The sequence below is a fragment of the Carettochelys insculpta genome, chromosome 3, assembly GCF_033958435.1.
Source record: "Carettochelys insculpta isolate YL-2023 chromosome 3, ASM3395843v1, whole genome shotgun sequence".
Taxonomy (NCBI): domain Eukaryota; kingdom Metazoa; phylum Chordata; order Testudines; family Carettochelyidae; genus Carettochelys; species Carettochelys insculpta.
In genome coordinates this window covers 23893204-24037382 of record NC_134139.1, presented here as the reverse complement: position 1 = coordinate 24037382, position 144179 = coordinate 23893204, and the positions used below count along the sequence as shown (strand labels likewise).

The window sequence follows — 144179 nt, the reverse complement described above, 5'->3', positions numbered from 1 at the left end:
TTGCAGCTGTGGGGAGAGACAGTGATAAATAGCTGGGAGCTGCAGGGAGAGACACTTGCTCTTGCTATGGCCTCTTCCATGGGTTTAAGCAGCAGCTGTCAGCTGTTTGCTGCTGCTTCTCCATGGGGAGGTAACACCTAAGAGCTGCAGAGAGGGGCTGCTGAGGGTAAGCGGAGTGTGCTTGGCAGTATATGCCTCAAGCTGTTGGGGGAAGTGAACCTTCATATTGTGCCTCCCCCCTCTCTCGGTAGGCACCAGTCATCTCTGGCAGAAGCTTTTAGCCCTAACCTTCCCTTCCACGGTCTGTTTGGAGAAGAACCGCTTGGGAGCCAGTTTGCCACCCCAATCCAGTGTCTCTGCCAACACCAAAGTTGAACTTTGCCTCTGCTGTGACAGAAGTGCCGCATTCATTGCTCTTCAGGAACAAAATATGCTGCCAAAATAAGGTGTTTTGCATCTGTGTTATCTGCCATCACACACCAAAATGATCAGATCTGAGGCTTTTGAGCTCTGGATCTCCATCGCCAGAACCGGAATTCTCCTGTAGACTTTACAGCCAACTTCTTATTTACAATACACTACCAGTCATGGTTGTCTGTATGTCTTTTTAACTTCTGTGGGTGAAAGCTGACAAAGGCAGGAATGCCATTATAAATTTACCTCACAAGTTAATTCTGTAGAATTCAGAATTTACTTTGTATGAGGGAGGATGTTCTTGGTAGTATGAAGGGATTATGCTTGACATCTCTGCCTTCTTCAGTTGTCTTTATTCTATTTTATTAGAGTCAAGTATTTAAGTTTACTTGAAGAAAAACAGAGATGTTAATTGTCGTGTCAGAGCATTTCCATGACAAGATACATTTAGTTATTGAATAGATAAAGAAAATCTTAGTGCAGTGCAGTTATGGTCGAGGTAACACAAGTGAATGGTTACATCTTTTATTTAACTTGCTATTACATTTTAAAAAGTCCTTATGTAGTCTCTTAAGAAATTATCCAACCTCAGACTTTTAAACCCTGAGTATTTGTCAGATGAAATAGACTCCAGGATACTTAACAGAAAACATCTTAGGAAAAAGACACTGCTAACCACAGTCCTCTTTATTTTTATCTTAATGTCAGTGTCAGGAAGTTGAAACATTTTATATGTTCCAGCATGATGAACTGTACTTGTGGATGTAAAACTAACATTTCATTAAGTTTCATTTTACAATATATTGATGATGGTTGAAGAGGAAAATCATCTGTGACCTGGTATAAAAACCCCCAGGTGATCAGTGAATAGTATAATACTTTTTCTACGCAAACTGCCATGTTTTATTTCAGTGAGAATTCTCTTTCTTTCTGTTCTTTCTTTCTCTTGCAAAATTGTCACAAAATCATGTTTTCCCACGTTTACAAAACACTAAAGTTATGTCTACATGGTGTGCTGCTGCCGGCAGCATCATGCAAATGAGGGCACTTGACAATACAAATGGAAGCTCATTTGCACAACCATGTACCTCATTTGCATATTCATGCAAGATCACTGTCCTGTCTGAGGCTTCTGTCAGCACAAGCTGTGTAGATGGGGCTCTGTCGACAAAAAAACCCTTGTCGGCAGCTGCTTATTCCTCATTTTTTTCAGAAATAAGGGGCTGCTGACGGGGGGCAGGGCAGATTTGCCAACAGAATCCCATCTACATGGCTTGTTTTCTTCTAACAGACGCCTCTACCACAACAGAGATCTTGCATGAGAATGCAAATGAGGTACGTGACTATGCCAATTGGCGACCATATGCATTGTCGAGTGCCTCATTTGCATGATGCTGCTGGCGGTAGCACCCCATCTAGACTTAGCTTTATTGTCTTGAATTTTCATTGGTATTAAAAATTAGTATTTGCTAGCAGAAAACTGAAATTTCGTCATAGAAAGGACAATTCCTACAAAAAGGTTATTTTTCGTTTGGGACAAATTCAAACAATTAACAATGTTTTCATTTTCTTTCCTGTGCAGCTGGTTTGTGGAGTTGACAAATATAAAGTAAGAGAACATTCAAAATTTCACTAAGTAATAGCATTCAGCTGGAGGATGTGGGAATCTCTGTGTATTGATTTGGAATGACTACTTCTATAATTCATCTAGCTGTGAACATATACTGAATATCATCAATCATTAATAGTGACATAGGTGGACAAAATAATAGAGTACAAGTGTGTTAAGAACTCACTAATTGTCTCTACTATAGCACAATTATTTTTGCAATAGTATATTTTCCCTGAAGACTCATGTAACACTCTCATTGACTTCAGTGGGAGTTTTGCTTACAGAACTAGAGTAGGATCAAGCTTCACAATTCCTGCTTTGATCAATACAAAGGTTGCAGGAAGACCAGATGAAGCAATGCAACTTGTCAGTAGTAGCACAAATTGAAGACAAAGTGATTAGTTTTTAGAATGAACAGTACATTTTTATGTTTGTCCTGCTGGCCTTATGGGTTAGATTGGGTTCTAAAGGCATAGCCATAATAAGGGTTGCAGTGCTGCCTCAGCTGCTTCCAAGGTAAGAAAATACGGGATATGCAAACCCTGTGGGTGTGTCTACACTTGCATTCCTCTTTCGAAAGAGGTATGCAAATGAGGCAAATTGAAAATGTAAATGAGGTATGTATTTACATATTTGGCACCTCATTTGCATATTCTAATTTCGAAAGAGCTTCTTTGGAAAGAAGAAAGCCAGTGTAGAAGCTGCTCTTTCGAAAGTAAACCTCATCTTCGAAAGAATCCTTCTTTCCTTTAAATAAAGGAAAGAAGGATTCTTTTGAAAATGGGTTTGCTTTCAAAAGTTTCAGTTTTGTGACATTCCTTGAAATGACAAAGGATGGATGTGGTCACAGCACTAATGTGATATACCTGTTGTACATCCAGATCAAGAATTATATCAATCATGAGCACAGTAATACTGCTAGTTTGAATGTGTACATACTAGTGGGAAGCACTCACAGTAGATTTGCACTTGGAGGTTTTCAGCCTCAGAATATTATCCAGTTATGTAGTTCAGTGAAGAAGGACAATAGCAATGGGACAACCTGAAAGGGATTTTCTCTCAAGAAACAAGGAAGTATGGCAGTAAAAATATAATGTCCTAGCAGCATCTGTGGAAGCTTCCCTTACAGTCAGTTTTGAAGGTCAAAAGAAAATCAGTTAACTCTAAATTGAGGAGGAATGTATCCACATAGGAAACCTACATAGTGTGGAAAACTAGAATTTGAGCCGTACGGACCCATTTGTAAATGGTAACAGAGATGGAGTCGTGCTAGTCTATATACTATCAAAACAAAAAGCAGTCAAGTAGCACTTTAAAGACAAGCAAAATAATTTATTAGGTGAGTTTTCATGGGACAGACCCACTTCTTCAGACCATAGCCATACCAGAACAGACTCAATATTTAAGGCACAGAGAACCAAAAACAGTAAGCAAGGAGGACAAATCAGAAAAAGATAATCAAGGTGAACAAATCAGAGAGTGGAGGGGTGAGGGGGAAGGTCAAGAATTAGATTAGAATGGGCCATTCTGTTAATGACTTAAGGGTATGCATGTTACTGAAAAAAAAAATTCACACCGCTATTCAAAGGGAAATAGCCGACCTGTCTTTTATATTCAAATTCAGCACATTGACACGTGGTTTGAACCGGGATGGGAAATTTCTGAGTCACTATGGGAGCTCATCTGCATACTTGCCTTAATCTAATTCTTGACCTTCCCCCCCTCCCCCCCACTCTCTGATTTGCTCACTTTGATCATTTTTTTCTAATTTGTCCTCCTTGATTACTGTTTTTGGTTCTCTGTGCCTTAAATATTGAGTCTGTTCTGGTCTGGCTATGGTCTGAAGAAGTGGGTCTGTCCCACAAAAGCTCACCTAATAAATTATTTTGCTAGTCTTTAAAGTGCTACTTGACTGCTTTTTGTTTTCATTTGTAAATGGTGAGACGTTTGTGACACTTCAGGAAATTATTGAAAAAGAATAATGCCTATTCTCCACCCTCTACAGTTACATCAGAGAGCTACTTTGCACTCTTCAGTGAAGGAGTCTGACTCTGTATCACAGAACATAGCATCAAGCAGTGTCTGCTAAGAGGTGCATGGATTTTTTCAACGTTTATAATCCTGTCACTGAAATCCATTATCAAACATGTGGTTTACAAAACCCCCTCCCACATGCTGGCATTTAGTTGTATATTTGTGAGGTTCATTCTGATAAATACTATATAAAATTTGCACAATGATGGAAAAGAAGGATTTTGTTCGAACATTATGAAAGCCTTTAATCTTCCCCTTTTAAATCCATGCTAGTTATATGCTATTAGTTCCTTAGCAGTAGTGGTTCATATTTGTTTAACACGTCCCATTATCATGCCACTATCTTCCTTGAGAATCTCTGGGAAAGTGGAAAAGTTAAACAAGGGTTACGTGTTTCTATACTTGAAAGAGTAAGGGTATTTTGATTTGCTGTCTCTTTTATTTTTCATTCATTTTTGTTTGGGACATTAAAAAAACACCATAAACTTCTGCAATTATTTTTCTCTAACCTCCAGACACAAAATGGGCAGGTCCAGAAAGCACTTCTGAATTAGTCTATGATATTTCTACTGCCTGGGCTATTGGTTGTGTGAAACGTGAGTATTCCTATTAAGTTTTTTATTCTTATTCATGGAAATAACATTTTTCTATCAACATTATTTATCATATTGCAAACACAAAGTTAATTTTTTACCAATACTTTTTAAAAATTCTTTAGCATTTAATTCTTGGTGAAGTCATGTAGGGGTTCCTGCACAATGCATTCATTCACTAAATAAGAGGAAAATATAATATGATGTGCATTGCAAGATTATAATTGCTCAATAAGTCAATGGCTTTGTCTACACTAGAGAGATCTTTTGCCAGAAGTTATCGTGAACAAAATTCTCTAGTGTAGACATAACCAATGGGAGAAGGCTGAGGTCTTAAATCCTGGTTTTCGTGTCCCTAACATCAGTGCCATTCTATTGGAATCATTCTTGAAAGCACAATGGAAGAAGTTAATATACATCAGTTAGCTACAGAGAGTGAATTTTATAGCCAATAAAATCAAAGCAGGGCTTTTTTTTCTTTAGAGAGAGTGAGAGACTCATTTTTAATATTGTTTTCTCTATAATGGCATCAGTTACAGCATATTGATTAATCTATATCAAATCAATATAAAGATTTACATAATTTGAGTGGGATGTTTTTATGTTTAACTGATATCATATGCATAATTCCTATTAAAGATCAATATAAAATAGAAAGAGAAGTAAATTGTCTTGAGGTTATTTTATAATTGAGTTGGACTGAAGATGTGATTATACCTTGTATGCTAAATGTGTGTTTTAGCATTACAAGACTGAGTTCATTTCTAAAGAAAAGCATGCTTGGGATGAAGATTTTCAGAAGCACTCAATGTTGACCAGACTCTGTCCCTGGTGAAGTCCATGAGAGATTTATCCCTGGCTTTGGTGGAAGTAGAATTAGTCAATGCTGAGTGGTTTTGAAATGCCAGTTCTTGGAATAGTAAGGTGGTTGTTTTACAGCGAAGAGAGGGCTGTCAAGGGGGATCAATTTCTGTAGAACTTACTATAGAAAAGACATATCTCCCTGTTGACCTGAGATGTTCTTTTAGGATTAGTCATGGGTGAAGACTAAATGGGGACTAAATCTTGTCAAACCAAATGGCAGCCAGTGGCTGATGCTGATATTGGTTTTCTACCATGGTAATTTTCCCTCTCCCGTTCACCAGTTCTGATGCATCTCCTGGTAGCTGTTTCCTGTCTTACGGCTATGCTTTCTTGGTCCATAGGCTCTATATATTTAGGCTTACATCCTGCCTCAATCCACATGTGGAAGGATTGTTTTAAAGGTAGATGGGTTCTGAGCACAAACACCCATCAGGAAGGGGCTCAAGGAGAGCCATCTGCAATATTAAAAATCAAGAGTGCACTAAACCATTTTATAGGCAAGTGATACAAAGACTGGAAGGCAATACTGTATGATCACGAATGGGCAAGAGATATAGCAAACATATTGTTCAATTGGTGCATACGATAGACCCCGACTTATGCAGAGGTTGCGTTCCTGTGCAATACCATGTAAGTCAAATTTCACATTACTCGGGGGAGCCAGGAAACTGACCAATACAGCAGTGCTGGACAGTTTCCTATATCCTATGAGCAGTGCAGAGCTGGGAGCCAAGCTGCAGCACCCCGCCACTCACAGAAGCCGGGAAACTGACCAGTGCTTCTGCCCTAATCAGTTTCCCCTCTCCTGTGAGTGGCAAGGAACTGGAGCTCCCACTGAGTAATGCGAAATTTGGCTTATGCTGCGTTGTGCAGGAACGCAACCTCCACGTAAGTTGGAGGGCCTACTGAATGCACCAGTTGAATAATGTTTGCAACATCGCTACCCATTCATGATCATACAGCATTTACCTGCTCCAGTCAGGGAGGGCCAGAGTCAGGCTGCCGCTCCTGACAGGACCTGTTTTCCCTCTCTTGTCAGGAGCAGCCCTCAAGAGTCAGGCTCTGGCTACTGCCAGGGACAGAGCAGGGAAACTGACCAGCACAGTAGCTACGAAACTGACCGGGACTGCTGTACTGGTCAGTTTCCTAGCTCCCCTGAGTGGTGGGCAGCCTGGAGCCAGACACCAGCTCCCTGCCACTCAGTCACATTAACCTGAGTTTTGCACAATTGAATGAGTGTATCTCGGGGGTCCACTGTAAGTGACTTTGTCACCACCTGTCATGTAACTTTTGGGGTACCTCACTGCTGTGTCATTATGATTCGGACCCTTGATACTGGTCGTCAACCCATAATACAAGTTCGGTCCATGACTTCTGCCATCCTATTTATTCCATTTGGTTCTGACTCTCCGCAAATCTGTTCTCTGAGGTTCTTAACTAGCTTGTAGTTACACTTTTCCCTGCTGTTTCAACACACTCACTCCTGAATGTGTGACACCCACTCTCCAGAATCCAGCTCACTTTGGCATATATGCTCCACACTGTTTGCACAACAAAGATGCCCTTGGGGTAAAAAGAAACAAAAGGCTTCTTTAATAGACAGTCCCAGAGTCAGAGATGAAATATGAGGGGGAGCAAACGTGCCCATTACATAGAAAATAAAGATGCTCATTGAGATGCAGTCTCATGCTTTACTCTTCCATCTTAGATAAAACCCCTTTTTCTAGTGCCTGTTGCCTACTGCCTTTGTACAGTTTCCCAGCATACCTCCAGCCATAGGGAGGATCAAGAAATTCACAGACAGCACCTACCAAGGTACTGCTTCTGAGTTTCTGGATGCCAGACCTCAGACCTGGATGCCAGACGTTGGTGCTTTTGTCTGTGATGACCCATATTTATTCAGAGTGTAGGAACTCACTCTTGAGAATGGAAGGAAGGAGTCCTCCCTGCCCTCCCCCTCCCATTGTGCGGGGTAGTTGAAACTGTAGCACAGATTGTAAGCACAGTTTTCTGTGTACTTAAGTACTTATGTTGGATGCCAGTGCTATAGGTCTGAGGTTTGGCATCCAGAATCTGAGGGATGGTACCTTCCGTAAGTGCTGTCTGTGAACTGCTGGATCCTCCCTCTGGCTTCGAATAAACTGGGAAAGGCAACAGGTAACATGCAAAAAAAAAAAAAAGGTTTTTTCTAAGCACAGAATAAGCAGTACATAAGTACTTAGATTCATAACCACACTTTGTATACAGTCATCTCATAATGACTTTCAATTTCTGAATGTTACCAGCTTTTATAAAATATTACTCACTACAGGTTTACGGTACAACCATACAACATGTAATCTTTCTAACCGCTCATTTTGGACAGCAACAGTATGTTCTCATTTTGGGGAGTCTGGACCCTGATTGTCATAAAGTACACAAAGAACCATTGAATTCTCGACTCGTGGGGATTGCCTGGGTTCAACCTCTCCTCCCTGGGGACTAAGGCCAGAGTCAAGAGGAGATTTTATTTCTGCTTTGTTGTCACACATGTGAGAATGGCCAACAAATATATATGTATAGTTGGAAATTTGGCCATGTGCAGTACATTCCTGTTTCAGCACCTAAGGTTTATGTTGTCCCCTCAGGTTGCTTTAATTTCTTCTGTTGTCATCTTCATGTTTTCAGATTATTTGGTTCATTTATGCTACTAAAAGAAGTTGCTCTAAAATAATTATTTTGTGCTGAGATTTTCAAAGGAGCAAAAGAAGTTAGGCACAAAATTCCCCCTGAAATTCAAGCTCCCTTTGGGTCTTATGAAAGTCTCATCCTTGTTGACCAAGCACCTGATCTGTATTACTTTTTCCTGGTGCTGAGTGGTCTTCTTATTTAGAGAGATGTCTTCAGGTTACAAAGGATATTTTGAGTCTAATATCTGTAGGAACTGGATAAAAGAAATATTTTGAAATCAGCAAAAGGCCTTGTTTGTGTTCTCGCAATATAACAGATCCATAATTAGAATGATAAGAAATTTATCTTGATAATTAACTAAATACAAGCAAAATGTAGGTTTCCCACTCTTAAAATGAAACAGCCTCATAAAAAAGCTTGTCTTTCAAAATGTGTGGAAAACTATTGGAACTATAAAATACTTTACTAAGAAAGGATTATGATGCACAAATTTAGAGCAATAACACAAAAACAGAGATAAATTTCTGTATCTAGGAAGAGGCTTGTATGTGTGTGTGTGTATATATATAGTCCATGCTGAATTACCGCACAGCTCTACTTGCTGCCAAACCCTACCTACTTCATGGCAGATGAGACCCAAGATTATCATATTATCCTTCATTTTAAAGGTACATTGCTTCATACTTCTTACTCCATATAAAATTGATCACATTATTAAGCAGGAGCATGAAGAGATATGTATAAAAATCTGTGGTACAAATGCATATATATGGTATTTCCAAATGGTCTGCTTAAGAGAGCAATGTATTACTAAATTACAAGCCACATTAGGGCTACGTCTGCACTAGTACCCCGCCTTTCCAAAGGGGGATGCTAATGAGACACTTCAGGATGTGCTAATGAGGTGCTGCAATGAATATGCAGTGCCTCATTAGCATAATGGCAGCCATGGCACTTCGAAAGTGCCGCTTTTGATCGCGTGCGGCTCATCTATAGGGGGTCCGTTCGAAAAGACCCTGTGCACTGCGAAATTCCCTTATTCCTATTTGGTTATAGGAATAAGGGGATTTTGAAGTGTGCAGGGTCCTTTAGTAAAGGACCCCGTGTAGATGAGCCATGTGCGATCTAAAGCGGCACTTTCGAAGTGCCATGGCTGCCATTATGCTAATGGAGCACTGCATATTCATTGCAGCACCTCATTAGCATACCCCAAAGTGTCTCATTAGCATCCCCCTTTTGAAAGCCGGGGGGGAGTGCTCGTGTAGCCATAGCCTAGGACTGAAAACCAGTATTCAATTTAGTGCCTCAGCTCCTAAGAGAGAGAGCGTAAGAGAAAAGATAAGAAATTCAAATTTTAATTCTGTGTAGGTGTAAAAACATTTCAATTTTACTTTCTTCTTTAATACCTATTAATCTTATAACTTGGGACTACAGCATCAGGTAATGAATATTTTAGACAATGACTCTGGGGTGTCTTTATAATTCAGTGATTGCCCACTCTCTCAATAGGTACTAGTACTTATTAAAATGGAAGCTGAGATGACTGGATCATTATGTGAAAAGTATTGTTAAAAGCATGGAGCTCCTGAACTGGAATCTTCATCATCTGATTTTTCTGGCTTCAAGTCCCGGCTTGACAAAACGCTGGCTGGGATGATTTAGTTGGGATTGGTCCTGCTTTCAGCAGAGGGTTGGACTCAATGACCTCCTGAGATCTCTTCCAATCCCATGATTCTATGATTCCATGACTATTGCAAAGTACCTGTTTTTTAAATATGAGATATAGGAATGAATCTGAAACATACTGCTAGCAACAGGGTCTTATTTTACTCATTTGTAGTAATACACATGGGAGAAGGATGGAAAGCTGAGGGGCACGTAAGAGGTGTCTCAGGGACTGGGTGGGAGAGCTTTGGAAAGATGGAGAACACCAAGCACAAGCTCTAATTTGTGCATATTCCTAGCATTTGCAGGAAAAGCAAATTCCGACCTCACAGAAAGGCCAGGCCCCTGCTTCTCAGCACCTGAACGAGCCTTTCTGCGAAACATCCATCTAATCCCCTGTGCCTCTCCTCTCTCCTACTCATTGTAAAGGGCAGCATAGCACAGGAGTTCACCCAGATGGTTTTGCAATGAATATTTCTACCAGCTGGAAGGCTTGTTTCCTAAAGCTCCCCTACCATTGATATATACATCCTGCCCCTCCCCTCAGAAGAATAGATCAGTACTAGAAAGAATCAACCATGAGAGGTTGTAGCTGCCAGTATAGGACACACAATGTTTGTCTTTTCAGTTCTGGGCATTAGGAGGAACTTGCCAGTAGAATCCCATATACTGGAGTTACACCACACATGTATGCTTCTATTTTATTTCACTTTTGCTTAGAATAAAATTCAGGAACCTTGTTCCTCACACAAAGGCAGGGATGAGCTGTCTTTCACCTTGTTTAAAAATATTATGAAAATCCCAAACCTGTATAAACAATATGTAATATATAGAACATTCACAGAGATTGTACGTACCATAAACAACACAGATCTGCACCCAGAGGACTTGTGGCTATCAGCTAGTTCTCATATGCTGGTACCACTGTTCCTCCATTTTTTTTCCATCCATGGGCAGAATAAATTCGGTGCATCAAGGCATATGTGGATGTGCACCACCAATGGACACAGGCTGTCTGCTGTGGGTGGCTGTGGGTACTCTGCTAATCAGCTGGGTGGCACCTGAATCTCTCCTGGGTGGCCGCCCAAGCACTTAGCCTACAAGGAACACTGGTTGGTACCAGTGAGTAATACTCCACAGTCACAGAGCTTTTTTCTCCAATAAATCCAAAAGATGGATAAAAACATCATAGGTAACTAAAGCAGGCAGTAATTAAGGCAGACATTTGCACACTTGGGTACCTAAATTTCGATACCTAATCAATCTTTACATACAGGTATATAATTTGACTGAGCATTGTGTGTTTTCAGCCCCTAGGAAAGCAGGTTGCTTTTAGCAAGGGTATGAATAATGTGCCAAAGTCGGAAAATATTACCCTGAGTGAACTGCTCTAGATTACTTAGCAATTTAGTGGCAGAGTCAGCATTACCACCCAGGGCACTTCACTCTCATGTACAACGTACTGCCCTCAACAGCATGCCTGCATTTCCTTCAATGGACATAATTAGTACAGTCCCTAAAGTTTAAAAGTCACCTTTTATCATGGATACAATGGGGAAGCGGTAAAATTGTAATAGCTTTGCAGCCCTACTGTCTTCGATGGGGTCATGCTGATATAACGGAGAGTAGAATTTGGTCTGTGGTGCTCAAGTTGCACTGGCTATTTCCCAATATCTGCATACTCCTAAAACACAGATACTCCATTTATATGGATAGCAAGACCCACATCTTCATTTGTACTTGATTGAAAGTTTTGGTACTGGAATAAGAGGTATCTGTGGAGAGTAGTAAGATAATTATTGTACACTGTATGATTATCAAACAACAGAACCCATAGCATCCATTTGTGGAGAAGTGTTTATCTTCTGGAGGTTATCCCAGTGGCAAGTTCATACTTATTTGATCATAATGAAACATAAGTTTGATGTGTTTGCTTGAGTAAGATTGCCATCTGGTAAATAATATGGTTTGTGAGTGCTGATAACAATCATGATGTAAGCCAAAATTGACTTATTATGATTGCTGCAAATAACACTTGAGTGTCCTAACTTAGTTTTTTTTTTTTTTCCTTTGTGGAATTGAGAAAATGCATTTTGAGAAGCGTCTTGTGTTTCTATTTTAAGATTTTTGTGCAATGTAAAGCCTGCATTTTCAAAAGCAATAATTACAGCTGATTATAATTTCTTTGTGGTTTAGTTTTAAAGTAAAGAAAAGTGTGTTTGTATCAATGTAAATATCATTATTTATATTTACGTTGTGCCATTTGGCTCATTGAAGTTTATTCTTTTTTGGTTTTAGAACACTAAGATGTTTTAATGTATTTATTTACATTTCTTTTCTGCTACATGCTGGGAGTATGCAGAACAGATCAATTAGAAGCTGCCCACTTCACATTTCATTGAATTAGCTACTAGCATATATAGCATCCTAGTGATGAAAGAAAACAGTGCATCCCTCACTCTCATGAAAGAGATGTTCCACCCGACATACCAGCTCTTTGCTAGTTTAAGTTTTAGAAGTGGGGTTATCTCAAAACAGATGCTTTTATAGTGTTGCATATTGTCAGTGGTTCAGGGTTTGGGTTTCCCTTTTTTTAATGTAGTGCATGAAAGACGCCATGTTGACAGCCATGAGAGTCTTGTCAATGGGACTCAACACCATTTTTGTACCCAATTCCCTACCCTTTCATATGAAATTACCAACAAAGGTACTAATTATGTTCAATTTTTGTAGTGTTGTATTGTCAACGTGCGGACATCTTTCCAATGGGAACAGAAGAGCATTTCATTAGAAAGCTGATAGGTCTTACATGGCATTTTATGTCTAAGCTAATTAAATGAGACCTTTACAAAACTATTATGACTGAAAACCCTACCCACTTAGCATCAGTTCAGATGACTGATGTAAAACAAAGCAACATATTTAATCAGTGAAAACAACAAGACTAAGTGCCAAATAACTGTGTACTCACCTCAGCAGCCCTGTAATTTAACACTTTTGTGATGCATGACAGCCTCCCAAACATGCTTGGTCTTGAATAAGACGATGTACCAACTGTCCTTATTCTGCCTTTAGTTATTCTGTTATTCATTGTGCATATTTAAAAAGTTTATCATTTTCTGCATATCTACTCTGGATGAACTGTATGAACTGTTCTTTCAGTAAAGAATATGGCAGAATTCCTGTCTTTTCTGGACTTTTGGCATCATCTAGCTTTTAATGAGGGGATCCTGTGCTGTTTTGACTTGTAATCTCTTTCTGAGCCCGAGAAACCTCAATGTGTTGCAATGTTTATCCTCATGTGACAGTATTTCAGGCAACTTCATGCACATTGCATTTTGGTATTCTAATTAATGGTCATGGCTCATGATCTCATGACCAATGCCATCCAGCAGAAAAAAGTATAACAAGATCCGATGCCTGGAAACTGAGGCTAAATAGATCAAGGCTAGAAATAATACGCATATTTTAAGTGATCCAATAAAACAACGTACCCTTGGCTGGGGTGGATTTTCTGTCACTTGAAATATTTAAATCAAGACTGTGTGTCTTTCTGAAAGATATGGCCTAGCTCTGGTTCCCAACCTGTGGTCTGGGGATTGACGTGGACCTCTGTGAAAAGGTTCACAAAAGGTCAAGACACCATTTACACTCTATTAAAGATTTTAAGGGTCTTTAAGAGGTTTATTAATCTTTTACACAGGGGTCCATTTCATGCAAAGGTCACACGAGTTTGTGTGATTGTGTAGAACACACAACATTCTGTTTACCCCTTTGCTACTTCTGTATGCTTTGTTGACTAATATCTTTAATCTAGGATGCTGTGGCTGTTACTTGGGCTGGAATTTGTATTCTAGCTTCACCAGCTGGAAAAAGCCAATACTTTGTTGACCTTTTAATGCCAGGAGAGAGATTTCCACGGTAACTTAAAACAAAATACACCACTACACTATATAAAGAAATTCACTAGCCATCAGTTGGTTAACATAATATTACCAATATTATGAGGGACAGTGTGCTAAGCATTACTGAGCATGTATGCATGTGTGCACTCTTATTAATAGTAACAGGAAATACTGGGTGTAAATCCTGACAGATAGCTGTGTAAATTTGCCTCAAATACCTTAAGGGTTTTGTTGCTAAAATGTTTCTTTTCTGACATTTTCTGAAAATATATTGGAGAGAGAGGGCATCTCTTGGCCTCACTGGACCCAAAATGTGTTAATTCCTCAGTTGTACAATAGCTGAAAATTCTGCACTTGTGTGCACATGTTAGAAGAGAGTTTGGCATGAATCTATACAAGGATACATAGTGGTGTCCGTCTGACTCGTATCAAGGCCACACGACCAACACATAAAAAGGCTGAGGTTGAAACTGAGCCACAGAGATCCTGAGAGAAGTACTCTGAGAGCAGGAACTCTGTGGCCAGCTATCAAGAGGATTTTGATTAAAAAGCACTTATGTAACATCTCCCACACTCTGATAAATGTTCTGCTGTAAAAGCCCTCCAGGAATGAATTCCCTCTAATAACGTTTGTTTATTTTTATCTTGTTTAAAAGCGAACCCTATTATCCATCTGCCAAAGGAAGGGAGAACATTTAGGCCACTTGTTAGTGGCTTTAGGATTTGATGAAGGGCTTTCAAGTAAACTTGAAAGCTAAGTTGCTCTTGACATTTTGATTTTCTCTGCATTTAACATATTTAAGATTTTTGGAAAGGTTTGGTGATGGGAGATACTTTTAAAAAACTGTCTTCTGACATTTTGGAGATTTTTTTACAGATTTTTTGTGAGACTGTAATGTATAACTGGCAGCCACAGTCTTGTCTTTGTGGTACCATGTCGTAGTGGGAAAGCAAACTTTCTGGATAGTACCAGCACAAACTTTGTTATAAATTAACTTAGTGGAACAAAGGTGATGTTACAGGTCACAAGGGCTGAGGAGAGAAGCAAACATCAAGATGAAGACTCCTCAAGAGGTAACAGTTTAGCCTGTGGGAGGCCTGGCCCTCTGGCTTCATTAGCCTTCCTCAGTAAGCACAGACTTCCGAGTGAGGCGGGGAATGTATATGCATGAGCTTCCCGCCCTTCTAAAAGGCCTTTGGACTTAATCCCATGAAGTAGATATAGAGCCCTTTGGAAATCTAAGCCATTAGGATGTGATAGCGGTGAAAGTAACTCAAATTTCTTACAGGTAGTGTTATATCACAACATGGGGCTCAAGGCAGGGAGCTCAGGGGAGGTGTCAGAACTGCGGTTGGAGTTGTGGGGGGTGCAGGAGTCAGGTTGGTGTGTGCAGGGGGAAATGCAGGGACTCAGAGCTGGGGATTCAGGGATGTGGGGTTATCAGGATTGGGGTTGTGGGACATGGAGGAGTCACGCTGGGGTGTGTCTGTAATGTGAGGACTTAGGGCTGGGGCAGTTCCAGTTGTGGGTGGTTACCTTGCCCTGTGCTGCTCCTGTTTCTGACCAAACAGAAGCTGTGACTGTGTGGGCAACCCCTGTAGGCAAGGCAGCATGCAAAGACCCCTGCCATTTCCTTGCATTCAGGGGCTGCACGCTGCAGGGATGTCATGTACCTGCACTACTTCCAGTCAGAACAGGGCCAACAGGACAGGCTGGAGGCCCTATGTTGCCAGCAGGAGCCTGTCTGGGAGTGTGCAGGTGCTTCCACCTGCAGTGCCCCCAGCCAGCCACTTTCTTGCCAGTGCAACATACCAGGGTGCACCGCACCACTTTCACCTTTGGATAGGACAGTCTGGCACTGAGGTAGTTTCTTGGGGTTCTGGGATATTCCTATGCCTCATTCTCACATATGTAGGGCAGTGGTATTTAGGACTCAGACAATTAAACTGAATAATACATTACCAATCTTCAGACTTCCTGTAATACAGCACTTAATTGTTAATATTACTGTTATTTAATTAACTGATTATCATTATTATCTGTTATATGGTGTGTCGTTAGCGCTGAGTCTGCAAGGTTTTGAACTGATTGTTTTAAGACATTCGTTCTCTAACCCAAAGTGGGTCCAGATCCCATTTTAAAGGCATCACCAGGGCTGGCTTAGGCATGGTGAAGCCCAGGGCTGACACCTGAGTGCCACCACTTCCTGGGACTGAAAGAGAAACCTGAGGAGTTCAACCTTGGGTGGTGAGGCTCAGGTTAACAGGTCCCCTGGGCTGAAGCCTTTGGACTTTTCCACCCTGCCCAAGGTAGAGGGTGTCTGCAACCTTCAGGCCCCGATAATCAAAAAGCAACTGAGTATCTAGTAAGACTCTCAGCTTGTGAAGTGAAGTGAAAATCAAGGCACACATCCTCCTTCAACCTAAAGGCACAGTTGTAATCTCTGCCAAATGCTAGTGGAGATATGTAACTTCTCACAAACCATTTTATTGAATTTAATTGAGGAGTTCTCACACTTCATTGCATTGCAGCCCCTTTTTGACCTCAAAAATCACTACAAGACCCCAGAAGCAGGGGCCTGGGGTTGCAGACACCCTCTACCTTGGGCAGGGTGGAAAAGTCCAAAGGCTTCGGCCCAGGGGACCTGTTAACTTGAGCCTCACCATATCTCCATTAGCATTTGGCAGAGATTACAGCGGTGCCTTTAGGTTGAAGGGGGATGTGTGCCTTGTTTGTCACTTCACTTCACAAGCTGAGAGTCTTACTAGATATTCAGTTGCTTTTTGATTATCAGACAGCAACATGGAACCTTATTACTTTTTCCATTGATGTTAGGTAAGAAGTTTTCTATCTTTCCTTGGATACACTGACCTTTCTCCTAGGATTCATGTGTTTATCACCTCAAAATTGTGGGCATGTCTACACTACTACTTAAGTTGCTGTAACTTAAATCAGTCAGAAGTGTGAAAAAGCCCCCCCCCCACTCCCAAGCACCCTAAGTTTCATCAGCTGACACAGCACAGTGTGGACACTGTTTTAAATGGCAGATATTTTCTGGCCAACATAGCATCTGCTTTTGGGGTGGAGCATTTTGGTCAATGGGAGAGCACTCTAGACATGTTACAATGGTGCAGCTGTGTCAGATCAGCCATGCCCATGTAGTATGGTAGTGCAGAGTAGCCCAACATTATTGCATCTAAGTACTCAAGCTGAAGCGTTGTTGCTTTGTAAGAGAGAGCTACTGATGAGCTTTCTCAAGGTAATCCCCTGCTTTCTCTGAAGTAGCCTGTATGTATTGAATTTCAGGGAATAAGTCAAAGCCCATATATCTGAATGAGCCAACACAGAGGTTGAGTTATATGGGGGATAAAGAATTGATGCTGTTTTATCATATGTTTGGATAAATATTTTGCTTTTTGTGTTAGGTAGGAGCTATCTTCCTTTGCTCCTCTTTTGAGTTTGCTGTAGGTTTTTCTTCAGAATGATCTATCCAGGTGCCATGAGCCAGCAAGTAATGTGCAACGGTTGTCAGGGTGATTTACAATATCGTCATAGACTTGAGGTATGCTAAATCTGGTAGTCGAGTCCAGTTCCTTCTATCTTTTTCTAAACTCCAGCAGTTCACTAGTTCCCATCAGTCAGAGGCAGAAAAGTACCCAAAATTACTTGAGTAAAAGTGCAGTTAATTGTACTTCTAGGTGCTTAAATATAATAAAGATGTGATGCGTGTGTGTTTGTGCATGCAAGTGTGTACTTTCACTCAAGTAGTTCTGTGCTTGTTCTTGTGCTTGTACCTAAGTACATTGCGCCCCCTGCCCTGCTGCCCAACACCTGTACTTTTACTCAAATAGCTTTTTGGGTACTTTTCCCACCTCTGCAATCAATGTATGCAGAGAATATAGCAAAAGGTTTCTGAGACACAAATCTTCAATAATCTTAGAATTAAATAGCTTGTATGTTTTTCTACATTGTTGTTCCCCCCTTTAGTCTGGTATTGTTGAGGGAATTCTGAGGGGTTGATTTTGGGCCAGTTCAAATATAAACAGCTTTATGAATTTGGTTTGCATGATGCGTATTTCTTCTATCAATAACTGCTTGCTCAGTAACCTGAATCAGGTTTCATACGCTATATAGTTACTAAACACACAGTTATATTGTAGTCCAACCCAATTTTCCCACTATAAATCAAGCTGCAAAGTCCATTCTGATGTAGATTAAAAAATTCAACTAGTCAATTTCAGATTAGCAAATTAATGATTCATGTACAGTTGCGACCTGTGTAATTTATCATTACTTTGAAATGGTGCATGGTATTCTGAAATAACTGTGTGGCAACTATGCAATGGAAATAAAGTAAGTACTCAGTGAGTGCTGATGTCTCTCTATAAATAAATGTTGTCTACTTAGTATTACTTCCAAAGCTATTGCAAAATAAACTGGTAAAGAAACTCATCAGTGTCTGTTGAAGTGTTACCACACTTGGTTACCTGCAGACACTCAGATATGCCTATAAAGTAATCTTAAATCTTGGGATCTTGATAAGGTCTAGGTGCACTTATGTTTTTTAAAGATATAATTTTTTAAGATAACAATGTCTAGTGGTATCAACCCTTTTGGAGAGGGGCTAGTTTAAAAACCAGATAACAGGCTCATTTCCTAAGAAATGCCTGCTGTTAATAGAGTAACTAAAGAAAATAGGCACGAAGAGCAAGAAGAATATTATCATCCTAGCAGCTCCCAGTAGTATTGGTATCATATAGGGTCTATCTCTATTTTCACTATGAAATCCTTGTTTTTGGATTTTTTTTTTGTTTTTTTTTTACATTGCTATAAAAATTTGAGACATGCAGAAATCTTGGCAGACAAGTGCTGAGGCTGGCAACATATTTGTTTTAATTGCTTTAGAAATAATGGCTTCACACACACACACACACACACACACACACACACACTTTGATTATATGCTCCTATTAATGCCCCTATTAAGGTACAGATTCTGAGCTGTGTATTTCTTTGTAGAAAAAGCAATGCTTAAACCATGTGACTAGTCTAACACCTTTTATCTCTTTTTTTGGGAGGTTATATAAATAGAATCCCAATAATTCTCTTTCACAACTTGATATTCTGCTACTACTGCAGATGATGGAGTCAGCTGGCATATCTGTGGAATAAGTTACTACTTTGTGGCTGAAATCCTGGCTCGTAGAGAATACTGAGTTCTGCCAATGGAGTCAGCATTTCACTACCTGTGAGTGAGGTTAGCAGCATTGTACTGGAGATGAGTAGACAATGACTGAATTTGACAAATTTGCATATGCAAAATGCAGTGGATAACACAAACAAAATTCATCAACATAGCATTGTTGATTTATTTGGCAGATACAGTATAACTGAAATGTATTATATTTTATCACATTCTAGTCAAAGTTCTTCAATAGTAATAGTAATAGTAATAGTAATAGTAAAGTAATGAAGTAATACTACATATTTGTTGGAACTTGCTGAAGACCCCTGTTGAGTCTAAATTATAAGAAATACGGGCTGTGTATGTATATGTAATATTTGTAAATGGAATATATTGCCATCCTGTGGCTGGTTATTGGCTTATGGTTTCCCCACAGACCCCAGTGATGAGTATGTATTTCCACAAAAGACAACTCCACCATTGATATCCTTGTTAACAATAATGGGTGTCTATCATAGCAGTGATCTCTCCAGTCTGGGGAAGAAGCATTTTGACAAGGCATTGTGGGCATTGACAAGGCATTGTGGGAGCAGGAGAAGCACATCCTCCTATTGCTCACCTGGTCTGTAGATTCCAAGAGCACTTTAGTCACTAAAGAGGCCCGCTTGGTGCCTTTCATGAAACTGCATTTCCCAGCATCAGTTCCTGAGTTCCTTACTTGATTTTAAACAAACAAGCAAACACACCAACCAACCAACCAACCTAGAGAACCTGAATGCATTCATAGGAAAACAGGTCAATTGTAAATGTCCCAAAGCTTGAAATGTTCAAAGATAGCTTGGCAGCGACTCAGAATGAAGGTAGCTGATGCTGCTTTAGTTAGAGTGACGTGGTCTCCAGAAGGAGCAGAGGGAGCCACTAGAATAGGGATTTGCAACCAAAATAGGAAGAAGAGCTAGTTTTAAAAAAATCAATTACAAAATCAATACTTTAAGGCTGAGTCTACACTGGAGAGTTTTGTCGACAGAAGGGGTCTTTTGTAGACGTAACTCAGGGAGCTTCTACACACAAAGGGTTCTGTTGACAGAGTCTCGACAGACTTATACTTTTGCCTCGACAGATTTATCCCTCGAAAAGTTGAGACATAGCACTCTGTCAACAGGGTACTGTCAAGAAAAGTGGAATGGAGACACTTCTGTGAATGGATGCTTCCGGTTCCTGGGCCACTGTTTGCAGAGCTGCCATTACGCTTTCTGGCACTAGAAAGCAGTGCAGTTCGGCACTTCTCTGACAACAGAGCAAGTTGTGTGTAGTAGCAATATATCGACAGAGGTTCTGTCGAGATTCTGCTGTAAATGGTAACTTCTGTCGACAGACGATTCTAGTGTAGACAGAGCCTAAAAGTTGCAATGCATGTGAATACATGATCCTTAATAAATGACATCAAACTGTGCTTTTTGGAATCCCTATTTTAACAACACACACACAATGATTTGTACCAGTTAGAAAGTTGTTACCCCCATCTCTAGGCTTTACACACCTCAGCCCCAAAAATCTGCCCCTATCCCCAGGCTTTACCCCACATCCCCAGGCTGATCCCTTATCAGCTCCAAATCACTTCCCTTATCACCAGATTTAACCCATCTCAACTACTCTGCCCCAACCTGCCCAATGAACCCGGATTTTACTTGCTCACCCTCTGCTCTCCCCTCCAACACTCTCTGGGTTCCCACACACTGGGTCCCCCCAAACTTCTCAGGCCAGAAAGTGTCTGAAACTTTCCAAGCCACTCTCCACCCAGCAGCATTGGCGTCAGACTCACTGGGTCCTGGGCCCGGGCAGGGAGCTGAGCCAGGTACTGGGGGAGCTGACCTTGCACTGCCAGGTGCAGCTCCATGCTCCAGTGGCTGCTGTGGAGTGAGGAGGAGTTGGGGAGCACTGCACTGCCTGTGAGGAAGCACTGGCCTCAGGGAGAGAAGCTGCACTCATAGGAGGCCTCCCTGCTGCCTCTTCCTCTTTAGCGTGGTCGCCCCTCCCCCTGCTCATTTCCCTGTGTTGTGGTGCAGGCAGCACCTTGCGCTGCCCCCGCTGAAATAATGGAACTAAATTGAATTGGATTTGCAAGCAAATTGAAAGAGCGATCCACTCAGTTGACAGAGAGCAGCCAGACCGCCCGGCTCCTTTCTCGACCAAACGGCCAACCGGAAGCACAGTAGAGAGGGCTGCCTGGTGTCCTGGAAGCCCTGTCTGTCGACAGAGGGCCCCCTAGAATATCCAGACGGCTTTCTATCAACAGAATCTGTTGACAGAAGCGTTCTGCCTCAGGGCGAGTGGCCAAATGCTGTTGACGGAAGTGCTGTGTACTGTCAATTTATTATGAATGCTCCACGGGTATTGTCGACAAAACTCTCTAGTGTAGACACAGCCTAAGGGAAGTTGACAGAAGCCTGATCTCCTCTCCGCTTCTCTTACCCCTACTGGGGGGTGGGGGCAGGGTGGAGCAGGAGTACTGGGGTCAAAAGAGGTGCCTTCTAAATTAGATTCAGTAGATCCTCACTAGGAACACTAATCAAATTCTGCAAGATTAATAGTAGCAGGGTCATTCTTCCCTGTAGTGTAGATTACACGTAGCTACTCCCTCCCTTCCTGTGCTGATAGGCAGAGAATAAGTGGAGTCGTGATAAAGCCTCTCCAGTTTACTGGTTAGATCACCTGAGTTGAGTGGAAAAGAATTTGCACAAGATACAGTGCTGATGCAGATTTATTGATCTCCTTGACCCGCGCCTTTTCAGTAAAGAAAGTTCTAATGACCAGGTTGTGACTGAATGTGGCAAAGCTACAGTTTTTCTGCACAGTGAATGTGAGCAGCAGTTTGCTAGAAATGCTGCCTTATATCAGTGCCAACTCTAAGCATTGTTATCAGTAGTAAAAGGAAATTTGATAAGGGGTTTGGGGTTAACATGGCTTCTTCTGCATCCTTTTCCACAATGCATAGTCACAGCTGTCATGGTGGCTTGCAGGTCTGTCCCTTTTTATTATGTAATTATATGAAACCATGCAAATACCCTCAAAATGCAAGTTTGTATTTTGCCTGAATATGACCTCTTTAAGTTAATTTTTATGCACCAAAGCTATTTGACATTTACCAAAACAAATTCAAATCTCAGAGAGATTTTGATGACAAAAACACCATTGATCTGACAGCTGGTTCTCCAGGGAAGGGATAGTGCGGCTGGCATTAAAGACTTAATGCTTCTAAAGTTCTCCTATACTACTAGTCCCAAAGCATAGTGTCTGGGCCTGGGCGAAACAAGCTACTATGTTGGCAGCTGGGAGTTTGACAGTGTTATGAAGAACTGCAACTGTTGATCAGTGAGTTGTTACACTGTTGATGACAGCATTGCAAATTAATTCTGAAATTAGCTGAAGGGACATGAAGAAGTTCTACTGTTTATCTGAAAAAAAGGAGGGGCAATGTCAAAATTACCAGTGAAGCAGAGTAGAATTTATTCTGTACATTCTGCATAGCAGCTAGAAGTATTTATAAAATGTGGATGTCCTGGAAATACGTATTCACATAAAGAAAACTGGTGCTTGAAAGAAATGAGTAATAAGAGTTATGGCTGAATTTTTTTTTTATTTCTTGTTTTTGTAAATGATTTATTCCACCTATTGTATCTTAGAAACAAGGACTTAGTAGGTTGATATTTTCTTTCCATTCTTAAAATAACCTCTTATTTTGCAAAATTAAATAATTTCTCACATACCTGGTGTTCTTACCCTTTGTAAGATATTATTGAGCATCAAATACTTCCAAATACTCAGTGTTATTACATCTTTGTGTACAGAATTCTGTATACTTTAAATCTTAGGTATCACTCTCTGGTTTGTAGTAGCCATTAACATATGCTTTTCCCATGGTTTGTGTACTTATTCTAAGCATGTGCCTTTTACAATGCAGAACACAAGAGACTTGTTTTGTAAGATTAATGAAGGTCACCAAAATTCTCAAAAGTATTCTGATAATTAAGGCTTTGTTTATCAAAAACAAGTTATATTAAGAGCAAAAAGATTCATGGTAATTATTCATAATCTTAACAATTCAAGTGTAGCCACCTCATTTGTGCATTTAATTCTTCTTGTTAATGTTTTGCATAAATCTGCATAATTACTTGAGTTGCCTGTTGTAATTTTGACAGCTACTCAGTTCATGTGCACCAAAGTATATCAAAAGCTTGATGTGCTGAATATTTATAATTGTACGTATGTTCTTGGGATAATATTTTTTCAACAATATTTTTAGTTTTTGTAAAATTGACATGGTATACTTGGAAAGATTGCCAAACATAGATCTCCATAATAGGGAGCACATGACGGAAATAGACCAACATTTAAAGGTACAGTACCATTTTTTGAAGTATTTTACAAAAAATAAAGATGAATTATGCACAGTAAATGTTTCTGATAATACTCCATTGTCTGAATTATGTGACCACAGCAATTTTAACTTTTCAGAATATTTTCTGCATGAATACGGAGTAGCCTGCTGCCTAGAATTTATACATGGGCACATATCAAATGGTACTGGGGGTAAAAACCCACAACGTTAGTGCTGAATAGCATAATACAAAACCTATCTTTGCTGTTATACACACTGCATAATTGCATGGCTACCTATGGGGATGAGGTAGGGTAGAAGATCTATCTTCCTGTAATTTTAAGCAAAGGTAAAACAAAAATAAAAATAACCCCAAAACAAAATAAAGTAACTGAGGATCATCTGGGAAAACACAACATTAACATTTTCCTCGTAATTGAGGAAAATAAGAAATACATTTTTCAGATCAATGTATGATATATAGAAGCAATAAAAATGAGAGATCAATCAATAAAGTTGTACTATCTACCCACAAAGCTATTGGGAAAGAAAAAGCCTTTATAGCCTGATGATGTGCTAATAACCTCTTCTGCATAAGTGGTAAACTGTAAGATTTCACAAAGACAGCAGGTGCTATGGCTATTTGTAAACATCATTGTGCTGATGGACTATAAAGGCATTTAAAACCTCATAACCGCAAAAGTTTTCAGTGTGTCTGATGATTATGTCTGGCACAAGGTAGCTAGAGCCTCCAGTCAGTCGAAATCACACATTAGTCAGTCTCTTTCCAAATGTGCTTGTTTTTTAAAGGAAGAAATAAGATTAATCTGAAAATCCTGCCAGAAAAAAAAGTAAAATTCAGTTTAAATTATTTTAGAGTAAAACATGGTATGTTTTCCTTCTTTATTTCTTAGAGACAGGAATATAGTGTGTTTTCAAAATCTGTCCCTTGTTATGCATGCTAATGTCAATAAGAAAATTCTCTGTGCCACCCTTAAGGAATTCTATTCAAATTGTATAGTTTATATTGAGGAACGTACAGTACACAATGACATTTTGACCTTACCAAAATGGTAGGTTGCATTGTAAAAAAAGATATAGTTGTGTTGATTAGTTCTGTAATACCAAGTTTCATGGTTTCAGCTTAAGACTTTGTTTGCTTCAAGAACGAGAGTGAAAGGGGACAGGAAAGAAGGGAAGGTAGGGAAATCTATTTCATCCATTGAAATCTTTAGGTAAATAGGAAATAAATTAAACACACAAAACTCTGTTACTTCATGGGAAAGGAAAACAAATACATTCACATTATATCAAAAGCAGAACTGAAATTGTCCACTTTGATTTTGATGTAACTGCTCTGATTCCTATTCTGTCCAAAAAGCTGATGCTGTAAATTAAGTTTGAACACTTAAAGTATTAAAAATATGGGACATCATTTTGTGATAAGTCTCACTCCAAGGGTTTAACACTAACAGAGGCGGGAGATAGGCAGGGAGAGGTATAAAGTGGGCCTATTATCCTCTAAATATATCTGGAGTTGATTTAAGAGTAAAAGAATGAAAATTGCAGTTGTCATGCACTGCTATCTTTCACTTTAATGAGCACTCACATGTAAGTGAAAAATTAAAAGGTTGTTATATTTAGAAATAGCTGAAGCCATACACTGGATGTATGTTGCACACAGTGGGGAATGAACATAAAAAATGAGCGGGGGAGGGGGAACCATCCACATTGCAGCTACATGCATTAATTAAAAGAAGTTTGCTAAACTAAATTTGAAAAAAAAAAAAACTTCTTTAATTGTGTTTACCCAAAAGCCTTTTCTTCCTAATTTAAATAGCATAAACATCTGGACTAAAGCAATATTAGAATCATGGCAGTAGTCAAGCAAATCTTGTGGAAAATAATGAAATTAGATCCCTGGTGTTGTGACAGAGTAAGGGCAGGATACATCAGTTCGATGTTAATAAAATTTCCATGAATGACTGAATACAATTAAGAAATTGTCAGTTGCGGCAATGAACTTTTGTAGCTCATAGATGTTTGCATCATTTGATTATGCTGGCAATTTAAAATTGTTTGTTAGTGTCTGTGTTGGGATATTAATTATGACCTTTATTACAGCCCACAATTAAACTAGTCTTATAGCTTCACACAGCCTGTGTTGTGATAGTGAATGATCTGAACTGTTTAGAATCCGATCTTCCTATTTCAGACCATTCACTAATCTTCCAAACTGGAAATTATTTGAAATGATCAAGTACTTTGAAAAACAATAGACAAGGGTTGAGTAAGCCCTTTAATACAGAAATTTCTTTTTAATAGTGTTTAACAGTTTCAACTGCCGGCAACATCTGTAAAACTGTTTTAGAGAGAGAGAGAAAAAGAGAGAAAAAATGTTAACTGTGACACCAAGGTAGCTTTCTACTGTTTCCGGAAGTGAAAACAATTATTCATTGGCTAATTAGCTGTAAACAACTTTTTAAGGACACATCCATTATATATGTAATTATTTGAAAAAAGCTTTAACATTATTTGTGCTAATGTATAATGATTAGTACTTGCTGAAAGGATTAACCATATTTAGCTGACCACGGCTATTCAGAAATATCACAGTGAAGAGAAGAGATTAACATCAGGAAGGAATGGGTAGTGATCAGTCAGAGGCATTCTTGCACACTTTTAGTAGTGGCAATGAACAAATCACACATTCAGAAACCAAGCATTTCAAAACTGAAGTCTCACAGTTTTCTTTATTTTTAATATTTCTATCATAATTGAAGAAAATACCTCGGTATTTATATTCCCAGTGTATTATGCCTTTGCTGTTTTTTTTTCTTAAATTGCATGAGCATATTTGGACACACACACACCCGCTGCCCCTCTTGCTGTTTTTGCTGTAGTAGTAGGACAACAATTATTGCATTGCACTGAGTGGTAACTTTATTAAACAAATTTCCTGAAGGTGCTGTAAATATTATACTCAGTTTATTGTGATGATATGTCATATTTATTAGTATACATTTATAGGCATTTAGAATGTGTTTACTGGATAATGGTTTAGCATTGTTACAGTTGTTAAAATGTTAGAATAATAATTTTGAAAATATGTATTTACATTTGTATTCGCTTATCAAAAATGGGCTTGGTAATGAATTCTAAAATTAAACTGGAAAACACTACTTGGGGCTTACTGTTGGAAGGACTTAAGCCAGGGAGAAACTTAATTCCCTTTAGTCATTCTCTTGAGTTTCACTGTTAAGGTATGTCATTTTTTGACATCATGCTACAGAAGTCACCAGGCTCCTGAGACACTATTGGATTTGTTTCGTTCTTTAAAAAAAAAGAGTTAATAGCTAATCATTAGAAAGTTGGTAGTTAGTGAGCCAACTCCCAATATATTTGTCTGATTTGTTAATTTTTCAGAGCCATTTTTAAGTGACTGTAGAGTAAAGTGCAGCATTGACAGTCCTGGCAGCTGATGTTTTCTTGCTACAGAACATGGCAGACAGCATGAATAGGAGTGCTGCTAAAGTTCCCTATAGTACATACATCCCGTACAGTACATATATCCAACCAATGTGCCTCAGCCCTGACCTGAAAGAATCAACCCAAGGGGAGAGAGGGCTATTCAGTATCCATGTTTATGAACTGTGGCTATTTTTCAAACCCTGCCAGTAAGGGTGCTAACTCCTGGAAGTTGTTCAATGGATTTTGTGATGCAGATTCCATCTCTGTTCAAGGACTTCTGATATTTTAAACAACAGAAGGTTGCCCAATTTGCATTTTTATGAAGGTGGAATAACAGTCTTACACTGTAATGCTTGTGAAGCAATGCCACACTGGTGACTCTGGTGTTCTAGTTCATTGGGCATTTTCAATGCACTGCAGAATATTAAACTTATGAAAAAAGAACCACATTTTCATTACTCATGTTTTCTTTAAAACCCATCATTTTGGCAGGTTGGCCTTTCAGCTATAGAGATTCATCTATAGAACGGGAGGACAACTTAACTATTGCTTTTGTTAACTGATAAGGAAATTATTGTATTTGAAGGGATTTTTGTTTTTGAGTATAGAAGGTTACTTAGAAGCATTGGTTGCTGCAAAATGGGAGCCATGCAGCTAAATTTACTAATTTATTTTGTGATCTGTGACTAAACTGAGTAAACATGTAAATAGCATCAGCCTCTTTACATTTTATCACTGGATCAATTTACCGAGGGGAGAATCAGAGTCACTAAACAGTTCAGTGATCTTGTGATTTCTGAGTATTGAGCCACTAAAAGCCCCTAAAGAGAAGGCTGTGGGAAAAGTGCAGAGCCTGACATGAAAAGGTTTAAATGAAATTCAGGTGGTTGTATCTTTTTCATTAGGAAATGAATAAGGAGGGCTTAATTTTATTGTCCATTGTGGTTATAAAAGCTATCCATTTCACATCACATTTAGCAATAGGACTCACATAATATATGAGGTGTAGGAGACAATAATTGGTAAAGGTTTTCAGGTAAATGGTGAAGCTTTAAAGAGACATGGTTAAATTGTTTTGATTATGTTTATTGCTTACTATCCATTCTGTAATACAGGGACGAAGTTGGAGGCAGATAAGTAGCCTGGTGGGCTTCTAGCATTTTATTTACCTATGCATCCTCAGGTACAGCCACTTGCAACTCCTGTTGGCTCCAATTCTGGCCAATGGGAGCTGAAAGAAGTGGCATGAAATGGGAAACTGCTTCCTTCAGCTCTCAATGGCCAAGAATAGTGATCGGCAGCCAATGGGAGCTGCAAGCAGCCATACCAACAAACATGCAGATAAAATAAAGTTTTGGTGGCCACCAGGGGCTAACCTAACCACGTCTGGCCAATGGGCTGTTTATTCTCACCCCCGGGCTACGTCTACATGTGAAGCCAACATCGAAATAGCTTATTTCGATGTAGCAACATCGAAATAGGCTATTTCGATGAATAACGTCTACACGTCCTCCAGGGCTGGCAACGTCGATGTTCAACTTCGACGTTGCGCGGCACCACATCGAAATAGGTGCTGCGAGGGTACGTCTACACGCCAAAGTAGCACACATCGAAATAAGGGTGCCAGGCACAGCTGCAGACAGGGTCACAGGGCGGACTCAACAGCAAGCCGCTCCCTTAAAGGGCCCCTCCCAGACACAGTTGCACTAAACAACACAAGATACACAGAGCCGACAACTGGTTGCAGACCCTGTGCCTGCAGCATGGATCCCCAGCTGCAGCAGCAGCAGCAGCCAGAAGCCCTGGGCTAAGGGCTGCTGCCCACGGTGACCACAGAGCCCCGCAGGGGCTGGAGAGAGAGCATCTCTCAACCCCCCAGCTGATGGCCGCCATGGAGGACCCGGCAATTTCGACGTTGCGGGATGCGGATCGTCTACACGGTCCCTACTTCGACGTTGAACGTCGAAGTAGGGCGCTATTCCGATCCCCTCATGAGGTTAGCGACTTCAACGTCTCGCCGCCTAACATCGAAGTTAACTTCGAAATAGCGCCCGACGCGTGTAGCCGCGACGGGCGCTATTTCGAAGTTAGTGCCACTACTTCGAAGTAGCGTGCACGTGTAGACACAGCTCCGGTGTGATATATTTTATACAAGGTTGAACCATTTCTTTCAATTCTACTTTTGTCTTTCCATTAATTTTAATCAATGTTCCCCCGTGTTTCTAGGTTAAAAGTACTCTGACTGCTTATTTGCTAGTTACTTGTGAGCCAGCCTTTTCCACATTCAGCACTATTCTGGAAATAATACTAGGTCGTGATTTGGCTCCTATTGAGAACAGCCAGATGGAGTACTGCTGTTGACTGCTGTGGGGGTCTGCTGTTTCCCAACTAATACTGCAGATCCACCAGAGGGAGCGCAAGTCCACAAGTGGGATTTCTAGGACTAAGCATTTGTGGTGGCAGCTGGGTTGGCAAAAATTGCCTCTGGGAGTGGGGAATGGCAAAATTCACCCCACCCATCCATCTTTTCAAGAAACTGTTCAAGTAAAGTACTGAAGATTGCTTTGCAATTTGATCTGGTTTTCATATTTTAAAAATTAATTTGATCTTTTCACCCCTGCAATTCTACTGTATTATGAATGTTGATAATATCAACCACATAGAAAGCAATATGGACTATCTCAGCTGGGCCAGCAGCCAAGCTGAAATTTCAACAAGGACTCTTTCCCCAAACACAAGGGCCTTTCCCTCCTCACCACCTCACTTGGCAATCCTCAGAAGATTCCTGAATACCTAAATACATTGTGTTGGTGTAGGCCATACATAGTCACCAGTTTTTGTTTTGTTTCTGTAATTTCTGTAATGAAATGGTGATGTTTTATTTATTAAAGAGACAGTATAATCATTTGGTCAATCGCCATCGGAGTACAAATATTGGCCTAAACTATTTGACATGGTCCCTTTTAAAAGACTACAGCTGAAGAAATGTTTAGGTAAAATTAGTAACCGAAAACCTACTGATCGCTATACTTATCTACACCCTTATAGCTTCCATCCTGCACACGTGACTAGATCCATTGTTTACAGTCAAGCTCTTAGGGATAATCGCATTTGCTCTGATCCAACTGACAGAGCCCAAAAACTACAAGAACTTTACCAAATATTCATAAACCTGAATTACCCACCAGGAGAAGTAAAAAAACAAATTGACAGGGCCAGACGCATACCCAGAAACCAGCTACTCCAAGATCAGCCCAATAAAGCCAAGAACAGAACACCACTGGTCATCACCTACAGCCCCCAACTCAGACCACTGCAACGAATTATTAAAGACCTACAACCTATTCTTAATCAGGATGCTACACTCCAGAAGGCCCTGGGTGACATGCCTGTTCTGTCCTACAGACAACCTCCCAACCTCATGAGGATCCTTACTAACAGCCACAGTCTATACCCCAGGAACACCCGTCCTGGAACCTTTCCCTGCAACAAAGCCAGCTGCCAGCTTTGTCCACATATCTTCTCTGGAAATACCATCACTGGACCTAACCAGGTTACTCACAGAATCACAGGCACTTTCTCATGCTCCTCTAATAACATCATATATGCCATCATGTGCCAGCAATGCTCAGGTGCTTTGTATATTGGACAGACTTCTAACTCCCTTAGACAAAGGGTCAATGGGCACAAAACAGACATCAAAGCACTCCAGATCCACAAACCAGTTAGTCAACATTTTAATGGAATGGGGCATTCTGTCAATGACCTCAAGGTATGTGTGTTACTGAAGAAAAATTATCGCTCCGTTTTAGAAAGAGAAGTGGACAAACTGACATTTATATTCAAATTCAGAACATTAACACATGGTTTAAATCATGATGGGAACTTTCTGAGTCACTATAGGGGCTCGTCTGCATACTTGACTCAATCTAATTCTTGATCTTCCCCCCCACCCCTCCACTCTCTGATTTGCTCACCTTGATTATCTTTTCCTGATTTGTCCTCCTTGCTTACTGTTTTTGGTTCTCTGTGCCTTAAATATTGAGTCTGTTCTGGTCTGGCTATGGTCTGAAGAAGTGGGTCTGTCCCACGAAAGCTCACCTAATAAACTATTTTGCTAGTCTTTAAAGTGCTACTTGACTGCTTTTTGTTTTGATTAGGTAAAATTAGTTATCATGGTTTAGCATCCTCTCAGAATGTGTGTGATCTGAACAAAAAATTAATTAAAAACTAATAATTCCTCACTATATTTTATTATTTGTGTTGCAGCCTGTCTCATAATAGGTAAGGAGCTTTCTAAACATATAGCAAGATACAGTCCCAAACACGAAGATTTACTTTCTAAGATGATCAACACAAAATTGTGAAGGGGAAAAAGTATTAACCCTCCTCAGCTGACTTACAGAGTTCAGAGTTAATCTGAGTCCCAGTGAAGCCAATTGCTCTCAGTTGCAGTGGAAATCTATGACAGAGGTGGGTGGAGCTAAAACCCAGATCTCATGAGTCTTGTTGTGTGTGCCTTACCTGCAATAAAATCCTTTCTATATGAAGGAGGAAGTAACAAAAAAACACTGATCCTAGTTTCAAGCTTCTAAAGCATAATGCAGTAAACCCTTGAGTTATGCCCAGCGTAACTCAAATTTTCACACAAGTCGAGGGGAGCTGGAAACCAGGTTGTTGTCTGGTTCCCGGCTCCCTTGGGCTTGCAGGAGCTGGGAAACTGACCAGCCCAGCAGCCCTGGTGGGCTGGTCAGTTTCCTGGCTCCCAGAGTGGCAGGGAGCTGAGAACCAGGGGGAGCCTGCTTCTCAGCTCCCAACCACTTGCAGGACCTGGGAAACTGACCAGCTCATGGCTAGGCAGCTTCCCATTCCTACAAGTGGGGAGCCAGGAGCCAGGCTAAAGAGGCTTCTCCCTTACTTCCCCCAGCCATGCAGCCACGCGGCTGGGGGAAGGGAGGGAGAAGGCTCCAGCCACAGGGCTGTGAGGCCCTCCCCCCAGCTGGGGACCTCGTGGCTGGCTCTGCTCGAGCCACAGGGCTGCAGGGTCTCACCTCCCCCCCCATGTGCCCCCTCACCCATCTTGCATAAAAGTGAGACATGCATGTTGAAGGTGCGTATCTTGAGGCATTACTGTATTGTTTATTTTTAAGGATTTATTTTAGCAATTTGAGCAAGAAATCAGACCAGAATTCAATAGTTAAAATAATTTTTCTAAGGCAATCAAACCAACAAAGCTGACTGTTGTGACTTGGAGGATCTATTGTTCAATAAGAGCAAACATTCACAAAAGTATTATTATTTATTTGTATGTTTACTCTTACTGTAGTAGTGCCTAGGTGAGAAAGGGGCATTGTTGCCATCAAAGATGTGTTTGTATCTGGAGACGCTATAGTTTCTCAGGGAAGAAGTTGTCCAAACTTCTTAGAAATATTTGATCAGACTGTACTTGTGTCTTTGCAGTGCTACAGTTATACACGTTTGTGGTAACTACACGCATATTATTTGTCTGGGCTCATCCATGTACAGTTCTGTGTGTGCAAAAATTAAAAAAAAAAGTATACATTCCAAAGTAAGTGTTCACCCATTAAATCTCTGTCTGCTTCGAGTTAGTGATGTTGGTCCCCCCGTTTTGTGACATTCACTTTTAACATTAACTGTGGAAGGGGAGTGAATTGGTTTGGCTGCTCCTCCAGGCTCTCATACTCACAGCTAGGTGTAATGCTTTCTCATTCTCAGCTGGCTAAGTGCAGACTTTGATCACTTATCCTCTGTTGCCTTGCAGCTTTCTCCAGCTGGCCTTGCCACCTTCTTCCATGCAGGCCCTGCAGTCTGCTGTACCTTTTCCTTATGTGCTTCCAGAGAAAGGCCAAATAGTTCTGCATCTCTACTGATCCCTTGTGAAGCAAGGAAAGGGGTAAATATAGCTCGTTCGGTACCTTTGGTGGTGGCTGGGGAACTAAGAATAGATAGGAGTACAGTGAGGCACATGTCATCAAGGGAAGGTGTGAAGCTGGGCAGAAGCAATAATGTTTGGGTTTTGGAGAGATACTGTTGAGAGGTAATAGACTCGAGGAAGCAGAGAATATAAATTGAGGACTTTGTGAGGGAGGGTAAAATGAAGAAGTAATTATGCTAATCAAGGCACGAGAGGATTAAAGAAAGCCTAGGCAAGGAGTGGAGCAGTAGGAACAAAAATGAATACTCATGTTTTTTAGATGTGCTAGATGGAAAAGTTTATTAAGGGGCTCTGTGGAGAAGATGGAGAAGACTTCTGATAATAAAAAAGTAGTGATACTCTAGTTCAGGCATTTGTGGTATGGTTGAGAGTTACAGAAAAAGGAAAGGTGAGATTGGAGAAGGAAGACCAGTTTTAAATATGTAGGATCAGATCATCAGACACACCAAACTCTGGGTAGCCTACCTAAGAGGATGAGGCATTGGTGACTTTCTGCTGTTGTTCAGTTCTCTGGACACATGTCCTGATGGAGTTAATCCAGCTGCAAGTGCAAGCTAGAGCAGCCCCAAGAATGCCCTAATTTTCACCAACAGAAAAGTTTTGAGCATGAGCTTTCGTGAGCACAGACTCACTTCATCAGATGACTCACTTCACTCAGATGAAGTGAGTCTGTGCTCACAAAAGCTCATGCTCAAAACGTTTCTGTTCGTCTATAAGGTGCCACAGGACCCTTCATTGCTGTTACAGATCCAGACTAACACGGCTACCCCTCCAATACCTAATTTTCACCGACATTAACACAACCTTAGGATTCTTTCTCCTGGCCCAGGACTGCTGGAATACTATGTACTCTGGCCATACCCCCTCAATCTTGATACATACTCAGAAGAGGAACAGGTGGATTAAAGCCATAAGAACATAAGAACATAAGAATGGCCATACTGGGTCAGACCAAAGGTCCATCAAGCCCAGCATCCCATCTGCCGACGGTGGCCAATGCCAGGTGCCCCAGAGAAGGAGAACAGAAGACAATGATCAAGTGATTTATCTCCTGCCATCCATCTCCTGCCCTTGTTATGAAGGCTAGGGCACCATACTTTATCCCTGGCTAATAGCCATTTATGGACCTAACCTGCAAAAATTTATCAAGCTCTTTTTTAAACCCTAATAGAGTCCTGGCCTTCACAGCCTCCTCGGGCAAGGAGTTCCACAGGTTGACTGTGCGCTGTGTGAAGAAAAATTTCCTTTTATTAGTTTTGAACCTACTACCCATCAATTTCATTTGGTGTCCCCTAGTTCTTGTATTATGGGAAAAGGTAAATAATTTTTCTATATTCACTTTCTCCACACCATTCATGATTTTATATACCTCTATCATATCGCCCCTCAATCGCCTTTTTTCCAAACTGAAAAGTCCCAGTCTCTCTAGCCTCTCCCCATATGGGACCCTTTCCAAGCCCCTAATCATCTTAGTCGCCCTTTTCTGAACCTTTTCTAATGCCAATATATCTTTTTTGAGGTGAGGAGACCACATCTGCACGCAGTACTCGAGATGTGGGCGTACCATAGTTTTATATAGGGGAAGTATGATATCTTTTGTGTTATTATCGATCCCTTTTTTAATAATTCCTAACATCCTATTTGCCTTACTAACTGCCGCTGCACACTGCGTGGATGTCTTCAGAGAACTATCCACTATAACTCCAAGATCCCTTTCCTGATCTGTCGTAGCTAAATTTGACCCCATCATGTAGTACGTGTAATTTGGGTTATTTTTTCCAACATGCATTACCTTACACTTACCCACATTAAATTTCATTTGCCATTTTGCTGCCCAATCACTCAGTTTGCTGAGATCTTTTTGTAGTTCTTCACAATCCCTTTTGCTTTTGACTGTCCTGAACAACTTGGTGTAATCTGCAAACTTTGCCACCTCACTGCTTACCTCATTTTCTAGATCATTGATGAACAAGTTGAACAGGATCGGTCCCAGGACTGAGCCCTGGGGAACACCACTAGTTACCCCCCTCCATTGTGAAAATTTACCATTTATTCCAACCCTTTGTTTTCTGTCTTTTAACCAATTCCCGATCCATGAAAGGACCTTTCCTCCTATCCCATGACCACCTAATTTACATAAAAGCCTTTGGTGTGGGACCGTGTCAAAGGCTTTCTGGAAATCTAGGTATATTATGTCCACTGGGTGCCCCTTGTCCGCATGTTTATTAACCCCTTCAAAGAATTCTAATAGATTAGACAGACACGACTTCCCTCTGCAGAAACCATGCTGACTTTTGCCCAACAATTCATGCTCTTCTATGTGCCTTGCAATTTTACTCTTTACTAGTGTTTCTACTAATTTGCCTGGTACTGATGTTAAACTTATCGGTCTATAATTGCCAGGATCTCCTCTAGAGCCTTTTTTAAATATTGGTGTTATATTGGCCGTCTTCCAGTCATTTGGTACCAAAGTGGATTTAAAGGATAGGTTACAAACCACTGTTAATAACTCCGCAATTTCACATTTGAGTTCTTTCAGAACCCTTGGGTGAATGCCGTCTGGTCCTGGAGACTTGTTACTATTCAGCTTATCAATTAATTCCAAAACCTTCTCTAATGTCACTTCAATCTGAGTGAGTTCCTCAGATTTGTTGCCTAAAAAGGCTGGCTCAGATTTAGGAACCTCTGTAACATCTTCAGCCGTGAAGACTGAAGCAAAGAAATCATTTAATCGCTCCGCAATGGCACTGTCTTCCTTGATCGCTCCTTTTATATCTTTGTCATCCAAGGGCCCCACTGCTTTTTTAGCAGGCTTCCTGCTTCTAATGTATGTAAAAAACATTTTACTATTGTTTTTTGAATTTTTGGCTAGCTGTTCCTCAAACTCTTTTTTGGCTTTTCTTACTACATTATGACAGTTAATTTGGGAGTGTTTATGTTCCTTTCTATTTTCCTCACTAGGATTTGACTTCCACTTTTTAAAAGCTGCCCTTTTCTCTCTCACTGCCTTTTTAACATGGCTGTTTAGCCATGGTGGTTCTTTGTTAGGTCTCTTAAGCTGCGTCTACACGTGCACGCTACTTCGAAGTAGCGGCACCAACTTCGAAATAGCGCCCGTCGCGGCTACACGCGTCGGGTGCTATTTCGAAGTTAACTTCGACGTTAGGCGGCGAGATGTCGAAGTCGCTAACCTCATGAGGAGATAGGAATAGTGCCCTACTTCGACGTTCAATGTCGAAGTAGGGACCGTGTAGACGATCCGCGTCCCGCAACGTCGAAATTGCTGGGTCCTCCATGGCAGCCATCAGCTGGGGGGTTGAGAGATGCTCTCTCTCCAGCCCCTGCGGGGCTCTATGGTCACCGTGGGCAGCAGCCCTTAGCCCAGGGCTTCTGGCTGCTTCTGTGGCAGCTGGGGATCTATGCTGCAGGCACAGGGTCTGCAACCAGTTGTCAGCTCTGTGGATCTTGTGTTGTTTAGTGCAACTGTGTCTGGGAGGGGCCCTTTAAGGGAGCGGCTGGCTGTTGAGTCCGCCCTGTGACCCTGTCTGCAGCTGTGCCTGGCATCCCTATTTCGATGTGTGCTACTTTGACGTGTAGACGTTCCCTTGCTGCGCCTATTTCGATGTTGGGCTGAGCAACGTCGAAGTTGAACATCGACGTTGCTGGCCCTGGAGGACGTGTAGACGTTATTCATCGAAATAGACTATTTCGATGTCGCAACATCGAAATAAGCTATTTCGATGTTGGCTGCACGTGTAGACGTAGCCTTACTGTGTTTTTTTATTTGGGGTATACATTTAAGTTGGGCCTCTAGTATGGTGTCTTTAAACAGTTTCCATGCAGCTTCCAGGGATTTTAGTTTAATTACTCTACCTTTTAGTTTCTGTTTAACTAGCTTCCTCATTTTAGTGTAATTCCCCTTTTTGAAATTAAATGCCAGAGTGTTTGACCGCTGCGGTGTTCTTCCCAACACAGGAATATTAAAAGTTATTATATTGTGGTCACTATTTCCAAGCGGTCCAGTAACAGTTACCTCTTGGACCAGATCCTGCGTTCCAGTCAAGACTAGATCGAGAATCGACTCTCCCCTTGTGGGTTCCTGTACTAGCTGCTCCAAGAAGCAGTCATTTAAGGCATCAAGAAATTTAATCTCTGAATCCCGTCCTGAGGTGACATGCACCCAATCAATATGGGGATAATTGAAATCTCCTATTATTACTGTGTTTTATATTTTGATAGCCTCTCTAATCTCCCTCATCATTTCAGCATCACTATCACTGTCCTGGTTAGGTGGTCGGTAATATATTCCTAATGCCATATTCATATTAGAGGAATGAATTGTTATCCATAATGATTCTATGGAACATTTTGATTCCTTTAGGATTTTTACTTCATTTGATTCTATATTATCCTTCACATATAGTACCACTCCGCCACCCGCACGACCTGTTCTGTCTTTCCGATATAATTTATATCCCGGTATGATAGTGTCCCACTGATTTTCCGCATTCCACCATGTTTCTGAGATGCCTATTATGTCAACTTTCTCCTTTGATATGAGGTACTCCAGTTCATCCATCTTATTAGACAGACTCCTAGCATTAGTGTAAAAGCATGTTAGAAAACTACCACTATTTATATGTCCGCCTTTCACAGACGCGTTGGATTTTTTTATGCACGATTGTTTCACATCTGATCTTGCCCATATATTATTTCCCACGTTCCCTATCTGACTAACTTCTAGGGAATCCCTGTCTATGGAGCCTCGTGTAAGAGAAGTCTCCGTCCGATCCAGGTGCTCCCCCGCACCAATCGGCTTTCCCCCACCTCTTAGTTTAAAAACTGCTCTATGACCTTTTTAATGTTTAATGCCAGCAGTCTGGATCCACCTTGATTTAGGTGGAGCCCATCATTCCTGTATAGGCTCCCCCTACCCCAAAAGTGTCCCCAGTTCCTAATAAATCTAAACCCCTCTTCCCTACACCATCGTCTCATCCACGCATTGAGACTCTGAAGTTCTGCCTGTCTATCTGGCCCTGCGCGTGGAACTGGAAGCATTTCAGAGAATGCCACCAAAGATGTTCTGGATTTCAGTCTCTTTCCTAGTAACCTAAATTTGGCCTCCAGAACATCTCTTCTACCCTTCCCTATGTCATTGGTACCAACATGTACCACGACGACTGGCTCCTCCCCAGCACTGCCCATAAGTCTGTCTAGATGCCTTGAGAGATCCGCAACCTTCGCACCAGGCAGGCAAGTCACCATACGGTTCTCCCGGTCATCACAAACCCAACTATCTATATTTCTAATGATCGAAGCCAGGTTTCCTTCCCCTTAGTGTCACAGAGGGGATGACATTTGGAAGGAGAGGGTTAGAAACATTTATTTTTCATTCAAATGAGAGCTTAGATTCTCATGTAATCAGATGATCTGAAGAACTGGGGCATGAGCATAACCCTAAATAATATATGCATATAACATATAGGATAAAATCACAAGTGTTGGCTCCTCTGTTTCTTCTCAATGTGAAGGAGAGGCATAGCTTGCTGGGGAGGCTAAGGGCATGGCCAGCATATAGGAAAGATTGTCAGTGGTCCTCCCAGAATAGAGAGCACTGTACTGTAGATGTCTGGAATAGAGATTTGGGAGCAGAAAGCATCATCAAAAGTGTTATTTACCGAAAAAATGGCTTTAAAATCATTTGAAACTCTCAGAAGAGTTTTGTATAATTGGAAACGCTCCAATTTCTTGAGGAAACTATTGTAGACACACAAAAAAAAATCAAATTGATTCAATACAAAACATCTTTGTCTTGATTCTAGTGAAATGGAGTTGAGCTGAACTGAACTGACAATGTTTTGGTGGTCTGTTTTCATTTTCGTTGTACCCTTTTAACCCCTCTCCCCACCTCACTGGAGAAGTAGGGTAGTAAAGAATTTTAAACAAAAGAGGGGTAACCAAAGATATTTTAGTTTCAATTTAATCGAATTTGAATAATTTCTTGTGTTTTGTTTCAATGATTTCATTTAAAAATGAAAAAAAAAACCAATGAAAAATTCAAGCAAAATTTCCAAAGAAAACAATTCTCATTTCTTGACTGGGCATTTAGACTGGCAAATATAGGGACCAGCCTCAGGAAGATAGTAAAGAAGAATAGCTGAATTTGAATCATACAGAGGCTTTACCGCTTAGTATTTCAGAAGGAAGACATGGGCAAGTTATGATACCATCGTGATACTTAAAGGTGATGTATTTATACTCCTGTAACATACTCATTGTAGGGTAGAGGGGCAGATTCTTACTCTGTGGCCTAAGGAGAATGAAGGGCTTGTGTGAACCTTTGATATCGTTGAGGGTTTGCTTTACTCTGGAAGGGGATGACACTTAGGTTTGGTTGGAGAGCTACACTATACACAGACAGGGAGAGGAGAGCTGAGGAAGAGGCACCATGTGCAGTCAGAGGGAAGAGCTCCCAGGTGTCTAGTTTTTGACTGAAATGCCTGGTCAAGACTGGACTCATGGCAGCTCCAGTCAGTGCCGCTGACCAGAAAGCGATGAAGCGGGGCTAAGGTAGTCTTCCTTCCTGCCCTGGCTTTGTGCGGCTCACACAAGTGGCCAGCATGTCCCTGTGATCCCTAAACATAGGGGTGGACGGGGAGATTCCACGTGCTGCTTTCCCGCACGAGGTACTGGCTCCTCACCTCCCATTGGACAGAAATTACAAAGCCTCTGGCCACCCCTGTGCCTAAGGGTTGCAGGGACACAACAGCTGTTTCCAGGAGCTGCCTGAGGTAAGCACCATCCAAAGGCCACATCCTGAACCCTGTCCAGCACCCCTGCTCCAGCCCTGAGCCCCCCTCCTGGAGTCCTCACTCCTCCCACGCCCTAATCCCCAACCTATAGGTCCCTCCTCCACCCAAACTCTCTTCCTATAGCCTGCACCCTTTTGTGTATTCCAAATCCCTCATCCCCAGTCCTGAGCCACCTCCTCTATCCCACACCTCTCATCCCTGGCCCCACACCTGTTTTGGCACCTCCAATTGGAGCCCTCAACCCCATGGCCCCAACCTGGAGCCCTTTTCCACACTTTGAACCCTTCATTTCTTGCCCCCACCCTGGAGCCTGCACCCCCAGCAGAGCCTCCTCCCACACTCTGAACACCTTGGCTCCCACCAAACCCCTCCAGGTACTTCCTCCTGCACACAAAACACCTCATTGGTAACCCCACCTCAAAGCCCGCATACCCAGCCCCAGCCCACAATCCCCCTGCATCACAGTCCCTCATCCCAGCCTGGCGCCCCCTGTCACACACTGAACCATTCAGCTGCAGCCCAGAGACCTCTCCTGCACCCCAAACCCTTCATTCCTGGCTCCACCCCAGAGCATGCACCCCCATCAAGAGTCCTTCCCCCACACCCCAATTTCCTGGTCCATCCCAGTGAAAATGACTGAGAGACTGAAGGTGGGGAAGAGCAAGCCATGGAGGGAGGGGCGATGAATTGAACCAAGGGAAGAATCCTGGGAAAGGGGCAGCACAAGGAGCAGGGCAAAAGTGTTCAGTATTCTTCAGTCAGAAAGTTGGCAACCCTATTGGAGAGGCAAGCATTCCACTTGCAGCATATGATTCCATCTGCTATCGACCACTGGCTACGTCTACACTAGCCAAAAACTTCAAAATGGCCATGTAAACGGCCATTTTGAAGTTTACTAATGAAGCGCTGAAATACATATTCAGCGCCTCATTAGCATGCGGGCAACCACAGCACTTCGAAATTGATGTAGCTCACCACTGTGTGGCTCATCCAGACGGGGCTCTGTTTCGAAAGCACCCTGGCTACTTCGAAGTCCCCTTACTCCTATGAGCAGATGGGAATAAGGAGACTTCGAAGTAGCCAGGGTCCTTTCGAAAAGGAGCCCCGTCTAGACAAGCCACGCGGTGGCGAGCCGTGTCAATTTCGAAGTGCCGCGGCCTCCCGCATGCTAATGAGGCACTGATTATGTACTTCAGCGCTTCATTATTAAACTTCAAAATGGCCATTTGCATGGCCATTTCAAAGTTTTTTGCTAGTGTAGACATGGCCATTGTCTTTCAGACAGTTGGATAATAGCCTACTGTTAAGGGGCAGGCGGAAAAATCCTTGAACCAAGAAATCTATAGATGGAAAAATCAAACAAGAGCCAGGAAATTCAGAATGATAGCTCACACATTTCTAGTTCAAAACAAAAAGCAGTCAAGTAGCACTTTAAAGACTAGCAAAATAGTTTATTAGGTGAGCTTTCGTGGGACAGACCCACTTCTTTAGACCATAGCCAGACCAGAACAGACTCTGGTCTGGCTATGGTCTGAAGAAGTGGGTCTGTCCCACGAAAGCTCACCTAATAAACTATTTTGCTAGTCTTTAAAGTGCTACTTGACTGCTTTTTGTTTTGATAGTGTATAGACTAGCACAGCTTCTTCTCTGTTACTATTTCTAGTTCAAAATACCTTTTCCCCTGTTCCATAAGGCAAAGATGGAGCATGAGCACTGAATTTTCTTGCTTCTAGGAGCTTCTGTTAAACAGCGATCTAGCTTTTATCTGTATATAATATAGCTTTGTTTGCTAAAATTTCTGCTCCTAAATGTTTTTAATTTCAAAAACTAACAAACATCGAGGTAAAGAAGATTTTTCAACCAAAAAGTTATCTTTAAATGTGATTATTTGCTTTTTACTAGGGCTGTCAAGCATTTTTAAAGAATGAGTTTGTGTGATTAATTGCACTGTTAAAGAATATTAGAATGCCATTTATTTTAGTATTTTCAGTTAAATACCTTACAATGCTGACTACAAAAAGCCATGCCAATATCTGTTTTTACTTTCAAGCACCATACAAAGTGGGCAGCATTGTCTCCTATAAATGTAAAAAAACTTGTTTCTTAAAGGCTACACCTACACTACAGTGTTCTGTTGACAGGAGTTAAGAGATCTTCCAGCAAAACTTCTGTGGACAGATCACGTCCACACACAAAAGCAGATTGAAAGAGCAATCTGCTCTGTCGACAGAGAGCAGCCAGACTGCCTGGCCACTCTCTTAACAGAAGGGCCAACTGGAAGCTCAGCAAACAGGGCCACCTGGTGAACCGGAAGCCCTGTCTGTCTACACCACTTTTTTGTGAACAGAAACTGTCTACAAAGATGTTCTTACTCATCACAGGCAGGACGCTATCAGTAGAAGTGCTAAATGTTGTCAACAGGGTTTTGTTGACAAAACCGTCTAGTGTAGACATAGCCTAAGTGATTGCCTCACCAAGAAGTAGGACTGATTAGACTTGTCGGCTCTGGAGTTTTACATTGCAAGGCTCTAAAAAACAAATCTAAATTTGTAAGTTGCACTTCACAATAAAAAGATTTCATTGTAGCATTTGAAGGAGGTGACCTGAAGTCCATAATTTATGTTATCATTTTTACATTGCAAGCATTTGTAATACAAACAATATAAAGCTTTGTATTCTGTGATGCAATATATATATATTTGGAAATGTGAAAAAACATAAAATATTTAATACATTTCAAGTGATATTCTGTTTTTAACTGTGCAATTAAAATTGTGATTAATCATTGTTAATTTTTTTAATTTCAATTAATTTTTGAGTTAATTGCAATAGTGAAGTGTGAGTAATCAACAGCCTTTTTACTGTATACTTTCAGATGAATTGTTAATAGACTGTTTGGTAAACACTGAGTAATCTCTCTATTGTTCTATCCATTCTATTTAAGAGAGAGCCTTGATTATGTAATTTTAATTAACTCTCATTGTATTTTACTAAAGTTTGAAACATTAATGTTGTTTATATAAGCACTGTGACATTCAGGTTTACTGAAAGTAGTAAATAAAACTATAGGTCAAACAGTATTAGTATGTCTTGCCAGGTATTATTACTTCAGCTTTGAATAGCATTTATTCCGTAATTGATGGTTGTCAGAGTGTAATTTTCATCTATCATAGTTATGCCTCGAACACGTTCTATTTTTCATTAATTTTTATACTGTTAATTCCATAGGTACACATAATGTATAGGGAAAGAGGAACAAAAGGTAACAATTTACATACTGCCTGTTTAATATTTTTCATCAGGAAGTCTGTCCAAGTATTTGCCAAAACCCTGTGGCTATGTCTGCACTAGAGGGTTTTGTTGAGAAAACTCGCCTTTTGTTGACAACACCCACAGAGCGTTCACATACCCAAGGTGTTCTGCAACAGTAAATCAACAGAATGTGGCACTTTTGTTGACAGTGTTCTGCAGCTCCCACATGAGGCAGAATGCCTCTGTTGACAGAAAGCCAGTCCGGACCTTCTGGGGGACCCTCTGTCGACAGACAGGACTTCCGGGACACTGGGCAGCCGTGTCTGCTGTGCTTCTGATTGGCTGTTTTTTTGAGAGTTGCAGTCTGGGTGCAATCTGTTGACGGAAGTTTTGTTGGAAGATTTCTTCCAACTGAAACTTCTGTTGACAGATTGCTGTAGTGTAGATGTAGCCTATATCTAATATCTTTCTACATTCAATTTGCTGCCCTTTGCTTATCTGTGTTTCATATTTACCTTCTCCCTTTGGGTCATCTCATTGATCTGTCTGGCTGCACCTACACTTGCATTCCTCTTTTGAAACAGGCATGCAAATAAGGGAAATAAAATGCAAATGAGGTGCAGATTTACATATCTGGCACCTTATTTGCACATTCTTTCAAAAGAGCTTCTTTGGAAAGAAGAAAAGCAGTATAGATGCAGCTCTTTTGAAAGTAAACTCCATCTTCCAAAGACCCCATCTTCCCTTTTTTTATGGGAAAAAGTGTTCTTTCGAAGATGGGATTTACTTTTGAAAGAGCTGCATCTACACCACTTTCTTCTTTCAAAAGAAACTCTTTCGAAAGAAGAATATGCATATGAGGTGCCAGATATGTAAATGCATTTTTGATTTCCCTCATTTGCGTGCCTCTTCTGAAAGAGGAATGCAAGTGTAGATGCAGCCTCTGTGTCTATCTCATTTATTGTTTCTTTAGTATCTTATCAGGCCCACTGACCCCGGTTTCAAAGATGGCTGTTGCCCCAGGGCCCAGCATTTCAAAGTGGCCCAGAGCTCTGGTCACTGCTGCTGCTACTTTGGCAGCTCTGGTCCTGTTTGATGTGCTTTTAGCAGTGCTACTCTGCATACCTCTGGGGAGGGCATCACTATGGTGTGAGTGGCACTAAAGGTGGATTGCCCTTGGCTCTGCCCCTTCCACCCATGGCTCTGCCCTTTCCAGCCATGGCTCCATCCCTTCCAAGGTACAGAGCCAAGCCCCCACTCTCACCTTGCCCCAGGGCCCATGTTGGCTGATGGCCCTGCTGATGCTTATCACGGTTTTAGCTCTTAGAAGCTAGGTACCTAAGATATATTAGGTAAGATTAATTCCATATTAAGACTACTTCATGAGTTTTTAAAAAAATGTTGTCTTCCAAGAGTTGCAGTGCAGACCTATGCTTTAGCTATATTATTAGGAGAAGGCCATTGTAAAGAGCTGAGTCATGCAGTGTACTCTGACACTCGCTAGATTCAGGGTCTTCTCTATCTCTGATGATGCTAAATGTCAAGTCTTTCCTTCTACTTTCCAGCATCAGTTTTACCTTGGGGATAGGCCCCTTATGATGGGGGGTGGGGGAGTATCTCAGCAGTTCTTTTTTTTTGCTGTTTTTATGCTGATGATAATCAACTGCACGTGTGTTCTAACAACTTTTACAGCTCCCTCTTGTTGACTCTCTCTTTCTATCTTGACCCATTAAACTTGTGTCTTTGCTTCAACTTCCTTCAGTGAAACAACTCAGGCAAGAGGCTCATTGGTATGCAACTAAGTCACTTTTATCTCCTTCCTTTTGGAACTTCCATTTACTTTAAGTCTATAAAACTTCAAGCTCATCCTTGATCTCAGTCTCATCTTTTCTTCCTGTTTCTTCCACTTTACAAGTCCATTTTGCATATTGTTGCCACCGCCGTGTTATTTGTACATGGCACTGCCTTTGCTCCGTCTCTGCTGAAATTCTTAGCTGCACCTTGTCTCTTCTTGCCTTGACTGTAGCAATTTCTGTTTATATGGACTTCCCATGATCCATCTCCCAGACTCCAGTATTTGCAGAATGCTACATACCGCATTCCCTACCTACACAGGGGTAGCAGTTTTAGTCTGTAGCTTCACAAAAAACCCCAACAAGCAGTTCTATAGCACCTTAAAGACTAACAATTTTATGTACTAGGTAATGAGTTGTCATAGGTCAGAGAAATGGGTCTTACCCATGAAAGCTCATTCCCAATATGTAAAATTGTTAGTCTTTAAGGTGCTTATTTTTATTTATTTATTTATTTTGTGAAAATACAGACTAACACTGAGAACACAGAAGGTATTTGGCATTGCACAGCCTAGGTTTTTTTCTGCAGTTCTTCCTTTGTGACATAGGGTTTATGGTCAGTGTAGTACAGAACACTACAATATGGTTAACTACACCTCTCACACAAGTTTAAACTCCTTATTAGTTGATTCTTCTGAAAGAAAGCTTGATTGGGTGTACCTGAAGTTCATTATGATATGTCTTTATACTGCAGACAGAAATCAGTACTCAGTCAAATTAAAAGCTGACATTAAAATTATGCCCATTCTTCCACAGCACATTCCACTTGGAAGAGAAAGCAAAATACCCATTTATATACTTTTATTGAGGTAAAAAATGTTTTGAACATAAATTAACTGGTGCTTCACTATACTAAACTAATCTGTTAAATAAGTGAGCTTTCTTTTCCTTTCCCTTTTCCAGTTATACTGCAGTGATCTGTCAATAGACATCACTGTTGGAAGAGATTTCCCAACAAAACTTCTGTCAACAGAGAGTGGCCACACACACAAGCCAATTGGAAGAGCACTTTGCTCTGTTGACAGTGTGGCCACACTGCCCACATGCTCTCTGTACAAAATAAACACCTGGAAGAATAGCAGACAGGGCTGCCCATTGCTATGGGTGCCCTGTCTGTTGAGAGAAGGCCCACCCAGAGCGTCCACACAGTTTTTTTGTCGACAGAATCTGTTGACAACAGCATTAGGCCTCATGGCTGAGGGGCACAATCCTGCTGGAGAAAGTGCTGAGTTTTGTCAACAAACCGTTGACAAAACACAATTTGTATGCAGACATTCCACCAGTTTTGTTAATAAAACCGGGGTTTTGTTGGCAAAACTCACTAGTGTAACCATAGCCTCTTTCTTTAGAGGGCATTTTAACTAAGGGAAGTATAAGAACACAATGACTATTAAAAATAATTTTATACAGCAGTCAGACAAATTGTGCTGATTGTCTGTATTTCCTTTTCTTTAAAAAAAAAAAAAAGTCTGGCCTGGAGACTGGAGTAAATCACAAAAGTGATCTCAAGTGAACAGAGATAGATTTCTGGAATACAGTGTGCAATGAAACCACTGACCTCTTATGCAAGGGTTCATGTCTTTTTCTACAGAAACAGATGGGTAATAGCATAATGCTGAAATCATGCTCTTCATAATATGGACCTAGTGATTGCAGACCTGATTGCTTGCCATATGGTTGCTGAAGGGTTGAAGAGAAAACGGGATGATATGCAAACCCTTAAACGCAACATTTTTATTGAATGGCCATTACATTAAAACCCAAACTCTGCAAATGAAGGCAAGAACTGTGGTGAATAATGATGAAGTAACAAAGCAATAAAAGAAGAAACGGAAAAGAAAGTCTGTTTTCAATATGTAAAATAACAGTCTGCCTTGTTTTTTGTCACTTTGTCTAGTATTATGAGCATTTGGTGTTTAGTTGGTGGGATATTAGTGCCCGCAGAGTAAAAATACTATATATTTGGAGCATTGCAGTATTCACTAAGTCCGACAGAAAAAGCATAGAAACACTTTTCTCAAAGGAACTGCATTTGACTTAAATGATAACTAAAATATGCAACTTACCATGACACTCAGGAAATCCTTGGTGAGACCTAGTCTGACAATGCAGGGCTACCAAGCTTTTTTACTCCTTTTTCCTTCTTTGAATTTTCTTCTGTCACAGTGTTACTGCCTCTTCACCATTGGTAAGTAGTTTTGTTTTTTTGGTTTTTTTTCAGGGTGAAGGAAATTCAAAGAACCAAAGCGATAAACCTCAGCTCTGGCATGAAAAGGCTTTATCATAGAGAGAAGTAACATACATAGTGCTCGGCAACGTGGATCTATCTCCACAGCTGAGGGATGGGTAGACATGGTGTGACCTGGTAAGTGCCGTGCTGAGCTATGTAAAATTGGCATTAGATTTGAATCAGCTCTGGTACCTTTGAGTCGTGGGGTTCATATGATTTCAGCCTTACCCCAGAATGATATCAGAGGCATTTTAATGGGCAGATTCTGAATTATGGTGCTGCCTGTTCATCGAGAAGGGGAGTCTAGTGTCTGGGAGACTTGGTGTCAAACCAAAATGAAAATTCTAGGCAGAAAATTACAATTGCCAGGCCAGATTTGAGCAGTTGAAGTTAATGATTTATGCAAGATTGGGACTGGACTAAAAAAATATTATTCTCCTTTTGGAGCTACTTGTGATGCCGCCTATAGATTCTGAAGCAGTTTAAAGAGCAAAAGGACTAGAGTTATATAGGAGTTCTCATTTCAAGTGCCTGCCTTTTCCTACATATTCCAATCTATCTTTAAGTCCACGAGGGAGACTGCAGTTTTATAGGAATAAATCTACAGATTCATCATTGATATACACTACAAATACATAGACTTCCTTTCTGTGAATTGTGCCAGAAATCCAGATAACTCAGAGGTGCCAACTTCTCACAGATAGCTGGGATGGCAACCTTTTCGGAGCTGCATGATGTATTTGTTTCTGTGAAAAAAAACAAAAAACAAAAAACCCCTTCAAATTACTCAGAGTGAACTCCCTTAGTAACTTGTAAGAGTCACCACTGACAGCTTAACTACAAATTTGTGAAGAACTACAAAAAGATCTCGGCAAACTGAGTGATTGGGCAGCAAAATGGCAAATGAAATTTAATGTGGGTAAGTGTAAGGTAATGCACACTGGAAAAAATAACCCCAATTACACGTACAACATGATGGGGTCAAATTTAGCTACGACAGATCAGGAAAGGGATCTTGGAGTTATAGTGGATAGTTCTCTGAAGACATCCACGCAGTGTGCAGCGGCAGTTAGTAAGGCAAATAGGATGTTAGGAATTATTAAAAAAGGGATAGATAATAAGACAAAAGATATCATACTTCCCCTATATAAAACTATGGTACGCCCACATCTTGAGTACTGTGTGCAGATGTGGTCGCCTCACCTCAAAAAAGATATACTGGCATTAGAAAAGGTACAGAAAAGGGCGACTAAGATGATTAGGGGTTTGGAACGGGTCCCATATGGGGAGAGGCTAGAGAGACTGGGACTTTTCAGTCTGGAAAAGAGGCGATTGAGGGGTGATATGATAGAGGTATATAAAATCATGAATGGTGTGGAGAAAGTGAACATAGAAAAATTATTTACCTTTTCCCATAATACAAGAACTAGGGGACACCAAATGAAATTGATGGGTAGTAGGTTCAAAACTAATAAAAGGAAATTTTTCTTCACACAGCGCACAGTCAACCTGTGGAACTCCTTGCCGGAGGAGGCTGTGAAGGCCAGGACTCTATTAGGGTTTAAAAAAGAGCTCGATAAATTTTTGCAGGTTAGGTCCATAAATGGCTATTAGCCAGGGGTAAAGTATGGTGCCCTAGCCTTCAGTACAAGGGCAGGAGATGGATGGCAGGAGATAAATCACTTCATCATTGTCTTCTGTTCTCCTTCTCTGGGGCACCTGGCATTGGCCACTGTCGGCAGACGGGATACTGGGCTGGATGGACATTTGGTCTGACCCAGTATGGCCATTCTTATGTTCTTATGTTCAATACTGCAGGTAGCTAAATCAATAGCACCAAAGAATGAAAACTGAGCTCTTCAAAATGAAGGTGAAATCAGGTGGGCTAGAAACCACATTTATGCAGCTGTTTTTAGTAAGTGGAGGTGGTATACATTTTATTTTGAAGGCTCTAGTCTTATCTAGAAAGAAGAAACTAGACACCTGGTACAGCTCTCTGCATACAAGTCCAGAGCTATCTTATGTGGCCCACATAAGAGGGTCAGAATCAGGCCCACTGATGGGGAATCATGGTGGTAAAGGGGACAGTTGCCCTGTGTACTGGTGATTCAGTGGCTCTGTCCCTGGCTGTTCCACCCAAGGCCTCTCCCATTCTGGGGACACAGAGCCTGGCCCCCCTCACACCTTGCCCCAGGACCCGTGTAAGTGTCAGCCTCCCTGGTAAGAATAATTTGGCTGGGAAAGGAAGGGCTTTATATTGATAGAGAACACCTTGGCTGTGTCTACACTTACCAAAAACTTCAAAATTGCCATGCTAATGGCTAAATTGAAGAATACTTATGAGGCATTGAATTGAATATTCAGCACCTTATTAGCATTTTCATGTTGCTGGGTGTGGTGCTTCGAAAGCACCACTTTTTAATGTGCGCAGCTCAACACAGCTACATGGGGGTCCTTTTGGAAAGGACCCCACACATTTCAAAATCCCCTTATTCCTCTCAGCTGAGAGAAATAAGGGGATTTCAAAATGTGCAGGGTCCTTTTGAAAAGGACCCCAGTGTAGCCGTGCTGAGCCGTGCGTGTTTGAAAGCAGTGCTTTCGAAGCGCTGTGGCCGGCAGCATGCGAATGCTAATGAGGCGCTGAATATTCAGTCCAGCACCTCATTAGTATTCTTTGATTTGGGCATTTTGAAGTTTTTGATAAGTGTAGAGACAGCCCGTGAGTAAAACCTATGGTTTCTGAAGTCAATTGCTTTTGAGTGACGGGTTTCCACACTATGGCCATGTCTACACTAGTGCAAATCTTTGAAATGGCCATTCAAATGGCCATTTTGAAGATTAATCATGAGGCCCTGAATTGCATATAGGAATAAGGGGTTTCAGCTGATAGGAATAAGGGGATTTTGAAGTTCCCAGGGCCCTTTGGAAGAGGACCCCCATCTGAATGAGCCGCGCGACAGTGAAATGAGGCAATTTTGAAGAGCTGCAGCTGTCAGCATGCTAATGAGGCACTGAATATACATTTCATTTGCATGGCCATTTAGAAGATTTGTGCTAGTGCAGATGTAGCATATGAATGACAGCCGAGCCTCCACTGCACTGGGCAGACCCAGTCTTGACCTCCTAACATACCCATATAAACAAAGGAATGTGTGGCTGCAGGTAGCAGCCCCATGTTGCAGCACACCAGTGGGAATGTCCGTATGGCACAATAGACATTCTCTTCTCTTACCCGCTCCTCTTTTCACTGCTTGAGAGTTTTCAGGATTAAGCCTTATAGTTCAGTACATCTATCTCTGATTAGTCACTGCTGAAAAGAATCATCGGAGTTCACTCACAGTTAAAATATAAAGTTTTCTGAATTTGCAGTTTAGCCTCATGTATTCTGTAAATCATAGTCTCTTTGATTGCAAGAATGCAAACTACGTATTTGTATAGTCATTTTCAAAGGGAAATCTTCCAAATACACAAAGCTCACGATTGTTCAACTTTTTGTCAGCTGCCCAACTGCTTTTAGTATACTCTGTGGCCTGAAGACATATGACAAGCCACACACTCTAGTATTTGAGACATTTTAAGTACGGTGAAAAAGATTTTCATGTGATGAAGAAATTTCCTCTGGCCTAAAAATCTGATTTTTGTACTTCTTGAGTAGTGACTTGTGGTATGTGTGGCAGCAATAACTTTTGCATAACATTTAAGAGACCACGCTGACCTATTTAACAGGCATCTAATGGTACATACTGTGTTTCAGTCAAGTATTGTATTTGAGCTTAACATCACTCTTGTAATATTGTCCAGTTTACTGTAAAACCCACAGGTATTAGACTGATGCAGACACTGTGTAGATTAAAGAATGTTCACATTATTAAAACTGGATTATATTATTTATATTACCAGAATGCTTTTGTTGTGGCGGTACGTGCAGGTACTGAGTATTGGTAACTCTGCCAAAATAAGTCAGCATTCTCGGGGCTGAGAAACCCTGGTGGGAGTGAGGGAGTACTGAGTATTGGCTCCTCTTTTTTGACCACTGTGGTCCCCAGGCATGGACCACAACACCATTGTGCTGGGTGTTGTATATTAACACAAATTGTAGCGTGACCTGTTTGCACCTCTTTGTTTTCAGTTTATTGGGGTGTGCAAGACCAGCTTTAGCTCAGTTGTAAGCAATTGTTTAGGGGCTGAAATAAGCATAGAAATGGGCTGTTTTAGGCCAGAGACATGTTTAGGCACTTCTGGACTTAGACAAATAATTTATTAAAGAAAAAAACTAAATGTAAACCAAACAAAAATGAATTAACAAAAAACATGGCGAGCAAATTCTCTTGTTCAGCATTGGTCAGGTACCGAGGGTGCTGGACTAAAGAGGTTCAACCCGTATTGTAAATAAACTACATGGGGTGTTTTACTCATAAAATGGTCTCTCAGGTGTTTGTGGATCTGATCAAATGAAGGAGTGAATGGGCCCTCCCATCAATGTTACATTGGACCTTAATGATACTCTTGACAGAGTTCAATTTGCATTACATCAGGACTTTTAACTTTTTCTATACAGTCTATTTTCAGAGTCTGGGCTTATAGTATATAAGGATTGCATTAAAATGATAAGATCTAATTCTGGCTACATTACAAAAAATTAAGCATAATTAATGTTGGATTGCAACAATATATACTATGTATTCTGCACTTTTCCCCAGTAAATTATGAGATTTTTTGAAATGCTAAAACCGTCTCTGTAGCATAATTTCATCGAAGAAGTTGAAAGCAATATTTCTATCTTATCTACAGTAGTATCAGAACCAAAAGTTAGTGGTGTGAAGGTGGAGCTGAATGAAAAAGTTCCAGCTCTGGAATGCAAAATCTGTGGTAGAAATTAAAAATGGAGGAAAAAGTATGCAAACAAGAATTCACCGCCTATCTTCACAGTTTATGTACTGAGTGTTTATGTGTGTGCACGTGTGTTTGTGAGAGAGAGAGCAAGAGTGAGCAAACTAAGTTTGATGTGCATGTTGTTTTAGAGAGATACTAGCACAAATGCAAGACAGACAGCTGTATATCTGGACTTAGACAAATAAATAGATACATGAACCATTTTTCTGGGACATGATTCAATATTCAGAGTCCATATTGCAAATGACTTTCTGTTACAGATACTCTTTAGTTTTTCTCTCCTTTATTTCTTTTTTTTCCCCTCCAAAGAGTATTGTTCCCAGCGAAAACAAAAAACAAACAAAACAAACAAAAAACCCCAAAGAACTCAACACACCAAACTTAAACAGACAAAAAAAGAAGCAAATGATAGTATTATGAGAAGCTATGTGGATCACTGAATTATATCTTCCTCCAATCATAAAAGCTCATGCATGTTCAAGTTTGAACCTACTGTGTTGGATAATCAGTTGATGTAAATTGCCTTCTCTCTTGAATGAGTTTGAGCACTTGGCCCAGGTTTTCAAATCTATATAGTATACATAATGTCATGTGTTTTTCATGTGTTTCAACCCTATATAATACACACACGTCATTTGTTTAACTTCTGCATTCAAAAAGAAGACAGGAAAGTTGCATAAACTCTTTAGGATATTTATATTGTTGAATAGTTCATTTTCATTAGACATGTTTCTGAGAAAGTAGGAGGTATATTCTGACATATTTGAACTATCTCTGCACTGAATATTGAATTATTCAGAAGTGTGTGAGTGGATCTGTTTCTGCAAACAATTAGAATCCTTTGAATATATGCTACTATACCATTATTTATAGACATTCCATTCAATTAAAAAAGCCATTTTCCCCTTAAAGGTATATGCATCATTTATAGTCAAGCTTCATTATATTCTGTACTGTATAAATGCCTGTAGGAGAGTAGTTATGTAACAGCCTTATGTCATTGCATTTAAATCCTTGCAGAATCATGTTCCTTTATAGGGACCAAAATATTTAACTCTTCAAATTGCAAGAATAAGTGAAATATACATTTTTGGCTGATACTGTTGACGTGCAGTTATACATTATGTTCAGTGCTGACCAGAGATTAGCTAATCCCAGATGACAAGTGTAAATGTGGTAGTAGTAGATACTAAATTGGAATAGAAATAAATCAGCTGTAAATTTACAGAACAAGATCTGTTTCCTGTGTAAATAAAAATTGCAACTCCACTGAACTCTATGGAACTGTGCCCACTTACATCACCTGGGCATCTGGCTCTACATAGTGGCATTTGCTCAGAGAACACTTTTAGGAGAAAGGTTGTATGATACATTTACTCTTTGTCTGAAAACAATCAGGTACAAGAAAATTTCAAAATGGCTTTTCATGCAGCACATACCACAAAAGAGATTAACCTGTCATGTTATGAAGATGCTGACAAATCTGCAGCCACTGCAGGCCCCAGTTTACTGTAACCCTACTCCACCAGGAAACAATGCAAAGTTTGCCATTAATGTTCACTGCTGCATGCAGTGATATACAAACCTTCTGTGCTTACCCAGTGTGGTGGCAACGATGACTCCTGCTATCTGGAGAATTTGGCTGTATTGCCCACTTCCTCAGGGCCTGGCTAGGAAGAATCAGATCACATCTTTCTGTTTAACAGGAAATGCCATGCACTGATGCCCAAACTCTTTTCAGAAATGCATGTTTTTTTATACATTCCTTATTGCATCCTCCTTTATTCACAGCTCTTAAAGCACAGTACTTTAGGGGTCACACTGCTACAAATAGCACCCTTGCAATCTTAGGATATTTTAATATGAGACCCATATAAATTGTTTTCCAGTGAATTACAGCTGTGCTCGAATCATCTCTGGAAATCAAACAGTTTATTTTACATGAAATGACAGTTAAAATTAGATTACTATATCAAAAGCTAAATATTCAGTAAGAGAGACCAATAAAAATACTCCACGCCTGTGAAATTGTGTGGAAAATCAAGTTTCTCAGGTTGACACCTTTGTGAAATATGAAATAGAAAAGCAATAGGCCAATGAACTACTACAGTAAACTGCACCTTCATAGGATGAACCATCTCATGTCCTAGTTTTGTCATCTCACAGTTGTAGCCAGACAGAGTGGCTAACAACAGTGGACCATTCCTAACAGTACTCAAATAAATTACCTGGCTATACCAAAAGAAGGGCAGGGCACCCTTGATGTGGTTTTAATCAGGCCATGACTTTAGATGTCTGGGACTACCTGTCAGATGAAAACATACAGTGCAGGTCACCGCGTGTTCATTCAATAACTACTGGGAGAGCTTCTACCAAACCCTTTGCCTTTTTCATCCAGGTCCCCCAACCAACCCATTTTTGGAACCTTGCCATCCCCCTCAACCAGTGTTCCCTGTAATCTAAGCACTTGGGAGGCTGTGCAGGAGAGATTCAAGTGCTGCCTGGCACCCACGATGGGTAGCATGTATATATGTGTGTGGTGCACAACCACAATGCCTTGGTGCACATAACAAAATTTATTCTGCCCCACAGGGAAAAAGTTAGGAGGAACACCTCACCAAACTACCTGTAGGAGGGTGAAGGTGAGTTATAAGAAAAGGGGATTGGGCCCCAGACAGATCATCTCTAGGAGCCCCAAAAACTCTTCACCAAGGGCACCATTTTGGGAGGGTTGGTGGGTGGCGCAACAGCCATACATGCTGAGAGGCTGCTTGCTCTTCTTCCAGTGCCCCTGACAATCAGGAAGTGCTGGCTCCTCCCGTCACCAGTGAGGAGTGAGAGGCCTGCACACACAGTCGGGAACGGGGAAAGAGCAAGTAGCCTCCCAGCATGCACAGCTGCTGCCACCATGCCCTCCCAAAATGGTGCCTTTGCCTTCCCCACCACTCCCTGTGCTATTCCTTTAACCAGCGCATGTTGTAGAAGTCCTTTACTAAGCCATTTGTCCAGTTACTATATCCTCTTCTTATTGAGCATACACACTGGACATCTGCCCCATGCTTACCTAATTAGCTGAGGCACAATAGCCTGACTCTTTTCACATCTCATCTTTACAAAGCCCTCTCTGAATTCGCTGTAAGGAGAGCTGTATACTCCACTCCACCTAGGCCAATTTGGCGGTGAGGGGAAAAAGTCCTTTCCAGACCCGTCCCCAACAAAAGGGGAGCAGCTAACTTAATATCCACCTGACCAGACCAAGCATTTTGCCACTTTAAGTGGAGAGAGGATGTATATTGCTCCATGGAAAGGGCTTCTCCCAGCTGGGTTTTTCCCTTTTCAACCCTCCCATCTTTCTAATACCAGGTGCAGCATGGTCATTTAAATGAAGTAATGCTAAAGGAAGAATTGGCATAAACCCTCAGAACTTGAACTGGAACCAAACTGAACATTCCTTGAAGTTTGAGGCATGCAAAATCAGTGGAGTGTCTTATCATTTTAGGATGCCTTTTCAAAAAAATGCTCAATGCACTTAAGTAGTTTCCTGGATTGGGGCCATTCCAAAGGCTACCTCTGATAAAGGTAACTGAAACTGTGTTTGCAATCTGCAAAAAATTGCAAAAATATGGATAGAACCTAAACCTGCAGGATCTGTATGTTTGGGGATCTCTAAGAGCTTAGATTTTGTTTCCTATTTTATTTTTGTATGTCACAGACTTCTAAACATCTTTGTGATGAGGCATTCATAATATACGGCTGTATATTGCATAGCAATGACATCTTTAATGATACATCATATTTTTTAAAAAGTGCAAACATTGACATAGGAAAAAAGGCACAATTTTCCAATTTTCCAATTTTAAGAGGTCCAAATTCCATATTTGTGCTCAAATTGTCACAAGATTATTAAGTACTGAAACCCTTACCTGTTTTCTCAGCCCTTCTGTCCCGTCCTCCTAGCCAAGCTGGTGTGGGTAGAGGTAACCGGTTTAAACTTTCGTGGAACTGAGTGTCTTGGTTGTAATTCCTCGGAGTGGAAGCCATCACGTGTGAGGAAGCTCCAAGGTTAAGCTGGGCCCTTCTGTCCCGTCCTCCCAGCCAAGCTGGTGTGGGTAGAAGTAACCAGTTTGAACTTTCTGGATTAGACCATAATTCCCATCTGCCTTCCTGTCTAATTGTTCTCTGTCTGAGTGTCAGCAAGTGATGGGTGGGTCTTGAAGTATGCAGTACTGGCCCAACAAGGAAGAGTTTGTGCTGTAATTAACCAATCTTACTGCTTTTAGGTAAACACTCAGAACAAATTAAACAGAATGTATCTGCCATCAAAGATGCAGTTAAAAATTTTACATGCTGTAACTAAGAATGGAAAGATCTCATGGTTAAAATGGTTAGCTCAACAATTAGAATTTTCTCTCTCTCCATTCCTGCATTCTATTGTAACCACTATTTTGGTTGTTCTTATCATAGTAGTTGTGTTTTGCATAACACTGTGCATTGTTAGGAGACTAATTGATGTGGCTATCTCCTCCATGCAAATCTGATACATGGAGCTGACAAGTGATCCTAGCCAGTTCCGCGATTCCCCACATACTGATTGGATCATTGGGTACTTTTAGACTTCCTCCAAGGAGGGCAAGAGGTGCTGGCATCACTACCACCTTGCGTTCTGGGATGTAGTGTGATGCATCAGGGGGTGGAATGTATCTGTTCAAGCAAATTGTTTGCTTCCAAATTCTCCTAAGTGGCCCAAACTACTGTCTGGCTTGCCCTGTCTGCCAAGCCCACGACGTGGGCAAACCTGTAAAGACAGTTCTGGCAACCAGATCTCTGCCTTTAGGACTGTTCCTGAAGTTATAAATGAACTTCATTCAGCTACCCAAATGTAAATCTTTTAAAAATGTGCTGGTTATTGTTTGTTTGTTCTCGGGATGGGTAGAGGAATGTCCATGCCGGAAAGTTGATACCGCACAGCAGTAATCATCCCCCTGCTTCGCTTACATGAGTCAGGCTGTGGTGCATGCAAGCAAGATAAGGGAGAAGGACCTTGGGTGCAACCAGGCAGCCGTCCGGGGAACACCAAAGGTGTTCAGGATGCAAAAGGCATTCATCCAGTCTCCAGATAGTTTCTTCTGAATTTAGGGCCTGATCTTGGAATAGTGCAGTATCAATAAGGGTTGCAATAGGAGACTGGGAATCTGTAAAAATGGGAAACCGTGAAATGGCCCAAGAGGGGAAAGGTCTGCAGCTGTAGCTGCTGTGTCAGCCAAGGCATTTAATAAGGCAGCAATATACAGATCATTTTGTTTTAATGAGCCGATGTGTATTCTAACTTACCAACATAGACAATTTGATAATGCTATTAATAAGATGAGCACAAACATAAAATACAAAACCACATTCTTCATTTTAAAAGGAGATTCATGATGTTTAGGTTGTTCTTCAGTAACTACCAGCTTTTCCTGTTTCTGAAAGACAAAAGAATACTTTTCTACCCCCTTTGGGGTGGCAGGTTACATATTGGAATATTCCATTTACAAATATGCTCAGTTCTTTCTAAACTCTGCAAGCTACTCACTCTGAATTTTCTCCAGACACTTCAGAGTTAAGGACTTACTCACTTACTCTTAACCTCAAATCACATGCTTATTTTCCAAAATGACGTTTTATTGGATATTACCATTTTAAGTATCACTAAAGGGATTTAGATCTTTATACCTAAACTTACTGTTTTTCCTATATTGGAAGGTGTCCATATCGGAAGGCGTCCCCTCCTTATGGATGCACCAGCAAGACAAACAGGCAGACAGACAAACAAAAAACATTAAACAAAACTCCATGACATATATACACACACTACAACATAAATGTTTACATAACTACACTTTGTACCACAAAGAGTTAAGAACTTGAACTAAAGCTTTCAGAGTTGGGCAGTTTCTTCAAGGTCTTATAATCTGGGCTTTTGTCCAAGGAGCTGTATCTCACAGCCAGATACAAAACTGCTCCAATATTCCTTTTTCTCTTTTAGTTTACAAGCAGTTCTCTGCTTACAGAGCTGCAACCATAATTTCTCTGATTGTCCCCAGTTCTTTTCCAACATTTTCTTGTCCCATTTAGAGTCACCCCATCCTTCCCGGGTGAATTCCTTCTCTATGTTGGGGAAATCCATGTTGTTTATCATGACTGGTTTCATTTTTGTCACTGCGGTACAGTCTGTGTCACAACCCTGCTCGCTGCGCCAATTCTGTTAGCCGGTGGCCGGGTAATATGCGGTGAGGTACTCCCCTGGGTCCTAAACAACCCAGTTTTTTACTGTTAGAGCAAGCAGCTCCTAGCACTCTCACCCACGGCCAGGCTGTAGTAACCAAACGGTTAAAGTTCTTTTGTTGTGCCGGCTGTGTTGCAGTGACAAAAGGGTTAACAGCAGTCAGGCTCAGAGCTTAACTAGTTACAAGTTTATTTAAGCTACAGTTATAAGCGTGCGGTTACAAAGGCTAGTGTTTACTTCTTATATGCTAGCAAAGTACAGGTGTTAACAAGTTACGTTACAATCCAATACAAAGATATCTGTTACCATTTAACACAATGATATTTTGACACAATGACATCTAGTTACAGAGCTCTAATTCTTTAGCTGTGCACAAAAAAGTCGGAGACCTAGCATGGGTGTATCTTACCCTCTCTGCGTCTCTCAATACCAGCGTAGCCAAGCCGGATCGGTCACTCAATTCCGCCGAAAGACGAATACGAGGTTGGGCGTCCCCAGTAGTGGACCTCGGGAGGCAATCACCTGACCTGTCCAGCAGGTAGTTGGTGGAATGCACTCAAAGTTAGCGTTCTGCTGGACCCATCTTTTATACCCCTCTGGGTTACGTATTCTCTTTCTTATTTATGGTGCCAGATCATACTGTTCTGTCTTTGTGATGCCAGTTTGTTACAAGGGCATTTCTTACTTAATTTGCACTTGTAAGACAGGAGATAAGCAATTTGAGAGTACAGGACATTCTTTTTGTGTGGGCGGGGTACTTCCCCTTCTGGGATGGTTGTGTATGTGTGCATCATATTGATCAATGCCAGCTGGGGTGATTTCTTGAGGGTCCCCCCGCCTCTCTCTTGTTGACAGTTTGGCCTGTTAGCCTTCTATCTGTACTTTCTGCTTCTCAGGGTCACGATAAGCTAGCACATCTGGGCCTCAATGAGGGCATCAAAGACTGTGCTGTCAGCAGCCGTTTCCGTGCCCTGTGTGCTTCTCAGTGGCGGGGGGGCAGCGAGCAAGCTGGCTTGTAAGGGGGAGACTTTGTCTGGCTACAGATACCATTAGCTTTTTACTTTTATCTTTCAGTTACTGTACAGCACATTGATGTCACACACTGTAGTGGTGGTGTATCCTACCACAATGAGCAAGGAAGTATGAAACAGGGTCTACAAAGTAATGGTAATTACACATGGCAGTAATACAAATCTGCATTTTCATCTTGAGTCTGGCAAGAAGCTCAAAACACTGAAGGTTTGCACTTGTTTTTTGCTACCAACCAAACTCAAGAAAACATTCTCATGCTGTCAAATCTTAAACAATATGAATATTAAATAGTGAATTACTATTTAGTTTGCTTATGGACAAAACCTGATTGCCCCTCTGTAGTTTTATTTGAAACTGATAGTATTTTGTTGTGTTCAGGAAGTGTGTAATTTTTTTGGAGAACTCATGCAGGAATCTGTTTTGCTTGAGATCAGGGCACAGACGAGATGAATGAGTATGGGGAGTGAAGATTTGAGGATCCATTGGTCCTTATGAAGGAATGCAGGTAGATACCTGTGGATACTATTTCAGATTTGTGGAGCCAGTGGCAGTCACAGAATGTCTGTTACTAATCTATGGTGTGGGTAGAAGAGGATTTTCTTTTCAGATTCCCTTTGAAGTTTAAGGGGCAAATTATTTTGGGGATTCTGCCAAAGTCTTTGTATTTATTTATTTATTTATTTATTTTTAATTTTTACTCCACAAAGGAGTAATACTTAAGCAGGTCAAAAATGGTACATTTAACTCAAAAATTTATTTTGCTTGAATTTATTTATTAAATATTTTGAACATCTCTCATGGGGAAGAAATCTCCCAAATTAATGGTAAACCAAATAAATATGTGATGTGTTGTGTTTCTTCCCATTTCTCCTGGTTTTCCTTTTTCTCCCAGACCAATTGGAGAGTAAAAGGGTATAGAAGCAAAGGAGGTTTAAGAATGATGGAACCATAACAGGAAAACTAAAAACTGAAGTAAAAAGCAGGTTATTTTGGAATTTGTTTTTCATTAGAATATGGGGAAATGTTCCATGAAAATTTGCCTTCTCATCAAATTTAATTTTTTGCCCCATAATTTTTGAATGAAACATTTGGACCCACTCTGCTCGCCATAGATGCAGAATTTTGCTTTCTTAATGTTACTGTACATTTTGCATACTTTGCCAAAGAGGTCAGTGTCTTGCTCAGGGTGACAAGTCATAACACTGAAACCAAGAATCTTAGCACTTTGATATTTTCAGTCCATCCACTAGACATGCAGCTTCCTGAAGTAGTGCAATGGAAGAAAGAATAAGATTCTGTGCTGTGCCTCTTTAAATCACTTTGGTGACCTCTCGATCTTGGGTGGCTTTTGGGACTGAGAGAGCACCTGCATAACTTAGACAGCCCTGAGAGGCTGCCTGTATTACAGCAGCCTGTCCCTGAACTATCCTATGCACCACAGGACTACCTAGACTCCCTATCATGCTGTATGTTTACCCACCCTTTATGTGATCCCTCTTACTCGCAATGCATCATGTGAGCGATAGCTTGCAAGGGGGTCTTCAAAGTTAGCCTGCATGTGTCTTTAGCAGTTGCTGTGCTGGAGGAATTATCTCCCAGTTGGACTCAGGGCTTTTAAAATCTCCTTTACATTGGTCTGATCCTTGGAGACCTGGAGGAAAGGGTCTGGAGTAGGAGTGAAAATCTGTTTCAGTGCCCTTTTCCCTCTTGGGAGATGCAATAGATTTAGCACCCTATTGTGATACTACAATACTTTCTAAGGCAGACCCACCTCCACCCCCTGTACAACAGATCCTGCCCTTCGTCTAGTAACACATAGGCTGTGTCTTCATGTGCCCCAAACTTCGAAATGGCCACGCAAATGGCCATTTCGAAGTTTACTAATGAAGCGCTGAAATGCATATTCAGCGCTTCATTAGCATGTGGGCGGCCGCCGCGCTTTGAAATTGATGCGGCTTGCCGCCGCGCGGCTCGTCCAGACGGGGCTCCTTTTCGAAAGGACTCTGGCTACTTCGAAGTCTCCTTATTCCTATGAGCTCATGGGAATAAGGGGACTTCGAAGTAGGCGGGGTCCTTTCGAAAAGGAGCTCCGTCTGGACGAGACGCGTGGTGGCAAGCCACGTCAATTTTGAAGCACGGCGGCTGCCCACATGCTAATGAAGCACTGAATATGCATTTCAGCGCTTCATTAGTAAACTTCAAAATGGCCATTTGCGTGGCCATTTCGAAGTTTGGGGCACGTGTAGATGTAGTCATACAGACATAGTGCCAATCAGGGCCTACTGGCTGAACACGGTAGCACTTAACTTGAATTGCAGATGCTCAGGGGGTAGGGGTGCTCCCCGATTCCTGAGACAAGTGTGACAGTGGGTGCACATGTCAGTGGTGTTGACGTTACTGAAGTGGAGAGGCTTTGTGACTAAACCTTATCAGCTCATCTGGTTGAAATCATGGTTTTGGAGTTCACATGCATGTTAACAGCACACAAAGCTTTCCACTGCTCCAGAGTAATTTCCCAGTTCATTTGTGCTACAGTATTTTCCTCGCTCTTTATGTAAAATAGTACAAAGGATTCTTTCCAGAAGCCCTTGTAAACCTGGAGTTAGTATTATGAAGGCTTCTATTGTAAGGGTTGAACACATAGCACTGACTGTCTGACTGTGTACGTAAATCCCAAAGGAAAAGGCTGTAAAGAATACTGTCAACAGAAAGAAAATGTAAACACAAAAATAAAGTAGATTCGTTAAAAAATCCTGGTATAATTAGAAGATACCATTATGTTTTTAGTGGCTCTAAGTTTATTTTTAAGTAGATTACTTGCTGGTTTAAAGAGTTTATAGTTTAAATGTTTCGGGAATCATGACTTTTATGTAATATACTGGAGAAAAATGTTTTTTGAACTATCAGCCAAGATACATCAGCTTATGTCACAGGATGGAAGTCTTCTTTTAATATTGTCACATCTACATGTGCCTGTTTTCTCCAAATACGTCCATGATTTTTTTGGAGGTAATGACACCTTGCACACTAAAGAACAGTAAGAATGTTTCTCTGGAAACATTATCACTGACTTCAACGGAGTCAGGACTTCACTCATAGGCTGTGTCTACTCTAGAGACTTTAGTTAACAGAAGGGGTCTTCTGTCAACATAACTCAGGGAGCTTCTACACTCAAAGTATTCTCCCGACAGAGTCTCAACAGAACTCTGCATTTGTCTCAACAGTGTTGTCCCACAAAAATTTGAGGAATAACGTTTCTGTCAAAAGAAATCTGTTGAGAGAATTGCAGCGTAGACACTTTTGTCAACAGAGAGGGCTGCCGGTTCACCAGGCAGCCCTGTTTGCAGAGCTTCCAGTCAGCCATTCTGTCGACAGAGGAAAGGGCAGTCTGACTGCTCTCTGTCCATAGAGCAGATTGCCCTGTTGATCTGCCTTTGTGTGTAGATGTACTCTGCTGACAGATGTTACTGTTGACAGAAGCTTTTAGTGTAGATGTAGCCATTGCGTTTTAAGTGAAAAAGATCACAGAGAAACTATTGCAGGATAATATGACTCATTTATTATATTTCCGGTGTGCACCTCAACTTTAACACTACAAATGTAAATATAGAGGCAGTTGGGGGAAAGATCCAATATTTCTGCCAGATAGTAATTCAATAATTTTTATTTTATTTCCTTTATTATCATTCCTAGTAACACAGTGTGTTTGGAAAATGATGGCTAAGGAAGGTTTGTGAAACATTCTACTGAAACTAGTAAAGTGAATTTGAAACACCACATACATACTGATATTACTCATTTTTAAATATGTATTTTTCTTGATTTCTCTTGCAAGAAATATTGTGTGAGGGAATTAGCAATCTGACTTGTATGAGCTAGAAAATAAATACAGTATTTACTAAAAATTCCTGGCACAATAACATCCTGTCAGATGACATTCAGAATCTGCTTTTTTATTATGCACTGTTTATTTCTGAAATACACTATAACATAAAGAAGTATATTAAGATCTAGAACTGCAGAACAGGGAAATGGAAGCAGTTTGTCACACAAGATTCTTTTTATTGACATCTTTAGTTTGTTTTGATGTCTGTAATGAAATTGCTAATTATGTGTTTCTGTTGTATTGGTCATGCTTTTATTACATAATTGCTGCAAGTTTTGCTCTTGCCACTAACAATATTTGTTTAACCTTAGTGCTTGCTGGTTGCATATTTCATAATGTAAAAGCTAAGAAAAAGAGTTACTGACTGTCATGATTAACTAAATCAGAGGAGTTCAAAGTTCTTTACCATAAATTAAATCCTTTTTGTGGCAAAGGCTCATAGATAATTGAAGGATGGAGCTATCACAGTCATTAAACAATAAATGTTATTACAGCATTAGTTGAAGAACATGGCACAAAAATCATGAAGAGTGTGATATGCTTTTAAAAGCAGAATAAAAAGTTTATTTTAAGGTAATATGGAAGGTACATGTAATACTTTGTAACCTGATGATTTGTTTTTTTTTTTCCTGTATGCTCTAAAAGCATTTGATTAGGTGGTATGCAATGCAGTCACCTTCCTTTTCTTTTGAGTGTAGGCATATTTTTGTCAGTATATTTCAATATATTCATTAATTTTTCTCATTTGTTTATTTTATGCAAACCATAACAGACATTTTTCTCAGTGAAGATTGCCTCTTTATTTTATTTTGAAATATTTGTATATTTATTTCATTAAATGAGATAATGCTTTTTCTTATTAACATAATTTCCAGTACATTAAACATATTTCTCCACAGACAGAAGAGAGGAATCAAATTAAATGACAGTTAAATCACTTGCAGCAATTTCAACTGTTAAAAGAAATAACTGTCTGTTTTCTTTGTGATCACGAGATGTGCTGTAAAGGGAAATAAAATGCTAAAGAAAGGAGTGAAAACATAAAGAAATAATGACTGACTTATTGCAGTAATACCACTGAGGGAAGAAAAATTCACTGCAAATAAAAAGGAAAAAATATATAGTGGTTTTGAAAGTTACCAAAATTCATTTCTTATTGATGAGATCAGTGCAAGTCTAATGCTAAGTAATCTGCAGAAGAAAAAAAAAAGAAAGAGTGTAATAAACTACTTGTGATGAAAGGAGAAATAAATAATTTGCATTTGAAGGATCGTTATTCTAAAGGCCTTTAATTTTTAAATCATTTATATTTCATCATATGGGGAAAAAGAGAGAAAAAAATTGTTTCTTGGCAAACTAACTATTCACTTACACTTATTTCCTTCCTTGGTAACAGTCCTGCCCTTGTCCAAGCGTCCTTGTTTCTGATGTATTGTGGTGTCCTGCATAAGTTTAGGACTCTGCTAAGGGGAAGAATATCCTCTGGTTGTTCCTACTATGAGATGTTCCAGAATTAAGAGAATTGCAAAGATTATTTTATTCTATTATAGAATCAAATGGCTTGTAGTGTTATTATTTATTTTAATTTTTAGACTTTGAAACAACTGCTTTGAAAAGAGCTTTTAAAGAATGGTAGGAGGCAAATTGTTAAGGTAATGGTCACTTTGTTGATTTTCCCCTCTCAAGGGGTGTGTGGATGGCAATGGTGCATCTTCAAAGCATTTATTTTTTCACTAGAATTTTTATGGGTCTGATCTTTCACTCCCGTGTGAAGTCTTCAGGATTAGGCCTGTTTTTGCTAATTTCTTTTTTACCTTTTGGACTACACAACTGGGGGGCTTCAGTTTATATCCTTAATTCAGAGCTCCCAGGTGAATCTCTTGTCTTGTCAGGTTGCTACATGATGGTGGTAGTTAGAACAGGAACCAAAGTTGCCTGGTCAGGGAAGGGCACACATTCCACCCTCTGCTATCAAGGAAGTAGTTCAAAGTTCAGACCCAAACTCTGAACACTGCCATTTGTTTTTAAAATAATGAGCAAAAATGTATTCACTGTGCTAAATCATTCCCTCCTGTTTAAAGTGATGCGGACGGACTGAAGTTAAGCAAAAATGTCAAGGTCACTGGTATGTCTGTTGAATTGTTTTTTGAGATAGGAGGGCAAAGTCTCTCTCCCCGCAGAGGAGACATCATGTGTTGCCATCTGACTCCAGCGGGGGTCCTAAGATTGATGGGGGACAAACAATAGGGCAGCTACAAAAGGTTTTTGGACAATGGGGACAGTGTATCCACAGTAATTTGGACTCAAAGTGTTCCTTCATTAGCTAGTTTATGTTGAGAAATCCTTGTAGTGTGATGAGTAGACCTGGAGACAGAGGGTTGACTGTCATGAGGGCCCTAGTTTGGTGTGACACTTGGAGCTCAGGAAGGCAAGCTGATGGACAGCCCATTATGGAATAAATATGGGCCTCTCATCATGCTTAAAAGAGATCTCTTTCCTACAGCCCTGACTATCTCCTATTTATTCCAGATCTAAAAGACAGGGTAGACACAGAAAGTATTTCTCCCCTATTCTGGGTCATTTCCCCCCCTGGAAACTGTGATGTTTGAAATCCAGAAGCGAGGGTCTGTGATCCCAAATTTGTTGACCTCCCTTTCTCTAACAGAGGTTTGGTCCATTTCTTTTGTCTTCTCTTACCAAAAATCAAAGAGATTATATAATCCGTTGTCCCATGTGGGCGGGGTGAGGGGTGTGGTCTTCCTTGAACCTTAGTTGGCATTGATTCCTCGTGGACTTAGTCATACTACAGAACTCTGCCTAATGGAGCTGTGTGGATGTGGGTAGCAGTGGAATTCAGTGAGTCAAGAAATACCAGCATGCTTTGTGGGACACAGAAAACAATCCAACAAATATATTGCTTTGTCTGCTAAATTAGTTTCATGCACTTTTCTTGGTCCCATCAGCAATAGTGGTAAAATTCCCACTGAGGCAGCTCAGATCCCAAATTGGCAGTGAGGGATCAACTGTCTGTATTCCCATCAACTTTCCATCACTTTTGACAGTGGGTATGGGCTAAGCGTTGTTCATATTGTTCAATAAGATCAAAAAAGCCTAGTCAAATGGGAATAGCAGTTGTCAAAATAAGATTTTAAACAATATAACTTTGTCTAGCTAAGTATTTATATGGCCCCATTACTATCATATCTGAGCACCCCACAGTGTTTATTGTGTTCCTACTCACAACTCCCTTGTGAGGCCAGGAAATGCTATTATACAGAATGGCAACTAAGGCATCAAGAGACTAAGTGACTCACCCAAGATCATGTAGGACCACCTGTGACAGAGCTAAGAGCTGAAGTAAGGTCTCCTGATTTCCATGCTAGATCCTTAGATGCAGGATCACCATTAATGCTCACATGGCATTTAACAGAACCCTAGATACAAATTACCAAAATAGCTAAAGTTTTTAGCATTGTATTTGATAATGAAACCCAGGTCAGTTGAGATTTGATGACTGTTCAGTACCTATCTGAAATGAGTTTAGTTGGCTCAGTCTTATTCCTGGAGATGGATAAGCACCCGACAAAATCACAGCTGTCGTTTAAATGGCATGACATCTTGTTTACATGCTCAGCAGATATAAAAGACCAAGGTCCCAATGCACAGAAATGAGTGCAAAGACTTCTGTTGCTTTCAGTGGCCCTAGATCACCCCTAAGTGGACACAGAGCCATTTTCAGTTTAAAAGATGTTTTTTGCTGTCTAGGTAGAGGTACGTTGGCAGGATGTGTAAAGAAACTTGCATTGCTGCTTCCTGTGACTAAAGCACCTTTCACAATCTCAAACTTTCACTATTGAAAAATCCTACTATAAAAATTTATAACAAGCTGGGCAAAATTAATTAAAAATGAAACACACATTACATAAAAATATTTTTGTGCTCATGTGCTTTTTCTGGTGTTCACCAGAAAGTCTCATCCCTACTGATTTGTTCTGACTGTTTTGTGTGTGTTTAAAAAATTGGTTTCAGTGTCTCAGAATCTCTGAAGAGAGCTACTTTTGTTGTAGTTTCCTTATTTAACTCCCCAGTGCATATGGTCAAGATTGCCTAGGTTGCAGGAAGTTTAGAGACTGACCCTGTAATTTTTACTTGGGTAAGTAATCTTCAAAACCTTGTTTTCAGCAGAGACCAGTAGCATGGGAAAGGAATAAAACTTGCAACATTGGATACTTGCTCCTCAGATCTGCAGAACAGTTAAGCATATGTTTATTTTGAAGTCCATTGAAGTCAAGGGATGTGTGTGTTGGCGGGAGGGGCATGTTTTTGAGAACTTAGGCTAGGTCTACAGTCACCTGGAAAGTCGATGGCTGATACGCAATTTTAGGTATGCAACTGGCATACCTAAAATTGACTTTTCAGCCGTTGACTTTCATCCCTGTCCTCAGGGCAGAAGTTCGACAGGAGCACACCTCCTGTTGACCTTCCTTAATCTTTGAGGCTCATGAGGAGTTCTGGGGTTGATGAAGAGTTCTGGAGTTTCATCCCCCACTCCCAGCACTCCACCACATCCTGTGCTCTTCTTGACTCCATGACACAGTCCTTCAGTGGCTTCAAAGGAGATAAGATCCCTCATTGTTATCAGTGGGGTGTGGGGTCTGAGTGGGATGGAGGGTTCAAGAGGGTGATGTAGAGGCGAAGATCATTTACCTAGTGCAGCTCCCCAGGAGTGTCTTTGGGTCTGCATCGTCACTGCTTCTAGGCGCTGTCCACACACTGGTCCTATTGGCCATGATTCTGCCCAATAGGAGCCGCACAGGAAAAGACTCCAGGCAAATGGTTCCATGTACTGCTGTACCCCCAGCCAGAGAAAGTGGGGACATTAGCATTCACAGCTGCTTCCTCCCTCCCACCAGGCAGAGCCTGCAGGCTGGATCATCAGGCTTAAGTGCCAGTGTGGGCTCCTCAATGTGGGGAGAGGACTCCTGAGCCTAGCAGCCAGATCCAGGCAAACCATGGGCTCGATCTAGCCTAGGGGCCATAGGATCCCCACTCCACCTTAGAAAGGGAAAAATAATACAAATTAATCTAAAAATAGAAAGTATCCTGATTTAAAATAGTACGTATTTCCTTCCAGATGTTAATGCAAAATAACAGAATGCAAATGTGTACCTGCATAAATAGACAAAACCCAACCATGCTATTAAAAGACAATCTCTGTGCCTTGTAGAACAGAGGGTGAAATGAGTTCAGGATGAAAATAGAGCAGTTTCCTTCATTTTCCATCTTCAGCAAAAGTTTAACCTAACTTATTTGTTTCATTTGCAGCCTGAGCATTAATGCTGCATTCCTTCCACAAATGCCTATATTCCATGTTGCGCTGTGTTCCTTCTTTTTATTTATTCAGTATTACTAAACATTATGCAGTGGTCATTTGAGCAGCAGTACACTGTTGTTTTCCACCCTGGCATGCTTGTATGTTTGTGTTTTCCATGGTTTGCAGAGTAGCACATGGTGAACTTCAGTATGGCAAACTTTGCTTGGCTTTCTCCTCACTTTTGTCCAATGTCAGTCATTCCACAATGACTTTATGTTGGCAGGTTGGTTGTACAGATGAGCTCCATGTGGGTCAGTGTACAGGGAAAATCAAATGCACAAGTTGTGTGGGTCTTATGAGTTTGGTAATTTATTCAGATTCAGGTACATGGGAATGACATACTCATATACAATCACTGCACCCACACAGCAGTATAGGCAACTTGATGGAGCTCCTCAAGGATGTGGGAGGCTGCCCAAATGGATCTCATTATGTGAGCCAAAGACCTATGGAAAAGTTTACTGTATGTATGTCTTTGAACCACATACTACTGAAACCTCCAGCTAGCTAAGTGTTACTTTATTACCACTCATCAACTTATTTATTTAAATGTAGAGATCCAGATGATTATTAGTGTTCAGTTTACTTCTGAGATGGTTCTCTCCATTAATTTCCTCATAAAAACCATCCACATGACATCCACAAGAAATGAGTTGTCCAAACCAGTTTTCCTTTATTTGTACTTTTGTGCGTGTAAGTCAGTAGATTCAAAACTGTTGTACCACAAGGAGCGCTTGTCTTTGCTGACCAAGTACATTTTCTTATTGGTGTAATGTCTCTCTTTCCTCCTGTTATTTGTTTGCCCCCACTCACTGCACATGTACCATTAAACAATAATTTGGATCATGGTATCTTGCAAGCCTCTGGTTGCTGTTCAACAATAGCAGATTTAGTTAATTTAAAACTACAAAAATGCACTGTATTTTTTTAGCTGTAGAATGCAAACATGTTGCTTTTTTTTTTCGTAGTTCACTCAGATTCACAAGCGACCGAGTACAGGTTACAGTATTATCTTCTGGAACTTAGCAGTACATTTGGGATAAATCAATTTCTTTTGCTTCCACTGTGGTTTTTATCTGTTCAGAGTAGCTGTGGATCCACTTGTACAAAAACCTGTTGGAGAGAAAATATTAGTTTTCCTAAATTTCTTTGGTGAGATAAGTACTTTAAAGAATACCAACTGTGATATGAAGTAAAGCAATCCTTTGGTAATTAGGATTCATTTGCAACTGGAGCATTTTATTAATTACACATTGTAATCACATGGATAGTCACAAAACCAGTCGCGCAAGTCTGTATTTAGAGATTTGTAGACAGAAGACTTAACGTAAACATAGAAATGTTAAACCTACTCATCTGTAACCTGCAAAGAAGATAACAAGAAGGATTCTGTTCTCTATGTGATTTGTGAACAATGCTAAGTAAATATTCATCATTAGTATGTAATAACTGTTGCTTTTGGCAGTTCACTTTTCATTTAATTTGATAATGTGTCCAGTAAATGAAGTGGTACAGGCTACAGTGTTTTACCAACACAATTGCATATTTTCAATCATTGTTAAATGAAGGCAGCTCAAGGCAAAGCTTTAACCCCCACTAGTTTTTGTATGTGATAAAAAGAGAAGGCGCTATCAATCTTTATTGTCTGTCTCACTCACTATAATTGCATTCAATAGTCCACTGATTCTGTTGTCTGTGCTAATGTCAGGAACAGTGAAGAGCCAGATGCTCAGACTTGATCATATGCATCCAGTGGCCACTTTGATAAGTTGGCAGCAAATCTCCGGGTTTGATGATAAATTGTTAACGCTATAGATTATGGACAGCTGAACTCTGGAAGTGTGTATGGAGGAAACTTCTTACCTTGTTTTAAATCTGGCATCATGATGCTAGCTAAAGGGCATGTCATGTATTCTTCAAATGCTCTTGCACTGGAAATGTGCCAGTGACTCGTTGTAACCCCCTGAACAGTAAAACAAAATGAAAAAACAGAGTGATTTGAACATGACATTAATGGTCCTAGAACTGTGGAAAGTATTTCAAAATACTGTGTAATTGTTCTGATTGTCTGATTCAAAAAGAAAAAGCTTTGGATCTGGGGTGTTCACTGTTGAATCCCTGTTCAAATTTAGCATGTTTTACAAAAGCAAAACAAGCTGCCTTAGTGAAAAGTGAGCTGTGATAGACTTGGGGTGAGAGGGGAAGTGTAAGTGAGTCATGTTAGGCCTCCACTTTGTGGAGCGACTGTTGGGTCATTACTTGTTCACAGTATTTCCTCTTTAACCAAGATCCTTAATATACTTTAGAATGTACACTGGTTAACTGAGACAAGCTGTTGGAATTGCTAAGGTATTTCCAGCTGGCCGTGGCTAGTCTACATCCAGTGTTTGTACTGGTTTAACTTTTTCAGTTAGGCCCTGGGTACACTAGCACCCCCCTTTCGAAAGGGGGATGCTAATGAGCCACTTTGGCAGATGCTAATGAGGTGCTTCCATGCATATGCAGCGCTTCATTAGCATAATGGCAGTCGTGTGCATTTCAAAACACGCGCCGCTGGTGTAGATGGGGACCTTTTGAAAGGACCCCCAGATTTCCAAAGCCCCTTCTTCCTAAAACCAAATGGGAAGAAGGGGCTTTTGAAATCTGGGGGTCCTTTCAAAAGGCCCCCCTTTGACACCAGCAGCGCGTGTTTCGAAAGTGGCACTTTCGAAACATACACAGCTATCATTATGCTAATGAGGTGCTGCATGTGCATGGAAGTACCTCATTAGCATCTGCTGAAGTGGCTCATTAGCATCCCCTTCCACAAGAGGGGTGCTAAAGCAGCCATGGCCTTAGTGATGTACATTTTATTTCTACCAAAGTTGTTTAATCAGTATAATTCCTACTGTGAATGCAGTTGTATCAGTATGACAATCTCTCATAGCTGAAAAACTTACTTTCCTTCCTTAGGGGAATAGCTATATACTGAGGAATAAGGGATATTTATACCAATATAACTACATCCATACTAGCAGTGTTGTAATGCTTTATCCATACAGCTGTCTTTAAAGTGTCAGAAAATATGTGTGTATAGATGAGCTTTAAACACTGTAGGCCTCTACAGACAATAGTTTTAGTCCTGGAAATGAATGTTGACAGCATGGTTCTCATAGCTTCAGGTCATGGAAATGCAGGGGTACAAGGGTTTTACTTAACTAGAGATAATACTCTGCATTTTTAAAAGTTGGATGCCTAAATTTAGGTTATCCAAGTCCCTGTTTAGATACCTAAATTAAAGTGGTCTGAATTTCAGAAGTGCTAAGCACTTGACGCTCCTCCTGCCTTCATTAGTAGTTGTGCATTCTTAGGATCCCTGAATAGCAGATTATTTTTCCATAAGGGTATTCAGTTTCCTTACGGTAAGTATTAGATTTGAGTATATGTGACCTCTATCCCGGTGGTTCTCCAACAGAAGTGCGTATGTCCCAGGGGTAGGCAAATATCTTCCAGGGGGTACATGAAATTATCTAGATATTTCCCTAGATGTACAACAGGCTACAGAAAAAAGACTAGCAAAGTCAGTAAAAACTAAGATTTCATACAATGACTTGTTTATACTCTATATACTATACACCAGAATGTTAGTACAATATTTATTTTCCAATTTATTTTATAACTATATGGTAAAAATGTAAAACTAAGCAATTTTTCAGTAACATTATGTTGAGACACTTCAGTACTTTTGTTTGATTTTGTAAGTAAATAGTTTTTAAGTAAGGTAAAACTTGAGGGTATGCAAGATAAATCAGATTCCTGAAGGACTACGGTGGTCTGGAAAGTTTGAAAGCCAGTACTCTCTCCTGCTGTGCTAAATTGCAGTAAATAGAGAAGTATTCCCAACTGGATGCATAGCTGTAAAAAAAAGACCTTTAAAGTGTCTTATGATAGGAAAAGACACAAAACAGGGTGGATCATGTTTATCCAGTGTCCTGCATTTTGCACGTGTGTGTACCTGCAAGCATTACATATCTTAAATTGTTTCTCTTTCACTAAATCACATTTTAGTGTATTTGCAGATATACAGTGAAATGAGTATTGTTTAATGTTGTTATTAGTAATCTTCTGCTTGGTATATTTATACTGAAAAGTCATTAGCTAAGGGAATTCAGAAAATGAAAATTGGTTTGTTAAATTCATATTACCTACTGTTGCTTTATTTTTCCCCAGTATTTTGTTCAAATTAATCAATTAAAGTGCACAGATGTTCAATTAAACCTATAAAAATTTTCCATAGCTACAGCTGTTTTGAAGCTGCATTGTTGGAAATTTAACATATCTAGTAATGATTTCCTCTCAGAAGAAATTAAATTAATGAATCTTTGCTAGATTATTTTCCATTGATAAATTAAAAGAAATTAGAAGTAAACTATAATGAGATTTATACTGTCTGCAACATTTGTTAATTAGAATGATAGCCTAGCATGGGAAAAAAAGGACAGAAAAATGGAAAATGTATCTTTTATTTTGCTATACTGACCTATTTTGGCAATGTATATCTTAGGCAAAATGTGGTGGTTAGCTGAAAATTATTAATTTTACTCCTGCAATTGATGGACAGGCAACAGGCAGTATTTGCCATTAAAAATTAACATCTTCTAACATTTACCACATTAAGACCTTGGTATACTTCAGCACTTCTCTATAATTAGAATGCAAAATAGTAGTAACATCTCGTATAAACTGTATGATAACTCTTGGTAAACCCGTGTTTTTTAATTTGACCACTGCATCTTGATATTACATTTAAAGAGAGAGAAAGACATGATTACCTGTGTCTGATGTAACCTCTATCATCACAGCTGCATGGAAGAGGCTTGAGTAAGCTATTTGTGAGATAGGTTATATTTGACAACCTGAAACATTTTCTGTTTTTTTTTATTTTGTTTTGTTTTGTTTTGTTTACATGGTAGTTTGTTCTGTTTTTTAACTCCTTTAGCTATTTTCTATTCAGTTCTTATGGTATGGTGTGCTTTCCAGATGTCAGCTTGGTTGCTATTTAATGAGGGAGGCAGAATATGGAAGTGTAGGTCAGAATAAGCATTGTATTGGTTAAAGTATTTTTCTGGTGAGTCAACTCACTTATTTCTGTTGGGCTGATTTCATGGGTGAAATCATGGCCTCCCTGGAGTCAATGGCAAACCTCTTATTAACTTTAATGGATTGAGGATGCGCCAGAGGCATTATTATTAAGGAGGCCCATGCCTAGCACCTAGTTGTGCTAGTCAGTATCCCCAACATAAATATGGCCCATTTGACAAGAAACTCTGGCCATTTTGTGTCATATTTGTAAAAATCTTTGTGTCATCCATCTTATGATGAGTGAAATGATTAACAAGGTAGTAGTAGTAGTAACATCCCACATAGACTATGGATCACGCCCTTCGTAGTTCCATTTAGGATCATCATTTGCAGCATCAACTGTGACTGTGGAGGCCCACACGAGAGTGACAGTCCTTGCTGCATCTGTTGCATGTGTAATGGGTGTCTGGCAGGTCCTTACTGTCCTTTCTGTGGGCTCGCTTCTCCTCTGCTAGCTGTCAGATCCTCATCTCACCCTTCTGAAGGCCCTTGTGTAGTTCCTGCCTCCATCTGCTGCGATCGTCTGCCAGCTCCTCCCAACTGTCCGGCTCAATGTCTACCTCCCTGAGGTCCCTCTTGCAAACATCTTTGTAGTGCAACTGGGGGCATCTGGGAGGTCTTTTGCCAGAGGCTAGCTCGCCATACAGGATGTCTTTTGGGATCCTTCCATCATTCATCCTGTGGACTTGGCCAAGCCAGCGGAGCCGCCACTGCCTGAGGAGGGTGTGCATGGTTGGGATTCCAGCTTGCTCGAGGATGGCGGTGTTGAACACTCTGTCCTTCCATGATATTCCAAGGATGCGCCTGAGGCAGCGCAAGTGGAAGATGTTCAGCCTCTTTTCCTGGCGGGTGTACAGGGTCCAAGACTCGCTGTCATAAAGGAGGGTGCTGAGGATGCAGGCTCTGTAGACTTGCATTTTGGTGTGGGTGTACAGCTTGATGTTATTCCACACTCTCTTGCTGAGTCTGGACAGAGTTGTGGCTGCTTTTCCGATCCTCCTATTTAGCTCAGTCTCCAATGACAGGGTGTCAGTGATGGTGGACCCAAGGTAAATGAACTCATGGATAACCTCTAATGAATAGTTGTCAGTGCTGATTGATGGAGGGTCATCAATGTCCTGAGCAAGTACATTTGTCTTCTTTAGGCTGATGGAAAGCCCGAAGTCCTTGCATGCTTTGGAGAACTGATCCAGCAGTTTCTGAAGCTGGTCTTCTGTGTGTGACACTACAGCATCATCATCTGTGAACAGCAAATCTCTGATGAGGACTTTCCGCACCTTGGATTTAGCTTTCAGCCTTGCAAGATTAAACAGTTTCCCATCAGATCTTGTGTGCAAAAAAGATGCCCTCGATTGAAGATCCAAAGGTGTGCTTCAGGAGGAGCGCGAAGAATATCCCGAACAATGTCAGAGCAAGGACGCATCCTTGTTTGACGCCGCTCCTGATGCTGAAAACATCCAATAATGTGCCATCATATTGGATGGTTCCTCTCATGTCTTCGTGGAAAGACTGGATCATCTTGAATAACCGTGGCGGACAGGCTATCTTGTGGAGCAGTTTGAACAGTCCATCCCTGCTGACCAAGTCGAATGCCTTGGTCAGGTCGATGAAGGCAATATAGAGTGGCTTCCCTGCATTTCTCCTGCAGCTGCCTCAGAGAGAAGACCATGTCGATGGTAGATCTCTCTGCGTGGAATCCGCACTGTGATTCAGGATACACCCTCTCAGCAATCTTCTGGAGTCTGCTGAGGATGACGCAAGCAAACAGTTTACCAATGATGCTTAGGAGGGAGATTCCGTGGTAATTGTTGCAGTCGCTTCTGTCTCCTTTGTTCTTATACAAGATTACGATGTTAAAGTTGCACATATCCTGTGGAACCTCTCCCTCTCTCCAGCACAGGCACAGTAACGCATGTAGGGGTTCCAGGAGAGTCAGCATGGTTTCTGTAGAGGGAAGTCGTGTCTTACTAATCTATTAGAGTTCTTTGAAGGGGTTAACAAACATGCAGATGGGGGGGATCCAGTGGACATAATATACTTAGATTTCCAGAAAGCCTTTGACAAGGTCCCTCACCAAAGGCTCTTATGTAAATTAGGTGGTCATGGGATAGGAGGAAAGATCCTTTCATGGATTGGAAACTGGTTAAAAGACAGGAAACAAAGGGTTAGAATAAATGGTAAATTTTCACAATGGAGGGGGGTAACTAGTGGTGTTTCCCAAGGGTCAGTCCTGGGACCAATCCTGTTCAACTTGTTCATCAATGATCTAGAGAAAGGGGTAAGCAGTGAGCTGGCAAAGTTTGCAGATGATACCAAGCTGTTCAGGATAGTCAAAACCAAAGTAGATTGTGAAGAACTTCAAAAAGGTCTCAGCAAACTGAGTGATTGGGCAGCAAAAAGGCAAATGAAATTTAATGTGGGTAAGTGTAAGGTAATGCACATTGGGAAAAATAACCCCAATTATACATACAATGTGATGGGGGCAAATTTAGATACAACAGATCAGGAAAGGGATCTTGGAATTATAGTGGATAGTTCTCTGAAAACATCCATGCAGTGTTGTTAGGAATTATTAAAAAAGGGATAGAGAATAAGATGAAGAATATCATACTTCCCGTGTATAAAACTATGGTATGCCCACATATTGAGTACTGCGTGCAGATGTGGTCTCTTCACCTCAAAAAAGATATACTGGCATTAGAAAAAGTTCAGAAAAGGGCAACTAAAATGATTAAGGGTTTGGAAAGGGTCCCATATGAGGAGAGGCTACAGACTCTGGGACTTTTCAGTCTAGAAAAGAGGAGACTGAGAGGCGATATCATAGAGGTATATAAAATCATGAATGGTGTGGAGAAAGTGAATATTGAAAAGTTATTTACTTGTTCCCATAATATAAGAACTAGAGGACACCAAATGAAATTAATGGGTAGTAGGTTCAAAACTAATAAAAGACAATTTTTCTTCACACAGCGCACAGTCAATCTGTGGAACTCCTTGCCAGAGGAGGCTGAGAAGGCCAGCACTCTAACAGAGTTTAAAAAAGAGCTTGATAAAAGTTTTGGAGGTTAGGTCCATAAATGGCTATTAGCCAAGGGTAAAGTATGGTGCCCCTAGCCTTTAGTCAAAGGCTGGAGACAGATAGCAGGAGACAAATTGCTTGATCATTGTCTTCGGTTCACCTCCTCTGGGGCACCTGGTAGTGGCCACTGTCGGCAGACAGGATACTGGGCTGGATGGACCTTTGGTCTGACCTAGTATGGCCGTTCTTATGTTCTTATGAGAGTGTCTGTGGCACACTTGATTACCTCTGGTGGTATACCATCCTGGCCCGGGGCCTTTCCTACTGCAATGCTGTCGATGGTTTTCTTCAGTTCATCCACAGTTGGTTCCTGGTCCAGTTCGTCCATTACTGGTAGGAGCTCGATGGCATTGAGGGCTGTAACAGCCACAATGTTCTCGCGTGAGTACAGCTCGGAGTAGTGCTCGACCCAGAGCTCCATCTGTTTGGCTTCGTCAGCGATGACTTCACCAGATTTGGATTTCAGAGGTGCCATCTTGTTCTGGGTGGGTCCTGATGCCTTCTTGATGCCCTCGTACATTCCCCTGAGATTACCAAAGTCAGCACTGGTCTGGATGCTGCTGCATAGCTCAAGCCAGTAGTTGTTGGCACAGCGCCTGGCCGTCTGCTGTACTGTTTTTCTGGCCGCTCTGAGTGCTTGCAGGGTACTCTGGCTCGGTGAGCGTTTGTACGCCAGGAGTGCAGCGCGCTTCTTTTCGATGGCTGGAATCATCTCATCGGTGTTAGCTTCGAACCAGTCATTTGTGTTTCTGGCTCTTCTTCCAAACACCGATAAGGCCGTGTTGTAAATTGTATCCCTCAGATGCTGTCATCTGGATGTCACGTAGGCACCCCCAGGGCTGCTGCGCAGATTCTCCTCGAGGGTCTCTCTGAACTTTTCGGCTCTCTCTGAGTTTGCCGTCTTTCTGGCATCAATGTGGGGCCTTATGTGGCTTAGTAAGAACCAAATTAGACTTTTCAATGTTGCTTATGTTGGGCCACACTTTCAGCTAGTGTCAATGGGTATAGTTCTTTGGAAGTTAATAGAGCTATGTAGATTTACATGTTACTGAGCACTTGATTGATTTTTTGGAATGTAGGATTTAAAGAACAAGACTTTTTAAAATTAAATTTCTTATTTATCACTTGAAGTGTTATGCAGCATGTTCTGTTGCTCCTTGGTTATTGAGTGCTCCTAGATTGGAAAGGAGGAAGCAACTCTCTCAGAGAATGGGAGAGAACAAGTTTAAGAGTGGAAAGAGATGGGCCTCTTTGACAACTCGAGCCCTGATTCCACAAGGCACATAAGTACATTCCTCGCTGATAAGCATGGGAGCAGTCTCACTGCAGCCAGTATGACTCAGTGTGTCCAGCTGAATTTGTGCCCTGAAAAGGAAAAGGAGAGACAGGATGGTGGAAATGGGAATGGACCACATGTCTGCTCTGAAAGGATAGGTAAGTTTGAACTTTTAGAACAGATAGGTAATTATTTTGCTTAGTACACTGAAAAAATAAACATTAATAAATATTGAAAGAGTGAAAAGAAGGGAGACATTTACAAGAAATTTGGTATACGATCCTCACTTTGTGGGCTATTTACAAAAATAATGGGTATCACATGACTCAGTCTGAGTTAGCTGGAGACCATCTAATAGTTTTTAAACTCTTGATTCCTCATGTTAATGCTTAGCACTTATATACTTCCTTTCATGTTCAATGCATTTTCCAAACATTAGCTGATTAATCCTCCCTACAGTTCTATTCTGGTAAATGTATACTATTCCCATTTAACAGATGAGTAATCTAGCGAGTTGTGTGACTTTGCCCAAGGTATTGGCTGTGTTGTAAACTATTTCATAGAATTTCAATCTGCCTTAATCTATTTTTTTCTGGAGTTAGGATAAAAAGGTTTAATACACGTGCATAAGTGCTTATGCATAGACATCCAAGAACACATTTTCCATTAACAAAATAATCAGTGTGTTTAAGTGTTTGGTAGATCCATAGAGGTAAGAACCTTATCTGAAGATAGATTTCATGAGCCTATGTTCAGTTGTGAGTGTTCAACTAACAGTAAAGGTTTGAAAGTGACATGAGACCTATGAGCAGGGATTCCAAAGTAGTGACCATGCATTTCCTACCTCACATTTTTCTTCCTCATATAGGCTAGTCAGCAGAATTTACACAAGAGAAAAACTCATTTGACCATGGGCAACAAAACCGAAATTCTCCAAGCCACTGCCCAACCTCCCCACCAGACCTGATCAGAGGTTCTGACACTCACCATCTCAGACGAACTGTTACTCTCAGTGGATAGGGTTTCACAGCCCTCACAGGAGCCTGCTTAGTGCTGCATTTGACACTCAGGGAATACCTTAATGCTCAAGTAGCTAAACTCTGTGCAGAAATACAGTGTGGTACTTCTATGTGTATACCCGATAAAATTAAATTTACAGTACACTAAAAGGAAAATGCAATATAAAATTGCTCAGGCTCCTTGTCTAAGTTCCCAGCTAAGTACAATAGAGCAAAATTAAATAAATAATCATTATTGAATGAAGAGAGTACATTTAAGAACAATTCCCCAAAAGACTTAACCAGTGTGACGGATTTCCTTTCCACTCCTGGTAGAATTATACCAATTCACAGTTTACTGATTGAACCTCCCTGTTTTTGCATGCATGAAAGAATGGTCTCTCCCCACTCTGCAGCTGACTTCGAGTGTCTTTAGATTTTTAAAAGTTACATGTTTTCACTTACTCTCTAATTCACTAGTTGCACTCTTTGCAATTGACTGCCTATTTATCAGTTTGAATTAGCTACATTCTACTGTTATATATGATGTTCTGAAAGTTGTATCAGACCACTCAATAACATATGGGATCTGAGATTTTGCTGGGTTCAAACCACCATTTATTCTTCAAGATTAACTTTGATGGGTGTAAAAAAGGATTGCCCTCATGGTTTTGCATCTGAAGTGAATTGTGGATAAATGTTAAGGGCTAGACATATGACTTGATTTGTAGTTACATACAAGTAGGTTCTTTTCTCACACCATTTTTACTGTTATAACTCATCAGACATCAAATTCCTGACTGACACTAGAGTAACTTCAGTCCTCAGATGTCTAGTTACTAATATTGGTGCCCATAGTTGATTTGAAACATACAAATTCAAAGGCACGTGATTGTGCTCATGAAAATAGAAGCCAGTTTGAAAGGCAAGCCTTAAAAGTTTGTATTTCAGACTTCTCGTGTTGTAAAATAATTTATTAATACGATCTCTACTCAGTGTAGCTAAAGCTCTAGGAAGACTGCAAAGAGCTACAAAAGGATCTCTCCAAACTCAGTGATTGGCCAACAAAATGGCAGATGAAATGTAATGTTGATAAATGCAACATAATGCACATTGGAAAATATTATCTCAGCTATTCGTATAAAAATATGGGGTCTAACAGCTGTTACCACTCAAGAAAAGGATCTTGGAATCACTCTCTGAAAGTATCCACTGAATGCACAGCAGCAGTCAAAATAGCAAATACAATGTTGAGAATCATTAACAAAGTGATAGATAATAAGACAGAGATTATTTTATTGTCTCTATGTAAATCCATGGTGTTTCTATGTCATGAATGCTTCATGCAGACACAGTCATCCCTTTTCAGAAAAAGATATATTGGAATTGGAAAAAAGTACAGAAAAGTGCAACAAAAATGGCGAGGGTTATGGAACAGCTTCCACATGAGGAAATATTAATAAAACAAGGACTTTTCAGCTTGGAAAAGAGACAACTGGGAGGGTGTCGTGGTTGAGGGCTATAATTCATGAATGGTGTAGACAAAGTAAACAGGGAAATGCTATTTACTCCTTCTCATAACACAAGAACAAGGAGACCTCAAATGAAATTAATATGCTGCAGGTTTTGAACAAACCAAAGGAAGTATTTCTTCATACAACACACCAGTCAACAGGAGCTCATTGCCAGAAGATGTTGTGAAAGCCAGGACTTTAATAGGGTTCAAAAAGAACTAGATAAATTAAAGGAGGATATATCCATTAATGGCTTTTAGAAGGATGGGCAAGGATAGTGTCCCCAGTCTCTTTGCCAGAATCTTGAAATGAGCAAGAGCAAACCTGCCACTTGATGATTTTCTGTTATGTTCCTTCTTTCTGGGGCACCTGTCACTGGCCACTATCAAAAGACGGGATGCTGGGCTGGGTGGACTTTTAGAGTGACCCAGAGTGGTCATTCTTAGTTTCTTATCTTTGACAATCAAATGATTTTGTTGCAACAAGAAACAGAATGTTAAATTAATGCATGAACCTGCTTTCAGTGGAAAACAGAATCCGTTTTAAAACAATTAAAATATTCAGTGTTCCAAATGGTACAACACCCAGAAATTCCAAAACAGTGATGTCCAAAAGAAATGTAACTGATTTCTACAGGACCCCTCTCCCTGCCAGCTAGGTACCACTCTCCCGCCCCAGCCAGGCACCCCTCTCTCCCTGAAGATTATGTGAGTGTCCGGGCTGAAGCCAGCACAGCTGCCACATGAGCCACACCATGCCAGCCACCTCATGGCTGGAGCCTGCCAAGAGCCAGAGGAGCTGCCTCCAGTACTGTAGCCAAGTGCTTATCCCACCATGTGCTGGGAAGCGTGCATGGAACAGCCAGCCCGAGGGGTGCCCCAGATGTGTGGCTCTCCTGAGCCACATTTCACCATTCTCCAGTACGTGGTTCACCAGATGTGGTAGAGAGCATATTGGACACTGCTGTCCCATAATGTTATACACATGTATCTGGTACTCTTCTCTCTTAGTTAGGAGCCAGAATCAGAAGAGTGATATTCATCTGATTGTATAAATCTGGAATGACTCTGCAGAAGGCTGTGCCTGATTCTGCAATATTGAAGACCATGGGAAACTTGGAAACTGACTACAGTGGGCAGAAGATTAAGTCCCTTGGAGTTACAGTAAACCCTCAATTTTACGGACCCCAATTTAGCAGACTTCAGGAACAATGACATCCCCTTGTTGTTCCCAAAGTCCACTGGGATCCGTAAGATCACCCCTCGCCCTCGAAAAGTAAAGGACTTAGCTCTGGTGCGGCCTGGTGGAGCCACCACCTCTTCCACTGGAGCTGCCATGTGTATGTGGAGGCTCTGGCAGCAGCTTCTCTAGGCCATGCAGTGGTCCCTCCAGCTGTGCACAGTGAAGCGGCTCTGCTCATGTGGCAGGATGCCTTCAGCCATGAGGCAGCTGCAGCCCTGCAGCCAGGTGCCTCCAGCCGCATGCGGCAGTGGCTTCAACTGCATGGTGGGGCAGTTGTATGTGGTTGTGTGCCTCCGGCTGCACAGCAGGGCACCTCCAGCAATACAGCAAAGTCCAGCAGTTCCTCTGGTGAGTGGCAGGGTTTTGTTTTTTGTGGGCAGGGGGAAGACTGGGATTTGGACTAACGGAGCCTGGCAGAGATGGGTGGGCAGGTAAACCCTTACATATAATGGACTTTTAGTAACAGCAAACAACCTTCTACTCCCCTCATTAGTCCCTTATATGGAGGATTTACTGTATCCTTCCTTTCTTAAGTGCCATGCCAACAGGCGTAGGCAATCATGGCCCTCCACCCTTTCTATTCTGAGTGCTTTCTAGCATTTTTACAGTGCTTCTGCACTGTAACCAGGAAGTAATACTATCCCATAATTTCTTTTGCTGCCTACCGCTACCCCATTTACCATCTAATTTCCCCATTGTTACTAGGTGTTCAAGTCCTAATTTCTGCATTACATGTCCTATAAATTTTGCTTGCCTTGTCCTTGTTCTCACTAACAATGATCTTCTACACTGTGCTTCAATCAAAACAGACTCATTCGTCCTCTTAGCTGTCCATGGAATACGCAACATGCTCCTTAAAAATTACATTTCTGTGGCTTCAATGGACTTCTCAACTTGCTTGCTGATTGTCCACACTTCAGACCCATATAATAATATTGGCTCAATATAACGTTGCAAAACTCTTTTCCTAACTTCTAATGGTAACAACTTGTTAGTGAGGATACTCCTCATTCTCTGGAATGCAGACTTTGCTTGTGCATTTCTGCATTTAACTTTCATTGTACACCTACCACCTGATGTGATATAACACCCCAAGTATTTAAATTTAGTCACCTGATGTATAACTATCCCATTCGCACTTATGTTGCACCTTAGCATAATTTTGCTTTTAGTTATTACCATTGATTCTGTTTTTGCAAGGTTTAATTTAAGTTCCTTCAGCTCACTTTCCCTATTAACTACGTTGACTAATTCTTGAAGATCTCTTTCATTTTCTGCAATTAAAACTGTATTGTCAGCATATCAAAGATTATTTAAGTTGTATCCACCAATATTTAACCCAGGAAGACCCTCTATTTTTCGCATAATCCTTTCACTATACAAATTAAAAAAATCTAGCAAAAAAACACAACCATGTCTAACTCCCCTTTTTGTTTTCCTATAGTCACTTAATTTGCCACCCATTCTTACAGCTGCTGTTTGATCCCAGTATATATTCCCAATTATTCTTAAATCCCTTCCATCTATGTCCAGTCCCTCTAAGATTTTTATCACTTCATTGTGCTTTACCCTATTGAATGCTTTCTCAAAGGCTATAAAGCATAAATATATGTCCTTTTGTACTTCCAATGCTCTTTCTATTGATGACCGTAAGATGTAAATAGCATTGGTAGTACCTTTATCTTGTACAAAGCCACACCGTTCTTCAGAGATAACTGATTTTATCCTATTTCGTGCCCTATTCCTGAGGATTTTCAAGAGTAGTTTGGTAATGTGGCTCATGACACTTATTGTCCTATGTTGCTCACATTCAGTAGCCCCTGATTTCTTAGGTAAAGCAACGAAAACTGACTTTGATAAGTCCACTGGGATATGACCTATATTGTATATTTCATTTAAAAGTTTTGTAACTATATCAATACCAAAAGTTTACTGTATACTGAATTAAATCCACTGTCAGAGAAATGAAGCTGCATTTTTTTTTAATGTGCACACTAATTTTAAAATAGAATTGGTGTCATACCTACCAGTGCTGGTGCCTTGTATAGCCTGGCACTGGCATCCCCCATGAGGGGAGCAGCTGCTCCATGGGAACAGGGAATTGCTGGGGCAGAAGCTGTGGGGGATAGAGGGTTGCCAGCTCTCCTGGATGCCACTTTCCAAAATGGTGTCCTATCGGGGAGAGAAGGCATCACTGGTAGAGTGGGGGGAGGGAAGCTCACCTGCCTTCTTAAGGCAGCAGGTGGAAGGTGCAGGTGATGGCAAGCCCACCTCCCCACAGACCCACTAGACATTCACTTCACACAGGAGGCAAGGCGCTGAAGAATGAGGCCCTCAGTTTAGGTGGTGAGTGGCACAAGAATGGGATGGAAGAGTAGCAGGTGGCTGTGCTGCTGGCTGCAGAGAAGCAGCACTTGGAAGGGAAAAATACCATTTCTCTACCACTACTGGATACATGGCCTGTTCCTCTTGAATACTCTGGCTTGTGCCCGTACAGCTCACCATCAGAGGCAGGGAGCAGCCAGGGAATAGGGCTGCCAGAGCCAATCCTTGGACACATGCAACATAGGGCACCACTAAATTTGGGGCATATGCTGTGTATGCCTAAGGCTCTGAATAGAATTCTACATTGAGAGCCTCATTCTTCAGTGCTTTGTCTTCTGTGTCAAGTGAATGCAGAGGAGGCCTGTGATGGGTGTACTAGGCCCTTTGGGACCCTATGCTGGAGGCCTTATGGTCCAACCACACTCAGCTCCTGGAACAGAGCAATGATGGTGGGTCCTCCAAGCCTGGCTAGAAAAGCTGCAACAAAGCAGCCAGTCAGAGTGAACCAGGCATAGCTAAAAGGAGCTACAGGGTCTGAGCAGGTCAGTTGCTGGCTGGGACAAGAGTGGAAGGCTATGGAACTTTACAGGCCTGAAGGCCTGGCAGAGACCTTGCTCAAGCAGGGAACAGAGGGAATTTGTGTTCTGAGGTGAGGGTGAAGAGCAAGGGGCCAAAGGAACAACAACAGCAACAGAGTAAAGGGAGCAGCACAGGGCCATTACTTGTAGCATCCTTTGGTTGGGTCATGGAGTAGTGGGATAGGGCCAGTCCTCTTACTAGCCGGTGGTGGTGTGGTCAAAGGCCTGAGAAGAGAACAAGCGTTGTTTAGAAGGTCAAGAAAGGGGCTAAAATTTAAAGGGCTCAAGGATGGGACTGAAGATCCCTCAGAGGAGCAATCATTTGTGGAACTTCATTACAGAATAGGGATGGACTCCAAGCTAGCTCAGAAACAGGGCTGCAGATGCCAACAAGGGTAGACTGATAATCCTTGCTGGACCTTTGTTACCCTGGAAAGGATTCATTGATGTGTTGGACTATGTGACTTGGAGGATTGAGCTGCTGAAGACCCACTTGGTGAGTTTAACAGCTGACTGGGTGCACCAGGAAGCAAGACAGAAAGAGGTACAGTGAGTGAGTGCAGGCTTACACCCTAGTGATAAGAAGTGCTCCTGAGCAGTCAGGGTGCCCTGTCAGGGGGTAAATGGAACCTCTCTCATTAGATAAAGCTTTAGACCCATTTGGACTGATGTGAATAATTGAGCTAAGTAAAAGTCAGTGGCGAATGAGGCTGTGCATTCATCTCCTTCAAGGTATCATAGGTGCTATATCAGCATGTATTCTGGCAGAGATTTAAAAAATGCAAACTGTTGTGGGTTTTATTTATTATCTTGTGTGTTTCTGGAATTGGCATGATGGATGCATCTATGTAATACTCTCTGGTGTTCCAGAACTTTAATGAACCTGTGGGTTTGTTAAATGAAATAGTATCTGGATATGAAGAAGGTGATGAATATGTATTTTAAAGTATTATATTTGTTCATAGGCATTTGTTGTATGCTGCTGATTTCTCCTGGCACAATATTTGAAGTAAAGTTGTAGTGTATCTTTACACTGAGCAATACATTATGCTATTAGAGAATCAATAGTTCAGATACTCCAAGCACGTAAAATCAAGAGGGGGAACTTCCAGTGGCATTTGCTGAATTGAAGTCTAACACTGTTGCTAGGGAGCTGCACATCTGTTAAATGTCTGTCATGAAAAATTAAAAACATTCAGGTGTAGAAAATTATTCAAATTATGTAAATATTCAGTTATTCTATATAAAAATAAGATTATGCCACCTTGTGGCAGGAAAGATTTTTTAGTGTATGCATGCAACAGACCTTTCAGTGAATAGGATACAGATCTTGAAAGTTAGTAACCTAATCTTTCTTATTTAGTAAGTGTTTTGCAATTAGAAAATATTGTTTATAAAACTTAGATATTTTTCCTTTAATGCACAGTTTCACTCACATTTACAGGATCAATAAAGCAAAAAATATTTTCAAACCATGTGTTATTTTGGAACATTGAAAAGGAAAACTGAAACTGTGAAGTGGTTTTATTTTTAAAAAAATCTACATTTTAGGTATTCAGAATGCATTATATACATTTTAGGTAATGTGGTAAAATGCCATTATTTTATATTAAACACTTTGACTGCGTCTACACTAGCAAGATCTTTCAAAAGATTTTTCAAAAGAAGGGGGCTCTTCCGAAAGATCCCATGGAGCGTCTACACACAAAAAGTGTTCTGTTGCAAGTAAAGCAAAAGAATGTGGTGCTCCTTTAGAAATTGCTCTTCCTTTCCTGTTTCAGGAAGAGTGCCCCCTATCAAAAGTGTCTCTGGAAAGAAAACATGTATATATGCTCTGCAGACCCTTTTTTTTGAAAGAGCAGTCCTTCTGCGGCCTGATTTTTCTATCCCTGGCCCATTCTTTTGAAAGAGTCGGGGCTGTGTGAATGCTCTCTTTCAAAAGAAGTTCTTTTGGAAGAGATCTTCTGGAAGAGTTTCTTTTGAAAGATCTCTGTAGTGTAGATGTAGCCTTTAAGTGAGAATTGTTTGATTTGTAGATACTTTTTCTTTATGAAGAAAATAAGATTTTAGAAGGTGTATAGGTCAGTTCCTGTAAACTGATCCAACATGCAAGGATATTTAATGTCTATATTATTATTTCATAATTTGTAACAGATGACAGACAGGCTTTTTCTGCATCTTATATTCTAATTTTACATTGTGTGATTACTGATCGTGTGGATTGTACACCATAACAAAACTACTCTCCCAATAATCATCTTTCTTTGAATGTTTGTTTTGATATTAAAAACAATTGTTTTGTCACTTTTGTATGTTCTCAACTAAAGAGCAAATGAAATAACATACTTTTCACAGCATATTTAGTAAGACCACAATACAATGGCTACTGGGTATACTGTAACAAATAATTAGTGTTGAATTATTCTTTAGGTCTGTTTTATTGTACATTGGGGTGGGGAACCTTCAGCTTGTAGGCCACATGTGGTTTGCCATGGTTAGCTACTGGTGGGCTGCTAAATGGTTTATGTGAGCATCTGCAAGCACTGCAGGTCAGAGTGGGTGTGGTGGCCAAAGGGTGCTATGGGAAATGGTACAGGCTGAGCCACTGCTTCTTGTAGCTCCCATTGTCCATTGGGATCTGCCGGGCTCCATGTCTGCAGACGCTCCAGTAAACAAACTGGCTGTGGGCCCACCAGTGGATAACTGAAGATCCATGTGCAGCCAGCAAGCTAGAGGTTCACCAGCCATGTTGTACATAATTATATGGAAAGATGAAATTACCTACTAAAGAAAATGGCAAAGTCCTAAATTACATTAACAAACTTTTTCAAAATTCCCAGTGCTAAGGGTTATATTGTGATTTTTACTGTTATACTGGCCCTATAGGGAAGGGTTGAAGGGGTTTGTTGCTTTTATTTTTTCCCCCGCATGAAAGTACACAGATCGTAATTATTTTCTTCTTAGCTATTACTGTACATAATGTCATAGGATGGAAGTCATAGAGGTATGTCTCCTGTTATCAAGTGGTTTTTGCTGAGTGATTCATTCACATTCTGTTTCTTCCTCCTACTTTTTGAGGAGCAGAAATGTAGCACTTTAAAGACTAACAAAATGATTTATTTGGTGATGAGCTTTTGTAGGAGACCCACTTCATGAGATCACTTTTTAAAGCCCTAGTGATAGATACTGTTCAAAATTCAAAATGAGCTCAGTTCCTGCATCAGGGATCTTAGAATTGCTCTTTTTTAGAATAAATAAGATTGCAATGACTCACACAACTTGGGTCAGTACCTTTTATCTGGAACTCTGTTATCTGGCAATATCCACAAGCTGGCATGATTTTAGTTAGCTGGATATCCACTTATCATGAGTGTTGCCATGTGTTCCCCACAAGTTTGTTTTCAGCCACCAGTCCTGGCTCTCCATGTTCTGTGCTGTTGTTTAGCTGTAATTTACACCTAAATGTCTTCTATGAGCCCAGTAAGCAGTGGAAATGTTGGTAGAGCTGCTTCAATATTGGCCTCCCATGATCTGGCAAATTCTCTCATTTGGCATTGGCCAGGTCTTGAGGGTGCTGAACTAGAGAGGTTCTACCTGTGTTATATTTATTAATCTCTCAATGCTCAGCTGCAGTATTTTGTCCTACACATGCTGGTAGGCAATGAGATGAGACAGCTCTTTCCAAAATTTTGACATATATTCATCAGAATTCTTAATTTTCTTCAACTGTTTTTGCTTCCCCTATCTGTTCACTTTCTATGAATATTCTAGCAAGTTACTTCATTGAGTGTAAAGGTCTGAGACAGAAAACTTCACGTGAATATTAGAATATAAGCAAATTTTGAATATGTAAAAGTATTTGCAATGCTAAGTGGATTCCAGCAATTATTCTCAGCCAATCAGGGAACAAAAACATAGTATGTGACCTATGTGTGTTCAATGAAAATGGAGCAATAGTTATAATGCTGAATCATTCACACTCACAGTAGGTGATAACATGGTTATAAAAAGTCATGATTATATGTGGGAAAAGTGTGAGTAACTCATGGACGATTCACAAATAGCAAGAGGCGAAATTAATCAAATCATTTGATTCAACTTATAGGCTCTAATCTACAAGGTAGCTGAATCCCCTCACATATCATTGTCTTCAGTCAATATTTACTTGGCTCTTTTACTCAGTTTCCTTATGGCCTTGCACAAATAATTTAGGACTCAGCTATGCTACTCCTGTTCTGAAGTGCTTTCCTGCATGAGCAGTCCCATTTATTTCAATGGCACTAGTTTTTCACAGCAAGACCACAATTCAGGAAAGCAGTTCAGCATGTGCTCATGACTTCAACTGGGAATGTAAGAAAGTGCTTAAAGTTAAATACGTTCTTAAGTACTTTCCTGAATTGGGATGCATTCTGGTCTAGGGCTTAAGTTATTAACTTTTCAATGTGACTAGGCTGGCAAAATCTGCCTCTCAAATTCTAATATCTGTTCCCTATTTTAAAATGGAGATGCATGAAAAATGCAAAAAAAAAAAATCTGAACAGTTCTTCATCTTCAGTTTATCACAGAATATTTTAAAAACAAAACCAGCGAGAAGTCCTTTGGCACCTTATAGACAAAAAGATATTTTGGAGCATAAGCTTTCGTGGGCAAAGACCTGCTTCGTCAGATGCAATGCCCGTGAAAGCTTATGCTCAAAAATATCTGTTTGTATATAAGGTGCCACAGGATTTCTTGTTGTTTTTGTGGATACACACTAATGTGGCTACTCCTCTGATATTTTTAAAACAGAATTTCTGTGGAAAGTAGGACCTCTTTGACAGTGACAGGGGGACCCTCAAAACTTATTTCTAGTCATCTTCATCTCAGGAACACTATCTGAGGTTAGGAACTGATAGTGCAGTTGTGTCCGAAAAGAATTTAATGATTGCCACTTTTGTGGTTGTTGTCCTTCCATATTTGCCATAGCCCCTCCCCCTGCTCTACATGAATGCCCTCCCCACCCCCAGAGCCAGGCACCCTCAGCCCCTCATTCTAAATCAATGCTGGTGACTCACCAGAGCCATCAACGCTGGAGCTGCTGGGGCCACCGCTGCTGGAGTCTCTGGGACTGCCAGAGCCACCAGATCTGCTGGGGCCGCTGGAGTGGCCAGAGCCTCTGCTGCCTCTGTAGCCACTGTGACCTCTGGGGCCACTGGAGTAGTCGGAGCCATTGGGGCTGCTGCCGTGAGCTTCTACCAAGCAATGAGGCAGGTACACAGAGTGGGCAGATAGTACTTCCCACATGCAACTTAAGGAGGAACCACTTGTAAAGGCTCCAAGAGCTGGAAGCTCCACCTCTCAGAAGCTCTTTCAAAAGAAGAATATGCAAATGAGGTGAGAGATATGTAAATCTGCACTTCATTTGCATTTTTGATTTCCTTCATTTGCATACCTCTTTCGAAAGAGGAATGTTAGTATAGATGTAGCCATGGTGTTTAGAAAATACATGTTGCACCTCCCTTGTCCAGCACCCTCAGGACCTGACCAATCCCAAACAAGGGAATTTGCTGGACAAAGAGGATGCACCCTTGTCCCTCCAACCTGCCAGACTGCTGCTTCTCCCTGCTGGTGGCTCTCCACCCCACTGGCCCCACTGCCTCTGTTCTGGCCCCAGCCTTGAACCCCTCCCACATCCTTACCTCTAGCCAGGCCTGTGCCAACCCTGATCTCAGGTGTGGCTGGGCTGCTGGCCAAGACCCCAGCTTTTGGCCCTGAAGAGGACAGCTCCAGCCCTGGTCAGGGTGCCAGCCGTGGCCCTGACCTTATGGAAGCCAGCTCCAGGCCCGACCAGGGTTCTAGCTATGGCCCCAGCTCTGTGGAGACAGGCTTTAGCCCCAGCCAGGCTGCCAGTGTGGGTCTGGCCACAGGGTACTGACTTTGGCCCCCGCTGGGCTGCCAGTGTGCCCTGGCCCCATAGACACTGGCCCAGGGCTCTCAGGTCCTGTGACATTCATGGTCCCTAGACTGTATTTCAGTGGAAATCAACTCTCTGATAATGCAACAAAGAAGGAAGCTAAAGCAGACTATGAAGTGAAGCTCCCTTATCCGGTCATCAGCTCTCATGTCTGCAAGACTGTGCCCCCAGTCTCTCCACTTACCTAGACTCTCATCCACACAAAACTGTGGAAAGCAACATTTGCTTATAGGGTCTGCTCCAAAGCATGATGAAGTCACTGTGAGTCTTTGGAATCAGACTACAAGTGCATTTCCTCTTCTGGGATGGATAGAGGAGGAGATAGTAAAGTACTAACAATCCATATAAAGAAGTATTTGTACTTCAAAATTTCTATAGTTCACATTTTGTGCATGTCTGTGTGTATTTCTTTCATCATAGTTATAAGCATTAATTTAATTTGACTGTGAAGAATTAGTTCTTGTAAGCCCCATGTAAAAGACATGGCCACATTATAGCACTCAAACATTTGTACATTTGCTAGAACGGTAATTATTTTCATTTATGAAATTCTAAATTCTGTTTTAAATATTGAATAAGTGAAGTGACAGCTTGTGCTAGCTTTAGGATATGTCTGCTTGATAATTATTCATGAGAAGAACAGCTGAAAACAAACTAGTTATACACCTTGGCAAGTTACTGTAATTTTAATTCTGTGAAATTTCCCCATGGCCATGTGACTTTATTCTAAAGCACTCTAGCAGTGCAGATGTCCAGAATGCTGTTACAAATGTTATTCCTGAATTAAAAATTTTGAACCACTGGTGCTTCAAAGTAAGCCTGAGAAGAGACAGAGAACATCCACAATATAATTTGGAGGTGCATCTGCAAAGGTGTTCTGGGTGTACATCAACTCATTCGGTTATTTGGCTAGTTTTACAGCATGCTGCATAAAAAACACGAGAAAAGTCAGTATAAACAAAAATTTCATACAGTGACTTGTTTATATTGATCTATATGCTGTATACTGAAATATAAGGACAATATTTATACTCCAGGTGATTTATTTTATAATTATGTGGCCAAATATGACAAAGTGAGCGTTTTTCAGTAGTACTGACCTGTGACACTTTTCCATGTTTATCAAAACAAAAAAGCAGTCAAATAGCACTTTAAAGACTAACAAAGTAAAAGAGGGGGAGGAAGGTCAAGAATTAGATTAAGCCAAGTATGCAAACAAGTCCCTGTAGTGACTCAGAAAATTCCCATCCTGGTTCAAACCACGTGTTAATGTGCCGAATTTGAATATAAAAGACAGCTCAGCTGCCTCCCTTTCAATAGTGGTGCGAAATTTTTTCTTCAGTAACATGCAGACTCTTAAGTCATTAACAGAATGGCCCACTCCATTAAAATGTTGAGTAACAGGTTTGTGGATCTGGAGTGTTTTTATGTTTGCATGTTTATGTATGATTTTTTTTAAGAAACTAGTTTGAAGTGAGTTGAATCTTGGTGTATTGGAGGCCCGCTAATGTGAGGGGTCAAAGGGAGGCTAGCAATTCAAAGAGGCCTGGGACTCCTGGCTACTGCAGCAGTGGTGGTAGTTGGAGCCCCTGGCCTCTTTGAATTGCCACTGGAGTACACATCTCTGAGGCTTGGGGGGGCCATGCTGCAGTCATGGTGGCTCTAAGGACTGACAGCCATTGGCCCTGCCCCTTCCACCTGAGGCCCTGCCCCTTCCAGAGCTGGGCTCCTGATACACCTTTCCCCAGGGCCCATGGTGGCTGTCGGTCCTGTTGAGAGTTCACAAGCCAAATCAGACTCCCAAAAGGGGCATAATAGTGTGGAAAGGTTGTAGCCACTGATGTGATCAAAGCATATGTAATAGGCTGCTGCACTTACATGTATCATACGAATTGTACATATATTAGATGTGTATAATGACATCACCATGTATGTTCAAGGCACATGATGGAATCCACAGTACCTAAAAGCGTTTGTAACTTTTTGGCATTGGTTAATATATTTTAATGTTCTTTAAACTACTGCACAATAAGCAATAGCAGCAATGACAGCTTTGCATGATTAAAAGTAGTACAGTCCATATGTAACATAGGAGAAAGAATTGAAATGCTTCAGGTTTATCATCATCTAAAAAATCAGCTAAAATCAAACATTTTCTACTTTTCCCTTTTTCCTTTTCTTCCCCATATGGCTCCTGAAGCATTCTTTCATTTAAATAGATTTTAAAACTCTGTCCTTATAGTTCCTAGAGCATTCATTGCTTTTGAGAAAAACATTTTAGCATGTGCTATTTTTGTTATTCTAATTAGAAAAAACAGCTGGTCCTGTACAGCTTAGACTGTAGTCTTTTTCAACACATTGTTCAGATTTTTTTCTCTTCTTCTGTCAAGCTACAGGCTACCACCTCTTCTCATCCCACACAAATCAACCCCCAAAACACCTGCACACTCAACCTTAAATATCTCCCATGAATCAAAAAGAAAACACTTTTTTGGTCACAGGACACATACATACAAATTATTCATAACAGGGACCTATGTATTCACAAGTAACTAACTCCACATCTTAATGACCACTAAACCAGCTTTCCGGTGGGTTGAGTACAGCTACTTCTTAGCATCTTTGGCTGCGGCCACACTAGCCCCTCCTTTTGGAAGGGCTATGGTAATGTGGCACTTCAGAATTTGCTAATGAGGTGCTACCATGAATATGCAGCACTTCATTTGCATAATGGCAGCCACACACACTTCGAAACAGCCGGTTTCAAAACACAGGCCACCTGTGTAGCCAGGGGCCTTACGAAACGACCCCCCTGATTTCAAAAGCCCCTTCCTCCCAAAACCAGATGGGAAGAAGGGGCTTTCGAAATCAGGGGTGTCATTTCAAAAAGCCCCCAGCTATACGGGCAGCCTGCAGCCGTGGCTACACTATCCCCGGTTTTCAAAAGGGGGATGCTAATGAGCCACTTCAGCAGATGATAATAGGGCACTGCCATGAATATGTAGCGCCTCATTAGCATAACAGTGGCCGCACATGTTACAAAAGTGCTGCTTTCAAAATGCACGCTGCACATGTAGACAGGGGCCTTTCAAAAGCACCCCCCGAAATCCAATGGGTCCTTTTGAAAGTCCCCTGTCAACATGAGCATCATGCATTTTGAAAGTGGCACTTTCAAAGCACTCATGGCTGCCATTATGCTAAGGAGGCACTGCATATTCATGGGAGTGCCTCATTAGCATCTGCTGCAGTGGCTCATTAGCATATCCCTTTTGAAAGGTGGGGCTAGTGTCGCATGGCCTGCATTTTGAAACCAGCAGTTTCGAAGCACATGCGGCCACCATTATGCTAATGAGGTGCTACATATTCATGACAGTGCTTCATTCACATATTCTGAAGTGCCACATTACCATAGCTCTTCTGAAAGGAGGGGCTAGTGCGGCCACAGCCTTCATGTTTCATTCTCATAGTTGTAAACCAACTGTTATTTTTTTAAAGGCAATCAATCCTTACCTACAATTGTGAGATCTATAAATGTTTGTGTCTACAAGTAATCATTGAAGCCGATCAAAGTCACACTCTCTGTTGCTATGGTAATGAATCTCCATTTTGTTTATGGATGGGTGTGCACCACATGGCAAGAAATGATGTCAGTGGAAAAGGGAGATAAATTTAATTTGTGATTTAAAGTTATTAACATATATTTTAGGAGGGGGAGATGTTTTTGCTTTGTTTTTGTTTTGTTTTCTGCTAGGGAAAAATTCTATTGAATTCTATTGAAAAATAATTTTATTTTAAAAGTACAGTAGTGAAACACTCAATGCTGAGAACAAAAATATAAAAAACAATTAATTAGAGATATTTATGAACGTTGTTGAATGCTTGGAGTTATGATGTCACATAGTTGTGCTGAAATCATCATGGTTATTCATGCAGTGTTAGTGACTATTTCATTGCCTAGGCAATTATTCTATCTACTCTGATATCTAATTTGTGTATTTAAACTATAATCTCTGGTCTCACCTTGAGTCTATATGGATATTTTTTCTCTGAGTGAGGCACAAGTAGTCAATCCATTATAACAGTCAAAATTCAGTGCATTAATTTGTAATTAATAATTACACAAATAATCACATACATACAGATTGAACTGCAAAACAAAATGTAATATATTTTTATGTATCTTTAAAATATGCACATTTGTTATGTATGTGATCCACTTTCCTTTATGCAATAATTTTCATTTTTATATATTTCAGTGTGATAGAATCAGATACTGGTAAAACTGGGAACATCCACAACTTTTGCATAATCAAAGTTTTCGATAAATAACATTTGTATTTATACAAATTTAGATTTGGGGGAAATATCCAGATTTCAGGATATAGCTGTATTTGGTAGCTGTTTTTACTGTATGGATCCAAAATAGCACTGAATGCACAAAACCGGAGGAAAAACTGTTCTAATTATCTAATAATCACTGCCAATCTTTCTGCTAAATGCAAAATTAAAGACCAATGAAAAACATCAATGCTCACATAACATTACTCTCACCCAATCAAGGTGTATGTGTCTCTGTCCTGTACTTGTCTCTGTCATATAATTCCACACTTCCTCCACAGTACAATATCTTTGATCCAAAGTTCAATAAAATACCACAAGAGACTCCATTTGTTTCAGTGAGCTTTGGATCAGGACCATAATCTGCCTGTAGTAAAAACAGGAGCAAGCATTTGAAATTGTAATGCTCCTGGTCTGTGCATGCACACTGGGTGTCTAATACATTAAATATCTACCTAGCAAAAGGTAATTGATTGTGTGAGAAAAATCAGTAGTAATTCTATTGATGAAGACCTAAGAATTGATTATTAGTAAGGGCAATAGAAATGTCTATGTCTGGAAATTGTATTAATACCTATACTGTGGCAGAGACCTCTGAAGGAGGAGGCTGTATCATATAGTAGAGGTGGAAAAACTTCTGATAGATTTAAATAATGAGAGTTGCTTGTTTGTTCATCTCGGAAGTTTGGTTTCTTAAAGCTTTTGTGGAGTACGTGGCTGTGTACAATATTACAAAAGTGCGTTGTCCTATGTCTGAGGGATTAGACAATAGGTGAAAGTACAGCAACTTCAATGCAATGCAAGTGTGTACTAAATTGATATTTATGGCATTGATATTGTTATGTTGAATATTGAATTTGTAAGTCTCACTGTGACAGGCCATTCCTCCATTTCAGTGGAAAGAATATTCCTAATTCATTGTGCAATATAACACTGTACGACGTAGCAAGATATATGTACCTTAGAGCAGACTGTGACCTTTTGATTCTCTGGATCACATCTGATTCCTACAGAAGACCTCTGATTTTTAGACCCCACGTGATTGCTAGTTCACCATCCAGCTTTTTCTTTGTCACATTTTTTTTTAAGATTCTGACACACTAATGAAAGCAATTAAAAGGTAGTCAGGGCCACCTCAGATTGCCAATTTTGTTTTGAATGGCATTATCTACAGCAAAAAAAATGTATTCCATTATTTGTGTCAATTCTAGGATGAACTTAGAATGTAAATGTTTCTGGAATGGGATTATATCTTTATTTAGCTGTAAACTGCCATGTTCATTTATGGCACTATATGAATAATATTCGGGTGGGGAAATAGATGCATTGCTGAAGGTGGCTAATGGAGTTCTGGCTGTGTGGAGCTCCTGATTTAATCATTGTGCCATTTGAAGCCCATACTAAGCGAGGTGTGTTGAGCTGATCATAAAAACAAATCTTTTGACTCGGACACCCAAAATAACCCACAACGCGTGTGGCCAGACTCATTGCCTCATGTTTGCAGTAAGGATGGAAAAGTTAATGAAGAGGTATGCTTTGAGTAAGCTGTCTGGAAAATCTTTTTTTTTTTTTTTAAATCTTTCTTAGCCACAGACTTTGTGTCCTCCTCATCTGACATGTGAGAACATTACAGCACACTTACAAAATACAGAAAAGACTTGGGGATTCATTTAGTTCTCTGAAGAGAGCCTGCATTATTCTGAGGTGTCCTTTGCTATGCCAAGAGGCAAAGATGCTTCATCAACCACACCTAGCAAAGACGAGTGGGATCCTTCTTTTGAAAAGTTTACACCTATTGAATACCCATTTCATCATTCGAACATATGGTACACGGGAGCTTCTCAGCTCAACCATCTCTCCTAAAGAGTAGCATTTGCCTTTGTTAAGACTCTAGAGAGGTTACATTTTTCAAATTCGGTTTTGAAAAACATGCTGGAGGGAGCTGAAGGTTTTTTAATTCCCAAAGAACCCAATTCACAGAAGCAAACATCCAAGTTTAAACCTAAAACCAGAAGCATGGGGAGCTTCAATTCAGAGCAAAAAAAAGGATGTTGGCCAAGAGATTCTGTGCAGGTTCTGCATTCTTTTGAGAACTACAAAAATTTTCAAACTCCTTATTAGCTGGTCCAAATATTAACTATCAAAGCTCTGATAAAATGGATTTAAGTAATATCCGTCAAAATGTTTCAGTTAATCATAGTTACAAAACAATGCGTAGAGAGTCTTAGAAAAGAGAGTACATTTCAAATGGAAGGAGTCGATATTTAGGTTTTTTTAATATACTGATTTCTGAGAACAGATGCCTCAGGCTCATCCTTGGAATATCATGGAAGGACAGAGTGACCAACACCGCCGTCCTCGAGCAAGCTGGAATCCCAACCATGCACACCCTCCTCAGGCAGCATCGACTCCCCTGGCTTGGCCACGTCCACAGGATGAATGATGGAAGGATTCCAAAAGACATCCTGTATGGTGAGCTAGCCTCTGGCAAAAGACCTCCCGGATGCCCCCAGTTGCGTTACAAAGATGTCTGCAAGAGAGACCTCAGAGAGGTAGACATCGAGCTGGACAACTGGGAAGAACTAGCAGACGACCGCAGCAGATGGAGGCAGGGGTTACACAAGGGCCTTCAGAAGGGCGAGTTGAAGATCAGACAGCTAGCAGAGGAGAAGCGAGCGCACAGAAAGCACAATAAGGACTTGCCAGACACCCACTATATCTGCAAGAGATGCAGCAAGGACTGTCACTCTCATGTGGGTCTTCATAGTCACAATAGACGCTGTAAATGAAGTCCTCAATTGAAACTTTAAAGGGCGCGATCCATAATCTATGCAGACTGAAGGATGCCTACTACTACTCTGAGAACAGTGTACAGAGTTACTGATCCCAGAAGTATTTCTTCTGTGAATTTGAACCGTGAAGTTCATTGCTTGTCTGAAGTATATTTTTATTGTTTCTTTAAACAGAAATAATTTTCTTACTTTAAAATGTTCTTTTTTTAATCTTGTTTTACCTGAGATTTGTCCAACTCAAAGTTTTAGGTATTGAAAATAAATTTTCTTGGTATTTAGAAAACAAGATATTTGTAAAGAAAATATGATCAAATATCCACTACAAACCTGATGAAGCAGGTCTCTGTCCATGAAAGCTTATGCTCCAAAATATCTGTTAGTCTATACGGTGCCACAAGGCTTCTTGTTGTTCACTACAAACCTGCAACCCTTGTGTGAGTGAATTCACTCGATTCCAAACTGGCTTGTCTATTGAATCTTCCCATGTTTGTTTTTTTAAACAGAAGTATGCACAGTCCATCAGATTCATAATAAGTTGTCACCGATTCTCTATCCTCTTTTTCCATGAAGGTAGAACTCGGCAATTCACACACTGATTGTGTTTTAGTAAGTGGCTAATGACTCAGCGAGAAACAGGCCTCCCTGTGTCTCTACAATTCTGCTAAATTTTTAGGACTATTTAGTTCATTTAATCTTGCTGGCTTCCCCCACATATTCACTTTTTGGATACAAAATTTAACACAATAGTTTTGCTTTGCTTTTTTTAATATTGAAAACAATTAAGTTTTAAGAACTTCCAAGCTATTTTAGAATGCTTGAATACTTGTTATACTTGCTATATTTGATGTACGTTCATGCCTGTGACAAAGCTGCATATGGAAGTGAGTATCAGCACAACTGTGGTAGCTGAGAAATGCATAAGACTACTTTTTCTGACATCTTTGATCCTGTTGAGTTATTGAACAATTACATTTTAAAAGCAGAATTTCTTTAATGAGGTACAAAAGCTGTCAAAAGGGATCCCATTGTAGTGTACTGTAAACACAGCCAGAGTATTGTACTGCAACTCTTCAGCTGCTATAGGAGGAGACCACATAGCCAGGACAAAACTGAAAAACAAACAAACAAACAAAAAGGGTTTCTGCAGAAGCTGTTCAATTGAATAGGATTTATGGGGCAGATTCATCGTTGTGTGGATGTATGTGTGCTCTCAAAGTAAGCTCTGAAGTTTTTCCAGTGTTTAAAATCTAGTTCTGTTCCATACAAATCACCGTGTGTCTACTGAATTTTGCAAACAAAGTACATTAATATAATTTATTAATTCTGCCTTTGTCTACTCTTCCCCCCACAACATTTACTTTTTCTTCTAAAAATAGGATTTTTGAAACGAAAGCTTTCTGGTAGGGCATTGTATATTCTGTCAGCTTTCCCTCTTTCCTTCTGTCCAGGTTGGTCTGTGTACCTAAAGAGGTTAGCTATTAATGTTGCCTTCTTTATAGCTAAATTATCTGACTCCAGAATTGTTCACAGATTCTATTAAAGACCCCTATGGAGGATTGCTTCTTCAAACAGGCATTTTAATTCATCTGGGTACACTAAGGTGTTACCTTCACTTCATTAATAAAATGAAAACTCATAAAGAAAACAAGATTATCCTGAATTTATGATCAAGTAATTTTGTTTCTCTTAGCTCAAGTAATAATTGTGGAACATTATTTTCCTCTTTCTTTCCTTTCTCCCTCATATACTTAGACAATTTTAATTTCTAATGTTTATTTATCTCCCCCACCTTTTAATTTGATGGGAAAAGATATCTAAGACCCCAGGAGGCAGACACTGAGAGTTAAGAATTGGTCCTTTCCATCTCCAATTTAATGAAATAATAAGTAATTGATTAATATTTACCTATGGTTTAGAAATTCTAGGATATTCTTTTAGTCTTCTCTCCTAGAATTTCTAACCCTGTTTCCTTCCACTGTTTCCCCATGTTCTTGCACAGTGATCATGAGATTTTTCATCATGTTTTAAATACTCTATTTTATCTTTAATTGTTTTCCTACAATGATGCACTCTCTTCTGTCCTTTTAATATGTCTTCATTTTACCTTGTTTCTAGATCTCTCCATTGAGCTCTTAATTGGTGGATATTTTTAACAGATTAACATGGCGTTTTTAAGACACCTTGGATCAAAACCTGAGCTGGCGTAAATCAACATAACTCCATTGAAGTCAGTATAAATGTGCATAGACTAACTGTGGATCTGTCCTTTAATGTGCAAATGTCTTTTTCTGGGACAGAATCCAGCACCCAAATAGCCAGAACACATGCTGATTGGGTGTGTGGTTGGACAGGAATCCTCTCCCAAGTAACCAGCTGAGCACCTATGAATCATTTCCACATGGTTTAAAATTAAATGTTCTTTACTAAATTGCTTTACTTATATTCTTTGGCTAAACTTCTGACAGTAGTTTGTGTTTCTGAGGACATTAATGATTTGTCTTCCTACTGCACTATTGAAGGATAGGAATCCTAGCGTTAGGTATGCATATACCACAATAAGGAAAATGTACTAAACATCCAGTTAATCATAATTAATAACCAACAAGAGGAGTAGAATCCAAATAGGTACTTCAGTGCAGTATCATATACTTTATCCAGCTAATTTCCAGCATATAGTAACTCACATCACACATAAGCAAAATTTGAAAAATTCTTTTTTCTAAATTTTTAATTTGTTTTCATTCAAATTAATTTCTTGAAAAAAGTGAAATCGATAAAATGAATAAAATTTGAAAAAAAATTTACACATTTGACATCATTATTTTAAATTCACCAAATTAGTCTTTGTCTCAAAAGTGATGATGAATTAGTGAAATGAGTTGCTCCTTTGCTTTTCATTTTGAAAAATACAAAAACTTCTTGTAAATGTTATTTATTTGGTTGAGATATTGTAAGAAGCAAAGTTTTTTCGTGATTGTAATTTCTACTTAGAGTGGCATGTTCACTCTCTCACTTCTAAAATGTATACTTTAGCACAACATCAACATTTTCATTGACACAATGCCCGATCCTTTTACTCAATTTACAGACTGTTCCCGTTGATTTGGGGCTGCTGACAGTTATTGTACATGTATATGAAGGCCTAATGTGTGAACCAGTGAAATAGTGAGTGTACAAGAAGCCAAATCAGGAATAACTTCAGTAAAGTCTATGAAGTTCTTTTGAATTTGAAGTGGTGCATATGAAAGCAGAGTGCAATCTAATGGTTGCCTGATAAGGCATAGAGTCAGAACAACATGATTTGCTATATATATTGAGGTGAAACGATGAGAGATGCATCCAGTGGTTATTGTCTGCTTTTATATCCATGAGCTCCCAAGAAATAAAAATAAATTTTTTTAATTTCAGAAATGTTTCTTTTAATTAGCAACATTCATTATTTTTGATAATTTTTCAGCTAAGAAGTAGTTTACCGAGATGGCCGAATCTCTCTTAATGTCTCTGGTGGTACCATGGACATTTTACCTCTTTTTCTAAATGAAATCTTTCTTGCTTACACATTGTTAACCTGCTCAAGCATTGAAAGACAATGAACTGAAGGTTTGTTAATTTAAAGTTGCTGAACAGAAATATTTTCAACTGAATATTTTTGCACTCAGTGGAAGAAGTAACACGAAAACTCAAACACGAATGTTCTTGAGTTTGCATTCTTGAGATGTGGATTGAAATCTGATTTTTCCTTTGCAGAAAGAGCTTACAAGAAAGAAAGAAAGAAAGTTAACAGTAGTGTCACATCAAATTCTGAAAAAAAAAATAGATTTCACCTACTTTTGCCTCTGTTTGTGGGGCAAACAGAGCTCCCACAGAACACAGCTCTCTGGCACATAGGGGAGTAGACCATTGTGCTGTGTCTAATGACCTGTAACGACAGTGACTGGTGGGGAAGGGAAGGCAGTATGTTCCCCTCTACGTTAGCAGATCTCTGGAAACAATAAGAATCTGGTCCCAAATATATTCTCATTTTTACTTTGTTCCGAGAATCTCATTGATGTCAATGCAAAGGCTTCCATATGTTTGCTGGGAGCATGATCAGGCCTTTAATCAGTATATTGGTGAGTTCTGTTTTTTGTTTTGTTTTTTGGTGATTTACACAACTGGGTGAAAAGGTTTGAAAGGGCATAAATATTTTATCTAAAACATGGTTTAAAGTATTTTCTTTATAATCATAACAAAGGCCCTTCCCTCAAAAGTTTTGTCTTTTATTATCTTCAGCAAACCCAAGATGAAAAGGTGCACCTACAGGATTACGTTGTCTTCATGAATTATTCACTCTGTATCTCTCTTTATACTTACATACAAATCTAAAGCAATCATTGTTATTTCTAGGGAGTGTGCAAGACAATAAATAGCTCTAGAATAAGTACTGCCTACTCCCACTGTATCAGCACACATATTTCCATGAATCACAAGCTAATTACTTCAAAGTTTAAAATCTAGCCTCCCTGAAAGTATTGCTCTTTTATTCATAGAAATATAATACCAGCTGTAGTATTTTAATAGCATTGTCATAAATATTAAGCACATAAAGGTCTTCCTGTTCTTATTTAGCTATTGATGGCTTCCCTTGAATTTATTTGAGATTCTGTATCTGACTGTAAAATTATTTACAAACACACAAACGCACACGCGCACACACACACACACACACACACACACACACTTTGCTGTTGCTCAATTGGGAAATATTCTCTGGCTACATCTGCACTACAGCAATCTTTCAAAAGAAGTTTTTTCCAGAAAATTTCTTCCAAAAAAACTTCTTTCAAAAGAGTACGTCCACACGCAAAAAAGCGGATCAAAAAAATGATTTGCTCTTTCAATACAGAGCATCCACACAACCCCCTGTTCTTTCTAAAGAATGGGCTGGTGACTGAAAAATCCAGCACCATGAGGGCTGTTATTTCCAAAAATGGGTTCCCAGGGCATCTACACACATTTTTTTCCTGAAAAAAGCACTCTTCCTCACCTGGGAGAGGAAGAGAGCCACTGGAAAAAAGTGCCGTGTGCTTTCTATTTTAGGTCAAAAGCTCATTTTTTCTGTAGATGCTCCTTGGGTTCTTTTGGGAAAGGCCTGTTTTTTCAACAGAACTTGCTAGTGTAGATGCAGCCTCTGTGTGATAAAATAGAAATTACAAGTTCTACTTCTTACCTAGTGCTAATATCAGTACCAATAGAACTAATGTATTTCATATGAAATGTTAATCTGATGTCTTTCTGTCTCTCTCCCAGGCTGGCAAACTGAAAGCCAAAAATCTCAAAATAATATTTTCAAAGTAATATGGATAATCCCTGTGTTTTAGCCAATATTTCTTCCTGTAAATGTCAGTGCCCATATCTTTGTGAATGTTGTTGCTGAGTTCAAAATACTGTTGTAGTTGGCTTCCTACAAAGTTACTGCCTTATCAGTATGTAACCTCATTATTCTAGAAAGATAATTTAAAATACTTTGTGTATGTGAAAATGTGTAACACAAAATACTATATGCTATATGCACATATACACAAGCCATCAGTTTCATTTGATACGCTAAAATATTTGTAAATGTTATCTTAAATACACATTTAGCTGATTCATTATCGAATCTGTATATAAATTTCATCTTCTGTAAGATATTCAGGATCTTTAGAATTTGTCAGCATCTATTTAATAATTGTGTCTGAGTAATGTTTTACATTTATAAGAGTTTTAAAAGGCAGGTGCAAAGTGACATATCAGAAGAAGCAAATTAAACTCTTGTGAAGCACAGCTGGAATGTTAAAAATGTGTATTTGTAATTTAAATATGTGACACCATTGTACTGTAAAATCAGTTCATAATTAGAAAACATCTGTTTTTCCCCAATATGATGTCTAATAGTATATTTAAATAATTTAGAATGCAATAAGAAAAAGAAGTCAAGCAATCGTAAGTGATTCAGGACACTTTTTTTCTTTTGTTTAAATATCCCGTTCTAGGTCTTTGGGTAATGCATTATTATGATGCTAATTCTTGGTTCATAATGTAGTCAGCATTGATGAAATGCATGCGACAAACATATGTATTTGTTATGACCTTATTGTCAGTCAAAACCAAGTATTCTAGATAGGATCGTTAAGAAGGATTTGTACACTGTCATAGGGCTCATTTTTTTGTTTCAAATTTTTGATTATTGAAGTGGGGTGTATGAAATAGAAGTTAATTATTTTAAATTTTACATGAAATGACCATGAATATGTTGTAATACAATAATGCCTAAGAGTTTATTATAGGCTCTGGAAACATTCTTGAATTAGGTTAAATACTTCAGTGATTTTTTTTGAACTAGGATCAATTCAAGTTTAGCTAATAAAGTTTGAACAAAACCTCAACTTCTTAAATGATACTAACATGGTACATTACCCACACATCTGTCATCTTTGTTCATGTAGGAGGGTACTTATATAAGTTGGGTGAACATTCTAATGGATACTTTTATCCTAAATGAAGTGTGAGAGTTGAATATTCTGTTAGTTTATTGGCAATAAATTGTATAACCTTTTTCTTGCCAGTGCCTAAGCATTTATTTGAGATAAGTAAAGGTCATACAGTCCTTAACAGGTTTTATTTTCTCTTTCACAAACATATTCCTACAAATGCTTCAGAGCCCTCATAAAAATGTGATAGTGTCTTTAAAAAATACAAGGTACAATGATACTCTTCAAAGATATTTTTTCAGCTCAGTAGCAGGACAGCAGCTACTAAGTGCTGTAAGGTCCATCTATCAGTTGTCCTCTTTGATCTCAATATCTCTGGGGAAAAAAAACCTTAGGTACAGTTATGAACTCACTTGTCTTTCCATTTTAAGTATAACTTTCTCATTTTAATTAGTGACCAAGAAAAGATGGTGGTTGCGGGGTGGGGGTGTTGTCTAAAACTAACTGTTGCAGGGTTAGTTGTACCCAGAGTTAATCTGCTGCAGTTTATATGCATGTACTTCTCAGCTGCCTTTTATCAACCTTTGTTGCTACAGCCCACCACTAGTTTTTCCCTCATTTACACATTGTGTGCCAGGGCAAATAATGACAGAATATCTAGCTAAAGAAGGGGTACTTAATCAGCAATCAAGATTCAATTTGTTTTAATTTTAGCAGGTGTTTGTGAGGTACATTGATGGGAGAGATAATATGTACTGCTTTCATTAGCTCTCTTGTTTTTGCGCTTGAACATTTAAGAGCCAGATGTTCGGAGGTGAGCTGATCAGAATATTAAGTCTCCAGAGGTTGGTTTCCATAGTGTTTTACATTCCTTTCTTTATCTTCCTCAACTCACCCTGAGCTATGAGGTGCAAGTGCTTGCAATGACAAACTACAACTCTGCTTCCTATTCAGCGAAAGCTTTAAATTAGTATCTAATTCTCAGCATAAAATACTTATTCTAATAATCTGCAATTAATTCTTGATCCTTGGGTCAGATTCATTTCCAATTTCAAACTATTTTAGCTGATAGATCTGAAATTACTGAAATTATTTGTTTAGTACCTGATGTTTTGCCAAGGTATTTTACCTCAGTAAAAACCAGGAGCTAGTATAGGTAGCTAAGGTAGTGATTCTATTATCCTGATACTCTAAATATCTAATCTAAATAATCTCTCTGTTATATGCTACTCAGATGCTGCAATGACATAATATATGGACAGAAACAGGACAATAAAATGAGCCTAGAAAGAAGGCAATCGATGTGTCCCTAAAAAGAAAACTAAACTGTACTCTAGTTCAGTACTCTCTTCAACGAGGTAAGGTTGTCTGAATCATCTAATGAAACAACGATAGGCTTATAAAAGGCAGCCTGCAAAGCTATTTTTCATATCTTTTAACTCAATTGAACACTAATTACTAGCTCTTGTAGTAATATAGTTGCATTCTTACTGTGTTCCCCCCAGTATTACAAATTTGAGTTGCTGTATAAAAAAAAAATTCTAGAAAGGAAGAGTTAATAGAATTGCCTTTGGCAAATGCTGTACTGTTTCCCCTCCACTATTAATTGTTCTCTGTTTATTCTGATGCTCAAAGATTGCCCTGTTTCACCAGCATATTTTCTTAATTGTGTCACCTTGTACTGTAAGTATGTCAGAGGGGAAACATTTGCAAGTGATTAGATGTGGACCTTTGTGTCACCAAATGTATGAGGTACATACCCTTATAGGATATAATTGTGATCTTTTAATATGCGGCCATTGACCCAGACTTGTTATTATCTATTATAGTTTATAATAATGTATCTCTTTATGATTAAATGATGATGCCCGGCAGAACACTATGATTAGCATTTCAGTTATTTATAGATTATGTCAGAGCAGTAATAAACATAAAATGCTGTTAATGTGTGGCTAATGAAATCTGGACATGAACAAGTTTATGAATTGATATAATTCATTTGAGTGTTCTAACTGAGTTGCTGGTTCTTGTCATAATTCAAAAGCTTAGCAGGGTTCACCGATTAGGTGGTAGACTAATTTGCTACAAAAAGTCAATGGGTTTTCATCGTCTTGGGCTATCATACACAGCATGGCTGATTGCATAAGGACTATACAAAGTAATTCTCATAAATATATTTATTAAGCTTAATATGTTTTGTGAGGATAGGATAGAATCAGCTATTGCACAACATGTGGAACACAATTGCAATGTGTTAGATACTTAAAAGATATGCTCAGTCAAATCATTCAAGACCAGACCAGAGAGGGAGTTATTTGAATTTAAGTGAGCTGTTCAGCTGTAAACAAAAAGGAGGGCTATACAGCATGATGGAAATGATTTAGTGAACATATGAACCCTTTATTTCTGTTGGGTGCCATCATTTCAGTTCAGGACACACACATACTTCTAAACTTAAGTTGTGTTGTGTTGTGATAGCAAAATTTCTTCCTGGTATCAGTGGTGACACTCTTGTCTATGGACTAGAGTTAGTTGGGTTGAAATGTCACACCGGACCGTGAGTTCCTATTTTATGTTGACAGCATATTCAGCTACTATTTAATGAAGCCCTGTTAGAGCCACTCTCCTTTGCCTGAGATGTTAAATGCAGTCCACACATTATATGCTTGCTCTACATCACTTTCAATTTCCTCACACATTTCAAAGTAAGTTTCCCACATCCAGTTAATTACGATTCTCAAAGCTGTGGTCTCAGACTAAAGAGGACAGTCCATTTTTTGGAACAAAGTGACAACTTTCATATTGCATTAAACAACATTTCCTGTCTGGGGTATTTTTTTTCTTATTCTATAAATGGATGGAGCCAAGTGGGTGTCTCCTGCTCCAACCCCACCCCCCGCCCCCATATACACATGTCCTTTCTCTTTTACTTTATGGAGTTTAAGATAAAGGATCAGTTCTGGTTGAATTCATCTGCATGTGAGTCCTTTGTGCTACCCACAGTTTCTGGAAGTACTTCCTTAATTGCATGGTATAACCCTTTAGTTGTTCTGTTTGTAGCCCCCACAGTAAACCATTTCATATCCCTATGTTTGAGGGTGTGGGGATAGATTGTTCCTAATCTTTTATAAAAGAAAATCAGAGATGTTTTCAGCACACACACACACACGCACAAACATACACACACAGCAGTTAGGCAAAATAAATAGAGAGTGCCTCTTTTTTTCCTTCATAAAAACATAACATTAATAACTTAAAACTGCTGTTGAAAAATACAGTATTTAAGCTCTAGGATTTTGTTATGACACTGATGCTTGGAACCTACTCTTGTTAATTTTCATATTTATTAATTTAATTTATCAGTGTGTTATAAACTTATGCTTTATAAACTGATACCTGTTTCTGTATATTTATTTAATTTAAGGATGAGAGGAAAGTGTCATTTGGGAAAGTGAGGAGGAAACAGGTTTAACATCAGTTGTGATGCCAAAGAGAGCCACAATAGAACCACTTTGCATTCTCCCTTCACATTTGTACACTGACCCAACATTCGACCCATATGAGGGCTTGCACTTTAATCTTCCCTATCAGGTTTTTCTCTGTTGCTTTCCAATATCATTCACTCTACACACATTCCTTCCCAGCAGTACATAAATCTTTTTCCTGTCTGTATAAAAAAAAAAGGCTTGATGTAATCATACACCACAAACCCCAACCTTATTTCCCTTATTCTAGTCTATTAATTTCTGGGGAGAAAAATGTCCCTTTTTGGTGGAAAGTTGGTGACACTAAACTTTTCAATTTTTGACTAAAACATTCTGAAAACAAGTTTAGGGATGCATTTATTTGTAATTATCTTTAAGTACATTTTTCTTTCTGAAAACATTTTTTTTGCTTTTACTTTTCATTTAATCTTTCCTTCGCATGCTGTTCTTCTCTCTCCACTTTGCTCTCCCATGTACGCTTCCTTGCCATCTGGCCTTCTTTTCCCTCTGTCTGTGCTATCTGGCTACTCATTCCCCTCGTTACATTGATCAGCTGCTTGAGCTTTCTCTCCTTGACTCTTGTGGATGTTTCTGTTCTATTGGCAACTTCTGGCATCTGTGCTACCGATGGCTCCTTCTGGTTCTGACAGTTCCAGTTCTGTTGCTGGTTCTGGTCCCCATGGCTGGATCTTGTTTTAGGTTACTGTGGGGTAAGATCCAGCTTTGACAGAGGTCAATGGAGTCTTTCCATTGACTTCCAGTGGCACTGTGTCAGATTTAAATGGAGGCAGGTAGGTGTGGATTCTGGTTTAAGTGGCTAGAAGCAAGGAAGAGAACCCATTCCATTAGCTGTCCATGGAAAAGCATTTGACTCCTGCTGAAACTGGAATGAAAAGACAGTGCTACGTTTTTATTAAAATATATTGTCTTTATTTTTCTCGTCTTGATTTTGGTCTTAAAAGAGCAAGCAGAAAAAGAGAACAAAACTGTTGGTAGTCTACCTTTGCCTATTAACCCATTATGCCTGAGACACCAAGGCTGTGTCTATACTACATTCCCCTTTTGGAAGGGGAATGCAAATGAGCAAGATTGGAAAAGCAAATGAAGTGCAGATTTACATATCTCATCTGCATATTCTCATGCATTTTCGCTTCCAAAAGAGACTGCTTTCAAAACAAAAACAGCTGTGTAGCAAGGTTCCTTCGAAAACAGATCCCATTTGCGAAAGAACCCTTCTTCCTATTTTGTTTCAGGAAGAGGGATTCTTTCAAAAACAGGGTTTGTTTTCAAAGGAACCCCATCTACATGGCTGTTTCTGTTTTGAAATCAGTCTCTGTTGGAATGAGATCACACCAGAATACGCAAATGAGGCATGAGATATATAAATCCACACCACCTTTGCATTTCCAATCTCGCTCATTTGTAAAGGGAATGTAGTGTAGATACAGCCTATGTGGGATAAGAGGAACGCCAAAGACTTATACAGATGCTTTGGAGAGTAATGTTAATAATTCGATAGATAGCACTTGTCCTTCTGACTCAGTATGAAATCAGTGCCCTTCTGTGATGCAGCAGACTGTGCCCCCTGCTGGAGGCTTGTGGCCTTGCCACACCCCATCCCAGGAATCACAGAGGAGTCCTTCAAGAGAGTCTAGAAAGTCAGCCAAAGGAAGCAGCCATTCAGGGCCTAGAAAGGCCCTTTTAAAAAGTGCTGCAGCACCAGAGTCAGCTTAGGGTGGCAGAAGTTCTCTCAGAGCACCTGCAGTACTGGCTGCTGGAGCTGAAGCACCAGCTTGGAGAGCTCCCTGTGGCATGGTGGTGTGACTATAGAGCTATGGATAAGTTTTGATGGAGTAATAGTTGAGCCTTAACCTAAGGGCAAGGACTCTGTCTCTGCGAGCAGAAGCCCTGGAGACAACACTCCCAGTTCAAGTGGGGAATGCACTGTGGTGGGACTTTAGTGAGAGACCCACAATGGGCCCTGTTAAATGGATACCCTGGAAGGGTATTGTTATTGTATGCCTGCATGACTTGACCAGAGGGTTGAGTGGTCAAGAGACTTTGGGGAAGTGCATCAGTGCAGATGCACCCACTTGTCCAGATGGGAGTGGTTGTGAGACTTGAGAGTTGCCTCTTGATGGGACCACCTTACAGTTTCGTTGGCTGAGAATCATCATGCAGTTGAAGGCATGCTTTTTTTTTGGTGAAGCTGAATACTAAGCCCTGAACACTTGTGGTCTTTGAAGAGCCTGTGGTATCTTTTGTAATAGATTGAGTGCTAGTTTTGGTGTCCTGAACAAATTTCAACTTGGGCAATTACATGTTTCTCTAAGTAGTGTTAACTTACTGTCAGTTACAGTAGCATACACAGTAGGCTATTATAGATTAGCTTGTGTTGGCTGCCACATTTCTTCCAACTTTTGGAGTTGACAGATTTTAGGGAGCAAATTCTATGCACTATGCTGTTATGAGAAATAATAGAAATCAGACCCTTGAGTTACCTGTTTCCAAGTGGCTTTATCATTTTGTTTTATTTATTATTTTAATAATATTCTAATTTTTAAAAAGTTCATGACCATCACCTGAAATTACTTGTTCAAATTACTAGCTCTTATCCATCTACTATTTCTGGGTAATATGGATATTGGCATAGGCAGATATGCCTATATTAACCAGATTATTTACATAAGTAATTGCATAACAAATGAGTGAATTTCTTAAGAGGCTGACCCAGATGGAGGCAGCCAGTGGGTACATCACAGGTTCAGATTTCTTGGATTGTTCTCATTTGTAGCCATATCCACATATGCTAATACTTAGCGGAGAAAAAAAAGGCTCAAGCAATGTTTACACTTACTGGGAATGCCAATGGCTGCTACACAATGGCTACGTCTACACGAGCCCCAAACTTCGAAATGGCCACGCAAATGGCCATTTCGAAGTTTACTAATGAAGCGCTGAAATGCATATTCAGCGCTTCATTAGCATGCGGGTGGCCGAGGCACTTCGAAATTGACGCAGCTCGCCGCCACGCGTCTCATCCCCACGGGGCTCTTTTTCGAAAGGACCCTGCCTACTTCGAAGTCCCCTTATTCCCATCAGCTCATGGAAATAAGGGGACTTTGAAGTAGGCAGGGTCCTTTCGAAAAGGAGCCCTGTGGGGACGAGATGTGCACCGGTGAGCCGCGTCAATTTCGAAGTGCTGCGGCCGCCCGCATGCTAATGAAGCGCTGAATATGCATTTCAGCGCTTCATTAGTAAACTTCGAAATGGCCATTTGCATGGCCATTTTGAAGTTTGGGGCTCATGTAGACACGGCCAATGTTAGGTACACCAATTGTGTACCTAAAATTGATTTTACAGCTGTTGACATTGGTCCTGTTCTCACTGCAGAATGTCAATGGGAGTGCTTCTCCCACCAACATTCCCAAATCCTTGCGGTTTGCAAGGAGTTCTGGGTGTGACATTGATCCCAGAATGCTCCATTTTGCACATGCACAAAATGGCACCTGGAAGTTCGATCTTCTGAAGCTAGTGTAGACATAGCCTTAGAGTGTTTGAAATTTATATTATTGGGACAGTGCATTTCTCTGAAAGTGCTTCACATTAGCTGTTATTCTTTAATATTGGATACTAGAAGATTTACCTGATGTTGCTCTGGTCCTTAACTCAATTAATTTTGGGGTTTTTTTTGGTAAATAAAATGAAAATGTACATGCTTCCTTTAAATCATTACATTGGGGTGGGGTTGGGGTGAGGAGTTTGTATACAGACTGCCTTGCGGGGAGAAGATTACTAGTCTTCTCTCACAACAGCTGCTTGGGGACAGGTGAGATGTGCCTCTCCATCACCACTGCAGCTCCAGTGGGCACAGCCTGAGGAACGTGCATGCCCTCCTCCCCAAGTTGTCTGACTCCTGCACTTCTCAGCCAGTGTGAGGAATGCAGCAACCTGTGCACTTTCTCCTTGCTCCCCTTTGAAGGGTAACATACATTAATGTTCCTGTGTGAATCGGGGGAGGGGGAGCTTCTTTAAAGGACACTGGGATGTGGGAGGCTTGGGTCTGGGGCAGTACCAGATGGTGGGGTGGGAGTGCAACACCAGCCACCCCCTTTAACCTGTCTGATGACTCTGTCTCTTTTCTGTTGGTTTTATCAGAAGCAATCCCATTCCAGGCACATCCCATTTTCCTGGCACAACCAAACCCTTACCTTGCTTTAAGTTATGAGAAGAGGAAGCTTTATGCATTTATTGGGCCTAGTTCTTACTGTTTAGGAGGAGTTCTTGAACGAACAGGCAGACAGACAGACTCTCTCAAGTATATAGTAGATAAATATAAATCCCCATGCACATGACATCTGGGCTACGTCTACACTAGCCCCAAACTTCGAAACAGCCACGCAAATGGCCATTTCGAAGTTTACTAATGAAGCGCTGAAATGCATATCCAGAGCTTCATTAGCATGTGGGCGGCTGCAGCACTTCGAAATTGATGTGCCTCATCACCGCACGGCTCGCCCCAACGGGGCTCCTTTTCGAAAGGTCCCTGCCTACTTCGAAGTCCACTTATTCCCATCAGGCAGGGTCCTTTCGAAAAGGAGCCCCGTTGGGATGAGCCGCGCAGCGGCGAGGAACGTCAATTTCGAAGTCCCGTGGCCACCCGCATGCTAATGAAGTGCTGAATATGCATTTCAGCACTTCATTAGTAAACTTCGAAATGGCCATTTGGGTGGCTATTTCGACGTTTGGGGCTAGTGTAGACACGGCCCCGATGTGTCATCATGCTTTCTGTGATTTTCCCCATTGTTTTTTTCTTAAATTACTTCCTAGTTAATGGAAAATAGAGCTGATTTTTTTCCCTCTGTCAAAAATGACAGAGCTAACATTTCACTTAGAAAGTGATATGTGGTTCAACCTCTGCTCTTGATATTTTCAAGAGGCCAGCATTTAAAACACCTATGCTGAATATGCTGTATTATTGCCCTCTCTAGGCATTGTCACATAAAACCTTAAAGGTTTTGGTACTAAACCCCCCAAGGCAGCATTTTGAAACATGCCAGATGTTCACTCAGGGGAGAGATAAATGTTTAATAATTTTTGCTATTGGTACTCTTTTTTTACAATGTGTTACACTACCATGGCTTGCAACGGCTAAAGTTCTCTTTTACTGAAGGAACAGGGCTGTAATGAATGAGATGTCTGAATCTATATCATCTGTACTTTTGCTTACAGTCCTGGAGACTGACGTCTCTTTGCAGCAGAGCATTCTACCTGAGCCTTTCTAAGACACTGAGTGTAGGTCTGCACAGCAAAATTACTTTGAAATAATGATCCCGGCAGCTACACAACACAACTGCTATTTGCAAATAATTTCAAAATAGTGGTTGGCTTATTTTGAAATTGGTAAACCTCATTCTGTGGGGAATAATGCCTATTTTGAAACTGGGAGAAGCGTGCTTTTGAAAACGGGGCTTCCTTTTGAAGGAATCCTGTCTTCGTGGCTATTCTGCATGTTGTAAGCAGGACTTTCGATGCCTCGAGCGGACACCATTATGCAAATGAGGAAGTGAATATTCATATCACTGCCTCATTGCCATTTTCGATCTGAATTACGTACACCTTCTGAAAGGGAGGGGTAGTGTAGACACAGCCACCCTACAGATTTAACCACAAATCTCACACTGCAATAAATCAGTTGGCGGGAGGGAGGGTGGTTAACTCTGTCAGTTTTCAAAGTCTCAGCCTGTATTCGATCAGAGCAACCACTGTTAGTTTGTGCACACAGATGTCTGAATAAAACATCGGTAAAAATTTAGCATAGGAAAACCACGCATTTTTATGTGGAAGCAGTGGTAGGAACTGACACCCATCTGGCCTTATTGTTCATATGTGGTATCTCTTAACCTCTATGTAATTAAATCAAGTGTATGTCTTTTTAAACTTGCAATGTGCCAAAAGGCAGAAATTTTATTTACCATATAATATGGAGGAACCTTGATCACGGTTTAGTCCACTGGACTAAAGTCATCCCTATTGCAACTCAGGTAATCTCAGTGGAATTACTTCAGGCATGAGCTGGAAGTATTGTGTGTTTATTGAGCCAGAGAGAGATGACAGAGGTGATTTATGTTTTCCTATCATTGTAATCTCATAATGCTAAGTGGTGATTGGTATAAGTTAAAATCTTCAAAGCATAAGACACCAGCAGAGAAACCTGAGAAAAGTTCTTTTTGTTCCTTTGATTTGTATTTCTGGACTAATGAGTTACTGCCTTTCTGCTCCTCATGGACAATAAGCTGTAACTCAGCTGTGAGTTCTACAAACTCTTTCCCCCCACATCTTGAAAAAGAAGCATCTGAGGAGGCATATGACAGAGGTCTGTGAAATCACAAATGATATGGAGAAAGTGAATAAGGAAGTGCTTCTCATAAAATGTAAACTGGGGCCGCCCAATGAAATTAATAGGCAGCAGGCAGCAGTCACACAATACACAATCTACCCGTGGAACTCATTGCCAGGAGATGTGTTGAAGGCCAAATATATAACAAAAGAATTAGAAAAGTCTATCAGTGGCTATTAGCAAAAATGGTCAGGAATGCAAGCCCATGTTCTATGCTCTTTAAACCTCTGACTGATAAAATCTGGTATTGAATGACAGGAGGTGGATCATTTGAATTGCCTTGCTAAGTGCACACCTTCTGAAGCTTGTGGTAATGGTCACTGTTGGAAAACAGGATGGTGGGTTAGATGGGCCATGGGACTGGCCTTGTGTGACCATTGTTATATTCTCTTTACCTGGTCTCTCTTCAGTTGTGTTTTAGTAAAAAGAGTTGGGTGATATAGATGCCATAATTAGAGAACAATGTAAATAACCAAAATATGTAACGATGTTGTAACTCATCTGATAAATTCCTGGCCATAAGCATTTCATCTTGAACAACTTGCTAGAACAAAGTTAGTTTACCTCCATTGTCTCTGCTTGTCCTGAAGGACAAGCAAGATAGCACAAAGCTAGGGATCCACCTAATTTTAGAACTGTATTTGCTGAGCTGTTTCTCTTATGCATACACACTCTTATTCACTCTCCACCTCTCACCCCCACTCCCATTTTCTTAATGAAGTGAAATAGGACATCATCTTGTCAGTGAAGCCTTGTCTAGATCTAGCAATACTGTAGTTTTCACCTATTGGAGACTTTTCCAGGGCTTGTCATTTTCATTATTTTTAGCACCTTATGGGCAGATTCTGCAAACTTGAGAATAAGGGGAAGAATTGGAGCCATATTGAACTAGAATAAGGAGGGATAAATTGCTGTATTCCAGTAACTGAAGGTAGCCCCCACACAGGCATGTTATGCAAAGACATCCTTGTATTCTCTAAAACAGATCATTGAAAGAAGCTACTGGCAAGAAAATATACTGCCCTTTTAAAAGCATGCCGAGTGTTCATTGACATTTTATATGTTGCTATTCAAACATCCTAAATGGTCACAGCTGAAAACTGAGTCTTATAGGTCTTGAAAGAATTTATCAACCTGTAAATTTTAAAGCCTAACATTTAGAGTGTACAAAATATCCTAAGAAAATATTGTGAACTATGTAATTTTGAAGTTTGCATTAAATAATGGGACAGTTTTGATAAGCACTTACAACAGTAGCTAATTATTCTGTGTCCTTAGGAGAGGCTATATCATAGTTGACAACCTGAGCTAAGTAAATAAATCTTTTTTTCCTTTGTGCATGTTTGATCAGTGAGTGTGTCATGCATAACAAACTATTCTTGCCACTGAGTGCAAAGTGGGGAAATACTGAAGAAATACTCATTGAAGTAGCTCATCAACATTTGTTTAGCTTCAGAAAATAAAATATGTAAGTGCCATTTCAATGAAATAATACATCTATTGGACTCATCTGTTTCATCAGTCTAGCAAACTCAGAGTTCTTACTGAAGATAACATGAAAGTGAGGTTTTGAACTTGAGATCTTTGCATGCTTCTTATTAGTGAATAGTCCAATAATTTTCAGACATGTTATACTGTGTGGTCCTATGTCCTTGTCCAGTTTTCCTTCTGTTCTTATGTATATACTGTATTCCAGAAATCATTTTTGTTTTCTTGCTGTTATCTAGAAAACATCCATGTTTTAAATAAATATGACATTTTTAACAATTGTAGATTCACTTGCTCAGTAAAAGTTTCCTTCTGAGTTTGTAAAATAATGTTGCTTTTTAAAGTAGCTGCTTGCTGCTGTGTAAGTTATGGATCGAAAATGTGACACAACATTATGGGTCATAGCATCAGTGGATGCATATATCTGTAAGACCATTAACTCATGGAGGTCTGCAGATTGAGCCCCACTTTAGAGGGGGTGTCATTCCTTGGCCCCAGGTGGGATTCAAATTGCAATATTACTGATTTGAATGCAATCTTCCATTTATGGGCTAAGCTCTAAAGCCATATGGTCTGTTGGACAAATACAAGGAAGTGAAAGTTATTTCACTGTGCAAAAGTTATTTCTTGAGCTCCCAATTGAAATCAGGATGACTTTAGGGTTCTAATGGATGGGCACCTAAAAAGGGTGACCTGACCTGAATGAAATTCACACATTTCAGATCTCTCACATCTTTTTGCCAAGTCCCAAACCCCTCATTTCTTTCTGTTTCAGAAACAGTAACCCTTGCTCTGGGCCAAGTAGTATCTTCCTATTTTGCTGGGTCTCAGGGAGCTCTACATAGCCATTCTCCACCCAAAACTGTCTTCTCAAAGGGCCACCAAAGAGTGCTATTGCCTCCCCTAGTTCACAGACTAGGAAAGAGCCTAATTCACTGACGGAACCAGGTACTAGCTGTTTTACTGACTAGGGTAAGATAAAAGCCCAGGCTATGAGAACAAGAAGAAGTCTTGTGGCACCTTATAGACTAACAGATATTTTGGAGCATAAGCTTTTGTGGGCAAAGACCCGCTTCGTCAGATGCATCTTATGCTCCAAAATATCTTAGTCTATAAGGTGCCACAAGACTTCTTGTTGTTCTCAAAGCTACAGACTAGCACGGCTACTTCTCTGATACTTGTCACCAGCCCAGGCTATGTCTCCACTAGAGTGTTTTGTGGACAAAACTGGTGTTTTGTCGACAAAACCCACAGAGTGTCCAGATTCCCATGGCACTCTCCTTGACCCCAAGGCCAAGCAGCAAAATGCTCCCACCTATGCTCAGATGGCCACCACACTTGTGGAATGGGGCCACCCCACCTGCATCATGGAGCAGGTCTGGGTGAAGGTAAAAGAACTTTGCCAGGGCTATGCCTGGGCCTGCAATGCCAGCCAAACATCTGGGCCAGAACCTGCCACCTACCCTATTTCTAGGAGCTGCACCAGATCCTGAGGGTTAGGGTGTTAACACATCATCTCCGACCTCCCTTGTTGACATGGCACAGACAGAGCCCCTGGAGGAGGAGCACCACCCCAAGACCCAACCCCCGCTGGAGCCAGACATGGGGTCTGAGGCAAAAAGCAGCACCTTTGTTATCGTCGTGGAGTTGGTCCCTGCCAGCCAGGCCACCTCCAGGGCATCATCAGAGCTGGGCAAGCATCCCGCCAGTAAGTAGCCTGGGCATCACAAACCCCAGGGCATGGGAGGTGGGTTCAGATGGGGCATGCTGGGAGCATCACCTGTTCATTTTGGGTGGGACATTGCATTGCACCTGGACCCAGGAGACAGACCTGGGCATGGGTGCCAGCCTGCTGCCAGCCACATAGGAGGCTGGACAAGCCTTGGGGGGGTGGGAGGAAGAAGCCCTGCCAGCAGCTGCCCCATCTGGAAGTGGGTTAGCCACAAGGTCTACAGCCTGATCCCAAACACTCCAAGGAGGAGGAGAGATGTAGCACCCGCTCCCATAGCTGCAGTTGTGCATTTTAATTTGATCTTTCCCTTTACTGTAGAGCTGGCCTGACAATAAAAATTAGTACACATCCCTGGAGAAGGACTGTAGCTTGAGGCCCTGAAAACCCCGGCAGGGGCCCAGACCCAAGCTCCGCAGTAGTGGGTCAAAGCACAAGCACAAGGGCTGGGGGTGTGGAGGTCACTGTAGCCTAAGCCCTTTCACCCAGGGCTGAATCATCTAACCCCATGTGGTGGGGGTACATCTTGAACCCCAGGCCTCCACAAGTTTAACACCAGTTGTGGTAACCACATTAAAATGGGGTCTCAACCCACTTTGGAGTCATGGGCCACAATTTTTAAGAACTGCTGATCAAGGGACTGGTATGCTACAATACTTGCAGTGACACTCTACAGTGGTGCATGTCAAAGGAAGATAATCAGTTGCTTATCTTATTTTTTTATTTTGTGGAATATGATTTTCCATACACTGTGCTTATAAAAGGTATAACTGTCATTCTGGGAAGTATACATCAAAGCCTGTAAAAGTAACTAACATCTGACAATGTTAACGTATAAAAATACTCTAACTTCTATAATATGTACTGAAATTATAAACTCTTCCAAGAACTTTAAAGTAAAGCTTTATCTCTCATGTATAAAGATTTTACGGTAATGATAATTAAGTAATAATAATAGCCTGCTGACAGGGAGTATAACAGTATGGTGCCGTTGAAAGAGACAGTGGGAATCTTTCAGTTGTGTCTGCCTGTGTTTTTGGAAAACTAAAATTATTTTAACATGGGGGTTTGGTTTATATTTATCACTCTTGAAGTTCTATCTTTGTGTCTATGGAATATAGATAGTATTTAGAGCTATGTAAATTGGTTGTGATCTTAAGATAGCTAGTAATGATTACTGGTAAAAAAACTAATTAGGGTTTGTCATTTATTCACTCAGAGTTTTGTACCACTGAAACCTTGCTACTCTATTTAACCTGCTGCTAGTCTGCAAATATCTGCTGCCATGCTATGTTATATCTTCTTTTTTTTTTTTTCTTAATTTAACTCCGGAATAATACAGCATAGCATATACAGGAGACAGAAAAGTTTTCACATTTTTAATACAAGACTGACTTTATTATATTACTGGAGAAATAAGTTAGATTGCTCTAGCAGTCTCAATAAATCACACATGAAGTCATTTTTTTTCTAAATTAAATTTTTATTTAAATAAAAGTGTTATGTTTGTATTTGAACTGACAGCTAAATCTGATAATTAGAGTGCATGAAGTTGGCTTTGATTGGCATTGTAATTGGATTGTCATTGGGCTGAAAACCTATTATCTTTGGATCATGCCCCATGAAATCTGTTGAAGAAACTTTGCTGCCAGTCATTAAAGCCACCATCTTGGCTTACAAATTAGGTTTGAAAGGCTTTTTACCACTGGGAATGTAATTTAAACCAGTGCAATTGCACTCCCATTAATTAAAATTATATTAAAATTACGGTTCATTTTCTAAATTTTTTTATATTTTATTAGACATACTTATTAGTAAATGCTTAACAAATTACATAGAAGAGCTAGTAAAATAATATTTTTAGATAATCCATCATTTCAACCCATGCTATTTAGGATTAATGAAATTAGTCAGTGTGTTGATCATTAAAAGATACAGTATTTATATTTTTCATTACCAGTTTTCATTAAAAATTGTTTAAATATAAAATGATTTAAAAAAGCCCATTTCCTCTGAAAATTATAATTAGCATTACTGACAAAGGTATATGGAGAAAGCCCATTTTAAAGTGGATATTATCCATTAGTTTTTTAATTATTTTATATGTAATGTACTGTATTTTCTTCTTTTCTACACAATGACAATTATAATGATTTTGAACTGATAATAAACAATAGTAAGCCACAATATGTGTAATTTTGTACCATGAGAATTGACCAAGAGAGAAGCTGGAAACATTTTTTGTGTGTGTTGAGGGGGAGGGCAGGGTGCATATATGTGTGGCCTTAGATGTGTTAAATCCCTGCAATTTATCTGTTTAGGAAAAATAAATACATCATGGCTATGTCTACACTAGCCCCCCACTGTCAAAAAGGGAATGCTAATGAGACACTTCGGGATGTGCTAATGAAGCGCTACAATGAATATGTAGTGCTTCTTTCGCATAATGGCAGCCATGGCATTTTGAAAGTGCCGCTTTCGATCACGCACGGCTGCTCTACGTGAGGTCTTTTTCAAAAGGACCCCTCACACTTCGAAATCCCCTTATTCTTATTTGGTTATAGGAATAAGGGGTGTGGCAGGGCCAGGGTGGAGGGCCCCTTCAGAGGGATCCCAAACAAACAGAAGGGCCTGCAGGATAATCACAGGCAGCTGGGCGGGAGATGGTTCAGTCTAACTGGGCCAGCTGACTCCAGGACTGGGCTTATAAGATGCCTTTAAAAACCCTTCAAAGTGGGAAGGGTGGGGAGAGAGTGTGAGAGGCGAGCAGAGAGATGCAAGGAGACCATGGGAAGAGAGCAGGTTTGAGAGGAGCAGAAGAGAGCAGCAGGAACACCAGAAACTACAGCGGGAGAGTGGGGAACTTCAGCACATCAGGAATGGGGACTCACGGCAGCTACAGCCTGGAGAAGGCACCAGGGGAATCGTCTGGGGAAGTGGCTCAGGAAGGAGAGTTGCTGTGCCAAGGGCTAAGGGAGTCAGCCCTTCCCACCAGCAGCCGCATAGGGTACCTGGGCCAGAACCCAGCTCAAGTGGGTGGGGGCCGGGTTCCCCCCAAACCACCCCTCTCCCCAGCGAGGGCAACTGGGCCCTTAAGTGGGCCCAATGGACTGAATAAAGGCCAGAGGCCCAGGAGTAGAACTGACCTTGTCACAGGGGATTTCAAAGTGTGTGCGGTCCTTTTGAAAAGTGCAGACTTTGGCTCTTTTCTGAGATTCTTCCTCGGCACACTGATGTAACCTTGGAAAATTGTTCTACCTGCTACTGTTGAATAGTCATTCCACTCCAAACACCTGGCCTGGGGGGTGATCATAGCTTTGTAACCTGTAGGTTGTCTCTCACAACATCTCACTCTGGTTAGGGGCAACTGTGGGCTCTACGCTGAACTTCTTTGTTTACATCATAGTTCTTGGAAAAGAAAATGGTTAGTGTGAGCATTATATTCTAATGAGTAGCATGTACCTCACATACATCCAAAGCAGATGGGCTGTCCAGCTGGAACACCATTGAAAGCAAAGTACTCAGTGGCAGGATGGGAGAGCTCCATGACAGAGGACAGAAGACTTAACTCTACTGTATTTTTAACATATTTAGATCAGGATGTAAATCTGACAGCCTCCAGCTAGTCGGGTTGTGGAGAAGGGGTTAGAGAAAGCTGCAGGAGGAGAAATCTTTGGGAAATTACATCAAATGAGAAATTACAAAATGATGCATACCCTACAGAACTATTGTGGGGTTTTTTCATTTTTATTAATTTATTTATTACGCGATTGGCTTGCTACACCATTCATTTTTGTCCTACACAGGTCCGGAGTTCTTCATGGGCAGCTGCAGCCTGTGAAAAGATCCCAGGAATTCAACTTCATCTGTGACGGAAGGTATGGGGTGTGGCACAACTAAGGATGTTTTTTATAAATTAAATTCACTTTCAAGCTGCTCTCAGCCCTGTACTCTTCCTCTTCCAATATCCTGTGTGTCTCCCTTGTAAAGGTCTTTGAAATTAATGCAGCTCCCATTGCACTGGTAGAGAGCTGAGCTTTTCTAACGTTCATTACTGTCTGTGCTGCCGAGCAGAGTCAGTTTCAAAGGCTCTTGCTTCCCACACAGAAGTAAGCTGTAAGCAGCCATGACAATAGCTCTTTGAAAAGAAAATGCTGCCAGTGGGACAGGCAAATGGCTTGGGGCTATGTTCAAAGAGCCCCACAAGAAGACATCTAAAGGAGAAAGGTGAGGCTCTGAGCTGAGAGCGGCCTGAATGAAGAATTCCTTTGACATTCTCCCCCTCCTCATACACTCTTCTTCACAATTGAAGTTGGAGTTTTTTTATATCTTATGGAATGGGACACAACTGAAACCTCTGAAGAACTGTGAAGTGGCAGAGTACAATGCAAAAGGAAATGTCCTTAGTGTGAAGAATTAATTTTCTGATCTGGCCAGCTTTCACTCTAATGTGACTCTAAATCTGGCTTACAAACGTGGAAATTGAAAAGAAATGGACAGGGGCATGGAGTGGTGAAGTGAGGTGATTAGCAAAGGTTCTGTATATTCACCACATCATGTTGGCTGGGAAGTAACAACTCTGGTTGGTATCCTCATTGGCTCATCATCTGACTGCAGCTTTTGTCACAGCCATTTGCATAAAGTGATGATCATCATTAAGCAGAAAACTAATCTTTGTGGTGGGACAAGGATGTTTCTAATGCCATTCCCTAAGAATTAAAACACCAGTCTTTTAAATATGAGAGATGAATACTGTTCACATTCAAAACAAAAAAGCAGTAAAGCAGCACTTTAAAGACTAACAAAACAATTTATTAGGTGAGCTTTCGTGGAACAGGCCCACTTCTTCAGACCGTAGCCAGACCAGAACAGACTCAATATTTAAGACTTAATATTTAAGGTACAGAGAACCACAAATAGTAATCAAGTTGGACAAATCAGAAAAAAAATGATCAAGGTGAGCAAATCAGAGAGTAGAGGGGTGGAGGGGGGAGTCAAGAATTAGATAAGCCAAATATGCAAACAAGCCCATATAATGACCCAGAAAATTCCCATCCTGGTTCAAATGGATTTGGGCTTGTTTAGTGTACAGAAGAGAAGACTTAGAGGTGATTTAATAGCAGCCTTCAACTTCCTGAAGGGGAGCTCTAAAACGGAGGGTGGGAAACTGTTCTCAGTGGTGTCAGATGGCAGAAGAAGATGTAATGGTCAGAAGTTGAAGAGGAAAAGGTGTAGGTTAGATATTAGGAAAAACCAGTTCACCAGGCGGGTGGTGAAGCAGTGGAATGCGTTGCCTAGAGAGGTGGTGGATTCTCCATCCCTTGAGGTTTTTAAGTCCCAGCTGGACAAGGTCCTGGCTGGGATGACTTAGTAGGGGTTGATCCTGCTTGAAGCAGGGGGCTGGACTAGATGACCTCCTGAGGTCCCTTCCAGCCCTATGATTCTGTGATTCTGTGAAACCACGTGTTACTGTATTGAATTTGAATATAAAAGAGAACAACAAGAAGTCTTGTGGCACCTTATAGACTAACAGATATTTTGGAGCATAATCTTTCATGGGCAAAGACCTGCTTCATCAGATGCATTATAATGTAAATAATATAATAAGAGAGTTCAGCAGCCTCTCCTTCAAGAGTGTTGTGAAAATTCCTCTTCAGTAAGACGCAAACTTTTAAGTCATTAACAGAGTGACCCACTCCATTAAAATGCTGGTTGACTGGTTTGTGGATCAGGAGTGTTTTTATGTCTGTTTTGTGCCCATTAACTCTCTGTCTAAGAGAGTTTGAAGTCTGTCCGATATACAAAGCACCTGGGTATTGTTGGCACATGATGGCATATATGATGTTAGTTGAGGAACATGAGAACATGCCTGTGATTCTGTGAATAACTTGGTTAGGTCCAGTGGTGGTATCTCCAGAATAGGTATGTGAACAAAGCTGGCAGCGGGCTTTGTTGCAAGGAAAAGTTCCAGGACTGGTGTTCCTGTGGTATAGACTGTGGTTGCGGGTGATAATCCTCATAAGGTTGGGAGGTTGTCTGTAGGAGAGAACAGGCCTGTCACCTAAGGCCTTCTCGAGTGTGGCATCCTGATTAAGGATAGGTTTTAGGTCTTTGATAATGTGTTGCAGTGGTTTGAGTTGGGGGCTATAGGTAATGACCGGTGGTGTTCTGTTCTTGGCTTTTTTGGGCCTATCTTGGAGTAGCTGGTCTCTGGGTATCTGTCTGGCCCTGTCGATTTGTTTTTTTTTATTTCTCCTGGTAGGAAATTCAGTTTTAATGTTTGTCCTTACATTTTCAAACTGAAGGTTTAGCCATGAAGGTTCTCATTCTGTGGTCAACAGGAGCTGTGCATCAAAAATCCTACACGAGTCAAAAATTTGCCTTCTAGCAACTTTGCTATTTCTCCTCTTTTCTTGTTCTTTAGGATGATACTCTCTTGTTCTCCTTCAGATTCATTATTTGCAGTGAAGATGCATTTCAGCTGCAGGCGTCCCTACTTCAGAGCCTAGGTTTTTCAGTTTTAATGTTGCAAGGTTAGTTGGAGTTCTCCTTGTGGATTGTTTTCTTCCTTATGAGGGAGAGTTGCTCCAAAGAGCTACCTCCCTGCTTGGCAAGCCAAGACCTAGAAATTCACTGCTTCCAAGGTTATGATTCCCCACCTGACGAATCACAATGGGATTCCATCTGAAGTCTCTTGCGTACAGTAGCTTCTTCCAAGTTAACCTATTAGTCTGTGAAACCATTGAACTGCCTTAGAAGTAGCATTTTCAAATAAAGCTTATACTCAGGTTTTGATTCATGTGTTCCCATGTGTGAATTTGCCTACTCTGTGCTACTTAACACATTGTTCTCTGGCATCAGGAAACTAAGTAGTTCTTTCTTTTCTATCTTTCTTTTCAGTTTTTGTTGCTCTAAAGGCAAAGTTTTACTTGATAACCTGAGAGCTAATATAGAGTAAACTTGGAATGTATCCATTTGTTAAGGAGCTTAGAATATTTGCGGTGTTGGTTTTTCCATCACTTGCAGACTGGGATGTTGTACGAGATAAATAATTCTAAATGTACTGATTCAATAAATAGTATAGTCAAATCTGCCCTTCCCATACTTTGGCTGCCTGATAAGGGAACTTTCTCAGTTGGTTCAGCTGATTGATAAAATTCCTGCAGGTATGAATAATATCCTTGTCTTATTTACACCTGCAACTCCATTCATTTCAGTAAGGTTACTCTTAATTTACATCAGTGTATGCAACAGGAAGATTTGTCCCAAGGTCTCACAACAGGAGACCTATTCCCTAATCCAGCTTCTTCTCAAAACTTTACATAGCCATCTACAATGAATATTTTACAGATTAAGTGTAAAAATGATATTCATCTCATGAATAGCTAACAATAATATAAAATTAAATAACAATGAAAATGCAAATTTCCTGCAAGTATACTACAGAGCAGTACTTTACAGTATTTACAGCTACCCTATACTTCATATAAATTACAATTAAATTGCGTTAGAACACCCAGCTTTCTGGTTTCAATAGAAACAGTTAAATCTGTCTCTTTTTTACACTAATTATTTAGTCATAAAAGATTATTGAACTCTGGTAGAGTTTCCCAGTAGTTAGCTCAATTAATAAACAAGAGTTGGCAGGATCCAAATGATTGGCACATATTCCTGGAATGAAGAAAACGAAGAGTGAATGTGTCCAATTTCTGCAGAAAAAGAATAGTTTGTAAGAAATGATTTGCCAGCATGGATTTGCATGATAGTGAATTTAGTCTTTTTCTAAATTAGCACCCTTGATAATATGTATTCACCATTATTTCAGGTGGGCAAAATCTATCGTGGTCTCAAATACTATTGTAACATTCTGTTTCTAAAACATATTGTATAATCAATCATTCCCATCTAAATAGGTAAACTCTGGTCTAGGTACAGCGCCACTGAAGTCACTGTCACTTGCATCTCCTTATCCCACAGTTGGATTTGGCCTTCATAGCTGCTCAAAGCAAAAAAAAGCAAACTTTTTGTTATAGTTCTGCCTTTCGTACAGATTTCATTTTTACTGCATCACAACTAATTATCCAAGATAACTTAACCTCAATATACCATCTTGTCATTTCAGTTTTTTGAACATTTTTCTTTTCTAGATCTTGGAGAAATCTCAGCTCCATAATCCGCTGTCATGAATCATTAGTCTGTTTCAAGGCTTGAATTTGGCCAGATGTAAAATGAAAATAGTAAATCTACAAAAGAGAAAGGTAATGACACTAGACAATGCTTTGGCAATGAATCTCTTGGGTCCTAGGAGTCAGTCGTTAGCTTACCTGAAACAAAACCTAAAACTAACACATGAACCTCTCTAGCATGTGCAACTGACTTCTGCTGCAGAAGTAGGTGATCACAACATGCCAACTGGACACCTAATTCCCTGATTTGCTAACTCAAATTGTCAGTTGTTTAGCTGATTTCGAAGTTTCTGACACTGAAGTGGGCACATAACAATAAGAACTAGAACTGAAGAGATGGGTCTTACCCATGAAAGTTCATTACCTAATAAATAAATTTGCTAGTCTTTAAGGTGATACAGGTATTTTTTTTTGTTTTTTGTTTTTTGTTTTTGTTTTTTTTTCTGTAGCGCTAAATGTGTCCTCCTATGCTGTTTGGTCAAAAGGAAGGATTGTCTGGTGACTAAAACACTGGACTAAGCTTGAGGTTCAGCTTCCAACTACACAGACTTTCTGTGTGACTTTGAACATGTCATTTTATCTTCCTGCATCTATACAGTAGACATAATAATAACTGTTTTCTCTTCCATTTTGTCTCTCTCATCCCTAAGTGTTCAGGTCAGGGATGATTTCATTTGCCTAACCCAATGGAGCCGTTATCTCTGTCAAGGTCTGTAGATGCAACCACAAAATAAACAATTAATAATCTTCAAGCTAAAGCCCAAGAATTCAGCTAAAGTCACTTTATTTTTTTTTCTGTCCAGTGTCTCCTGGATTTTGTACATTAGGCTACATCTACACTATGATATAAAGTCAATTTTATTAAGTTCTACCTTAGAACACTGAGTTTTATAAATTCAAATATTAGTACAGTAAACCCTCGAGAAGCTTGCTTTCGATTAACTCAATTCACATTAACACGAGTTAAGTGCAAATTGAAACTGCCCCCCCGCCCACACACCTCCAGTCACCCCGCTCTCCCAGCTGGGAGAGCCCAGAAGACACGCAGCTGCTCGTGGTGCAGCTTCTCCCAGTGGGAGAAATTGCACTGCAAGCAGCTGTGTGCCCCCCAGCTGGAAGAAGCAAGGGGTCTGTGTGGCTGCCCCAGCCCCACTTCTCCCAGCTGCCCACTCCCCCAGCCAACCCCCCCAATTTACATGAAATTTGATTTACGCAGCAGTTACCCAGGACACAACCTCCATGTAAAACATCACCGTAGCATTCTGGGTTTATTAGCTGGTGCAGGATGGGGAAAAAATGCCCCACAAGTGGTTGTGCATATGTGATGCCATCTTTGCAAATTGCACTGCCCTCATTCCCCTCCTGTGGAAAGCAAATGACCATTTTTTCAGAAGGAAAGAAGTAAAAGTAGGGAGTCCCTGGCGAAAGAAAACCAAATAGGCTGGCTTCAGAAGGTGACTGAACCATGTAAACTGGTTGATCAGCTGCTTTTCCCCCATCGAAAGAACAGCTTTTCATTATTATTTTTCCCTTTAGGTAAGACTTTTGCCTGATCAGACAACCAGTGCACCAGGCAAGGGACTGTCATACCCACATGCCAGGATGACTTTGTGCCCTGGGATCACTGAGGTGACTGTGCCATCTCAACTGGTCCCTCAACTAGTTTTCTCCCCTTGAAAGCACAGTATGTATGGTATGACACATTTTGCAAATAATAATGGAAACAAAACTGAAAACAAAAATTGCCTTCTGAAATGGAGTCAAATTTCTGAAGCTTGCTTTGGTGTGGAAGCTGAGGGGCCAGCTGACGAGGTCCCTTCATTGGCTTTCATAGGTGGGGGCAGCCAACCCTGAATATCATTGAGTGTGAGAGCTGCTCCCCCACATACGATTAGGGTGGAGGTGTAGCTGATGGTCTAGTTGACATGGTCCCTTCAGAGGCTTTCTCTGGAGGGGAAGCAGCCCCAAATATTATTGAGTGTGGGGGCTTCCCCCACATATGATGGGGGTGGGGGTGTAGTTGACAGACTAGTTCAGATGGTTCCTTCAGGGGACAGGCTCCTTCAGGGGCTTTCTGTAGTGGTGGGGAGTAGTTGAGGGAACCTGTTGAGAGGGTCCCCTCATTGGCTTTCTGTCTCCTGGCATGTGATGCCCCAACAAAAACATAGCAGAGACATCCAGCCCCCAAAATCTTTGCCACAAGGGGTAGGGGAGGAGAGACTTCCCCCGCGCAACAGCCAAACCCTGAAATCTTTGCTGCCTTTGGAGCCTTCATCACGCGCAAGTCAGGATATGTGCTTTTATGGGATCAAGGGCCAGCCACAGGATGTATTTGGACAGGGGATAGATGCTGACTGTACAGTGCCCATGTGGGGAGTTCCCTTGTACAAATGTCAACTGCAGAAAAGAAGTTTCTTGGCCTCTCATACAAGTACGACCCCCACAGCCTAACTGCTATATGGTGTGGTGGAGCAGGGGTTGGCACCAGCACTGGAAAAAAAAAATCTCGGCCTATCAGCCCTCTTGTGCAGGGAAGAAGCCACCACCACATGTTGAAGCTATTTTTGTTATGGGTAGATGTGATTGATGCACTGGTAATAAATAAATTAATTCAAAATGGTCACAGGTACCCACTTCGATTTCTCAGGCATCCTCGTGCCAAATTTAAAATTTGCGGGCTTACTGTTACCTACTTCCTCCACACCTGGAGAGCAGCAGAAATGGAAGCAGCCAGAGTGAAAAGCTGTGGGACATTGTGGGTTACATACAGGACACCTCTGGAGGCCAATAAAGTCAATGTAAGTAACTGCCATTTCCACATTAACATTAATCTGTCCTTTTAAATTCAAACTTGGCGCTACTCTGACTTGCTTTGTGGGTGTAATAATATCAACCTTAGCACTCCCTAAAATCAACCTAATGGTATTCACAGTGAAGACAGTGACATTGTAAAACGGAACTAACTGCTTTAAAATCGGCTTTTTGATGTAATGTAGACATAGCCTTAGTGTAATATTTACTCTGCTTACTCCCGTAGAAGACCAGATTAAATTACCTCCCACGGGGAACTCTAGCCATGGTATCCTGTGTAAATGCAGAGTCTGGTGCCTCAGGCATACCAAGATGCTCCTCTCCATACTTCGCTTCCATGACATGCTGAGGACTCGACTTGTGTAAATCATCATACTGCTGCTAAGTCAGTTGAGCTACAGCAATTTAACTTTTTTCTGTTCATGTGGTTTCAGATTCATACTTGGTATTTCTACATGGAATATGCTAGACTTACGCTATCTATGATTTTGACTCAGAGGTCACTGCTAGCTGCTCAGTGAAGGAACATTGTAATAATATTTCAGTGGTAGCCCCAGTGGAGTTAGTTTGTTGTATGCCACTAGTGGTTCTTTCTCTTCTTCCAAACTACTTCAGGGCAAGAAATTCATCCAAGAGATTCAAATTAATAAAAAAAATTTGGTGTCCTCTGTGCAACGGGAGTTGTAGCCATAGAAGTGTCTCCAGTCATAAAGGTTAAAAACTTATCTCTATCGTAAATAATAAATAAAATTAGATACATTCTAGAAAAGGTATATGCTTCTAAAAAGTTAAATCACACAATAATGAATTAATGGTGAGACTACATCTCAAGGGAAACACTGTGGGGCATGATGTGTTTATTGTCCAGCTAAAATGGCTAGGGCACCTATCTGCAATGAAAGTGTAGAAAATCAACCACCATATGGCATCTAGCATTCTTTTCAGATGAACATTCCACATAACAATTAGTGTCATCTGTTATTAAGTAAGCCATGGAAGACTTAAAATGGAGTGTTGGCATGTCTGGACAACAGTATGCACAACATGCTATGAAGTACTAAAGCAACAACATCTCTGGTATTGTTGAGACTATCAGATGGCTCACTTTCCCTTCTTCCTCCTGAATAGTGAAGACCAAGGTCAAGGGTATTCTAAAGGATGTAAAGTATAAACAGCAACTGTACTCCATTGCAAACTATCTGTGGAGTCTGAGTATAGAATCTGAATAGGACTAAGGCTGGTGGTTCTTGCTCAATAATTGAACATGTAATGGAAGATTCTTAGTAGCAGAACCAATTGACATCTCTGCTTCAGTGAAATAAGCATCCAAAAATCTGCAGGCGAGTTGGCAATTATGTGCACAATTATATTCCACATATGCAGAGCTGTGTGGATGCCAGTGCTGATCCATCATCAGTGCCAGGTTTTCTTTACTTAGGAGATCAGAAGGGGAACACGTAAGGGAGAGAAAGTCCACAGCCCAATTAAGACATTTTTTTTTCAGGCAATGGTGTCAATACTGCGTGGCTCAAATGATTATGGGTTGGCTGATACACACTCATCCAGATTTGTATGCTGCTTAAACTAGTTCTTCAATGGTTTCCTGCATGATTAACTGGAATTCTGAAATTCTCTGGGGAGCTTTACACCAGGCTTATCCCTGAAGTAGGGGATGATGCCTCTCATAAATAAAGAGCTGCAGGCCATGTCATCTCTCCTGTTCTTCTTCTGCCAGCCCAATTAAAATTATGTCCTGTAATTCCCATCACTTTGCCTTCCTCTGCTTGCCTTTCCCTAAGTGTTCCTATTCTATGTAATGGAAGTTGATCAGAATACTAGTGAATAGAATTGGCCAATATATTCTTAATGAAAGCTTTTTATTGTTTGTTTGTTTGTTTTTCCTCCATAAAAAATCACCTGTTGTTGCACTCTGGGTATTCACAAACCTTTCTCCTTCCTCCCACCCACCCTCTTATTTTAGCTGCAAGTTCACTCTGATGAAAAGCAGAGAAGGGAAGGAAGTCCTCAAAGGTCATAAGGTCTAGAGGATTACTCACACAGCCAGGAAATCTTGTTATGCCATTTACCACACACTGGTTTACTTACACGGGTTGAACCTCTCTAGTCCTCTGCTCTTTTGTCTGGCAGCATCCGTAATACAGCATGATTTTACTTAGCCAGACAACTACTTATCATGTGCAAGAACTTTCAGAAAATCAGGCCCTCTTCTGAGAGAGCAAGTGGAGAATCCACACACAAAATACGCTCTTTCGAATTTCTTTTGAAAGAATGTGGTGCTTCTTCTGGAGGCCCTCTTCCTTCCCAAATGAGAAAGAGTGCCTTTTTCTGAAAGATTCTTTTGGGAAAAAAGTGTGTGTTGATGCTTCTGGGGCCCTTTGCTCAAAAGAATGGTCCTCATGGTGCTGGATTTTTCGATCCCTGGCCTGTTCTTTTGAGAGAGCAGATTGCTCTTTTGACCCATGTTTTTGTGTGTGGGCGTGCTCTTTTGAAAGATCTTCTGGAAGATCATCTTTTGAAAGATCACTGTAGTGTAGATGCAGCCATATATGAGTCAAGTGACTTGTGTGGGAGGTACTGAATTAGGTTTAGGACTAAGCATCAGAAACCAAGAGTGACATCCTGTTCACTCTGGTGTCAGTGACAAATAATTCATTGACTTCAGCAAGGCTTAGGTTTCAACCTAGGATTCTAATTCTGATTCATAGTCTCCTGAGCTGCAGCATAACTTTGTGCTTGTCATTTACTTCTCAGAGTCCTGATCAATCAACCAGTTATCTCTGAGGATTTTGGTTAGCATATGCAGATATCTGGCTAAATCCAGTTATTCATGCTTAATTGTCAAGTCTAGAGTAAAAAGGCTGATTACATTTAGAAATGTACAATATTTTTAATTCTTACTACATTTGCTTCTTTTTTAACAGAGGCTCTTCACCATACATTTATCTAAATTCAGCCTTTCTAGTTTGCATTTATTTTGCAACTGGATACAGTTGGCTTATTCAGTGAAATAAAGCTCATGCTAAAAATGTTATTTGTCTCCACAAAAAAAGGGGTAGATCCACAGGAAAGCCTTTTTTACTGACACTGAAACTATTTTTACTGATAAACATACAAATCACACTTTCTGTTTTATTGAACTCATGATCTTGGTTAGGAAATAAAAATGTTAACAGTAGACAGACAAACCAAACCAAAACCAAACCAAACCAAAACAGAAACCAAAAACAGAACAGAGTTACATGAAAACAAATGTGTGTCATTTATATGTTTGAAAAGATAGTAAGTGCAATGGACCCAACTGAAGGAAGTATTCACTTATTTGATTGTTTGGCACATCTTTAAGTCCATTTTTATTCAGCAAAATAGTTTACTGCTTGCTTACAGTTAAGAACATTCTTAAGGCCTATTGACTTCAGTGGAATTACACACATACATATACCCATAGTAATGACCAAACTCCACTTGTCTGATATCAGTGCAGTCTAGGTCCCTGGCATCCAAGGCTACGTCTACACGTGCACCCAACTTCGAAATAGCTTATTTCGATGTTGCGACATCGAAATAGGCTATTTCGATGAATAACGTCTACACGTCCTCCAGGGCTGGCAACGTCGATGTTCAACTTCGACGTTGCTCAGCCCAACATCGAAATAGGCACAACGAGGGAACGTCTACACGGCAAAGTAGCACACATCGAAATAAGGGAGCCAGGCACAGCTGCAGACAGGGTCACGGGGCGGACTCAACAGCAAGCCGCTCCCTTAAAGGGCCCCTCCCAGACACACTTTCATTAAACAGTGCAAGATACACAGAGCCAACAACTAGTTGCAGACCCTGTATATGCAGCACGGACCCCCAGCTGCAGCAGCAGCAGCCAGAAGCCCTGGGCTAAGGGCTGCTGCCCACGGTGACCACAGAGCCCCGCAAGGGCTGGAGAGAGAGTATCTCTCAACCCCCCAGCTGATGGCCGCCATGGAGGACCCCGCTATTTCGATGTTGCGGGACGCGGATCGTCTACACGTCCCTACTTCGATGTTGAACGTCGAAGTAGGGCGCTATTCCCATCCGCTCATGGGGTTAGCGACTTCGACGTCTCGCCGCCTAACGTCGATTTCAACTTCGAAATAGCGCCCAACACGTGTAGACGTGACGGGCGCTATTTCGAAGTTACTGCCGCTACTTCGAAGTAGCGTGCACGTGTAGACGCAGCCCAAGAGTAACATTTGGCTCTCTAGCAATGATAACTTAAAAGTTAAGTCTAGAGGGCTCTTTTGCTTGGAAGAGGCTATTTTTTCACGTGCCTTGTTTGTTCAGCTTCTGTCTTGGCATGGCAGGAGCAGGATCACAGTATGTTTGCTAAGAGAAGAAGGGTAAGACAATAATTATCAGTATCATTCAATAAAGCTGTATCTTCGTAAGACTTCCTTAAAAATATACTGAATGTTGCTATTGATTTCAAATGTTCAGTGTCTGTGCTGGAGGGGATTCTGTATTTTTTAGAAATGTAGTCGATATGCCATAAGATATTCTTTATGTACTTTTAGAGTATGTTGCTAATCAACTGTAGAGTTGTAAATATATATAATATAGAGCGTGTTCCTGCTATGTATTGAGGAGACATATCTGCTCTCGTTATTGATTTGGGCTACCTTTGTATGATGTTGCCCTTCTTTGTTATTTGATTGTAAAATGCATGCCTTTCTTTCCTTCCGCTTTCAGTTCTATATTAGTGCTGTGTTCCAAACAGCTTGCATAAAATCTTGGTAAGTGGTGTAGAATCTTCAGATTATGTTTCCCGGTGAGAGATCCTAATTTATGATTAGGCTCCGGGCTGGATCATGTTACCATAAACTTCTGTGGCTTAAAGGAGACTGCTCCCCTTATCCCTTTTGCAGTGGAACTTATGGGTTGTTTTGTCGCAGTAGAAAATGGCTTTCTCTGACTTTGAACAGAAGCTTTATATTGAAACAAATATGGAAGAAATTAGAAATACTTATTTAGGAAATTTCGTAGTGGCATTAAGTTGGTATTTAATATGATTATAGCTTTGCAGATATACTAGTTTGGAAGGATGTCTAAAACATTCCCAGTGAACAGTTTTGCACCTCAAGCTATTAGACAGACAAAACCCCTCAGCAACACAGGATTGGTACAGGGATTGCCATTAATAACTTAGCATTTGTCAAGAGATATATCACAATTACCAAGAAATCAAAGCCTTTTCTCTGAAAGCAGTCTGATTCCCTACTGTCTATCCCATGTTCTGGGGTAACAATTTTGCCATCAATAGAATTGTGCCACTTGAACATTTTAGTAACTCAGTGGTCAGTTAACCTGAAAAGAGGAAGTAACTGAAGACTGTGAGGTACCAACTGACAAATACTTGCCATTTAAAGCAAAACCAAGCTCTGTAATTAACTTAATGAATGCAGCAAAATTGAAGTATTCATCTTTAATCTTGTTTCCCATATAGCAGTGCAGAACAGAATGGTGAATGGTAACATCCGTTCAAAGTTAGTGTAAGTGAAAGGAGACTCCGACCTATTTCATTTTGGAGGAGAAATATTTTAGTGGCACTGATCGGGGATCTGCTTCTGTTGCACCAATTGGTGAAATCACGTACAGTGTAAAATGGGAGTAACAGAGTGGTGAATCCAGCCCAGCCATTTCTAGATAAAGCTCAGGAGTCTCTACGTTCTTTAAAACTGCATTTTGGAAAGTAGGGAAGCTCTGCCTGAAGTTAGCGTATTAGCATACATGCTGTAGTTTTCCTGGAGGCTTTCCAAACTCAGTTCATGTTTAGGTGCTGTATTTCAAATCACGTACAGCTCTTGTTGTCACCTTGATTTTAATCCTGGCACACGGGCAGTGAACATTCAAATGACTCTTTAATTTCTGTTCCTTATAACTGTGCTCAGGTGCAACATCCAGTGGCTTAGAGAGATGACAGGAGAAATATTTTGGCAGTGTTCTTTACACTCCATATTATGTAGTCTTTAGGATGCTGACTACAGATAACTTGTGGCAACACTTGAACCTACTGAGGATCATCGTGCTGCTTTAGCTGTGTTTAAAGTGCCTATTATGTGTTGTACTTTTTTAAAAATAATGCCTTTTTCACAGCTGCCATTAATTAGATACCCTTTCTCATGTGGCTGACGTTGTCAGTGGTTATGGGAACAGCCACAGCCAAGAGTTGTAGCAATGGTGAATCACATCTGTGCTTAATGGATTTTTTTTTTAATTTTTATAAATCAAATGTTATATAGACAACTTTGTTTCTACTTGTGTGGGTTAAGACTGACTTGCATAGACTTTGTGCTAGACTTTGATGAAGTTGGAAAATGACACAAGGAGTGCTCGGGTGATAGGTACCGTGCCATCACAAGATTTGATAGAACACATGTTGCATTTTAACATGTGTTACTCTAGGATAAACATTTATTTCCAAAGAAAATAATTACTTTTAGTACAGCGACGACTTACAAGATAGTCTCATGGTCTTGAAATGAGTATGATAATATACTGTTCCATTTGATCAGTCCCTATAGTAAAACTGAATGAAGGGGTTTCGGTGGTTTGGGTTCTGCTCATAGAAACATTATTGCGTAGTACTAACATATGGCTGTCTTTTTCTATCCTGTATGTGTCTAAGTAGGAGAGAAGTGCTCCTGTGTGTATAGACATGAAGTGCTTTAGCCATCCGTACATGAAGCTCTAGAAATCAGGCTTTTCACAAAGAAGTCCATAGAGATACAGGGATGAAATCTACATACCCTAATACAGGCAGGCCTCAGCTCAGTTAATGGTTTGATGTTATCTCCTTGGTCTTTTGTACAGCTGCCCTGCCCTTGGTTCAGTGTAATTGCAGACTACAATGGTAGTGGCCACTTCAACCACTCAGACAGCAGCTGTCCCCTTTGTGGAAACCTAGTAAGGTCAGTGCAGAGCCTCCTTCAGCCAGTGTAGCTGGGTGTGATGACTGCACTATAAGGCAGCTCTGTATCTTTCTCTGATGTGTACCTCAGGGTGAACGTGACATAGTTTCTTGTGGGCCCTCCCGTCTGGATGAATTTTATCTTGAAGATAAATAGACCTATAGAGCTGTAAGATCCAACTAATAAATCTTTACCGAAGACATGCATTACAGAAGATACAAAAGATACATACATTTTGTTTAAAAAAAAAAATCATACCTGAGAACCTGCTACCAAAAAAAAAAAGGCCACTTTAAATGATTCATTTGTTATAAGAAACTGAAAATAAGCATGCTTTCAGAGTAAATTATCATTGCATTATATTTGCAAACTGATAATATTAGTGACAATTGCAGGTCTATCTGCTGATGTACAATTTGAATATCATGTTTCCTTGTTTCCCATTTTTTACTGTTCAGACCCTCCATAGAACATTATTGTCACTGCAGACCTTTTATCCAAGCACTGTTGATCACAGCATAGGAATTGTCATCCTATTTGCATTCTGTGGATGCATCATTATTCACAACATTTGATGTCCATAAAACACATTAAAACTATTTCCTTGAGCAAAAATAATCAGCTCACCGCTGTACATATCATTTGTATACTCAAATTGTAAAATGTAAATTGATATATAAGAAAATGGCCCATTAACTTTTTCATTAATGACAATAATACATTTTGTGCATCAGCAGTAGGAGGATCCTATATTCATTTTAGGGGACCTGAAGGATAAATGGAGGTTTCTATGTATTTCATAAAAATGAAGGCTGTCATCGAAATACATTTCAGATCTTAAAAAAAATGTGTCCTGGTTAGTTTTTGACAACATCATTATACTTGGCTTCCATCTCAAAATAAAAATACTGTGTGGGGCTTGATACTTCTGCAATTAGGCAAAATTCTCTCTGAAGATCATTGGAATTTTGCCCAAATAAGAGATCAGGCCCTAGGTATATGTTAAATATTCTTTTATAAAGGAAAGTTTATGTGTATCGAATGTGTAAAATGTCTATTGCACCTTACCTGGACGGTCGATAATTGTGTGAAACTATTCATCCCATTTATATCCTATCACAACTTTAATTTTTGAATTTCATTTTAAGTATTAGTAAAATCTCCACAAACTCTAAGGTGTACTGTATCTTCAGTTGCTAGATAACCCAAGAATCATTCTTTTCTTGGAAATCTACCGTCAAATTCAAAATAGAAATATAACTTATTTATTGCAAAATATAATGGACGCTTATATTACAATTTTTGTAGGGTTTTTGTTGATTCACATGGAACATGGTATGTGCTGTAGATATAATTTAATAAAGCATGTTCTTTCTTTTCTGGCATTAATAATAATATTGTTATAATTCACATTAATTAACTCATTTTAGTGTGTGTATGACTAGCTGTCAAATCACTGTATAGTCTCCATTTGATTAAAGGATAGATTAATAATTTGTCTATAACTGATACATCAAGCACTAACAGATAAAGAGCATCTGATATTAAGTATGTGAGAAATAAAATCTGCTGTCAGTAAATTGCTTAGAAAAATTACACAGTACATTTAAATTACCATTTGCTTAGCAACATGCCCTTGTAGACATTCCAGTGGGGCTATAAAATGATCGATTTACTTTAATTTTCTACTGAATCCTGAAAAAAATTGCTATCAGTAACCTATCCCTTCATCATGGCATGCTGATTCACTCTGTGTATTAAATTTACTGGCAAGGAGCAAGACGTTAACAAAAAGTAACAGATAATGTGAACATTTCATGCATAATCTGTAATATGAGATATGTATTAATAGGGAAATTATGATGCATTCAATTATTCTGAAATGCCTTCCAGAGATGTTTTGATTTGGCTGCGCTCTGATAGTAGCAACACAGCAGGGAGCATCTCAAGTGATGAATAACCTAATCTCCTAATCTCAAAATGGGCACTATTCACAGCTAGCCTAGGACAGACTGGTGCAAAAAAATTGCACTTTGCATACACAGGTATGGTAAATAAATAAATAAATACATTCTAGTTTGCTTACAAAATGCATGTTCCTAATTAATACTAGGTTGGCATCTGCGATTCTACAAGTTAAGATATTGATCTGGGAAGAAGTTTTGCCCATCTCTAAAATAAATGTATGCAACAAAAGACTGTAAAAATAATTTCACATTGCATTTATTACTATTAGCATTAGAAATAATTGCTTTTATAACATTATGCAAAGGAACTGTTTCTCATTTGCCCCATCAATGTATACCTGAAATGATATTTGCCAAGCATACCTTTCTTTTTTCATTTCCAAAGAAACCTACCACAACAAGAAACTCTTCATTTTTCTAGCATCATTTCTATGTACAAAAATCTTTGCTTGCATGTAATTAAGCAGCCACATTTACTGTTTTGCATGGTGAACAATAGTCTAGTTTCTTGGAGGGTTAAGTAGGATTTATTTTATTGTGTATGTATTCAAAGTAGTCGAGGTGACTGTCAAACAGGAGCTTGACATTCCTTGTCCAGTACTGTGGCATTTTCCATGCACAAGTGCAGATGGACTATTTTACTCTCATTTACTTGCCTTCTTCCATGGGATCATTGCAACAAAAAACAAAACCCAAAACCAATGAATTGGAAAAAAAAAAAAAAAAAGCAACAACAGTCCTGAGAAAATATGCTATGCAAATATGCATAGTCCTTTTTATATACTTAATTAGCTGATTATGTTGGGCCCAGTTTTTGATTAATGCAATTTGGCAAAAGTTAATATTACACCAGTGTATTACAATTTTTAGTAATTATTCAATGTTAATATGGCAGACTTCTTGAAGAAAAATGAGAAGGAAACAGTCTCTCTCTTTTTTTCTTCAATTCACACCACTGTTCTGCATGGTAGTATGAGAAGTAATTATATGTAAATAAATGTGTTTTATCTTTGAGAATTATCTTGAGTGAAAAAAATTTCTGACATCCTCATCCTCACTTCTTACGCTAAACGTTGAACTTTGAAAAATATCGCCATTTATAAGGTGCAAAAAATGATTTTATGTTCAGTTTTGGGATGTTGCAGTTTACATGATTTACAAAGTGATTTGTTATAACAAGTACCTTTGCCGTTTAATGGTAATGCCACATTATGTGTGTTATTTTACAAGGATTGCACTTAGCTTGCCTAATGTCTTTGGCAGCCTGGCTTATAAGTTGTCTTTCTCATATAAAGCAGAACAGTGTAAGACTACTTAGGTTTCCTGTGCTTAAACAGTGTGATTTCCTTTGTGTTCTGTTTCATGTGAGCATCATGTTAAACTACAGCAAGATATGGGGCGTTTTAAGTAGCCCTTACCATAGCATTCCCAGGTCTGCTATTACAGCTATGTACTACAGTATGTATTTTGCACAGCATTTTGTCTCTAATTATGGTTTAGCAAACAAGGAAGAAGTGGGCCCCATTTTATGAAACTTTCAGATGAGTGATGTTCAGTTTATTTCAGTCTTTAGTATACTAGAATGTACAATTGCTCTGAAGATAAATAAAAGATTCAGCTGGATGCCACTGGAGAGCAGAGCAGCATGTCTTTGGCATTGCTTGAGTCTTATCTGATTTGGATTTGTATACCTCATGGGGAATGGCAAAATATTGGAACAGACGGCTTGATATTTCCGAAGAATATAGTGGGCTTTATTAGCACCAGTTTCACTCCCTGACTGACGGCTTTTTCAAATTTTTTATCTGATTAATCCTTGCTACTGTATGTAAATGTTATTCCTCTCTGCGTAAGGGAGGCAACCAGCGATTTGTAATAAATGCTTATGAGTGCCTGAGGCTGCACTTAAACTTTAAAACATCTATTATTAAGTTGCAAAAAAACACTGTAATGGCCAATAGTGACCTCATAGGAATTTTAATCTGTGGTCTGCTCTTCTGCATTAAAAACAAAAAAAAAAAAAATTGCCTGAAGTTAGAATTATGAGCAGTGCTATTTTAACAGCTGCATTTTGATTATTAAAGTGTGTTTTACAACTGAATTACAATGCTTTTATGGACTCTAGGTTTAAGATTTAAAAAGGTCATTAAACATAGTTGGTTTTGTCACAGTAGGTGTCATTGTGTACACAATCTATTTTATATCATAGCACTTAGGATTTAAAATAACACGGAGAAGCTTTTTAGTTTGTTTAAACATGCAGATTATTATAGATCTTCCCAGGTATTTTGACCCTTTGCAGTCTGAGATGACTACTTTCATTATTATTTTATTAATTTGACAAGAAGCCCTACTCTGTGTATCAATGATCCATTTGTTCCAGAAATAATTAAAAATGCCAGCCTAGAGCAATAAGACAACAGAAACACTTCTGGCAAATCAGTGTTGAGAAATGCATTGTTTGTACGGTAGCCAACTGTTTAGTCCTGAGCCATTTCTACATTTTCTAAATCTGATTGTATATAGGTTCATTGACAGTAGGTATTGACTTGCAGTGTAGTTTTGGAAAATGCAGGGACTTTCAATTGATTTATCTCATATGTCATATGCTGGACATTATATGTAATGTTTACACCTTTCACAACATAAATACAGAATCAAACACTACATTTTCCCCCCATCAGTTTATGGGAAAACTAGGTAGAAAATATAAACTGAAATTTTCTTCCCTTTGACTTGCCTGTTAGACTTTGAAATACTTAAATCTTTAATTTTCCTTTCATTATTTTGCCATGGTATTATCACTGTGAAGAACTAGAGTACATACAATGCATGAATACAGTTTCTGGGTGGCTGCATGTTAATGAGTGCAAAGGGAAAAATGATAAGTATAGAAACCTCAAAATATTTGACAAAATGTCACAAAGGATTGTATTTGCATGTAGTACCATGGGTAGGACATAATGATTAGTGTGCTGTGCATTTCTGGCAGTACCTACTCTAGCTTATCCTGATAACATGTCGGCTGCACAGCTTTGAATATTGTATATGTTCTTTGAACATATCTATGACTAGCGTAGCTGTCATTCTATTGAAAAATGTGGCTGCACGAATGACAATATTGCTTTATTTTTTTTGAAAAAGACGACTCCTAAATAATTATTATCATGCTAATAACATTTGTATTCTTTTGTGTATAATTAAGATCTGCCTGTCTAAGCATGAAATAGAGTTGAAATCTTAAATAAGTGTGCTATCCTTAACCTATTTAGTAAATCAGTTTTAATTTCATATTCTTTAGGTTAAATCATAACAATAGACTGCTGTATACAGAAAATTCCGCAATTTATGGCTGTAAACCTACTTGGGAATGTTTAATAATAAGCAAAGCATCTGTGAAATTAAAAAGCTACTATTATAAACATAAGTGCTGAATAAAAGAAAATGAATCAGCAATTACTGAAGTCGTGTTTTTTTTTAATTAGCATTAACCCTTTATTTCCTACTATGAAAATTATACATCTGATTTTATCTTTGGGCCTTTGGTGATTTAAAAATATTGCATATTATAAGAAACATTTTTGCCCTTTTGAAATCTATTCTGTATGTCTCTTTGCACACTGTGGAACCATAATACCAAATTCTTTTCTTTTATACAATGTTGTGTCTAATCTGTTGGAAGGCCATTTTTCTTAGAGAACTTTGGCTGGTTTTTGTATTTGTTTGTTTGTTTGTTTTTGCAAGGATGTTTGTGTGTTACTGGTGAGTGGCCGTGGTTTCCCGATAAACATCATATGCACCTCTTTAAATATGGAGGACGTCCATTTGCATATTATGATTTTTTTATGGTTATTGGGAAATACCTCCATTTATCAATTATGGTAGCACACAAGCTGCTTGTGAGCAAATCAAGCAGTATAAGTCAGGAAAAAACAAAGGAAAATATCAAGAAGTGAGTGTGTGAAGCTTGAGCTTGTTATCACTGATGTTTAGCTACTGTCAAGAGACATAGTGCTGACTGACTGCTCGGGCTTTAGAACTTCGTGGTAAGGATTTGTAAGGTGTCATGTGTTCTCCCATTTACATTCATATTCTTATTTCTGATGATTAGATTGGTTGGAACACATCTTCGTCTTGGTTTCCACCTGCCAAAAATATTGACAAAGGACTAAATTGTGCCAGGCTCTTGTTCCAAACACTGCTGCAGGGTGGAGTGGGGAAGCAAGGTTGCATGGGGGCAGGAACAAAAGAATCCTTGGACTGTTGTGATGGAGCTTAGTTTGTGTCCAGAGTTATAACATCTTCACCTATTGGGCTCCTTCACTACTTCCCTGTCCTGTCTGAACAATGGGTGGTGGAGATCTAAAGCAAGGTATCCATGAGACACGTGGCACAGAGAAGCACAGCAGCTCTGTCTAGATCTGGGTTCTGGAGGCCACAAAGTTGCCACTTTCGTACATCCTGTCTCCTCATCTCTTGTAGTGGTTCAGCACCAATTGCATTGGGCCTGAGACTGTAGTTGCAGGAGAGGGAACGGCATATGTGTAATGAGTCTTTGTAATTTTATACTAGCTCTACAGGATCTCATAACATTTTCTGTCTTTTTCTGCTTAAAATAATAATGATACCAGGAACCAAATGAGTTAAAAATGAAGTGCCTGCCTATAGACAGTGCCCTACAGAAATAGATCTTGCAATGGATCATATTCCTTGACTTGTTTTCTTCTGTAGAAAGTGTATCTGAAAATTTCTAGAAAGCTTTGACCTAAATAATTTTTTTTCTGGATCAGTTAGCTTCTTTAATGTTTTCTTCCTAGACAATTGGTATAATGCAATTACTGAAAACTGGTGAAGAAGCTCTCTTTCATATTATAGAATCAGTGGGTCAGATCCTCATCTATTCCAAATTGATTACTTCGGTGGAGCCACAGTGATTTATACCAGCTGAGGAGCTGACCCATTTGATACTGCCCCAAGATGAACCAGTGGGTGTGTTTTTCAAGGTCAATGGTTTATCCTGGTTTGATGATCATCTGTTGGTTTCTCCCTCCCACAAGAGTTTGGAGTATTTCAGAGTTAATGTTCTCAGCTTCTGGGAGGGAAAATACATAGCATCACACAATCCCTTTAGCCAATTCCAAGGTATGGTCGGTGAGCTATGGTATCCTTTCTAGTCCAGATTTGTGGGAATCATGCTTGTGAGGCAAGGTCCTGAGAGTGGGTTGGGATTGTGAAAAGCATGAGTATGGAACTGACAGGGAAGCAGAACATTTATTAGGAAGGATAAATTTTACCCATCACCATTAAAACAGCACTGCTGGATGATATAATTAGACATTTCTATTATGATGATGATGACATGTACTTTAGAGTACTACAGGAACCACAGAAAGGCCCTTTTTGGGTGGGTGACCAACTAAACAGAGAGAATCTGTGATTTGCCTCCAAGACAACATAGGAATCTAAGAGTTAGGAATAGGCACTGAATCACCTCCTGTGAAAGTCCTCACTGTAGTTGTGAGCTGCTGAGGGGTCTGCTTTTTAGTTGGGCATAACTAGTTTATGGGATCGGTGTTTTCCAGCTGGTTCAGATTCCTTGCCATTTGCCCCACTACTTTTCTTACTGGCATGTCACAAAAGGATGTCATGTTAATGTGAATACTAAGGGTGCGTCTACACTAGCTGGCTACTTTGAAGTAGCTAGCACAACGTCGAAATAGCATGCATCACGTCTACAGACACCATGCACTATATCAACTTTGAAATTGACGTTAGGCGGCAAGACAACGAAATCGCTATTCCTATCCGAAGATGGGAACAGCGCCCTACTTCAGCGTTCAATGTCGATGTAGGGCATGCGTAGACGATCCGCGTCCTGCTACATCGAAATAGCAGGGTCCTCCATGGCAGCCATCAGCTGAGGGGTTGAGAAACACTCTGTCCAGCCCCTGCGGGGCTCTATGGTCACCGCGTGCAGCAGCACGTAGCCCAGGGTCTCTGGCTGCTGCAGCTGGCGGTCCATGCTGGGTGCACGGGGTCTTCAACCAGTTGTCAGCTCTGCAGATCTCGTGCTGTGCAGGCCTAGTATGTCTGGGAGGGGCCCTTTAAGGGAGCAGCTTGCTGTTGCCCCAGAAGGGCTAGTCCAGCCTGTGACCCCATCCGCCAGCTTTGCTGGCCCCTTATTTCAATGGGGAGCGCTTGTGTGTGTGGACGCCCCACATTTCTGTCCGGGGAGGCTCCTTTCGACATTCCACGTCCCTACTTTGACGTTGAATGTCAATGGCACCAGCCCCGGAGGATGTGCAGATGATACGCATCGAAGTAGCCTATTTTAATGTTCTCACTTCGAAACAGGCTACTTCGACGTAGTGTGCTAGTGTAGACGTAGCCTATGTGCTCGTATTAATGAGAACACTCTAGAGCATAGTACAAATGATTTGATATCAAACAGCCAGTGGCACTACAGACAGGAAAGTCATCCTGCCCCAAAATATACTCCTGTAAACATTTAATTTCTGAGCTAATCCATACTATAAGTAGAGAACGTGCTTTGAAACACAAGTCACTCTGTGAATGGTGCAACATAACATTTTGGTGATATTCTCTGAAAGGTAAAATTGCTGAATATTTCTACACCAAATATACAGGTTCCTCACAGGAATGAATAATATAAGGTCATAAATTAAGAGAGGGAGGCAATTTCCAAGTAAAACAACATTGCATGGTAACATCAAGAAATCTCTAATGCAGCCCATTTCTTCTGTGAAGCTCACAGAAGCTGAACCGCTTCAACAAAGATGCTGTTACCCCATCTTGCCATCAAAATGTAAATAAAAGTGTATGAAGACCTTGATCCTGCAAAATGATGAGCACTCTGGCTCCAATCCAGGAAAGCACTTAAGTATGTGCTTAATATTAATCATGTGAATAGTCCATATGAACTATATGAGACTATATGTCTAAAATTAAGCAAGTGCTTAAGTGCTCTGCTGGACTGGGGCCAGTGGCTCCACTCCCTGCAGGAGCCAAGCCCTAAGGGCCCAATCCTTTTTCAATTGTACTCTGTGGTAAAACTCCTGTTCACTTCAGTGGAAGTAGGATCTGCCCTAAGGCAGAATTTTCATCTGGGTCTTCCAGTTCA

The 144179-nt window shown here is 40.3% G+C and overlaps 1 long non-coding RNA gene across 2 annotated transcripts; it reads left to right on the top strand.

The window, feature by feature from the left end:
• Positions 1–77924: 77924 nt before the first annotated feature.
• Positions 77925–131897, top strand: LOC142010219 (uncharacterized). Of its 2 annotated transcripts, XR_012644730.1 has the most exons (5): positions 77925–77979; positions 105248–105371; positions 120922–120993; positions 127949–128099; positions 128339–131897. It is a non-coding gene; the product is annotated as an uncharacterized LOC142010219 (long non-coding RNA). The 2 variants fall into 2 exon arrangements; XR_012644731.1 differs by lacking the exon at positions 105248–105371 and having other exon boundaries at positions 77939–77979.
• Positions 131898–144179: the final 12282 nt, after the last annotated feature.